General features: G+C 34.2%; 21 protein-coding genes, 1 long non-coding RNA gene and 1 other non-coding gene across 26 annotated transcripts; 11 read left to right on the top strand and 12 right to left on the bottom strand.

Moving 5' to 3' along the window:
• Positions 1-5,650: 5,650 nt before the first annotated feature.
• On the bottom strand, positions 5,651-6,653 carry LOC18042180 (thioredoxin M-type, chloroplastic). Its single transcript, XM_006434287.2, is given in 3 exon segments — positions 5,651-5,961; positions 5,964-6,100; positions 6,178-6,653. Coding segments are annotated over 3 exon segments (684 nt in total). The 5' UTR covers positions 6,545-6,653; the 3' UTR covers positions 5,651-5,781.
• Positions 6,654-6,857: 204 nt separating this feature from the next.
• On the bottom strand, positions 6,858-9,743 carry LOC18041723 (ribosome maturation protein SBDS). Its single transcript, XM_006434286.2, has 5 exons — positions 9,549-9,743; positions 9,259-9,388; positions 8,941-9,141; positions 8,343-8,510; positions 6,858-7,548 (listed from the first exon to the last, which is right to left on the bottom strand). The coding sequence occupies exons 1-5, from the start codon at positions 9,680-9,682 to the stop codon at positions 7,108-7,110; spliced, it is 1,074 nt and encodes a 357-aa protein (XP_006434349.1). The 5' UTR covers positions 9,683-9,743; the 3' UTR covers positions 6,858-7,107.
• A 220-nt stretch (positions 9,744-9,963) lies between these two features.
• Positions 9,964-15,637, top strand: LOC18041722 (small RNA degrading nuclease 5). Its single transcript, XM_024184899.1, has 14 exons — positions 9,964-10,121; positions 10,218-10,265; positions 10,380-10,445; positions 10,829-10,962; positions 11,037-11,146; positions 11,952-12,080; positions 12,190-12,260; positions 12,453-12,512; positions 12,670-12,725; positions 12,823-12,883; positions 13,040-13,308; positions 13,580-13,760; positions 13,850-14,145; positions 15,098-15,637. Exons 1-14 carry the CDS (start codon positions 10,017-10,019, stop codon positions 15,219-15,221), a joined length of 1,710 nt encoding a protein of 569 aa, XP_024040667.1. The 5' UTR covers positions 9,964-10,016; the 3' UTR covers positions 15,222-15,637.
• Positions 15,638-15,906: 269 nt separating this feature from the next.
• LOC18041721 (scarecrow-like protein 1) lies at positions 15,907-19,037 on the bottom strand. The gene is made up of 3 exons (XM_006434284.2): positions 18,921-19,037; positions 18,462-18,519; positions 15,907-17,959 (listed from the first exon to the last, which is right to left on the bottom strand). Exon 3 carries the CDS (start codon positions 17,897-17,899, stop codon positions 16,136-16,138), a length of 1,764 nt encoding a protein of 587 aa, XP_006434347.1. The 5' UTR covers positions 17,900-17,959; positions 18,462-18,519; positions 18,921-19,037; the 3' UTR covers positions 15,907-16,135.
• A 10,856-nt stretch (positions 19,038-29,893) lies between these two features.
• On the top strand, positions 29,894-31,416 carry LOC18041137 (transcription factor MYB115). Its single transcript, XM_006434283.2, has 2 exons — positions 29,894-30,193; positions 30,344-31,416. Exons 1-2 carry the CDS (start codon positions 30,025-30,027, stop codon positions 31,168-31,170), a joined length of 996 nt encoding a protein of 331 aa, XP_006434346.1. The 5' UTR covers positions 29,894-30,024; the 3' UTR covers positions 31,171-31,416.
• A 5,208-nt stretch (positions 31,417-36,624) lies between these two features.
• LOC18041136 (carboxyvinyl-carboxyphosphonate phosphorylmutase, chloroplastic) lies at positions 36,625-39,447 on the top strand. Its single transcript, XM_024183847.1, is given in 7 exon segments — positions 36,625-36,664; positions 36,902-36,984; positions 37,372-37,396; positions 37,530-37,549; positions 37,747-37,902; positions 39,083-39,197; positions 39,200-39,447. Coding segments are annotated over 7 exon segments (687 nt in total).
• A 779-nt stretch (positions 39,448-40,226) lies between these two features.
• On the top strand, positions 40,227-41,246 carry LOC18041135 (basic blue protein). Its single transcript, XM_006434281.2, has 2 exons — positions 40,227-40,738; positions 40,863-41,246. Exons 1-2 carry the CDS (start codon positions 40,555-40,557, stop codon positions 41,060-41,062), a joined length of 384 nt encoding a protein of 127 aa, XP_006434344.1. The 5' UTR covers positions 40,227-40,554; the 3' UTR covers positions 41,063-41,246.
• A 3,952-nt stretch (positions 41,247-45,198) lies between these two features.
• Positions 45,199-46,600, top strand: LOC18041150. Its single transcript, XM_006434279.2, has one exon. The coding sequence runs from the start codon at positions 45,290-45,292 to the stop codon at positions 46,304-46,306; it is 1,017 nt and encodes a 338-aa protein (XP_006434342.1). The 5' UTR covers positions 45,199-45,289; the 3' UTR covers positions 46,307-46,600.
• Positions 46,601-48,222: 1,622 nt separating this feature from the next.
• Positions 48,223-49,772, bottom strand: LOC18041149 (probable indole-3-pyruvate monooxygenase YUCCA11). The gene is made up of 4 exons (XM_006434278.1): positions 49,161-49,772; positions 48,738-48,971; positions 48,510-48,632; positions 48,223-48,402 (listed from the first exon to the last, which is right to left on the bottom strand). The coding sequence occupies exons 1-4, from the start codon at positions 49,770-49,772 to the stop codon at positions 48,223-48,225; spliced, it is 1,149 nt and encodes a 382-aa protein (XP_006434341.1).
• Positions 49,773-54,148: 4,376 nt separating this feature from the next.
• Positions 54,149-61,528, top strand: LOC18042691 (probable protein phosphatase 2C 11). Its single transcript, XM_006434276.2, has 15 exons — positions 54,149-54,480; positions 54,568-54,636; positions 55,409-55,474; positions 55,678-55,799; positions 56,000-56,128; positions 56,630-56,739; positions 56,815-56,821; positions 57,410-57,636; positions 58,170-58,312; positions 58,514-58,612; positions 58,731-58,889; positions 59,322-59,408; positions 59,717-59,808; positions 60,188-60,259; positions 61,194-61,528. Exons 1-15 carry the CDS (start codon positions 54,345-54,347, stop codon positions 61,320-61,322), a joined length of 1,647 nt encoding a protein of 548 aa, XP_006434339.2. The 5' UTR covers positions 54,149-54,344; the 3' UTR covers positions 61,323-61,528.
• A 566-nt stretch (positions 61,529-62,094) lies between these two features.
• LOC18042690 (putative DEAD-box ATP-dependent RNA helicase 29) lies at positions 62,095-68,891 on the top strand. Its single transcript, XM_006434274.2, has 11 exons — positions 62,095-62,595; positions 63,279-64,440; positions 64,555-64,612; positions 65,630-65,734; positions 66,143-66,188; positions 66,846-66,922; positions 67,085-67,137; positions 67,648-67,729; positions 67,818-67,874; positions 68,024-68,165; positions 68,384-68,891. The coding sequence occupies exons 1-11, from the start codon at positions 62,235-62,237 to the stop codon at positions 68,599-68,601; spliced, it is 2,361 nt and encodes a 786-aa protein (XP_006434337.1). The 5' UTR covers positions 62,095-62,234; the 3' UTR covers positions 68,602-68,891.
• Positions 68,892-69,081: 190 nt separating this feature from the next.
• TRNAQ-UUG lies at positions 69,082-69,153 on the top strand. The gene has a single exon. It is a non-coding gene; the product is annotated as a tRNA-Gln (tRNA).
• A 455-nt stretch (positions 69,154-69,608) lies between these two features.
• Positions 69,609-72,742, top strand: LOC18040144 (chaperone protein dnaJ 10). Its single transcript, XM_024184156.1, has 10 exons — positions 69,609-69,695; positions 69,990-70,049; positions 70,159-70,241; positions 70,512-70,665; positions 70,780-70,909; positions 71,166-71,324; positions 71,410-71,588; positions 71,661-71,741; positions 71,819-71,956; positions 72,066-72,742. Exons 1-10 carry the CDS (start codon positions 69,609-69,611, stop codon positions 72,144-72,146), a joined length of 1,152 nt encoding a protein of 383 aa, XP_024039924.1. The 3' UTR covers positions 72,147-72,742.
• Positions 72,599-75,716, bottom strand: LOC18042943 (F-box protein SKP2A). Of its 2 annotated transcripts, none has more exons than XM_006434270.2 (5): positions 75,610-75,716; positions 74,670-75,007; positions 73,930-74,278; positions 73,704-73,845; positions 72,599-73,227 (listed from the first exon to the last, which is right to left on the bottom strand). In XM_006434270.2, exons 2-5 carry the CDS (start codon positions 74,930-74,932, stop codon positions 72,857-72,859), a joined length of 1,125 nt encoding a protein of 374 aa, XP_006434333.1. In that variant the 5' UTR covers positions 74,933-75,007; positions 75,610-75,716; the 3' UTR covers positions 72,599-72,856. The 2 variants fall into 2 exon arrangements, with proteins under 2 accessions (XP_006434333.1, XP_006434334.1); XM_006434271.2 differs by having other exon boundaries at positions 74,670-75,004; positions 75,610-75,710.
• Positions 75,717-81,943: 6,227 nt separating this feature from the next.
• LOC18042942 (ACT domain-containing protein ACR3) lies at positions 81,944-87,594 on the bottom strand. The gene is made up of 9 exons (XM_006434269.2): positions 87,225-87,594; positions 86,898-86,960; positions 85,315-85,406; positions 85,110-85,155; positions 84,879-84,993; positions 84,674-84,741; positions 83,915-84,544; positions 83,735-83,839; positions 81,944-82,559 (listed from the first exon to the last, which is right to left on the bottom strand). Exons 3-9 carry the CDS (start codon positions 85,383-85,385, stop codon positions 82,224-82,226), a joined length of 1,371 nt encoding a protein of 456 aa, XP_006434332.1. The 5' UTR covers positions 85,386-85,406; positions 86,898-86,960; positions 87,225-87,594; the 3' UTR covers positions 81,944-82,223.
• Positions 87,595-95,428: 7,834 nt separating this feature from the next.
• LOC18041622 (probable serine/threonine-protein kinase PBL16) lies at positions 95,429-100,616 on the bottom strand. The gene is made up of 10 exons (XM_006434267.1): positions 100,445-100,616; positions 99,792-99,925; positions 99,022-99,119; positions 98,198-98,532; positions 97,267-97,719; positions 96,960-97,120; positions 96,445-96,518; positions 96,135-96,282; positions 95,846-95,995; positions 95,429-95,509 (listed from the first exon to the last, which is right to left on the bottom strand). The coding sequence occupies exons 1-10, from the start codon at positions 100,614-100,616 to the stop codon at positions 95,429-95,431; spliced, it is 1,806 nt and encodes a 601-aa protein (XP_006434330.1).
• A 688-nt stretch (positions 100,617-101,304) lies between these two features.
• LOC18041621 (2-oxoisovalerate dehydrogenase subunit alpha 1, mitochondrial) lies at positions 101,305-105,707 on the bottom strand. Its single transcript, XM_006434266.2, has 9 exons — positions 105,255-105,707; positions 103,207-103,344; positions 102,912-103,094; positions 102,649-102,806; positions 102,453-102,552; positions 102,250-102,361; positions 102,025-102,164; positions 101,752-101,937; positions 101,305-101,640 (listed from the first exon to the last, which is right to left on the bottom strand). The coding sequence occupies exons 1-9, from the start codon at positions 105,492-105,494 to the stop codon at positions 101,473-101,475; spliced, it is 1,425 nt and encodes a 474-aa protein (XP_006434329.1). The 5' UTR covers positions 105,495-105,707; the 3' UTR covers positions 101,305-101,472.
• Positions 105,708-108,550: 2,843 nt separating this feature from the next.
• Positions 108,551-111,001, bottom strand: LOC18041620 (pentatricopeptide repeat-containing protein At1g43980, mitochondrial). The gene has a single exon (XM_006434265.2). The coding sequence runs from the start codon at positions 110,863-110,865 to the stop codon at positions 108,943-108,945; it is 1,923 nt and encodes a 640-aa protein (XP_006434328.2). The 5' UTR covers positions 110,866-111,001; the 3' UTR covers positions 108,551-108,942.
• An 802-nt stretch (positions 111,002-111,803) lies between these two features.
• Positions 111,804-114,910, bottom strand: LOC18042985 (putative pentatricopeptide repeat-containing protein At1g77010, mitochondrial). Of its 2 annotated transcripts, XM_024184417.1 has the most exons (3): positions 112,660-114,910; positions 112,247-112,438; positions 111,804-112,085 (listed from the first exon to the last, which is right to left on the bottom strand). In XM_024184417.1, the coding sequence occupies exon 1, from the start codon at positions 114,823-114,825 to the stop codon at positions 112,780-112,782; it is 2,046 nt and encodes a 681-aa protein (XP_024040185.1). In that variant the 5' UTR covers positions 114,826-114,910; the 3' UTR covers positions 111,804-112,085; positions 112,247-112,438; positions 112,660-112,779. The 2 variants fall into 2 exon arrangements, with proteins under 2 accessions (XP_024040185.1, XP_006434327.1); XM_006434264.2 differs by lacking the exon at positions 111,804-112,085 and having other exon boundaries at positions 112,187-112,438.
• Positions 114,911-115,140: 230 nt separating this feature from the next.
• On the bottom strand, positions 115,141-117,677 carry LOC18042984 (pentatricopeptide repeat-containing protein At3g26540). The gene has a single exon (XM_006434263.2). The coding sequence runs from the start codon at positions 117,659-117,661 to the stop codon at positions 115,541-115,543; it is 2,121 nt and encodes a 706-aa protein (XP_006434326.1). The 5' UTR covers positions 117,662-117,677; the 3' UTR covers positions 115,141-115,540.
• Positions 117,678-123,104: 5,427 nt separating this feature from the next.
• On the top strand, positions 123,105-124,861 carry LOC112097717. Its single transcript, XM_024183093.1, has 2 exons — positions 123,105-124,173; positions 124,469-124,861. The coding sequence occupies exons 1-2, from the start codon at positions 123,242-123,244 to the stop codon at positions 124,533-124,535; spliced, it is 999 nt and encodes a 332-aa protein (XP_024038861.1). The 5' UTR covers positions 123,105-123,241; the 3' UTR covers positions 124,536-124,861.
• A 3,518-nt stretch (positions 124,862-128,379) lies between these two features.
• Positions 128,380-129,516, bottom strand: LOC112097716. Its single transcript, XR_002905205.1, has 3 exons — positions 129,437-129,516; positions 129,213-129,323; positions 128,380-129,011 (listed from the first exon to the last, which is right to left on the bottom strand). It is a non-coding gene; the product is annotated as an uncharacterized LOC112097716 (long non-coding RNA).
• A 2,260-nt stretch (positions 129,517-131,776) lies between these two features.
• Positions 131,777-137,054, top strand: LOC18042983 (TOM1-like protein 3). 2 transcript variants are annotated; one of them, XM_024183092.1, is made up of 10 exons: positions 131,777-131,971; positions 132,189-132,327; positions 133,546-133,624; positions 133,897-133,995; positions 134,093-134,206; positions 134,644-134,789; positions 135,312-135,393; positions 135,787-135,872; positions 135,954-136,139; positions 136,312-137,054. In XM_024183092.1, exons 2-10 carry the CDS (start codon positions 132,218-132,220, stop codon positions 136,958-136,960), a joined length of 1,551 nt encoding a protein of 516 aa, XP_024038860.1. In that variant the 5' UTR covers positions 131,777-131,971; positions 132,189-132,217; the 3' UTR covers positions 136,961-137,054. The 2 variants fall into 2 exon arrangements, with proteins under 2 accessions (XP_024038860.1, XP_006434325.1); XM_006434262.2 differs by having other exon boundaries at positions 132,182-132,327.
• Positions 137,055-140,150: the final 3,096 nt, after the last annotated feature.

Raw genomic sequence — 140,150 nt, 5'->3', positions numbered from 1 at the left:
CTTTTGAACATGCATGTTTCTCTTTTTAGTACAAAGGTCTTTAAGAAACTTGGCATAAGATGGAACTTGTTTAATAGCATCAAGCAAAGGGATGTTAACACTTACCTGTTTGAAGATTTCAAGAATCTCACCTGTGGATTTTCCCTTTTTTCCTTTCGCTAACCTCTGAGGAAATGGAGCTTTGGGAACATATTCTTGTGGGTTGGTTTCTTCTTTCTCCTCCGGTGATGAGTCATCAACATTCACAGGTACAATTTGATTTTCTTTTGTCACTGGCATCTCCACCTTGTTGTCGACTTCTTTTCCTTTTCGCAAGGTCATTACTGCTTTGACCTCTCCATGCTGTTGTGGTGAACTGGTACTTGCTTCATGTACTCCTTTAGGGTTAGGCACTGGTTGACTTGGAAACTTACCTTTCTCAACAGTCATTGCCAATGTCTGAACTGAAGAAGCAAGTTGTCCCACCATCTTTTCGAGGCTTGAAACTGATTGGGCTTGTGAATTGAAACCCGCTCTCAATTCATTTCGTAATCCATCAATGGTGCGGTTTTGTTGCTCAATCGTGGAGTGAGTAACATTCCTGAAATTCTGGAATGCATCCTCCCATGGTCTAGGTTGAGAGTGGTTCTGTTTCTGATTGTATGGTCTAAATGGTGGTTGAGAGGCTTGAGGAACTTGAGGAATTTGTTGCATTGGAGCTGCTGGTCCATTCTGTTGAAATCCTTGAGACCATGAAAAATTGGGGTGGTCTCTCCATCCAGGGTTATATGTGTTGGAGTATGGGTTGTAATTTGATGGCTTTCTCATTACACCTATGGCATTGGCTTGATCTGAGTATGAGTCATGGTCATGTGGTTCTGTTGATTTAGCAGTCGATAACGATGCTATTTGTCGAGCAAGACCTTCAACCATCTCCTTGACTTCTTTGATTCCCGAAGTTGACTCCCCAATTTGAACCTCATTTACTCCCTTAATTCGTCTAGTATTCCTGAGTGATCGACTCCGTTGTTGGGAATTATCCGCTTGTCGCTGGAAGAATTCCCAAATTTCTGATGCACTTTTTGACATTAGCTCTCCTCCACTTGTTGCCATTAGCCATTCTTGCACATTCGGTAGTAATCCCTCCAAAAAGTATTGGCATTGGTGTCATTTCTCATACCCATGATGTGGACACTTCAAAAGTAGCCCATTGAATCTCTCCCATGTTTCGAAAAATTGCTCGTCCTCTCTCTGGGTAAACTCCGAGATTTCCCTGCGAATAGCATTGGTTTTATGCACTGGGAAATATTTATTCAAAAATTTTGTTACCATTTGTTCCCATGATGAAATGCTATTAGCAGGTAAAGTATTTAACCATGAACGAGCTCTATCTTTTAAAGAAAATGGGAATAGTCTAAGTTTAACATCATCATCTGAAAAATTCTCATATTTGAATGTTTGACAAATGGCATGAAAATCATTCAAATGATTAGCACACTAGGTTTTAGTTCAAAGCTCCTAGCAGCTACATTTGGGTATCTTATGCATGATGTGCTCAAATTAGCTAAGGGACTAAAATAGTCCTTAAATGGCCTCTCCTGTGGTGCTTGTAAATCCATTCCAAATTTATTTTTAATGTGCTTTTGTGTGCGAATTGTTTTCTCAAGTTCAAGGTCTATAGGTTCAAGATTAGGTAATAATGACCTACGACCATGCATGCAAAACAAATAAAAATAAAGAAGAGGGAGAAATTACGATACTAACCTTATTGCGCTATTAAAACCTTTCTATAAAAATACACAAAAACAAATACATGAAATAAATTAACTAAAAATTAAATTAATAAAATAAACAAAAAAAAATTACAAAGAAAAATAAATTGAAAATTAAATTACAGAATTTTAAAGAAGAGAAAAATGAAAGAAATACTAACCTTTAAATGTAGATTCACTTTTTTTTTCTTTTTCTTTTTTTTTTAATAATTAAAAAAATACAAGAAAAAAAATAAAAGAAGTTATTCACAAAAATTAGTTCTATGAATTAAAATTACTTACCTCCCCGGCAACGGCGCCAAAAACTTGTTGTGCAAATTTTAATGTACTCGCAAGCGCACGAATCTATTGTAGTATAGACTAATGGTGACGAGTGTCGATCCCACGAGGAGGTGGATTTTAATTATATATAGAATTAATTTTGTAAATGGGTAGTTGGATTTATGGTGGAAATGATTTGGAATATGCTAATACTTAAATTAAAATGGCGAGAATAAATTCTAAAATTGGAATTGCAATGGAGAGAATAAATTGAAGAGAAAATCTATTAAATTGACGTACTTGGGTATCTGGATCCGTATCAACATGCATCATGGGCTAAATAATCCGTATTAATGCCAATTAAATCATGAGGGGGGAATCCACACCTCATGAACCACGCTCTGATCAATATGGTGCTAAGGGCTTACCGTGCCAAATAATAATAACCTTATACTAGAGAGCCGGTGTAACCAAGGCGGTATCTAGACAAGACTATTATTATTTGTCGACGAGAAGTCAAAACATCCACAAAAATTAGAGGGGAAGAGAAAATAAATTTACCAAATTAAGCCCATGACACATGTTGAGACTTCACCTTCAACCCAAGCTTGAAAGAAAATTAGCCACTCATAGTTGAACTAGGGGCAAAATGGGAATTTATTAAAATACGAAGAAAATACAAGATGGAGAAGGAATTACAGAAAATGGATCCCAAAAATGGATTCAGAGATATCAAATTAGGGGGGGAGGCCCCCTTTTTATAGATACATGGAGTAAATCATGGCCATCGGATTAAAAACAGTTTGGACGCTCATGATTGCGCCACGTCATCAGTCAACAGTCCACGGTTTGACCACGCGGATGAACAGTAACACGGTTTGGTTGAAACTAATCCTGTGTGATGCATGCACCGTACGCGAGATTTTTCGTCCACTGATATACTGCCACGTCACCATCAACAGTACATAAGAATTTTAGCCCAACAGGATCGTGACACCTCATCAGTCAATGCCACGTCATCAATCCGTCTATGTGAACAGTGCCGTGAACAGTAACGTATACAGTACTGTGTACGTGAATAGTACCGTACATGTGAATAGTGTCATTTTTCCTTTTATGGTCCTCCTAAGGTTTTCGACCGTCCTGAGTTCAAAAGTGATGTCCGTTTTGCCGTCTGATCTCTCCTTTATTGTGAAATGACTATAATGCCCCTAGAATACATAAATTACTTAATTAAAATAAAACACACGTAATTAAATCATAAGAATGTTAAATACATAAAAGTAAGGGTTGTTAGTAAGACTTGAAATGTAAAATGACGGTTTTCTCCTTTATAAATATGCATTTTTTAACACTCAACAGTCTATAGGTTCAAGATTGGGTAATAATGACCTACGACCATGCATGCAAAACAAATAAAAAAAATAAAGATGGGAAAAAAATAAAATAAAAATAAAGAAGAGGGAGAAATTACGATACTAACCTTATTGCGCTATTACAATCTTTCTATAAAAATACACAAAAACAAATACGTGAAATTAACTAAAAATCAAATTAAAACTTAATAAAGAAAATTAAATTAAGATAAACAAAAATTACAAAGAAAAATAACTTAAAAATTAAATTGCATAATTGTAAAGAATAGAGAAAGAAAATAAATACTAACCTCTAAATGCAGATTCATTTTTTTTTTCTTTTTCTTTTTTTAAAAAAAAATACAAGACAACAATTTAAAAGAAATTATTCACACAAATTAATTCTATGAATTAAAATTACTTACTTCCCCGGCAACGGCGCCAAAAACTTGTTGTGCAAATTTTAATGTACTCACAAGCGCACGAATCTATTGTAGTATAGACTAATGGTGACGAGTGTCGATCCCACGAGGAGGTGGGTTTTAATTATATATAAAATTAATTTTGTAAATGGGTAGTTGGATTTATGGTGGAAATGATTTGGAATATGCTAATACTTAAATTAAAATGGCGAGAATAAATTCTAAAATTGGAATTGCAATGGAGAGAATAAATTGAAGAGAAAATCTATTAAATTGACGTACTTGGGTATCTGGATCCGTATCAACATGCATCATGGGTTAAATATTCCTTATTAATACCAATTAAATCATGAGGGGGGAATCCACACCTCATGAACCACGCTCTAATCAATATGGTGCTAAGGGCTTATCGTGCCAAATAATAATAACCTTATACTAGAGAGCCGATGTAACCAAGGCGGTATCTAGACAAGATTATTATTATTTGTCGACGAGAAGTCAAAACATCCACAAAAACTAGAGGGGAAGAGAAAATAAATTTACCAAATTAAGCCCATGACACATGTTGAGACTTCACCTTCAACCCAAGCTTGAAAGAAAATTAGCCACTCATAATTGAACTAGGGGCAAAATGGAAATTTATTAAAATATGAAGAAAATACAAGATGGAGAGGGAATTACAGAAAACAAAGTCCAAAAATGAATTCAGAGATATCAAAGTAGAGGGGAGAGGCCCCATTTTTATAGATACATGGAGTAAATCATGGCCATCGGATTAAAAACAGTTTGGACGCTCAGGATTGCGCCACGTCATCAGTCAATAGTCCACGGTTTGACCACACGGATGAACAGTAACACGGCTTGACCCGACTTTGAACAGTAACGCAGTTTGACCCGGATGAACAGTAACGCGGTTTGGTTGAAAATAATCCTGTGTGATGCATGCACCGTACGCGAGATTTTTCGTCCACTGATATGCTGCCACGTCACCATCAACAGTACATAAGAATTTTAGTCCAACAGGATCGTGACACCTCATCAGTCAATGCCACATCATCGGTCAATGCCACGTCATCATCCGTCTATGTGAACAGTGTCGTGAACAGTAACGTATACAGTACCGTACACGTGAATAGTACCGTACATGTGAAAAGTGCCATTTTTCCTTTTATGCTCCTCCTAAGGTTTTTGACCGTCCTGAGTTCAAAAGTGATGTCTGTTTTGCCGTCTGATTTCTCCTTTATTGTGAAATGACTATAATGCCCCTAAAATACATAAAATACTTAATTAAAATAAAACACATGTAATTAAATCACAAGAAGGTTAAATACATAAAAGTAAGGGTTGTTAGTAAGACTTGAAATATAAAATGACGGTTTTCTCCTTTATAAATATGCATTTTCTAACACTCAACATCACTCTCTTGTGCATTTTCTTCCTCTCTGTTCTTTAATTAGGTGACATATTGTAAATTTGTAATAACTTAACTGATTCTTTATTGTAGCGGTGTATCTCTAACTCGATCCTAATATCTATTATGGATCTATTTAAGCTACTATTTGTTTAATGAAATGAATTACTTTTTGATTTTGTAAGTTATCTTAATTACCAACTTTCAACTACCTCTATCGGTCTATTGTATCTACTCTTCTTATTTTTGGAAAATTTGATGATAATAGACAAAGAAATTTCAGATTTTCACTAGTTGATTCTTTTGTTTGGTATTTTGTTTTCGTCTTCATGGGATGAATCTTGGTGGTGAAGCAAAATTGTATTTCTAATTTTTAGTTAATACAAAAACATCAGCAGCTTGGAAAAAGAAAAGCTGAAGCACTTCATTCAAATGACAAAGAGTGTCGTACATTTTCAAGAAAATTTCAACTTCATGACGATATTTACACATTGAAGGAAAGAGATTTCTACATTTGAAATGAAACATAAACTTGGATTAATATGTCATTCATACAACATGTAAATGTGATTTTTGGCCATTCATTCTACATATTTATCTAAAGTAGAGGACAAAGTAGATTTGGGAACAGCACCAATGATGCTCTCCTTCTTCTCTCCATTCTTGAAGAAGAGCACAGTTGGAATGCTTCTAATTCCATACTTAGTTGCAATGTTGGGGGAATCATCGGTGTTGAGCTTGAAACAGGCAACTTTTTCCGGCGTATTCTTTTGGCTATTTCTCCAATAGCTGGCGCTATCATCCGGCATGGTCCGCACCAAGGTGCCCAAAACTCCACAAGCACAGGGTTTTCACTTGATATCACAAGGTTTTCCCAACTTGAATCTGTCACCACTTGAACTGCATACAGCAAAAACATATGTTAAAAAACACTTTTACCTGGGAAAATGGTTGTCAGGATGGTGAGATGAGCAAACCTTCATTGACAGCTTCCCGAGCTTTGCAGAGAATCAAGGAGTTTCTGCTTCTGCTTCCGAGTGGAAGAGAAAGAGATGAGCATGATGAAGTGAATGAGAAATTGGATTTATTCAACCCGTTACTAATCGGCAAATGAATCTTCTTTACAGATGAAAATGGTTGGTAACATTGTACCACACCAGCTCTAGTGCTATACACTGAGCTAACTTGAAAACAATTCTTCATAGCCATTTTTCTCTGTCTTTCTTTTTTCTTTTGCTGGGTATGTGTCTGTTCACAGCAAGTTAAAAGAGTATTGATAGGAGTATAGAAGAAGATGTGGCCTTGGTCTTTTGGGCGATGACTGATATTCTTTTTCTCTCGCATCCCTTGTGTTTTGGATTTTGTAATTTTATCATGTGGATATGGCAACACATTTCTGAGGTGCTGAAAGTGTACAAATTATGTGGATTACATTGAACCAACCAGCTATTTAATCCAATGGACCAAATATTCGGAGTGGAGGCTAGATTTTTCATGGTATTGCGACTCCTCTTTGATTCACCATAAGCTTCTCATCCACTATGAAAGCAGCTTTGGGCCATTACTTGAACCCATTAAAGGCATGGCCTACACTGTTTTTGGTTTCATGTGATCCTAAAATTTTAAAACATTTGCATTTTCAATCCAACGCTTAAGATTTAACATGTAACATCAAAATTTAAATTCAACGTTAGACTAGTAATTCATTTTCCCCCCAAGGCAGGGATAGTAGGAGGTGATATCAGAGCTCAGCTATTTGTTCCTGATACACAAACAAATCCTCAAAATGTATAACGAAAACAAAAAAGAGTTAAAAAAGAAACTATATGCAGACATTGACAAATCACAAAACAGCTAGCTATATACAGACATTGACCAAACAGCTGGCTAAAACTCTCAATACCATTTCAAAATGAATATTCCTTCAGATCTGCTTTCGAGTCATCCAATTCCATGTCAGCCAAGCACTCTTCTACGGTTAGTGGAGGAAGTTGTCTGGTCTTGCGTTTTAGGTTGTGTTTGTGCCAGTCGCTCTTGAAGTGATCCCGGTATTGCTTGGCATCCCCCACATAAGCATTGCATGTACTACACTTGTTTTGCTTTACCTTCCCCTCAGTATTCCCATTTCCAGAAGAGAGAGACTGTTTCTCAATTTTCTCACTAAGTTTGAGAACATCATCAGCAGATTCCTTGGGTGGGAGTGATGGCACATCCTCGTGATCATCGTAGTGATCCACACTTGTATCCCCCTCTGCATGCACTGACACTGCAAGAATTTCCAACCTGCCCTGCAGATTCCTCAGTAGGGTATCACAATCCCGAAAAAGACCTGGCTCCATTTCACAAATCTGAACAGCAAAAATAAGAAAGATTAACACCTCCAAAAAGAAACTAAACTTCAACATTTAGATGTTGAGGAGACGTTAGCCATCATGGGGCATATGTCAAAGAAAATACAGGAGAGATGGGAATAATTATGCTAGTGTAAAACACAGAATGCTCTCAGTGTGTGAGTTCAATCAAATATCAACCTTTACAAGTAGATGAAGACTTACGAAATGAAAACCCACTTAGTGATTACAAAAGTCTTCCTTATGGTTCTAAAAGCACGAAAATTATGCCAGCAAGACAACCATAAAATGACCAAGCAAAGCCAATATGCCTTGCTCTGCCCGATTAAATCTGAGTGAAAGCAGCAAGCAAAGTCCTAGTACCGTGCGTCAATACAAGTCCCTACTCAGATGTGTTAACCGTATATATCCTTACTCTATTATATTAGCTGTCTGAAGAAAGTCGAGCAGGTGAAGAACAATAATGGCACAAGTAAACATGACATGTTACTTTCAGACATTATGACAAAGCTATAAACTTTGCGACAGTTGAAATTCACTGATAACAAAAATCGTATACATAGAAAGAATAGCAAACTAGCATAGAATATCCAGAAATTTGGTTTCTGACCACATCAGAAGTTCAATGTGTACGTATGATAAATCAAAACCACTGTGAATGAATTCAAACCAACACATTCTCATTTGATCCTTCACATATAGATAATTTATTTAAAAAAAAAAAAACACCACATTAGAGGAGACATAGTTAGTGGGAGAGGAATGTACTTCAGTAGTAGGAAAACACTTACGAGAGACAGCTGACTTCCAGAATTATCTTTGGAGACAATGCTAGCATCCCATGCATCTAGTTTCTCCATTAAAGAAGAAATATTTTGCTCTGGAACAGTAAGTCCCACCCTCATCGGAGACCTTTTTATTGGGAAATGCTTCTGAAGCTCACGAATGACTTCCAATGCCTGCATAAGAAGTACAATTGGCTTGAGAACTTAAACCCCAAAATACATCAGCCACATAAATTCTAGCAAACAGTAATACTACATAGTAATGACTTTGAATACGGATGCTCAAAAGTCAAAACATTTTTCAGCTATTATCCAGTGACATTTATTCATTATTATTATTTTTGTTTTTTTTTATTTTTTATGTTTAATTACAACGCCTCTAAACTTAATAAATTATAGCAAGTCTGATATCTCCACAAGTAGAAAATTACTCTAACAATAACAAGCAAAATCTCACCAAGTCTCGGAATATTACAACAACTAAATTTACTAAATTAAAACAAGTAAGTCCAATATCTCCACGAGTAGAAAACTGCTTTAACAATAGTAAAGCAAAAATTCACCAAGTTTCAGAAGATTACATCAACTCTTAGCACTCACTCACCTGCTTCTTCGAGCTGCTATTAGGGTCAACAGCAAAATGAATTTCGTGCATAAGTCGCTCAATCATACTAATAGTGTAAGGACGTTGAGTTTCAGAATTAACAGTCTTCTGCATAACAATGGTTGCAATATCCCGAAACTGATTAGAGAACTGTGTTTCCCTCTCCTTTCCAGCAACTTGAAGCTCCCCTTTCTCCAAAATCTACCAAACAAACAAACAAATCATTTCACTTGAAGCCAACCCAAAACATTAAAAAACAAACAACACTAACCAATACCAAACCATAACAGAAACGTTTACGAAGCAAATTTTACCGACCTCCAAACATATTTTTGTTTGATCATCAGTACCAAATGCTGCAATCAAATCCTTTGACTTCGCGAGAATTCCTTTTGACACATTCGAATAAACAGTGTGCGACTGCAATACTTCATCCAAATCTTTCTCTCTGTTCCAAAAATTTCATTATCTAGACCTCATAATGATTTCTTTCCTTTGTACCACAAAATAAATTAAATAATACCTAACTAAAATAGGTTAATTCGAATTAATATAATAATCAAATACACGACGCATAAATACAAGAATTGGCGATGGCGATGACTTACACTTGGGAGCGCCAAGAGAGAACCTTATTCTTGTAGCAAGCAATTTCGAAGCGCATGCCATGCTTTTTGAGACGAACGACGGCGACGTTCGTCAGCCGCTTTTGGCCTACTGGCTGAACCAGTGTCTTCGACATCTCTCTTTCTTTCTTCTCAAGCTTTCGCAATCAGTTTCCAGGTTTTATGCAAAACAAGCGAACAAACGCGTCGCTCTTCGAGTAATATATTTATGGCGATAAACTTAGGGACCTAAATGTTATTATAGCTTTCGTTAAATGGGCCTGAATTTCGAATCGGCCCGGCCCAAATGTTCAGTTTCACTTACAAGAAAATTAGAAGGGTTTTTCATTGCCGGTTATGTACTTTCATGTATATTACCTTTCCCTCTCAGTGGCCAAAGAGAAAAGAGAAGGGAGGAAAAAACATTACACAAGGCAAAAGCAGAGGAGAAGTAAGACGAGAATAATCAAAATGTCGTCTACAGAGCACGAGTCCTCTGATGAAGATATTTCCAGCAGCAACAACAACAATAACCGAAACAACGGCAACAATTTCTACGACATCTACGGACCTCAAGTACCAATGAGTTTAATTTCAAGCTAATTAAAAAAAAAATACTGGTGTTTAATCTGTTAGAGAATTGACACATATCAATACGATATGAATTTGCAGGGAAAAGCAGAAGTGATTTTCAAGAATGAGTCTACTTTGAACTTGACGGTATGTTACTGCAACACCCGTTCATATTATTCTATCAATCACTAATATAAAATTAACTTAATCTCTGTACATGCACTGAGATTGATTTTTTTTTTTCAATTAAAAATTTCTCAGGACGTTCAAGGGCTTGTTACATGGGTTCTTGCTGACGGAATAATGCCTTCTTGGGTTTTTATTAAGGTAACAACATTCTTTTTCCTTTTACTTTTCTTTTGAATTGTATATATGTTGTTTAAGTTGTTGATTTAATAATCATTGATAGAAAATGTTATTGACAAACTACTGTTCAACTCAAGAAGCCTTCTATGGACTCTTTATTTTATTTTATTTTATTTTCTGGGGGGTATTTTTGGAAAGGAAGATTGTTTTGGAAAACACACAAGACTCTAATGTTGCAAAATTGTTTTTGGAGTTCGGGACTAGAAGTATTGGTAGATTGTTGAAAATGCAAATCCAATTTTGCGTTCATTTTAGCAGAAGTTTACTAATTATCTTCCTTATTCTACCGTCATAGAAATGATGCATTGTTAGAAGTATTAAAAATGATAGTTCTATTTTTGCAGAACAAGCCTCTGATTCAAAAAGTGGTTATGCTTTATGTCCCTGGCCTGGATGCAGCTTTGTACTTATCACAATCCAAAACACTTGCTGGATTTAAAGAATGTTGTGACAAACCAAGGGCCCTTTTAGCTCTGAGGTTAGTAATGATTTTGGTTCATTATACAATCTATTGGGTGCAAATTCCTAATGCTTTTTGGTGTCTTTTTCTAGCTGTCTATCAGACACTATGCTGACGATAGATGGACTCCTAACATGCAAATTGAAAAGAAAGAGAAATGCAGTTGATTCAATGACGAAATCTACCCAGCCATCTCAAAAAGGTCCTGCAATATATATTAAAACCTTAATTCTTTCCTTCATGTTCCAATTGTTTGTTTGTAGAAATAAGTTTTCTTGAATGTTCCTCATAAAGTAGCCTGTGCACTCTTTTTGATGGAGGCGTAGAAGTTGTTGCAGGGGTTTAGCAATTCTTTGTGCTGATCGTGGCTTCAGTGACTACCATGTTTCTCCTTGAAATGAAATGCCAACTCATCAATTTACTGATTTACATTAACAGATATAGATATCCTGGAGCAAGAAGTAGTGATAATAGAAAATTGATGAACAGCTTAAAAGGAGAGATCGTACAGACCTGCTTAGAAAGATTAGTTCCTGTTAAAAACTATTTAGTTATTTGTGGCATACTAAGGTTTATGTTCAGAAATTTGATGTGCTTAATCCATCTTGGAGTTGATCAGATCTTCCATTTACTATTCTGGTTAGAATTCGTATGCTTTCGTCATCACTCCCAAATCATATATGGAACTTGTTATCAGTAATTTTTATTCTTATTGTTATCTACAATTCTACTATTTGCTTTAGATGTTCTTATAGCCTCCACTAGTCAACTGCATCTTGATAATCATAGGTTCTTGCTTAAAATATTTTTCTCAACCTACCTTTTTGCCAATGTTTGGTAAACTTACATTACAAGCTTGGATTGTTGTGTGGACTGTGGTATATGAACATCATCTGTAAGCTTTCGTGTATGTGCATTAAATCATTCAACAAAACATTAACATGGTTTCTGTACCTGACTTGAAAGCCTCTGTGTCACAGTATTCTGATATCTTCTTTGTTATGCAGAAAACTGTTCTACTGTTACAGAAAATTCTTCTTCTGCGGAACTCTTGAAAGATATTCCATTCCCTATTACATATTACACGCTTACAGAAAAACAATTGGAAGACAATAACTATTGTTACAATCAACCAGGTGAAAAGAATCTGCATTCATTTCCCCTTTATAATGTAGTACACTTTAGAATTTTTGTAAATTTCTACTTGAATTGGTAGTTTATTGACTCTTTGATCATTTTATCCAGGTTTTCTTTCAACTGTTCCTGCTCCTTCTGGATCTTCTCCCTATGAATTATTGGCACTTGATTGTGAGATGGTATATTGATTCATGTTATTTTTTGTGCATACATTATGTTTGGTCTTTGATAAGATATTTATAAGGCAAAAGAAAAAGAAAAAGAAAAATTGATTTCTTTGTATTATAGGACAATAATAGGTACTGTCATTTGTGTTCTAATGTCATCTTCACTGTTAAGTTTTATTAATAACTTATTTTTTGTATTTTTAGTGCTACACAAATGAGGGTTTAGAGCTCACAAGAGTGACCCTGGTGGATATTAAAGGCCAGGTTTGCTCTACCTTCTTTCTCCATACTCTGCAGAAAAATTTGAGCTCAGGCAGCACTGGGTGATTTATTGATGTTAATTTCTCAACCTATGATTGGTAAAATTAAGCTGAGAAAATATGTTGTGTCCCTTAAACTAACTTTGCATGACTTGTTACAGGTTCTGCTAGATAAATTGGTAAAACCATCTAACGCCATTGTTGATTACAACACAAGGTAGGGACTACCATTAGGCCTGTAGTTTTTATTGGCGGGAATTTTCCTCACTCCGATTCTTGAATCTGAATTTGCGAAATTGTTATGGATTGCACAGATACAGTGGAATCACGCATGAGATGTTGAGTGGGGTTACTACGAGTCTTAAAGATATTCAGGTTCATAGCTTAACTGTTGTTTTTCTTTTATTTTTATGCCGTTTTCTATTGTCCGTGGCTGAGGTTGTTGTTGCTTCAGTGCTTGAGGGGTCAATGGTGCAATGTCGTGTTGTAATATTGTTATGTAATCTATTTACAGTTGGTTCCTATCTTCAGGAAGAATTTTTAAAGCTGGTTTACAAAGAGACTATCTTAGTTGGGCACTCCTTGGAGAATGACTTGTTAGCTTTGAAGATCTCCCACGGTTTGGTGATTGATACTGCAGTATTGTACAAGCATCCGCAGGGTGGATCTCATAAAACTTCTCTCCGAGTTCTTGCCAAGAAATTTCTTTCCAGGGAGATACAACAGTCAGGGTTTGGACACGACAGTACTGAAGATGCTAGAGCCGCTATGGAACTGGCACTTTTAAAGATTAGAAATGGCAAGTTTTCTACATGTCAATTTCAAAACAAGTGATTTTCTTTCAACCCACTTTTGATGGCAAGCGTGGCATACTACTCTTAATTGGTTTTAAACAGGCAAATATGGAATGTTGACAATTTTATTTCAAGGATTATTTTCTTTTTCTAAAGTTTTCCGACATATACCTCTTTGGCTTTGATGCGTATTATTTGGTTATTTGTTTCTCAGTGAGGGCCATTGATGTAAAATTATTTACTAATTGTCGTGCATGCATTGGGCTCCACATGTAGGACCTGATTTTGGTTCTCCTCCATCAGTTATGCGGACAAAGCTCCTTAAAGTTTTGTTCGAGTATGGCAAAACATCCACTCTCATTGACAACGTCTCAATAATCAAACGATATGCTTCTGAGTCCTCGCACGCAATTCCTGTGTCTTCTGATGATGAAGTTCTTTCAAAGGCTAGAAAGGAGGTAAGTTACGTGGATAGATGTCTATTTTTGTCTTCTCTTGTGCAACTGCTGTATTCTTCTTAGCCTGTTTGTTTTTACGAATTGTTTAGGTGAAGAATGATCGGATACACTTTGTGTGGACCCAGTTCTCAGAATTGAATTTGCATTTCAAGAAACAAGCCAAGGATGAAGCAAAGCTGAATGAAAAACTTGCAGAGTTGATATCGTTGGCTACGTGTGATAAGAAGCTTTCTGACTCGAAACGCTTTAAAAGCTTTGTCACACCTGAAATTAAGGAAATTCTAGCACGAACAGATGCTAGGGTTAACAGTCTTTATACAGCATTACCCACGAACACCATGCTCATTATTTGCACTGGCCATGGAGATACAGCAATTGTTCATAGGTACATTTTTGTTATTACCTTTTTAGTCAGATATTATGCCATGATTTCTGTGTGCTTTTTCATATATCTCTGTCACTTCTTGCCAAGTAAAACTTTTAAAACTGAGCTGATAAATGTGCATCCTATTAAATTATGTATTCCTTATTTAATTGGCAAACTTTTCATTTTCCTGGCCATGGTGTATAAGTGCATTATTATCTACTAAATATGTGCAATCTAGTTGCTAGTTTGGTCAATTCTTCAAAAACATGCAAGATTTTTGTGTTTAAGCTCATATTAGATTTGTGTCGAATGGTATCTCTTCATTGTTGTATCTCTTTAGTTGTCCAAGATGAAGTTCAGAATTATTATATTGCTTCATAATCTGGGCAACTGTTCATTATGTTGGTTGATCTGACACCCCATTCAATCATCTTCAGCTATCTAACCATGAAAGCATAGATTTGAGAACTATTTCCTTATAGTATGTATGCATTACTGGAGGTACTAGAGTGGCTGTAGTATATCATTTATTGAACATCTCTTGAAGTCCAGGTTGAAAAAGGGTTCTGTTCCATCGCACTTATCATCATTATTTTAATGTGTCAAAATTGTTGAACTTGGCATGGCTGGTTGATCTGACACCCCATTCAATCATCTTCAGCTATCTAACCATGAAAGCATAGATTTGAGAACTATTTCCATATAGTATGTATGCATTACTGGAGGTACTAGAGTGGCTGTCGTATATCATTTATTGAACATCTCTTGAAGTCCAGGTTGAAAAAGGGTTCTGTTCCATCGCACTTATCATCATTATTTTAATGTGTCAAAATTGTTGAACTTGGCATGGCATCTCTAAGAATTGTGTTCATATGAATAGGCAGAAATCGAGATGCATACTCTTGTATATCGAGCCTTTTAATTTAATTGTACATTTGTTTAATTATTTAATATTTTTGCATGGATGAAGATTACGGGAAATGCTCAGAGAACAGAGCAAAAACTCAATGTCCCGGAAGATGATTGTGAAGGTCTTGGAAGAGCTTCAGGCTCAAGCTGAAGTGGCCTTGTGCTTTGTTGGTGTGAAGCATTGAAGTATCTATTTGGTATTTTTATTTTTTCACCAAAAGATTTGTAATATAGACGCAATTTGTGAAAAAATATCTGCTTCAGAAAAGAAAATTTTCTAATTAGAAAAAGGCGTACACCTATATTTTATCAAAAATTATAGTTAAAGAGGGTTGCTCAAACGGGAATTTGTAACTTTTATTCTCCCCAGTCTGGGACAGAAGGATTTGAACCTCCGGGACATAGCACTGATGCAAGTGTCAAGCTTTCACAATCTTAATACAACAGTCAAACTACCATGACAGGGAGATTTTGTTATTCAAGCTCACAAATTTTATGAAATGTTATTCAACAGTGAAAATTTTCGGCAATTTTGTTTGCTTTTGTTGTCTACTGACTATTCGTTTCTTCTTTGCTTTGGAGTGACATGGTCATAGTGAATGTTGAGGGATACACTGATAAAGCTGAATGTTGGGGGTGCCCTGCACTTAGTTCAGTTTGTGAAATGTATTGTGTGGAAATAAGAAGTGGAGTTTAAAATTCCATTCGCATGGCAGAGAAAGAATAAGTTATACTAAAAATAAAATAAAAATACAATAATAAAAGTAATAATAAAATACAGTTGGTCGTCTAATGCTTCTGTGAGACACCTGAGTGAGCAGATTTTTTTCTTTTTTTTAAAGAAATGAGTATCGTAAAAATCATGGAGAGAAAGAAGCACCAGAATAAATTATTCATAAACGTTAGATAATCAGCAAGCCCAATCATCAGCGAAATTTACATTAGCAAAACATTAACAAGCTTCTTCGTTCTTCAACCTCAATCTAAATGAAATATCAAGTGGACAACCACGAAAAATATTTTACAACTATCACTCGGTAAAAAAATGAAAAAAAAAAAAAAGGGGAAACGAAAACGAAAAAATCCAGAATTGTACTTGCTACTTCCATGCAGAAGCAACGATCAAGCTTTTGTCTTCCCACCCAAAATGCAGTAGACCCAATTCCTCCTTCAACTTGTACCTGTCACAGTATTGCTTTATAAGTTTCCGAATCATATCAGTCACATCAGCACTCATTGGGCATGAAGTGAACCCAGCCATGGTCATCCTTGCCCTCCATTTCCCTGCAAGCTCATACCGTTCTATCCGTTCCTCTCCCTCACATGCAATGATGTTAACAATGTCACGTGCCAGGCATTGCCGTTCGACGTTCATTCTATCCTGACTTTCTCTTGGGAGAGTTGCATCAAGAGACTCAAACACAACAGAATAGTAATTGTAGGCTTCAATAAACCTTGGGAAAAATGGGGAAGTGTTTGTGTTCATATCTTGTTCAACAACAGTTACAAGCTTTGGATTCAAGCTCTTAACCATCCTGAGTAGCTGGTCTCTCTGGTTTACTGTTGAAACACTCTCATCGGGCATGTGGTGAAGCTGGAAAGCAAAGTTCACTACAAGTGCTTCCCCAGGCCTGCACTCCAGCATTGATGGTGTAACAAGCGAAGTCTTTGAGGGCACTGCATGAAACTCAAATGGCACTCCAAGCGCTTCTGCTAGACTCTCAAGTCTTAGCCCAATAATTTGAAGGCCACCTACCAGACGTTGAACTGACTCTGGATCATCAACCCCAGTTAACCTCAAGTGAGGTCGATTACCAGGCAGAGAAGCAATTGTTTGTATCAGTGTTATATATTGACTACCTTGATTTATGTCAAAATCTATTATATGTACTCTCTTTTCACCTTTAAATGCCTCTATAATTGCACCATTTGCTGCCATAAATCCAAATTTAAAACAAGGACACACCTCAAAGAGGATCTGCATTGCTGCTAGTCTGTCAGAAGAAGGGGGCTCTTTGCATTTTAGAGCTTTATAGAGAAACTTGCCAGAGGCAGCCATGCGAGCTGCAAGACCTTCCACCATGTAAGCTGCAATCCTCTGAGGAGGATCTCCTTGAATTGAAACCATCTGCCGGAGTTCATTTATTATAGTTGTTGCTTCCTCAATGTTTCCATCAGAAAGTGTAGCAGCACAATCTATAAGCAACTGTTTAAGAGTCCGAGGAGATAATTGTGATACTTCTTTGTTGCTGCTGATGCTGCTGAGTATAGAATCTGAGGATGAAGACTCCTTGGGAGAGTCATGGAAGGGCACGTTCTGGACAGGTTCAGGCCATTCACCTTCAACTTCCATGTTTTGAATAGTGGTAAACATGTCATCATCTTCATCACCAACAGTATCATCAAGCAGTGCTCTCTCCAGTTCTTGAAGCTTTAATCTCATTGTATCTTCGTCATAATCAACAGGATCTGGGCATTGATTTTCCAAGTAACCTGATTCAAAACTGGGTTGATACCCATGACAACGTCTCATGGACATAAAAGAACTGTCCAGTGGGCTCTGAGCAGCCATGGGGAAGCTCGAACCAGCTCTTAGCTGGTGAGAAGGGGCACCTTGTCGCTGAAATGAATTTCCTGAGTCGGCAGAACTTGATGGATGTATTAGTTCTTCTGTTGGGGAGTCAAGGATATAATCCTCATAATTCTCACTGGAGTAAGAGTCAGTCTGACACATCATCTTATGCTTATCAGAGCCAAATGCTTGGGTAGACAAAGCAGAGCTATGACCGCTTCCCTTCAAAGTGTAGAGCTTCGTTTTTCTATATGAAGTAGCAGATGGCTCTGGAGAACTAACTAACGACATGCTTTTCTATCAAGTTGTTCCAGTTTCAAGGAAGGAAAGTTGTACCACAGAATTTGAACCCTGCCACACAAAAGGCCACACAGGTTTTACAGTAGATACACTGAAAGAGAATTATTTTATCGTTTATAACCACAAGTTATGAGATCAAAGAAATTTGTATCCATGTATTGCCAAACAACTGGCAATTGTATGAACTACAAAGCATCTACCCATAATGATGCAAGTGCAAGATTAACCTTTGAAGAATGATGAACTTTACAAACTTGCGAATTGTGTGAAAATTTTCAAAATCCATGATTAGTCAGGGATCAATCCGTGAAATAGGACATGTCAAAGCCTATGTTTGAGATGGACCAATAAAAAAAAAATTCTCCTTTCTGACATGAACAAACTTTTGCCAGAACCTGAGGAATTTCATCTTTGAATAGAAAAGATTATATGCAATATGGCAACCAATTTATGTCCAAAGAAGTGTTATTGCAGACAAACAATACAAACATAAACGTCAGAACAATAAAACCAATCATGGAAGAGCAAGAATTGAACAAATTCAGTCACATACCTAATGCAAGAAAATGGCCTCCAAAGGGAACAGCAAAAGATATCAAAATAGTCAAATCCTGCAATTCAGAAGAATCCCATATGAAGATAAAACCTCAGTAAGGAAGAGAAAAGCTATTAGCCTTTGACCTTGTATTAGAGTTATTTAAGACAATTTCAGTCTCCTTATATGGTATCCATGCGTTAATAAAAAAACCATTTAGATTGTGAAGTTAGGTGCAGTTGAAAACCAACAAACCACAACAAAGCAGCAGGAAAAAAACCAAACTTGAACAATAAAATAAATACAATCAATTAGGCCCAGATAAGGCAGAAGCATACATAGACACAAAAATAATATTAGTTAATTAATTGAAATCATATGAGCAACCGAATTTTCAAGAATCCGAAACATATCAATATTCCAATTCCTGACAGCAATAAATTAGAGAAAATAGAAGAAAAGTAGTGAGAAACTTACCAAATACTTTTTTTTTTTTTTCCTCTTTAGAGAAACTTCTTCTTAGATTCAACAAAAAGTGCAGTTTCTTTTTTCTTTTCGAGTTTCGTTAGTCATTGCATGTTTATACCAACTTGTCTGACTGAAAGTTTGTTTGACAGTAGACTTTCTTGATCCAATGGTGAGGTGCCAATATGCTATCATGGGTATCATCATTTAGAATTTTGATCAACCAATCATAGCCATTCATATGGCCTATCAACTAGCATCGAGACCGCACACTTTGACTTAGGTAGTAAAATGTGAAAAACCTTGGGCAAAATTAAAACAATGAAAAAATAAACGGCAATCTTACGAAAATTCCGGGCAAAAATATTGTATTAAATGAACATTTCATTCTCTTGACTTTCACATTTTTCAAATTATGACATATGTTTTTGTATTTGTATCAAATAGATCCCAGTTCCTACTTAAATGATCAAATCACCCTTTCGTAGTACTGAATTTTGACCATAGCAACGAGACGCTATGTAACTCAACACTAAATAATATTTCGGTTGTTTCAACAAGAGTAGAGACAAGTCCTGATACATTGAGTATTTTAATTATGGAAATCACTCTTTATTTTAGTGAATTTTCTTATTTTATTATTAAGGTCGAAAGATTAAGTATCTCAACTTATGTTGTAGGAAGGAATATAATTTTTCTTCTTTGAAAATTTCTCGAGTGGGACGGGACACTAGACATTAGTAAAGTAAGTTTAACAAAATTTTAATGCATCTTACATGAGTCTCGTAGACCATAATGTAATTTTCATAAAAGGTGAGGATCCAGTTGATATAAATAGATAAGCTATATCATTATTTGAAAAAATGTAAGAACTTGGGGATCCCTGTCATAACCCACTAATGAATTTTCTTTGTATTAGAATCAAAACAAAACAAAAAAAAAAACAATTGAAATGAAAATATTTCAATTAATCTTAGTAAACTAACTGTATCTGTGGAATTTAAGAATTGCACGCATGGTTGTGAATAAATCAACAAGAACCAAGAAAGGGCTAAAGGGGAAATATGCATGCGTCGGTGATAAATTAAACGATGAAGACAAATGTACGGTGATGGAGTAAAAGTTTTGATGGTGGTTAGTGACGTTAGATCAAACGTCATTGAACGAGTGGGAGCTGTTATCCACATTTTAATGTTAAAAAAAGTCAAAGGATTTTGCTTCGCATTCCCTCTTCTTTATAATATATTTTTTTTTCTCTTTTGCAAAAAAAAAAAAAAAATGCATTTTTGACGTGTAATCTAATTTTCAAACGCGTATGTACTCGAAAAGACATGTATGCCCTCGAAGAACATTCCCCTCTATGAAGTAAATCATTTTTGAAGTATTAAATATGCACGAAAATTGACACGGGTCTATTAAAAAATGAGATTATTTTTTCTTTGAAATGTATAATGGAGGAGTCAATTGAGTATGTCGGACTAAATCGTGCTTAAAAAAAGTTTTCACACAAAATCTTGAATAGTTCTTGTTGTATAAAAAAAGGAGAGAAAAAAAAAATACTCATCCATTTGACACTTGTGACAATCCATTTGTTTTTAAAATTTCCTATTGACATTGTATTTTACTTATAAAATTAAAATGAATTGTTGTAATAGAAAATATTTATAAAAACAAATAATAATACATTAAACTCATAATAAAAAAGTAAAGAAGGCACTAAAATGCAGAACAATCATGCGGTGGCAATTTGGCAAGTTCGGGGGGTACGGAATTGTAAAATAGACGGTCAAAAAGAAGATGTAAAATTAAGTGGGATTTTTCCAATCAAAATAGAAGAAAAAGTCTATTTAGCAAGAAATCTATAGTTGCTAGTGGGAAATGAATCAAAAGGTCATCAATCATGGGATTAAGAAATAGTTAAAATTAGGCATTGAAAAAAAAAAAAAAAGTTGTAAGATACAAGTAAGAATAATATCTTAATAATAAATCCTAATCATCCCATGCCTTATCTTATCCATTATTTGGATTGTAGTTTGGCAAGAGCATCATCAATTAGCTAGCAATGTTAAAAAAGTAATTTAATAACTAGCATTAAGCTATTATTAAATTGATTATGGTAATTAACAAAAGATCTTTGGTGGAGTATGTTGGCTTGCGACGATTTGACACAAGAATGAAAAGGCAAATGAATAAATACACTTCATCGTCGATAGGATCGTCCTGTGTTTTCTTTGTTTTTAAAAAAGCTTCAAATGTTTATAAAAATATTTTGATTAGACCCAAATGATGATTTAAAGTTAATTGGACAATTACCCATAAACAAAATAGGTGAACTAAATTCCTCGTAGGACCTCCATTTTTTTAAAATTACGTCTTCGTCTTCTCATTAGTGGTGCATTTGGTCAATAAAACAGCGCCAAATCCATCATTTTCTTCACAAACCGAGGCGACCACAGACTTCAATTAGAAGGCGTAGAATTGGACTTCACCTAACAAAAACGAGAAAATCGATTTTTATTTCTGAAAAAAAAATCACCATTGCAATTCTCTTTATCGTCAAATTAGTTATAGACACAGTGTCCTCTTCCAATGAACTCAATATGGCATTCACTACTAAACCTTAAAAGAGAACAATTTTGTTTTGGGTCTGTGTCTAAAAGACTTTGGTAAACCATCCTAGACATGTACTTTTTAAAGTAAATACAAATTATTAGGTTCATTAGTTTTTATTCTACAAACGGACAATTATATTAGAAATTATTTCTCTTGTAAACTCACTGGTCGTATGTGAATATGTAAAATACACAAGGATAAATGATCATCTAGTTTTTATAGTTAGACTTAAATATCTATTTAATCCTTATATTTAAAAAAAAAAATTCAAGACACCCTACTGTTAAATTTGTTACATTCCTATTCTTAATTTTTCTTTCTTTTTACAACAATACCCTTACAAAAATATCATGGGAGATATTAATGAAAATAAAAAATGATAATTTATCAAATCAACTTTAAAAGTAACATAAAAATTGTTATTATTATTATTATTATTATTATTATTATTATTATTATTATTATTATTATTATAAGGATGAATTTTTATAAATTAATTTCTTATAAAATAATTATTAATAAGATCATTGCAAGAATATAAAAATGCGTTAAGTTGGCTGATAGTAATTTATTTGAAAATAATTATTAGAAAGGTTGTTGCAATTACTATTTTTTTATTGATATTTATTGGTTAATTTACTAATAAATAATTATCAGTTAATTTCCTAAAATTAACATTTTAAAAGATAAATTAATTAATGTTAGGAATATTATTGTAAAAAAAAGGGGTAAGAATTTAAATCGTAAATCACAAGTCCCATTTGTTTATTTATTTATTTATTTTAATTGGACAATTAGCAATTTAGCAATTTAGCACCCCTTTAACGTCATGATAAAACCCAACTTCTATTAAAAAAATCCTAATAAGTATTTAAAAGAATTCATTGTTTGCAGAAGAACACCTAAATTCTTCCAAAACTATCCCTAATTCAATTCCTTTCTAGTAAAGTGCTACTTTCCTCCTTGTGAATGATGTTCTGAAAAATTAATACTCATTAATAATAATAATAACAAGAAAATGGTCATTTCTGGAGGCGTATCCTCTAGCCACTGAGTTGTACAGTGGTAGTCATGGAAAAGAGGTGGATTTTCATTGAAATACAGTTATGCCCTAGTGTTATTAATTTCAATGGGTTCCAATAAAATCGTGTTATTGCTTTACGAAGTTCCAATTTGCTTCCGCACATCAAATGGACCGACACGGCAGATATCTGGTGCATTCATTTTACCTAATTGTGAATTGACTGACCAGTTCATCCAAGCACCATTTCGAAGAACCCTAATCCTTTAAGAAAATGTTAATTGCAATCTTTGATCCCTCGATTGCTTTCAAAAGGGTAGGCGAAATCTCATCTCCCCTCTCAAATTCTTCGTCAATGAAACTTCTTATTTTCTTTCTACACGAAGCAGCATTGAGGGTCGTTAAGGGAGAACGCAGCTGTTGATGAAAATGACGAACTCTACTAATTAATTAATGGGTTTTTATCTTATTTAGAGGGGTTTATTAGGACTTTCGAGGGGTGTCAGTAGTCTGACTCTCCTTCCTAAAAGTCCCAGTTAAATTGGGTATCCAGACGCCCATTAGGCAAACTCTACATTCTACAATTGGGCTCCAAGCGAAGGACTAGGCCTATAATATTTTATACACGTTGCACTTTCTTTTAATTTAATCTGGCTTTCCAAAAAGAAAAAGGGCTATGGAATTTCATTTACTGAAACCATATATACAAATGCCGAGTAATAATAGATATCCAACATTTCTTATCTTAAATTTCATCTCATGTGATATGTCATTCATTAAGTAGTTGATAATTCTTTACAAAATTTAAGTGAATTAATTGTATTATCTCACTAACTAATTTATGAATATCATATCATTTGTGATTTTTTTTCCTTAAATAAAAATTTTGGGATATGTGTAGCACCACCTTTGAATGGAAGCTTTGTGTCTGCTGCTTTTCTATTTTCATATTACGAAAATCACTAAAGATAGTCTAACAAATTAAGCTCGCATTACAAATAAAGTTAGTAACTATATAACGAGATGCATCATTTTTTTTTTTTATCAACAAATCTTGAAAACTTAAAAAATTACCTCTCAATCCCTCAATTTTAACAATGATTTTAATTACAATAATGATAAACTTACAAATTTGAATACAAGTTCGTATCCGAATTTTTAACTAATATGATAGACGATGTGAAATTATCTTATTAGGTTATGCATAATTAATTAGTATTGAAGTCTTATTATTTCTTATCTAAATAATGAATGAGTTAGACTATTGACACCCCTTCATTAATCTCATATAAAACCCTTGTTATATTACAATTACACTTAAGGACAAATATAAATAGAATTAAGCTATTTATATCTTTTTTTTTCTCTCTTCAATTTTATTTTCCACTCATGATATAAATTTTATTATTATCATTAAAATAATCTGAATTTAAAAAGTAATCCTCTAAGCCAAAACAAAATTCTTGTGATTAAACATAACAACTTAATTAAGATACAACATAGTGAAAAAATAAATTAAATAAAAATTTATCCCAATGCAGATAATTTTTTAAGGATTCCCAAACTAATTGCTGAATCCAAAATTTATAGGGAGGATAGAATTGTATTTGACCCATAAAATATTCATTATTTTCTTAAGTATAATGTTCTTCTTGCTTTTTTCTTTTAGATCTTTTTCTTTAGAAATTAAATAATAAAGAAAGTCTGAAGAGAGAAATACAAATATTAAGAATGAAAGAGTGAAAAAATTATTAGAAATTGAAAAATTCATAAATGAAAAGAATATTCATTTAGAAAAAATGATATTTTTGGTATTAAATGATATATAATTGAAACAAGGATTTCAATAGGATCTTGGAGGGGTGCTAGTAGTCGTCCGACTCATAATAAATTTGTATTAGCATTACATTTAGTAAGACTTCAAACTTTGTAATATATCGATACCTCTTGATATCTTCTTATATATCTCACACCCGTGATTAAGGGGTATGATTGAATAATGGGATGGAAATCACCAATGTATTACTTTTTTTCATATGAACTCAATAGAATGGACTAGCATAATTAGCCAAGTTGAAGTTTTTTATGATGATTTAATCAAAATTAAATCATCGTTAATTTTGCTTATGAAGTGGCAGCTAGGTAGTGTGTCATACTAGCAGCAAAGTAAAGGTATAATATTAACCGACCAAACTGCCCTCCTCATCGAATTGAAAAATAGTTAAGCAATAACTAGATTAGGCTAGCAACTTGGGCGATTTCAGTTAAACAATTATTTTTATTTTATGTTTAACATACCATTTTGCTCAAAAGAAAATTTGGCTCACTATATATAGTTTCGATACTCACCTACTTTGATTTCGAATGCTAATTAAATGGTAAACAACTGGCCATGGGATGGTGTAAGGATAATAATTAATTAATGAATGGTTAGAAATACGTTTCATATTAATGAAAATTCCTTTTTACTTTCTCGACGAAAATGTATGTAATATTCTCTAAATTCTTCACTACATTACATGATAAGTGTAGATAAGGAAAAATCATAGCCAAAAACTCTAAGCAAGACTATTTAATAGGATTAATTGAGAGAGAACCATAAAGGTAGCTAAACTGTCATCATCACTCAGCATTATAATTGTTAGGCATCATAATGGAGAATCAAAACGTCGTTATTGTTTGACGAAATAATTAATGAATAGAATAATTAAATCAATCAATAAAAAAGGAGAAAAAAAAACCCCCAACTAACTGTACTTGAAAATAGTATTAAAAACACATTATATTATTCATGTTAAAATGAGGTTAGTTTTATTGAGCATGATCATTTGAGTAACTAGAAGAGACCAACTAATTCAACAAAATTAATCCTTATGGGTTACTTCACTTGAGTACCATTTTGTGTTGGATAACACGTCATGGTTTTTCAACAGAGCCTTGTAGATTGGTTGTCGTAGAATTGATTGCTATCTAAGACTTAGAAGAAAATGACCTAGGGCTAGAGATTAGAGAAGCCAGCGTCAAATTTCTGCCCGTAATTGAGATCAACGTTGACAAGTGTTCAAATTGAAAAGCTACACATACGCAAGAAGTAATGCCGATACGTCAAAAATATTTTTGAGGACTGCTATGTGATACGATCAACATTACAACGACGAACGCAACTTAAAAATTAATTATAAACAAGAAAAAAATATATACTATAATATGCAAAAGACGATTTTGAAATCTATATTGTTGACAACTGTGATATTTTATGTGATGAGATGATGATATATATAGTAACGTGATAGAATGGTAATACTTGAAAGTAAATTTTGGTCTATTTTTCCCATGATGATGAGATTAATTCAAGAAGTTGAATAAATGAAGCTAGCACCATCATCATCATCATCTACCATGTAACAAAGTGCATTTTTGGAAAATAACAAAAATGTCAATTTCAAGAACTAGAATTTTACACGACACACACACACACACACACACACAAATTAGGGTGATAAATTTATTTTTTTTTGTTGTTGGGGTAATTAGCCATCAATAGGGTTTGCTGAGAAGATAATTATAAGAGAGTAGTGGCCACGGATTTCTTGAAAATCTGGAAGGAAAGGTATGTTATAATTTTCACAAAATAAAGACATTTTAAGAAAATGAATTTGTGGGTGTGCAGGTAACTGAAATACTTTGATTTCACTGTTTGAAAGCAATCTTGAACCCTTCTGTCTATGCTTCATGCGCACACACACAAAATACTAGCTGATATTTCTTATTCTCTTAACGGTCAATTCCCTGTGAAAAAGAAATATTTCACACACAATAACAGCAAAGTTGGTAATATATGCACCTCGAAACAACAAAAAATTATAAGGGCTTATAATTATAAGGGCTTCCATTAAGAATATTGACTTGCATTTGTTGTTTGGTGGTGAAACAAAAAAATTACAGCAATTTGATTGGTTTGATAGGATTGTTAATATTGTTTCCGAAAAGTGGATGGAAAAAGTTATAAAACTTTTCCAAGTTTCTCTCGCAACTATTGAAATTCTTGATACGATTAATAATAACTTCTAACAAGATATTGGTAAGACTAATTGCAGGATAAGAATCAAAACAAAAATTGGCAATAATTAAGAAAAAGTTAAATAGGCCAGCTCAAGCAAATATTAGCCAAATCTTCTTCCGGCTAACTTAAAATTCGTTTTTGTGTATTTTTTTTAAGGCTTGAATAGTGAAGAAAATTTATTTTCTTGCATTGCACTTTCTTTGGACTGTAAAATTAACTAAACTGATCCTTTTTATCATTTACAATTCGATGAAATCATTACAATTCGACGAAATCATGGAAATAACTTTTAATTGTTAGTTCATAAGGCAAATGCTATAGCTATTTATCCTATCAGGAATGTTAAAATTAAAAATTCTAGTAGTTGTTCGAAATCATTCAAACTCACAACTCTTACCCGATCCTTTGTTTTCAAAGAGTAACAACTCCATCACTCTATATTTCTTCCATCAATGGAGCATTTTAATTTTTCCCTTAAAGGATGCAGCCATTAAGTTTTTGCTTGCACTATTCAACTACCAAAGACTATGAAATAGTTATTCATAATTCTGCTGAAGTCATTTTCAAATTTGAGGTACTATCACCTCAACTTGGCCACTTTCTCATCAAATGAATTTCTATATAAAGCTATCTTCTTCACATCCATTAATTTTGACAGTCCATCTTAATTTGTTGTTCGAAAATAATTTGATCGCTCGATAATTTTATTTTTCTATGTATTCAAATTAGTTGCATGAACTAAAAGTAAATACTTGATCGAAAACAACAACATCGATCAAATAAATTCAAAATTTAATAATTAATAAAGTTTTCTTTCCTCCTCTGAGGTTTACCTAAAAAAACAAAATTTAGAATTTTATAACGTATCATTCGATTTTTCTTGAATACTTATATATTTACGATCAGGATTATATTAATTTGTATAATAAAAGATCTACTGAGAAGGGTGGGTTACCACTAGATTATAGCCTAAGTGACTATAATGCATTATATTTAATTCAATTATTTAAATTTTAAATGTGTGGATCGGCATTTTATTTTCAATTTTTCGGACTAATGAAGCCAATGAGCAGATTCCAATCAAATAATTCAATAATCTTTTAAATTAAATGCATCTGTTAATTAACTAAATTAGAAAACGAGCAAATTTCAACTAATCACTGTACATATAAATGAATTCTTACATGTTATTCAACTAATCACTCTACATATAAATGAATTCTCACTTGTTAAAGTAACTATAAAATTTCCAAAAATATGTATAAATTCCACTTCATTGAGTTATTTATGGCCCAAAATCAATATACATCTGGTTATTGATAATTCCCTTTAAGCTCAGTTTGCAAATTAATTTTCAAATAAAAATAAATAAATTTAGTAAATATTGGCTCATTTGATACCAACTATTAATTAGCTGCTGATGTGTAGTTTACTTAAACTGATTTTATTTTGACGTTAATGGATAAGCTATTTTAAGCACATTTTGATGGGATTTTAAGTGTTTGATTTCGTGGGGTATAAAATCTCAATCAGTTAAGAAAAGTATAATTGTAATTAATATGGTTAGTTTAAAATTATTTCTAAAAATGTTTCAACATTTTGTATTTTGACTTGCCATCTGCATGGAAGTATCGAAAAAGGCAGACGGGTTATCTATGCTTTTCTTGATGCTGCCCTTACACGGCATATCAAATATTAACCCTTAAGCTTTTTGCATTCAAATAAAACAGCCAAAAAATAATTACAATAATAACATATATAGAATGATTATTATATCCACACTTAAAATTTGGGAAAAATTTACGGCGTCGTAAATTCCTCTTGAACTTTATCCCAGACATTAATTCTAATTGAAAAATTTCTCCTGTATATATAATTGTTTTGCAATTCTTGATGGAATTGAATATGCGGAATGCCTGGCATTACCAGATTAAGATATATATAAACTAATGAAGAGGCTTTTCATTTGGAAACGTTTTCTATTTATTTGGAAAAATTTTAGCCGAAAGCTAATTAATATTTTGGTCATCATAAAATCTTGAAATCAACACTTATTATATATGAAAGATAATTATAAAGTTAAAAGCGATTATGATCTAGGATTATTTTCTAGTTTTTTTTAAAGAGGATTATTTTCTAGTTTGAGTGTTAATCATATGGTTACAATGTAACCTTAGGTTTGACCTCAATGTTAGGTAATTCATTGATAAAAATAGTAAATATTTGATGTTATTTCGAGTATAACCCTTGACTTCTTACCTATTTAATCAGTTAATCATCTCAAACAAATTCCTCCAATTGCTAATTAATAATTACGTAGCTTTCTCTTCATTGCAAAGTGGATGATGTGCATGTGGGTGCTTTAAATTCTTACCGATCCAAACATTAATCTCTTACTAATTTAGAGAGTGACAACTTGGAATTTACCAACTTAATTTGGCACTACTTAATGCACAAGCTTATACTTAGTCCATCTGCCATGCAAGTCTTGATGCCATATGAAGCATTATGCTGTCAAAAATAGCTAAGTTTAAATGGCATATTAATTTTCGTTGATTTGGACCTTTTCCTCTTCTTCTCTCTCCCTCCTCCCCTCTCTCTTCAAAAAATAAAAAATAAAATTATTTATATTGAAGTCTCCTAAATATTTTATACTCCATCGAGTTAATTGTGGTTCAATGATGTGTTGTCAATTTTACAAAAAAAAATTAATTTTTTATTTTTATTTTTTAGGGTTCAACATTGTGCCCATTTATAACTTTTTGTAATTTTTTTTTCATTAATAGAATTCCTCATACGGTAGAAGTACACTAAAAAACTATATAATAATATAAATTTTAATTTTATGGTTTCTCAAATGCATTAAAGCATGCGCAGTTACACCAACCTTTGTATAGACATTGATCCTTTTTTATGAAGATGACTCCAATTAATAAATGGGGTACCTTCTTAATGAAAGGAATTAGGAAGATAGTAAGCTTTTGCACTAGGAGAGCTGTCCCTTTAATAGAAACTATAAGGTACCCAAATAATATCAAGGTTCGAATTAACGTAATACCATGGCGCAAAATTAATGGTAACGAGATAGAAAGAAAGACTAATTAATTAAGAAACATTTGGGAATTTGATAGAGAAGTTCATGGGCCAATAGCATAACAAGAAAGGTTAGTAGTTTCATTCTGTACAAATAATATTATTACATTAGGGTAAAAATGTGTCGTGTAAAATCAATAAAAGTGACTTGCCATCCATACCCTAAACCAAACCCCACTTTCTTATTCTGTTGGTGCTCATTTTTCTTCTTCTGCTTATGTTCTCTATATATCTTCTCTTCATCTTTTGCGCTGCTTATTGAATTGATGAACAAGAAAATTTCAGCTGCTCTACGGCGCCAATAATAATATTATTGAGCGCGATCCATGGAGGATTCAGGAGCTGGTTCTAGTGATGATGCTACCAAAAGCAGTACAAGTACTTGTCCTCGAGGTCACTGGAGACCTGCTGAGGATGAAAAACTCCGGCAACTTGTTGAACAATATGGTGCTCAAAATTGGAATTCTATTGCTGAAAAGCTCCAAGGAAGATCAGGTAATTAAATAATAATCTATGAATAATATAATTAACCCTGATCATTAGGGTTCATAACTCTTGATTCGTATTTTATAAGCATGAACATGTATCAAGAATTATGATTTTTATTTTAATAAAATAATCGGCTTTTGTTTTCTTGGGGGAAAGGGAAAAGTTGCAGATTGAGATGGTTTAATCAACTTGACCCTAGAATCAACAGAAGGCCATTTACAGAAGATGAAGAAGAGAGGCTACTTGCAGCTCATCGGATTCATGGAAACAAGTGGGCACTAATTGCAAGACTATTTCCTGGAAGAACTGATAATGCTGTGAAGAATCATTGGCATGTTATAATGGCAAGAAAGCAGAGAGAGCAATCCAAGCTATGTGGAAAGAGAAGTCATCAAGACACAGGAAATATCATTTCTGATCAAAATTTTATTCATGCAAGAAGATCAAGATCCCAAGATGCTATGCTTAGCTCAAAATTTGGCTTTGATCAAAATAGTAGAATCTTTGAATTTCGAAACCCCAACCATGATAGGACTTTTGCAGTGTCACCACCTCCTAGTTCTTCCCTTACATGGGCTTTTGGCGCGGCCCCAATCGTGACAAGTTCAAATAATTCTTCAGTGGATTTGTCAAGAAGAGAAGCAGGAGATTTCTTTAATACTAGCACAAAAGTTTCAGACCAACATCCTTATAGATCATGTTATCCGAATTCTTCAGCATATGGCAGCTATCGCGGTTCTAGTTCATTTGGGGTTACAAATTATAGAAGGTTTGTTCCAAGTCCATTTGGGTATGTTAAAGTTGGTGATGATTATGAAAGCCATGGAGTGATCAAGAAGGAGGTGATTAAATTTTCCGATAACTCGCCATCACACTTAAACTTAAGATTGAGTACACAACAAGCTCAAGCAGATGATCAATCTATCAAACATCATGAAGAAGTTCCTTTCATAGATTTCCTCGGTGTCGGTATCACTTCTTGATTACCAAAAGAGCTGTTTATTTAACTGATTTTGCTCTTATAAGTGTTAGCTTTAGCTTTAGCTTCACTTTTTGGTCATATATAATATATTGATAGAAAACCAAAGATTTTAGCTTTTAATTAATAATAATTATTTGCTGTTATATAAGTTTGTCTTCTGATTGATTATGCCTAATTAATAGGCAAAATAGATTTTAGATAATCATGTAGTGCCACATAAATATGAGTTCTTTCCTATGTGAAATGCTCTTGATCTATATATGAACTGAAACACTGGTTGAGTCTGAATAATAGTTTAAGCTTAAATTCTTCTTCTTCTTCTTCTTCTTTTATATTAGTGAGACAGGGTTAAAACAATATGTGCTCAGGCCATTAATATTTTTGTAGTGTAATTACTAACAATCGTGACATTATGACAGCTGTATGTATGTAGCAAATCAATGATGATTTATGCGTATATTATGTCCATGAAAAGAAGCCCTGTCCTAAGTTATCGTGTTATATCCATCTCTAAATTTTCAGATTAGCTAAGTAGTAAAAACAGGCATAATAACTCACTGGAATGTCATATTCGTTTTCCCACATTTATTGTAAATTGATGATTTCATATCAGAACTACATGAATGACACATCAACTCGATCACTAGAGACAAAAACTGATTGTTAACCTATGTAGTCTTAATGGTAATTGATATGTAAGCAAGCACTTAGTTAGAATTATTGTGTCATTATCAGCAAAATCTTTCGTTTAAGAATATATATGATTGATGATAATCATAATCAATCATATATATAATACAATCCAATGGCAATAATTCTACCTTGTTTTTGGGTTTAGAATTGTATGGAAAAAGGCTTATAAATGCCAACAACATGGTAGCAAGCAAAGTATCGATCAAGCAGTGAAATTAAAATTGTTGAACGTACTTTAATTTATTTTCGTCCGATGGGTTATGCCGTTAAACTTTGTATTAGTTAGATCTATACGTGACAATATATGTATCAATGAATAATTGCATGTCTTTGGGTGTACAGCTGCTTTGAACGAGTCTCTGGGTCTGGGATTCCAATTCACACGTCATGCCTTCCAAAAAAAATCCTCATGTCAATATTCATGCATATTTAAATTAAAATCCCGAAATGAAAAAAATAATAATAATAATCATAACAATAATAAAAGAAGCAGAAAGAAAGAAATACAATTAACTAATTATTATGATTATAAAATCTAGGTTGGTGAATGAGATGCAACGGCATTAATTAACTTGTCATCCAAGCTCTTAAAAACCTTATTAGATATTTACGTATGATAATCAATATTTAAATCTGATCATTTTTCCCATTGTTGATGCCGTCTTCATTTCTTTAACAAATCGTCTGCGAAGTGCATAATGCTTGCACAAGAATTGTCTTGTTAATTTCTGCACGTAACCCTGGTTTTCTTGCAGAATTTTTCTTCCAAGGTGACATTCATTGCATCTCATGGTTAATAAACTAGATAGCCACAATATTTTAATATATTTTAGTTTGAGTAAGAGTTCGTAAATGATTAACTTGTATGACTAATTAACGGATATGGGTAATTGGTTAAAAGTTTTCAATTTAAAGAACCAAGAAGGATCCAGCAATGATATTTATATTGTTTTCTTCTATTAATTAAACTGTAATTGACGAATAGCATGCTAAATTGCTTTCACTATAAATCCCATGATCCTGCATTTCACAGGGTGTTTTGGGATTGAAGTTGGGTAATTATAGCACTAAAAGGTACAGTACTAAAATATTTGGTAAACACTAATTGTTGTAGCTTATAAGCTATGTTGATATTATTTTTCACTTGTATAATGAAAAAATTTATTATATCTTTAATAATTTTGTCAAAATTATTATTTAAAATTTATGTTTACTACATATTATTAATTTATATTTGATAGTTACAATTTTTTTTCCACAACAGCTGTAACTTAAAAGCTACAACACATCAATTCAAATGGGACAACAATCAAACATATCAAATGAAAGAGAGAAAATGGGTTACCTTGATTTGCCATTAATGAGTTGTTGTCATTGAGCTCTTCGACACCCGCCGCCCTGTTCCAAAACTAGCTTCAGTTACAGCTTCAACTCACTGCATATGGACAAGCAAAGCAAACGAGAGCCAGAGAGAGACGAGGGCTATACACACTCTCGCCCAAGTGTAGACAGTGACAAAAGTGATCTTCAATGAGCTAAAACCACTTATACATATATGTTTATATTAGTGTGGGAACCCCTAATAATGTGTTAGTTACACAATTGTTGGTCTCGAGCCACGATAACACAATTTAAGGTTATATATATTTGTTCGTAATATATTATTAAATAAGGAGATCAAAATTAGATTCATTAATATAATATTTAATTACATAATAAATGAGTATGTCAAAAATTTTCTTTAATATTTAAAATTAATCATGTATTAATCTGGTAAATTATAAAATAATTATAATAATTTATGGTAATCCATAATATATATAAGATCAAATCAAATAATTACAACATAACATCTATTCCTTCCAAAAAAATTGTGACCATACTTTTATGAATCTAAGGGTGGAAATTAACCCTAGGAAATAAAATCATGTATAACATTGCATCTCTGTTATAAATATGCCATAAGTAACTAGCATTATCACTGAAGAAGTAAATAGACTCATCTTTATGTTGATGCAAGAAAAATTAATTGACGTTTGAAATACTATTACTCTTTGGAGAAAAACTATGTACAATGAGCAATAACAACTGTATTAATATATGTTTTAGATTAATAGATAATCAAATACAATGGAGTAAGCAATGATTATTAGGCTCATTTTTTTGTTATGGGTAAATGCTCGCTTAACTCTTATATTTTGAGTTAAATACCCATTTATTCATTATATTTAAAAAAAGTACCTCAAGATACCCATGCGGTTAAATATGTTAACTCCTACCCTTATTTTTTTCTTTATTTTTACAACAATACCCTTTAATAATATTCAAAAGGATATCAATGAAAAGAAAAAATTGACAATTTATCAAATTAACCTTTAAAAGTAACAATTTGCACACACTTTTATATTATAATTTTACTTTTAGGAATAATTTGGTAAACTAATTTTTTATAGAATAATTATTAGTAAGATTATTGTACATGCACAAAAAATATTAGTTTTTTCACATTGATATTTATTGGTTAATTTGTTAATTAACTTATTTTAAATAAATTAATTAATGTCAGCAATATTGTTCATGGGTGTAGTTGTAAAATAGAAGTAAAAAATAAGAGTAAAGATGTAATATTTTATCATAATGGTGTTTTGATATATTTTTTAAAATATAGAAACTAAATAAATATTTAAGTCAAATATGAAGACTAATCGAGTATTCACCCCCCTTGCTTACTCAGATGACATCTTTTTTTCAAATGAAAGGCTTAGGTAGCCCGACGTTTTCCTCGCCAAAAGGCCCAAAACTCAGAGACCGGATCCGAGTGTGTTTGGTGGTTATTGCCTTTTGGTTATCTCCGGTTTTACTATTGTTCTTTTCTTTTATCTTGTATGTTTTGTCAATAAATTTAACAATTAAAAAAGAATAGGGTGTGGCTTAAGACGCCTTAAGTTATAAATCACATAACACCTTCAAGTGCTTAACAACCAGCCTTATTTTTAAATTTTTTTCCTTTTTTTTTTTTTTTAACAATCTGCATTCTGTATATTACCATATGAAGCCTAATGGGAATTTAACTACTCACATTTATAATATAATTCATACGTTTAGTCGAAAATAATTCAGAAAAATATACTCCCACTAATATTTGTGGAAATATATACACTTATCTAATTTTGTAACAAAAGCTACCACTAAAACAAGCCTGATGGCATGGAGGTTTACGATAAAATGCGAGTAATCTTTTAATAACAATATAGTTATTGGGTTTTAAATTTTAAGATTTAAATATTAGTTTAAATATGAAAGGGATAGATTATTAAATTAAAAAAAATGAAATGTGGGAAACTAACGCCCTGTTCAGTACTGTTTTCTAAATGATGTTTTCATGAAATAAAAATGAGAATGAAAATGTTATATTCAAATTTATTTTTAAAATTTAAAAATGTGTTCGGTATCATTTTAAAAAATAATCTTCAAAATGGAAAAAAGTAAAATACGTTCGGTAGGAATATTTTAAAGGATTATTATTGGAATAATTTCGGAAAAATTAAACTTAAGTAATGAATAATTATTTTTATTATTTAATTAGTTTGATTATTTTAATTTTAAGAATAAATTAGATGTTCTTGTTAATTTTTTTGTTTAAAGAAAAATGATAAACTCTACATATTTAATTTAATTAATATATAAAAACATAAATATTCTAATGTATATAAAAAAAGATTATTGTGAGGAAAATTGATTTTTTGGGAATAATAATAATAATAATAATAATAATAATAATAATAATAATAATAATAATAATAATAATAATAATAATAATAATAATAATAATAATAATAATAATAATAATAATGTTGTTGTTGTTGATATCATTATTATTTTGCAAGATAGTGGAAGAAAATTGTTCATTTTAAAACTTAATACTATATTTAAAAATAAGTAAAAATTATTTTCTTATTTCCTTTGTTAAAAGTGTGGAATGAATTTCACATTTTCAAAAACGATCTACTGAACATGTATTTAGTGTTTTATGAATTCAAAAAACAGAAAACGTGATTTGAAAACAATACCTAATATACCCTAATTTTTTTTTTTTCAAAATTTGGCTGGCTATAACTTTCGAAAAGAATTGTCACTTCTGAACTTAAATAACCAACCCTAAATAAAAATTTTTAAAAACTACCTGACTACAAAGCAAGTTTTACTTTTAAATTGAGTAACTAATTTTAGGTTGAATAACTGTGTATCTATAAATTTGTCTACATTGTTCAAATTTTATATTAAGCTTAAAAATTTTGTTTTAATACGTCTACTGAAAAGGTAAAAAAAAAGAAGAGAAAAGGAAAAAAATTAATAATTGAATTTAGAATTTTTAAAATTTACGGATTATCGTGAATGTGAATCAAAAACACGTTGGTTCAACCAACAAAAGCCTTAACGTGGTCAGCTCCGCACGCGATTAAACCTGTACTGCTCCAAAACCTCTTACACGTGCTGTTATGGCGCGTAACTCCACTCACTTTTCCAATTTAAAGTTACAAATTTACAATAAAAAACCTTCCCAAAACCTCCCTCCACCTCCGGTCGTCCTCCTCGAAAGTGCCGACGATGATGATGGCAGCAAAAGCTACTCCTCCACTTAACTGCAACACTAATATTGCGCATATTTAAAATGATAGTCATATATATTGCGCATACCTTAATCTCAAATACTTACCGTGTAAAATCTTGGAGTTCAGTTTAGAGCCACTGTGTTTTATGGATGAAGAGGAAAATTGAGGCTTCAATCTGGCTAAATAAGAGTATGTTTGGGATTGACATACTGCGATTTTTAATCCGTTGCTTTTGTGTTTGTGGAGTTGAATCCGTGGTAAAAAGTGGGTGTTTACCAGACATGCTTTTAGCTGCTCTGCTTTCAAAGTTGAGCTGATGCACAATGGTTACAAGACATTCCCTGAGTCTATAGCTATTGTATAGTTGAAAAGCACTTAATTGGAGATTTAATATTTAATCCCAGTTATGTTATTTCCATGCTTCAGATACTGATGGCGGGAATGCTCTTAATGTTCAGAGGACTGTCAAAGACTTGATTGCAGCGGGTGCTGCTGGTTGCTTTCTTGAGGTACTACTTCTTCACTATTTCGCATCAACTTAGGTGTTCAGACAAACCCTGATAATTGAAAAATGCTTTGTTTGTTTTGATCTTCTTACTAGTTTTATGTGAAATTCCTCAATTTGAGTGCGTTTCTCTGGTACTTGAGAATATGTTGTTCAAACTTCTAAAATTTCTACTTACAAAATCTCATCTCATTTAGAATGTCTAGTTGCAAACCGGGGATATACAAAGCTTTTGTAGCATTACAGACCAGGCACATTTGCTCCATTCATGATCATTCAGTCATTGCCATGTTCAGAATTAAATGTTGTTTCTCCCTCATCATGAATATTATTAACTCAGATATCCTGAGAAGGATATGTATCAAATGATGGTGGGATATTTTCCTTTCAGGATCAAGCTTGGCCAAAGAAGTGTGGTAAGAGTACACAGCTTTTGCTTTATCCTAGATTCGAATGAGCAGGGAATAGATAATGATCCCTTTTTCAGATTTTTGTTTGGTATATCACTAACATTGCTTATTATTTCTCTTCTTGTGCTTTCACAACTAGGACATATGCACGGCAAACAGGTACTCACTGGAATCCTTGATTGGTTTTATAGGATCAACTCAACCGATTTTCCTGAGAGTAGCCAGTTTCTTAGTTGAAACCCCAAGCAGGTGGTGTTGATTTTGCAAGATCTCTTAAATTGTTATATATAATCATTTACTGTCAACTAATTTTTCAAAGAATCTATGAAACCTTTCCACCCTATACAATGCTTCAGATTATACCTGCTGAGGAGCATGCTGCCAAAATAGCATCTGCGAGGGATGCAATAGGGGATTCAGACTTTGTTCTCGTGGCCCGGACTGATGCACGAGCCACATCAGCAAAAACAGGTTTATCTGATGCCATTGCTAGGGCTAATCTATACATGGAGGTATCCATTTTGCATTCTCATTCTTTGTCGTAAGGTTCTTGAATCTTGATGTTACCGACTTATTGTAGTCAGCCTGTTGTAACCAATTCCAATTGAGTTTATATGTGTTCATTCTTACTAATACTTTTGACACCTAGATTCAAGTTTCTTGTCTTCCATTTTCATTTTGGAGCAACAGATTCAACTTTGGAGTTTGTGCTTATGTATGATTTTAGCTTGCAGATGCTTGATTTTCGTTATCTCTCATTTTCCCTTCTGCCTACAAACTCATAAAGTTTGCCCACTTGGATAGATTTCGTCTGTCGTGTTATTGCAGTAGCAGTAGAACTTTTTGTATCTAAGCTTCCTGTGCTTATTCAAAGAGCTGTGTCTTCCTACATCTCCTTGACTATGTACTTACAGGAACTAGGGTTGCTAAAAACCATTTAACTTGGGGCCTGCTAAGTAGACAATTATTAGCTTGAATTTTGATCTTTTCAATAGTTTTGACTAAGAAATTTTGTTTTTCAGGCACTTGATCTTGCAGTCATATAATTGTGTTTTGACTGTTGTTTTTGAACATCATAGAATTGCATGTATCTAACTAGTATACTCCATGGAATACCATTTTTTCAATCCGGGAACTACTCATTTCATTCTAACATAAATGTAGTTCAGCATGTGAAAGCTGTGAAATACAAAGGATTCTGACATCAAAACTCTTAAGCTAAAGATTGGTTTATTCAAATGAAATGCGTCCCGATCTTTCCTCTTCCATGGTCCTGAAATAATAAACTACTTGTGAGCATGCTTATCTTCAGATGACCTGGCACGGTTCTATAACTTAAAGAAATTGTACATAATTCAGCCAAGGTTAATTATTATTTTTTTTTCAAGATTTTAAATATACACTGATCAATAAACTATAAACTAGCTTGCCGCTATGTCATTGAGGGGAAAAATGGAGAAAGCGTTTCATGCTAATAACACGTTGAAGAAGGTCTCCTTAAGAACCCTGCAAATTTGCCTGTGATACCCTGCTTCAACATTTTCCTGTACATATGCAGTGTTTAAATTTTTTGTTGCTCTGATGTGTGGTTACATGTTTGGAGTAATTAGGAAATAAATGTTTGAGCCAGACTGTTTGACAATGGTAAGGTTACAAGCTCTTTTATAATTTGGATGGGGATGGGTTGTGCAGGCCAGAGCTGATGCTAGCTTTGTGGAAGCACCAAGGAATGACAATGAGCTTAAGCAAATTGGGTGTCAGACAAAGGGGTACAGAGTTTGTAATATGCTTGAAGGTGGGGTCACACCTTGCACACCCCTGAGGAGCTGAAAGCTATGGGCTTTCATCTGACTGTGCACCCACTGACAGCACTGTATGCATCAGCTCGTGCTTTAGTTGATGTTCTTAAGACACTGAAGGAGAGTGGAACTACTAGAGACCATCTTGAAAAGATGGGCACCTTTGAGGAATTCAATCAGTTGGTTAACTTGGAGTCTTGGTTTGAGATTGAAGGAAGATATTCAAATTTTAAGAAGGCCGTCGAGAAAAAATATTGATAGAGAAGAGGAAGGTAACCTAACATTCACTTCTTTAATGAAGCAGCATGCAAGGTCAAACAAAAAAAGATATGGATCATTTTGCACAAATAAATTTCCTGTCTTTGGGTTGGAAGCTTAGAATTCCTGGCCAGCCTTTGATTTTTATTGACTGATGATCACGTCTTGTCTCTATGATTGTGCTGACTACTGCTTGTTCAACCGTAATGTATGGCTGCCCTTTTCCTCTGCAAACAAGTCAAATTGAAATGTAAATTCATTGCCGCTCATAATTTTCTCTTGTGTAACTACTCTTAATCATTCACAAAAGAATAAGATAAACCCTGGGTGTTTCTATACTACCTCTGTCTCAAATAGAACCTTTATATTATCTAAATTATAGTATTTTTATACTTGAGACAAATATAGCCTCTTTAATTTACGTCTCACGTATCACTTCTGTCAGCAAATCATCTGTTCGGTTAACTTCTCTCCGTTTTCATGCTTACGAGGGGGTATGGTATGGAGATTTATGCCCCCTTTGGCTCAGACATTGGAACCCCTAACTAATGCAGGACCACAAAGTTCACGGATCATCAGGTTTCTACATCTATAATTTGCCTAAAACGTAAGCAAAACCAATATAGTCCAAATAAAGAGTTCACGGGCGAACTGACTATGGCACTTGTGAGCCATACCGCGCAGGTGGCGGGCACACTTTACGTAGCACTAGCTCAACTTTCCCTTTCAAAACACTCGATAAAAATTTTGGCAGTCACTCCACTTGTGGTAGCCCCAAACTTACTCTTCAAACACCACTCAGCAAAGTTATCCTGTTTTTGCCCATTTCTCATCTCATCAACAGCATAAAGTTCTAGGTAGTGATTATTGTGGGGTTGTTGGCTTCAACTTTAATAAAATAAAATACCCTTTAGAGATCAAAATCAGCATTATTTTCTTTAGACTGATCACATTTTGTCGAACAATAGGAATTACTCTCTGCTTTTCCACGTTATAAAATCATTCATAGACCCCCTTAGTTTTGCACATAACACTCTTGAGTCTAGAACATTTAAGTTCTCTCACTCTCAGCTAGCTAGGTAATTTAGTTAACTTTCTGCTTAGAGAATGTCCCAGGGAAGAGGCAGTGCTAGATGTGCCACTATCATGGCTGCACTTCTAATTTGCCTGCTGCTGGTTTACATCGAAATTGTTGATGCAACAACCTACACTGTTGGAGACTCTGGTGGTTGGAGTTTCAATATGGCTAGTTGGGCGAAAGGGAAGCGCTTCAAAGCTGGAGACACTCTCGGTAAGTTTAGTTTGTCACCGCATTCGGATTTGTCCTGCAAGTTAAATTTTCAAGATTTGAAGCACGTTTGATAGCATATTATGGATGTACACTATATTAAATGTATATTGAATGCATGTTCCAGTCTTCAATTACGATCCAACGCTCCACAATGTGGTAGCCGTGAACAGAGCAGGTTACCGCAGCTGCACAGCTCCGGGAGGGGCAAAAGTGTACAGCTCAGGGAAGGATCGCATAAAGTTGGTGAGGGGGCAGAACTTCTTCATTTGCAACTCTGCTGGGCACTGTGGATCTGGCATGAAGATTGCTATTAATGCCATGTAATAAATTGTGAGATGAGTTAATTAGCACGGCCTAAGGAAAAACTCTCTCTAGCTAATAACTATTAATTAGCTTTTACGTATTCCTTGCTCAATTATAAGATTTTTCTTGTCTTGTCAAACCTATTGTATGCTGCTACTGCTTGTTTATGTTCCTTTGTAGCTCCTGATAAGATTTTTCTTATGAATGATTTTTAATTTGTATTAAATATTTGAGAATTTGTTTTCTCTTAGATGTGGCTACTATTACAAGTGGGTTGATCAGAGCCTACAATGAAGTAATGAATCGAAATTGGACCAAAGCGATACTTGATAATAAGTGAAATTGGACCAGGTGGGTTTGATGGTAGGTGAAGCATGGAAGAGAACAATGATTTCGAATTAGGATTTTTTTTTTTGGAATTTTGAATTTTTTTTCTTAATTCTTACAGAAATTTTTACAGTGTAAATAGTCTTATCCTTTAATTATTATTTTTTTAGAATTTACCTTTTAACTAAGGCTAAACCTAACGATTTATAATAATAAAAATAAACAATATAATTTCATTATTAATTTTTTTTATATATATGCCAAAATTTAGGATATTTTCCTTTAAATAGTATCTTTAATTTTTTTAAGAGATATTTTAGGAAATAAAAAAACTATTTTTTTTTTAATTTTTAAATGCTAAATGAGGGGAACAGAGGAGAGTAGTGCAAGTGCTCAGTACTTGTACGCCTGTGACCATTCGGCGAGGACTCGATATCGACTCATAATCAAAAAGTTCTCCTAAAATTAATAAAAATAAAGTGAAACATAAATACTATATTCATAAAATTCAAATAAATAAACCCTATTAATAATTTTACATCTACATAAAAGAATTTAATCAAAATATTTAGTCAGTATTATCTACTTGAAATTTAAATGTTAAAAAGGGCTTAACTGGAAATTTCTGCGTGAGACCCAAGTTTAAGAAAACTCTTATTCCTTCCGCTGCCAGGTTTCCTTTTTCAGTAAGCACAATCCATATATATATATATATATATATTTGCAATGAATATATTACAAAATAAAGGATTTTGCCAAAAGCTCTCTCGTTTTGTCATGGATGCTGCTCAATGGTATAATGCCCACCTGAAAGTTGTGCATTTGTCCAATGATTACATACCCGATCAGGACCGAAATTTGTCTCCAGGTTTTTACTTCATAATCCAAATCTTCAACACGGATGAGCTCATACATCCACAGCTCCGAGTCAGGATTCCCTTGAATGCTCAAGAACACATGTTTCATTTGAAGCTTCATGAAATATTCTTCGAAGATAGTGATCAAGATTCATTTCTTGAGGACTTGCGTGCCAACTTGTTAAGTACTCAAGGGCTAGGGGAATGCGCTCAAGAAATTTTGATGAAAACGATTCTTGATGAAGCAAAAGCGGCGGCTCACGCCACTCCCTACGACCCGGAGTGTAGCTTGGTCGCAGTCGGAGTGCAACTTGAAGTTGTGCGAGTGATTGAAACATGGGAGATAGCGATTCTTGAAGAAGGTTCGGGTTTGGTTTTTGGACAAGAACGGTGTGTTATTTGTTTAGAAGAGTTCTCGGAAGGAGATGAAGTTATTAGCTTGCAATGCTCGCATGTTCATCACCGGCATTGCATCCTCAAGTGGCTTGTGACAGGCAACAACTGCCCAACGTGCCGGTTCACGCTGCCTTGCACGACCACCGGATCAGATTGATCACAGCACCTCAATCACGAACCAACCCTAAGTCATATGATAACGACCATATTGTTAATTAATTTTTGCTAGGGATTTGTTTTGTAAGATTAATTCTTTCTGTAGGCTTTGTAATTGAGATTCATCACTTGATGTGTAGTTTCGTTCTAATAATTCAGTTTGAGAATCATCGATGCAACAAAAATATATACAATTAACTAATCTAATGTTTCTTTTGGATGATAACTAGTTTAATTCGTTAGTGTGGAATCAAAAGGTTTGAAATTCAAACCTTGCTCATATGAATGAGGAGAAAATTGAGTTAGCATTAAGTTATAATTAAAAAATTTTATCCAATGCTTCTAAAAAATATAGTAATTTTGTTGTAATAAATTTTTAGGATAGTAAATATGTATTAGAACATAGAGTAAAATTTCTTATACGATTCTCCATCAATATTTGCAGTAACAAAAGAACTGCCGTGAACAATTTTCCTCTTCGCTCTGCCATGGCAAGAGATCTATAGATATCTGGAGATTGTCTTCTTTTTTTTTTTTGGTAGTCTAGTAAGTAGTAACTGAGATTGACATTAATTGATTTAGAAGAAGAAAGTCATAAAATTTCTCTTGCACTCTTGTTGTTTAGCAATGATTAGGATTCTCTCCTATTCTTTAGGAGGGATTAGAAGGGGGAAAAAAATATTAGAAAATAATCCTTGTCTGTCTAGTAAACTTGTTATTCATTAAATTTAGAACTTCATCAACTTCTGTTTAGTACTTGGGGAGACATAGCGTACCATTTAATTTAACCCACGCATCTGGCATCACCATTTTCAAATGGGTAATTTGCCCAATCCCCGTTTTAATAGGAATATTTTAACTTCAACCCAGTAGTATTTTGATTTTAAATACTACTGCAGCAAGAGGGTCTTTGTGTCAGACTTTTCTCAGGCTTGATACGGGTAGGGATGATAAATTTCCTCACTGGTTGGAGCTCGTAAGTTGTTCGTAATACTTTTATGGTGCGTTCATAATTAGTATATTATATATTATCATAATTAATTAATATAACTATTCTAATTAATTTATATATTTTCAATTATTATTATTATTAATGATAAAAATAATAATAAGTAGTGATTAATGTTTTTATTTATTATTATTATTATTGATGATAAAAATTATTATAATTAATTAATAAAGTGATGTTTGTTATTATTATTATTGATAAAGATTTCTACAATTAATTAATATATTATTAACAACAATTATTACTAATCTTAACAAATTTTGAATAAATAATCACCATAATTAAAATACAAAATAATAATTTCAACAACCATTCATTAAGTATTTTTTGGTAATTTGTTATAATCTAACTCATTCCAACTCCAATTTTAAGATAAAATGACTTTTTCCAATTTGGATTCCTATAGTTTAAGTAAACAACTTATTCTTATTTTCATTCTCCATTCACATTCCAGCCTAAACACATCATTAGTGAATTCTAAAATTTCTCTGAGTGATGATATGGACTGCCCTTAATAGACATATGAGATTATAATTATATATCTGAAGTTGGTATGATTAATATTTAATATAATTACAATGATTTATGATGTTAATCTAAAAAAATGGCTAGTGGATACTAGAGACTATAGTTAATTTTATTTTTTTTTTATTTTTTCACAAGGTTTAATCTGATTGTGCAGCACGAAGAATGTATTTTCAAGTATTTTCCGAAATCTTGTGGCCGTGTTAATCTTTAACTAGAAAATATATATGCAAATCAAGGATCTAATCAAAATTCAAATATATCTCGCAAGAGCTGCAACTTTAGTGAATAATTTTTTTTACACAATTATATTACGATAGTAGAATTTTTTGTGAGACGAAACGTAAGCTTTGTTTAGTACGTCATTTAAATGAGACGAAAATTTTTGTCATTTTATTAATGCTATCTGTACTATTAATTGTAGTAGGTATAGAAATTTTCATACTAATTAAATAGGACATATAATTCTTATAAGAGTTCTAGGAAGAGGAAAGGGGGGAAAAAAAAAAAATTAGCCTTTCAAAGAATTTAGTGCATAGATGACTTTTCGGAGCAGCATCCAATGGTCAAGTTTTCCATTGATCAACGTAAAGGAAACTTCGAGGATAGAGAAATAGGAGCGTGTTGACTCCACTCGATTCAAACAAAGACTTTGAGAAAGCGAATATTTGCCTCGGCGTGCACGACCCGATTAGCAACGCGAAGCAATGACCTAGTCTTTGCCGTCCGTCTAAAAGATCAAACAAAAAAAAAAAATTGAACTTCCGAAAATAGCCCTCACTTTTTCTCCACGTCCTTCCCTTGGAAAAAAGTAATTGCGTTGACTTGGCTGGTTTATTTGGATATCCGTGTTTCTATTGATATCATCAACGTCCAAATTAATATCCTATATCCATCCATCTCCTCCTCCATTCTTATTCGCTTCTATTTTCGTGCAACAAAATACCCATTGATCACGAAAAAAAATTCAGAAACACTATGGATAGAGAACAAGAAGAGATGCAATTTTTAGGCATCTTTGGGATATACAGAGAAGCCTGCAAGGTCATCATCACATGGAGACGAATCTTCAGCAAAATCACGCTAGCCTTAATCCTGCCTCTATCATTCATCTTCCTTGCCCACGTTGAACTGACGGATCTCCTTCACAGGAAAGTCGTCCACGACAAGATGGAACGGCACTTTACTCCAGCCGGCTCCGCTAGATTCAACAAACTCACCGACGTCATCTCCGAAGACCGAACCTTGTATTGGTTCTTTAAAGTCGCTTACTTAACCTTCTACCTAGTCTTATCTCTATTATCAACCTCGGCTGTTGTTTACACCGTTGCGTGTGTTTACACCGGCAAAGATGTTTCTTTCAAGAAGGTCATGAGCGTGGTGCCAAAAGTTTGGAAGAGGCTAATGGTCACATTTTTGTGTACCTTTCTCGCATACTTCCTGTACAACTTCGCTGCAATCGTGGTAGTCAGCTTGTGGGTCGTCTTATGGGGGATTTTAACAGCTGGCGGGGATATAAAATTCATGCTCTCAATTCTTTATGTCATATTAGTTTTCTACGTAGCGGGGCATTTTTATCTGTCCGTAATATGGCATTTGGCTAGCGTTGTGTCCGTGTTGGAAGAATCTTGCGGATTCGCAGCCATGATCAAGAGTCAAGCGTTGATTAAAGGGAAGATGTTGGTCACCGCGGTGATCCTTTTCATAATGAATATTTCACTTTTCGCCGTTCAACTGATCTTTTGGAGGCTGGTGGTTCATGGGTGGTCGCTTGGGACGGGGACTAGGGTTTTGTTCGGAGTTATTTGCTTGTTGCTGCTGTTCAAGTTGATGTTGTTTGCACTTGTGATTCAGACTGTGATCTACTTCGTCTGCAAATCATATCACCATGAAAATATCGACAAATCGGCGCTATCGGATCATCTTGAAGTTTATTTAGGGGAATATGTTCCGTTGAAGTCCAAGGATATTCAGCTAGAGCACTATGAGGTTTGATTGACTTGCGTAAATTCATTTGATATGCACGACACAATACAAATAATAATCGCGGTAACATTAGTTTTTGTGTAAGCAGAAAGTTATGCCATGAATATCAACTACCATATACAAATAATGCTGAGATACTACTATTAATCGATTTCTATGTGCAAGTGGAATTTTTCTCTTAGCAAAATCAATTACTGTCATGGTAATTGGTAACAATGTATCAACAATTAAGTGGCTGAAATGTGCTTTGGCAAAATTTAAGCCCACGCACCACTGTGACCCAATGGGTTGATTCATGATTGGACTTGAGTTTTATAGGAACTTAATTTCGAAAAATAGAATAGAATAATTCTATTCGAAATGTTCCGATAAAAACGTTTGAATATAGAAAGTTCTTAAAGGTTGAGCCTTTTATTTAATAGTCTTTGCACTTTCTAAAATTACTTACTTTAATTTTTCATTTTTCACGTTTTGGGAATCTAAACACAAATAATTTTAAAAAACGGTTAAAAATCACTTGATCAATTTATTGGGACATCTTCTCTTCCTCCTAGAAGATTACTTGAATTTCTATTGTAATTATCAACAGATTCCAGTGTAATTAGGAAAAAAAAACTCAATATTTATCTTTTCTCCCTATATTATTACTATTCTATATTACACAATATTTATTTCAGTAGTGTAGGGCAGATATTAATGCTAACACGTAGTTTTTGTCATTTCCATTAGTTTATGTGGCAACACTCGTGCGAGCATACGAGAGGAAACGTATATAAGCTGATCGGATTGCTCGAGAATTGAAAACGATAAGAACAATGACCCATAAATTTTAAAAGACAAAGCATATACCTATCAGTTATATCTTACGTACGATTCCAACATCTAATTTTCGTGGTTTTTTAATTATTAATTTCTTTTTTAATCTTAAAGCAAAGCATAATTAAGTAAATCCTTTCTATAACTTTTCACAATAGCATGCCTTCTAAATGAAATAACAAACATTTATAAATAAAAAAATAAATTCCTTTGTTAAACTGTATATTGCCAAGGTCCTGTTTGTAATTGAGATGCTATAATTTTTAAGTTACAGTTGTTATGAAAAAAACTGTAACTATGAAATAAAATTAATAATATATAGTAAATATAAATTGTAAATAATAATTTTGACAACATTATTAAATATATAATAGATTTTCCATCATACAAGTAAAAAATCATATTAATATAACTTTCAAACTACAACAACTAATATTTACCAAACACTTTAGTACTATAAAAATTTCAGCTGTCAACTTCAATCCCAAACGGATCCTAAATAGCAATTATTATCTCGCAAAATAAAATCATTACTAAGCCATGGGTAACATTAAAAAGCCTATGAAAATTGAAAACAACATTACGTAAGCAAGATTTACTTGAATGGTTTCGATCTCTCGATGACTCAATCAATCCACCCCAAATAAACTGGAAAAAAAAATGTATTTTAATAAATAGATATTGATGATACGCGTGTTGCTGTCAATTATTTCCCAAAGAGGGAGAGATATAAATGAAAACATCAATAATTTGATTTATCGGTCAAAATTTGGCCAAAGAGGACCTAATTGAAAAAAAAAATTATCATGGGATTTGGGGAGGACTTAAGAGATTTATGTGAAACTTCTGTTACGTTTCGAATCAAAATTATAGACAACTATGAAAGAGAAAAATTCAATAATAAAGAGGCTTCCATAAAGTAAAGTCTATTATTTTTATTATGATATGATGAACCATACAGGAACATTGAGAAAGCAAAAGGAATCAGCAAAGCCGGATTGTTGGTTTCTAGTTACATGATTGTTGCATTAACACATAGCATGTGACCATGATTTAGCACAGAGACTATCTAGAACACACAAGATCGTTTACAATCTTATTGATAAACCTTAAACTTGGTGATCAGTCAAAGCCAAATTGATGTCATTTGCTATATTCTTTGCATCAATTGAAATCCCATGCAATCCTGTTCTTGAGAATCCAGCACAATAAAGGCCATTCTCCCCTTTCCAATGATTTGGGCAATTTCTTTTTGGCATACCATATTCATCGAAAAAATCTTTGTCATCCTGCTTGATTTAGAAGATAATCAAGATGCATTAGACATAGTTGAAATATTTTCAATCAATTTATGAAACTTAGGTATATTGTAATTGACAAGAAAAAATTATTGTACCTTAAGCCAGTTGCGCACAGTACTTTTATAGCCAGTAGCAAAGATAATAGCCTCAAATTCTTCGATCTTGCCATTTTCGAACTCCACTTTGTTTCTATTTATACTCGTTATAGAAGGAAAAACCTGCCATATTTTTTGCAATAACCATCACAATTATTGCATGAAAGAATTAGCCATCATGTAAATGTGAAGAAACATTAATTTGTAAGGGAAAAAATAAATAAATACTTGGATTTCTCCTTTTCGAATCTTGTCCATGGCACCAACGTCCATAGTTGGGGTTTGACCAGTAATTGCTTTGAAATGAAACGGTCCCTTTTTTGGTCTTTCTAACCCGTACTTGAAGAGATTCCCAAACTTCATTTTGCTAAGCATCACAACGATAAAGTCCACCAATTTGCATGGGAGGAATTTCAGCAGGAGCATTCCAGCAAATACAATTTCCCTAGTGAGAACATGTACCTGAACAAGATAAACGAAAGAGCGGGTTATACGAATTTAACATTTCAGGTTTTAAGTCTAACATACGCAAATTACATCCATATCCTCGTTTTATCATAGCCATATCCTCGAGTAACATTTAGTATGAATGTACATATTTTTTACTAAAACCCTAGTTATAGATAGAGAGAGAGAGAGAGAGAGAGTTACCGGGCCACGAACAACAATTGACGTGCATGCACCGCAGCTTGAGAGATCATAAGCAATCTCCATGCCTGAATTGCCACAGCCGACAACCAAAACATTTTTGCTAATGAATTTGCCACCGTTCTCATATTTGCTTGAGTGCATGTATTCCCCTTCAAAGCTACCCAGCCCTGGCACCTCCGGAATCAACCCTTGACCGTTTTCACCAGTTGCTACCACAAGATATCGCGCAACATACTCTTCATATGCGTCCAAGGCTGTATTCTTGGCCACAATGATCCATGCTTTCGCATTTTCATCGTAGCTCGCAGATTCTACAGACCTGTGGTACCTGGGGTTTATTCCCATTTGGGACACATAGTTATCTACATAATTGATAAAGGATATTCTAGGGACAAAAGTTGGTGTGCGAGAAGGAAATGGCATATGAGGAAGCTCGCAAAACTGCTTGGCAAGGTGCAGCTTCATGCGATCATATGCTCTCTTCTTCCACAAAGAGGCGCTGCAATCCTCTCTTTCTAAGATTATGTTGGGGACTGAGAGGTTGTTTAGACAAGCAGAGGTTGCTAGACCAGCAGGGCCTGCACCTACAATGACTACAGGTACTTCTTCCATTAGCTTCGTAGGAGAAACTATATTGCTAATGAGTGAACGGTGGTGATGATAACACCATTTTATAGCGTGTAAGGTGAATTTTGTAATGCATTATGATGCCAAATGTCAGCACATACGCATTACTTTTATATGTATATAGTCAAAATTAACTTCTTTTGAGTTACATTCTCTTTCAGATCATCAGTAGAGAATCCCGATTCATTTGTAAGTAGATTATGCGTATTGAGTCAATTCTTTTCTAAGTTGATGGTGTATTGAATGGTATAAACAATTGTAGATCTCATTATAATGACAAAATCCGTGTATAGTGTACTTATGAATACTGACTGTCCAAATGTTCGAATGATACAGGCCACTTGTGTTTTGACTTTTGATGATATTAACAAACAAACTTCATATTTCATTCTAGCATGTATGGATAGGCAATGACTAACAAATTGATGAGAAGGATTTTTATGGATATTGGGATAACGATATATCAGAGGAAGAATTATCTCAGTATTCTTTAATCACATATTCCTTAACGATTGTATAAGATATCTCAATATAGTCCATATGTCACATAATTAGAGACATAATAAAAATGCTACATCCTCTTCAGACCGATCTACATGTTAATTTGTTGGTGGCCGTGGGTCACGCTAAACAAATAAGGAAGAATTTGGACTTCAAAACTACCAAGGTCAAACATGAAATAATTTAGCGGAATAAAAAATTATAAATAGATAGAAATTAAACCTAATATCTTTTCTCTTTTTATAGTAAAACCTGTCCATAATGATATTTTATAAAGGAATAACCTCCATATAGTCGTAAAAATTTTTTGTCCCAATTTGAAACAATTATAATAAGAATAAATTTCACATTATAATAAGTTATAAATATTCTAAATCCCGTCTTTAGGAATTTGCCTCCACATAGTAACAATTAATACTCATATATTGTAAAAAATATATGCTAGTTTTTTAAAATTATATCTATCTCTTTAACAATATCTGTAAATTAGATTTGACATTATCCACTAATTAATTATTAATTTAGTGATTACTTCACATCTATATTACCTACACTAAGAATAATTAAGTCAAATCAATATTCTTTGTAACTACACCTCCATTGAGTTATAATCTCCACATAATAATAAAATTAATATGGTCTCAATATTATGATTATAGAGAAACTTTATTGTATTTGAGTGGAGCTATTGGCAACCCCTTATTGAACTTATAAAACCCCTATTTTCTACAATTACATTTAAGGACAAATGTATCAACTATATTTTTCTCTCTAAAATTCAAATGGTGCCACACTCCGCATAAGTACAATTTTCAATTGGTTACGATTTCTTGGCATCATCAATCCCATTCCAAATAGTAATGAATTGTTTTGAGTTTTACACATCTAGAAAGCCAAAATAAAGTGTTATACAAGCAACAATCTTTTGTTGAAAACCCTTAGGACTGTCCAATGGCTTAACATAATTCAAGGAGTGGGACTAAAATAGTTTATCAAGTAGCAAAATTGCAAATGAAGAAGAAGTCAAGAGATGGACAGGAAATTGCATGAGTGAGGGACCAAAAGCATGAAATGAGATAGGGACCAAAAGCATGAAATGAGATAGGCAGCAGAAATATTGCTGATGTTTATTGTTGGGTGTTGGAGAGAAAATCAAATTTAGAAGAAGAGCAGTTTTTGAATTAAAGTGGGTGTTAATAATAAATATAAAATTTCTAACATTGTTTAATGGTGTGTACTTATAATAGGGGTTTTTAAAGGATATTTGAGGGTGCCAATAGCTTTACTCATTGTATTTTGACAAAATTAATCAATGAGACTTTGCTTAAAGATAAACTTATTTTTTGGGTTTATAATTAAATTGGAGAGAAGATATAGGAAACTTATTTTGATATTTTAGCTGCAAATGTAACCTACATAATAGGGGAAAATTCTATAATGTTGTAGTTCAAAATTACGACATCAATGCCATGATAAACATAAATTTTTTGTAAATTACATTAGTGAAAGTTAAAACAAGTAAATTAATATAAGACTATTAATTATTAAAACAACTAAAATTGTTTCTACAAAAATTTAGTGAAAAAACAGTTTATTCATTTACTTTAATTAAACAAACAAAAAACTCATTAATTGAAAACAAAACAAATTGTACTAAAAGCAAGTGGATTAAATTTTATTGAATTGGTTTAACTACAAATGTAAATCAAGCTAAAACAAAATAAACATGGTATCCTTATATTAATTAATTACTTTGCTCCTTACTTATACTTGAAAATCATTTGGGGGTTGCTGTGAGGAAGTTTAGATGGATGTAAAATCGCCTCATCTTACAATAGATTTGAAAAACATTAAAAGGATTTTTTTTTCACAATTAATTTTTAAGAATAAGCTTTACCTTTAATAACACATCATATGTGTTATATAAACCTAAAACTATCATTATTTAGTTTAAGTACAAAATCATTAAATATATAAGGTAATCAATATTATAATGAGTTTTCATTCTATATTTATAAGTTTTTTATATTTATTTTCAACAACACCTATATTAATTCACTTCTTTTACCTTTTATTAATAAGTTTTAAATGTAATCTATAAAATTTATGTTTTATTTTACACTTAATGTTATTTATTAGTTTAATGTTATATTTACCATTTTATTAGTTTTATATTAATTTACTTATTTTATCTTCTATTTATAAGTTTTTCATTTCATTTATATTTTATTTTGCACTAAATGTAGATTTATTAATTTTATGTTATATTTATAAGGAAAAAAGTCACGCGCACCTCAAGATTTAGTTAAATGGTCATATAGACCCCAATGGTTTCACAAATGATCACAAAATTCTTTTTTTTTTTTTTCTGGAATTATACCTTAGATTATAGCAAAACAAAAATAATTTCAAATATCAACACCTCAAGGTTTAGTTAAATACAATCTCTACTGATTGTATTGACTAGATGATAGCTCAAATTTCGGGGCGGTGGAAAACAAAAATACGTTTGTTTTAACTGGTAGGATTCTCCTCTACGGCAATTAGCCTATTACTAAATCGCCAGCTGCACTGGGGTTGGTGGGGCTTCCTTTTTACGGGTTCAGCCTCTAATTTTTGTTTCATTTACAGAGTTTCTGCTCTTCACTTTTTGTCTCTTTTTTCTTCCTTCAATAAAACTTTTGCATTTATACAGAAAAAAAAAATAAAAAAAGAAAAGAAAATTGATATATTGTTTAAAAAATGGGCGGTTAATAAGTTGGCTTATTTGTTCAAAATAACTAATGATGAGTTTATAAAATTGGGATACAAAGATTGCAAGGTAATAGTTAATTTTTTATATTTTCATTAATTAGACATAGTACTAATGAATGAATAACACGTCAAAGTCACCTCATTTACGATATAAACTTTATACCCTAACTTTATAATTATATAAATTATTCATTGTAAATAATTTTCTTAACATTAGTTGTTAGCACTCATTAAGGGAGGCTTGGGGGGGGGGGAGGGGGAAGACATTGTAATTGAAAAATAGGAGGTAAATATCTTTTTTGTCTTTATAATTTGAACTAATTCCTCAATTATTAGAATTTACTTAAAAGATTTGTTGTGTATATATATTTTCCGTTAAAAGTTACATAAGTATTGTATATTTTTTATTTGTTACATGATAAATTTGTTTGAATTTTAAATTATATTGAACAAAAATATTATATCTATCGTTGAAAAATTATGTGAACATCTATAAAAGTAATGAGAATAATATTTTTGATAATTTTTTAAAAATACACGGACAGGATTAAAGAAGCAGTTACCCACAAACAAATCATTATTTCTGCCACACAGTTGGTGACTAACTCACATCATGCTTAACTAATCCTCGTTTTAATAATGAATCATTGTCTGAAAATACGTTCCGGAAACCGGAAGCAACCAAAGATCAGATTGTAATCAACGGCTGCTAAACGTCGGTTATAACTTGCCTCGGAAAGAACTACATACCGAGGTGAATACAGGAAAGAAAAAATAATAACGCATAGATCCCTATTCTTATTGAATATATCGTTTAAGGATATACGTTTCTCCCCTTACATCAATTAGGTCTCTAATCCAAATTGAAATAAAATAACCTATTTAGTCGTAATAGTAAATTCAGCACCAGATTACCACCCAAAAATTCTGATTTGACATAAAAATTTTAACAAACAGTAGCACAGACACACTAGAGGATATTTCAGTCTGTGCGAAAGAGATTAGGACGTGTTTGATACAAATGTAAAATATTCCCTTAATCAACAAAGTGTAAAAACATTGAGAACCCGAACGTTATTTGCAATAAGAAGAAAGGCGGTGGACAGAGACAGGCGCAGATGCATTGGAGAGAGAAAGAAAGAAGAAGACTTTAGAGTTTTCTTTGCATCTCTGCAAAGCCCAAAGCTATTTGCTTTTCCTGTTTTTCGCCTCCACATTGCTGAACATTTTATGAAAACATCACCTTCAGATCCAAACCCATCAGCTTGAACCCAAAAGTCTTCATTTTTATTTGTTTGTTTGATGGCTTCTTCAACGAGTCAGCAGGAGTTCGATTACTTGTTTAAGTTGCTGTTAATTGGAGATTCTGGGGTTGGCAAGAGTACTTTGCTATTGAGTTTCACTTCTGATACCTTTGAGGATCTCTCTCCTACCATTGGTAATCTTATAGTGTCATGTTTTAGATTTTTTTTTTAATATCAAAATTTGGAACTGGGATCGGTAAAAAATTTGATCATTTTGGCAGGTGTGGATTTTAAGATAAAGCATGTTACTCTTGGTGGTAAAAAATTGAAGCTTGCCATTTGGGACACGGGTGAGTATCTTTTTTATTTTCCTTCCATTTTGTGACTGCTACATTCACTTGCACTACTAATGTGCTGTGTAACTTATATATCAAGAGGAAATATGCTGTTGAATGTATTTGTTCTTTTTGCAGTTTTTTGTTGAGAAGGCATTGAAGGTTTATTGTTTATATCTAGAGGTTTATAATACATCCCAATTTATCGCCAAAGGCTGTTGGCTTTCTTAAGCTAGTGACCTGTTTTACCGAGAAGTTATGGTATTTTATCCTGTTTGAATCTGTTGTCAAAAAATTAAGAATGCATGTGATTAGAAGAAGGTTATAGACCATTATGATTGAAACTAGATTGATTGATAAACAATTCAAAGGTAAACATTGAACATGGGAGATTCAGTTGAGAGGGTAAGAATTGGGAATTTTAGCCGGCAAGGTCACATCTCATTATACAAAAAAATTGGGAACAAATTGCTCACACCGAAGGAGGAGTTAGAGAGACTTCCTGTTTGGGCCATAGGATGAAATGGTCTCCAATGAGAGTGCCTCTCCCATTTTCCTGTAGGGTATCTCTAATTCTGTTGCAGGGTACTTATTTTTATCTCCTCTTATGATGATTCATGAGGAAAGCTATTCTCGCCTGTTTTGCTATGGTTTTTGCTTATATACACGACCTCAATTAAAGAGTTATAATTGACAATTTTAATAGCCTTTTCATTCCTGCTAAAATGATACTTTCTTTTATATATGTAACTTGACGAATGTACTAATCTATTCTGCCTTAATGCAGCTGGGCAGGAAAGATTTAGAACACTAACTAGTTCCTATTACAGGGGAGCCCAAGGGATAATCATGGGTATGTAGTTTTGTCTTGTTCATATGGTATAAGATGTCCTTCATCTTTATAATTTGCTATAGCTGTAGAAATATTTAATTGATTTCCGGAAGCGTCCGATGTTCTTTTTAGATCCATTTTAGTGGCAGTGTTTTCCTTGTGTTTATTTCTTTACTTTGAGTATGTTCTGTTATGTAACTGACTGCATTTTGAAATTATAACAGTTTATGATGTGACACGACGGGATACATTTACCAACCTAGCCGATATTTGGGCTAAAGAAATTGATCTGTACTCAACAAATCAAGACTGCATCAAGTTGCTTGTTGGAAACAAAGTTGATAAGGTATGTCCTTGGAGATTATTTTGGTCAGGCTTCTGGCATTTTCTTCTTAGTAAGTTCTATTGCTCTAGTTAGTTCTCTATTCTATAACTATATTGGTTCTGTGTTGTCTCATGGGCACGTTAGATGTTATGTTCATGAATTTATCTCGAATTGTAGTCCATTTAATGCTATCCTGTGCATGTAAAATGATACTTATGCAGGAAAGTGAAAGGGTTGTCAGCAAAAAAGAGGGTATCGACTTCGCTAGGGAATACGGCTGCCTTTTTCTGGAGTGTAGTGCTAAAACTCGAGTCAATGTAGAGCAGTGCTTTGAGGAGCTTGTTTTAAAGGTACATATTGTGGAAGCCTTATTTGTTTTTTTCAAAACTTTCCTCCACCTGCACTTATTTTGCAAAAAGTTATTCTGTTGGCTGCTAAAATGTGCCCTTCTTCTTACTCCTTTTGTAAGGAGGTACCTCAGAGACAGAAAGCTAGATTAGAGTTATTTAAAGCTTAATAGAAGTGAAGAGTGAATTTGGATGAAACCAAACATGGTTTCATGCATAGCATGTACACATGCATTAAGAAGACATGATCATTCCCCTGCTAAAACTTACTTAAGTGTGGTCCTGATGCTTGTTTGGTACTTTGATGATAACTGTTTGGTTGCCCATTATAAGTTTAATTTATTATGCTTGCCAGTGCATTGCAAACATAGTTCATGCTTTGATGAAGCTTCTCTCCCTCTCCCTCTCTCTCTCTACCCCCTTGTGCGCATTCATTTAGGCAGTGACCATAATTGTGATTCATGACAATTAAGCATGATTGGTGATTTTGAATGTTGATGGCAGATTTTGGACACCCCAAGTCTGTTGAGCGAGGGCTCAAGTGGTGTGAAAAAGAACATCTTCAAAGAAAGTCCTCCGCAAAATGATGCTTCAACTACTGGGTGTTGCTCATCGTGATGGACTAGTTATTATTCTTACGACTTTCTTTGTTCAACTAGTCCGTTCGTTTTGTTTGTACACCTTTTCAGGTCCTCTGTGCGCATGTATGACTGTTGGTTTCTCAAGTTTTTCTTTCTCAAAACAGCTGAATGTTTCTTTCATTCTTTGCCACATGCATTTTCTTTTTTATTAAGAACAAAATGAAGCTCCTGTAACAAATAATAGTCACGAATGTCACTCCTTGACTTTCCTCAAGCCAATTGCCATCCTGTATTTTTCAACGTGCAATTACCGGGCACGTTGAATTGAGTTCGTTGGATTATTTGCACCAATCAGAAAATGAACTCTTTTTTTTTTTTTTTTATAACAAAATTGCAGTAACAAAAGATTGAATTATTTTTTTAATATGAATTTTTGTTTGAATCATTATAAATATGAATTAAATTAATTAAATGTAAAAACAATAAAATAATAAGGTCAAACGCTTATCTTACACAATAATATAACACAACACATTTTATTGGCATATCAAAAAAAAAAGTATCAAATAAAAATAAAAATAAAATCGATCATTAACACGGTGGAATGGAAGAACTGGCTCGCTCCTGATTCGACTGGTACTACGTACGCTGGATTGAAAAAAAAAAAAAAGAATTGGAAGCCATTTTAAATTAATATAAAGAGCAAATCCCCTTGAAACAAAAAAATGCGGCGGCATCAACATCAACATTAATATTGAATATGAATGACTCAAAACTTACAAAAATAACAATTACACCAACAGCGGCAGCACTTGCAGATTCGAAAGCGGAGCCGTCTGCATCTTCTTCCCGGGATGCTGATGCCAAGCCTTTAGATGTTATGATAGCGGCTCGGGATCCGGATGCCCTCTTCAGCGGCGGAGGCATGAGGTTTCCCATTTCCTTCAATAGCTTTAATTAATCCAATTGGGTACTTCCTTCACTGAATGAGTGATGGGATTCTATGTTTAAAATTCTTAGTTGATGAAATTTATGTGCTAACGATATTTTATTTTCTTTTACATAATTTAGATATGTTCTGTTAAGGGTACGTTTGTTTGTATTGATGTGATTGATTCTGCTTTGCATTTTGAAAGCACATCAACTAAACCGTCCTGTGAAAATATTAAGTTTTCGTATATGGTTATGCATATCTTGCGCGGAATTTCATATCTTTTTGAAATGGACCATGCCTGTTCTTCTATTAATATTATAGTTACTCTGGTATTTAACATGGATCGGCTGAAGTTTTATTATATATTTGCATTTACTAAAAATGGCCATGAAATTTTGGCCAGATGCCAGGTTATGTCTGCTTTTGTCCTGCAATTTTTTTTTTTTTAAGAAACTCTTTTAAACTTTAATCTCACAACAGAACCGGCGGTATACATATGTGCCTGAATAAATGTTATCTGTTTTTTTAGCTTTCTGACTGGAAGCCGAACTGCAAAGTTTAGCTATGGATATTCCACTTTTAAAGGTAAAAGGTCTTCAATGGAAGATTTTTATGAGACAAGTTTATCTGAGGTTGATGGTCAGATGGTTGCTTTTTTCGGTGTTTATGACGGTATGTTGCTGCTGCCCTTTTTTTAATTTTTTTGTTTTTTAATAGCACTAGCAAATTTTATTGATGTGGCTTTCATTTGTTGTTATGCCTTCTGCCTACTTGTTATATTTTTAAACATTTCTGTATAACTGTGGGGGAGGATTTGTATCTTTCTTACTTTTTGTTTTGTGGGTTCATAAAGGACTCTTTTTCCCTGTTTAGGTCATGGAGGCTCCAGAACTGCAGAGTATCTTAAAAACCATCTATTCAAAAATTTAAGTAGCCATCCAGATTTTATAAAGGACACAAAGACAGCTATTGGTATGAAGTTGTTCGAAATGTTTATTATGTTTTGTGGGCATGAATATTTATGAGTTTTTTTGGAATTTGGAATATTGTCTTTGTGGATCACTGAATAGGCACAACTTTTGTATTGCAGTTGAAGTTTTTAAAAAAACTGATGAGAATTACCTTAGTGAAGAAAAAGGCCAGCACAAAGATGCTGGGTCAACTGCTTCAACTGCTGTGCTGTTAGGGGATCGGCTGCTTGTTGCAAATGTTGGTGATTCCAGAGTGGTGGCCTCCAGAGCTGGCTCAGGTTGATGTCTTCTTTACTATATAGGTTGGGCGTAATAGGGTTACCATATGCTGAAAGCAGATACATGCTTGAGTGGAATTAGATATTAGGAACTGGAATTAGAGATATCAATTTGTAATTCTTCAAAGAAGGAAACCTCCAATTCCACCTAGTTCCAGTTGTATGGCCTAATTCACTGTTCCTGAATACAGCTTAACAGGGTCGAAAATTCCGTATAAAAAGAAAGTGGAGTTCAATCAAAGAAGTTGCTCTTCTCCTTCTTCTGTGTACTTCTATAAATACTATGTCAAGTTAGAGTTGTCAGATGAGGACATTTCTGTGGATATAGATTTGAGTTCATATTTACTGATGAAATACCTATATATGACTAACAATTGAAATTGTTTTCATAGTTCTTGGTTATTGGATGAAAATTTATGTGATTTATTGCAGCTATTCCACTGTCTATTGATCATAAACCTGATCGATCTGATGAACGACAAAGAATTGAAGAGGCTGGAGGTTTTGTTATTTGGGCAGGTGAATATGTAATATTGGGTTGTTATTTATATGCTTTATTATATGCCAGCAAGGGTGACATTTGCTTTACGTTTCCTATTTGAATTGAGATTGTTATTATGTAATTTTGAGTTTTCTAAGTTTTGGCTTACATTTATGATATTTAAGTTAGCAATTAAGTTACTTAACAGAGAGATAAAAAAATAATTAAGTTACAGGGAGAGAAAATGAAAATATGTTACTTAAATCGTACATATCACTTTAATCAAGTGTTTGAAGTTTGATTCTATTGCTTGAATGAAATATAAAGAAAGTTACTAACTTTCCAGGAACATGGCGGGTTGGTGGTGTTCTTGCTGTTTCTCGTGCATTTGGGGACAGATTACTTAAGCAATATGTCGTTGCCGAGCCAGAAATTCAGGTAGCAAAAGGTTTTCTATAATTGGCCTGCCTGCATTTAATCATGAGATATTTCAATTCAAAACCATCTTAGTTTCAAGAATGTTAAAGCTGCATAAAAGATGCAGAATAAGCTATCATGTTAACTATTGTCCAACTCCAATTTTTATTGCCAAAATTTCCCATGGATGTGAATTGAACAATTTTTTCTCCTTTTCTTTTTCTTGACATCTTGCAGGGAATTGCATATTCTGAGACATTGTGCACATCTAGTGTCTGTAGAATTTTTATTGTTTATCTTGCACAACAACTTCCTATTCCAATAGCTACCTCTCGTAGTACCCTTTTCTTTTTCTTATTTAGTTCCTTGTTACTGATGCTGTGCCCCTTTCAATGCGTAGGAAGAAGAAATTGATGGTGTCGACTTTATAATCATTGCTAGTGATGGACTTTGGAATGTCATATCAAATAGGGTAAGTGTTTATTGATGTATTTAACTTCTCTTCTGTGAGACAATAAATTTGTTAAAAATGTCCCTATGTGCAAACACTTCTGATACTGCTGTCCAAGAGATGCTTTATGTGATGTTTAAATTTACAATTATAATTATGATTACTTGAAAGCTATTTTGAGTACATAATTCATCTTAAATGGAGGTTAGAGTGTAGAAGTGGGGATTTTGTAAGGCTACCATTTTTTTTTTTAATTTTTTGGATAAGCCGTAAAGTGTATTATTCAGGAAATGAAAGCAAGAGTTGGAGCATGAAATATGAATTGGGTGCATTGGTAAATGCTTGTCTTATGGTATTTAGTAACAAAAAGATCTCCGAGCCAAGTTCTTGGCGTGTTTCAATTATGGTACCCACTCATTGTGAGAACTATGCCTTTTGAATATAAGATTGTTTTTGTGTGAGTTTCTGGAAGGAGCACTGCTGTAGCTAAAGATGCCCCATTTGCAGACCTTTGTAGCTCTTTTTTCAATTTTTTGAGATTTATCTGCCCTTCATCGAGGGTATAAGTCTGCCGGGAAGGCCTATTATAGTTAATCTAATGAATGTAAATCAGCTCTGAAAGCTTACCCAATCCAGTTGAGTAATGACTCTGTGTTAGTACCTTTAAATGTTATGGGTTTAGGGCATGGTTTAAGTTTGGGGAGTGCTTGCTGTTAGATAAAGGTTTTTTTTGTTTGAACTAGTCTAAATTCTGGTAGAAGTATTTAGACGTGTTCTCCTACGGACTCGGTTTGCATTTTTTTTTTAACTCACGAATGAAGGGTTTAAAGCTTGGATTCTATAGTTATAAATGTCTCTTCTATCCCGGTGATTGGAATTTGGAAAGCATTTGCTGCAAGAATCATTTATAATGATATATCTAAGCATCAAAATCTGCTCTCTCTTCTGCTTTCAGGATGCTGTTGCAATGGTGGAACACATAACCGATGCAGAAGCAGCATCAAGGAAGCTCATCAAAGAAGCTTATGCACGTGGGAGCTCTGACAACATTACTTGTGTCGTTGTTCGGTTTGAGAACTCATGACCAGACCCCTTGACTTTTTCTTGCGGTTTTTATATAGGCTTTGAACGGCGGCCAAGCCAGAGAGAGAAGAAATATTCATTGATGTATTTTCCCATTACACTTTTCGAAAAACTGTTATTAGTTGATTATTGTGCCGGGCTACAGCTCAGTTTTCAAGAAGTTAGTCCTGGTTGCTCTGTTCATGTATGATTAGCCCTTAGTTGTTATTTGCCTCAATGTTCTTTAAGATCTAATTATTCTGCAAATTATTAACATTTAAGATGATGATTATTATTATTATTTTGGGTATGGTCTATAAATCTCATGCAATTTAGTAGTAAATATTTAAAATCAAAAATAATATTTAATGATGATTACTAGTCAATTTTAGTTGTATCTTTTTAAACAAATTTAATTGTATGTTTTTTTTTTCAATTGTTATAGTTTATAGATCTATTACGGTAGTTTGGAAATCTACAACGATTAATGATGAGACTTACTTCCATTAATATGAAACAAATTTATTCTTATTTCACAATTTGCAAAACAACGATTATAAAGAGATTGGGAGCCCCATCGGGTGCTCTCAATGGCTAACTAAAAAATGTTTTAATTTCCCTTTCTTCTTTGTCGTTCTCAATGGCGGAAAAGTTTGATTAAGTTTAGTAACAGGTACAGAAGGGACCAGTGTGAAAAAAATAATATAATGTATTTTATATTTATGATTTTATTAAAAATCAGGGAAAAGCATGTAATTATGGCAAAAAAATTATTGAAAAAAAAAACAAAAAAACCGTTTCAAGTCGAGGGTTTAAGGGGGAGAGAAAGGAGAGGCGGACACCGATTCGCAGAAAGTCCGTCTTCGTTATTCTCCACTTTATTTTCTCCGGCCTCCGTTTGTTACCTGGGAAAATACCGAAGCGATTCGTTTCGATGTCGCTTGTCAGCTCGAAAGCGGAGCTGAAACGCAGAGAGAAGCAGAAAAAGAAGTCGAAATCCGGCGGCTTCGAGTCCTTAAACTTAAGCCCCAATGTGTTCAGAGCAATCAAACGGAAGGGCTACAAAGTGCCCACTCCCATTCAGCGCAAGACCATGCCGTTAATTCTCTCCGGCGCGGACGTCGTAGCCATGGCCCGCACTGGCTCTGGTAAAACGGCTGCGTTTTTAGTCCCCATGCTTCAGAGATTGAACCAGCACGTGCCTCAGGGCGGCGTCAGGGCTCTCATTTTGTCCCCCACACGTGATTTGGCTCTCCAGACCTTGAAGTTTACTAAAGAGCTGGGAAGATATACTGGTAAAGTTTTGTGCTTTACTGGAAAGTATTTTTCTAAATGTTAAAAGTTTGAAGCTTTAGGTCCATTTGTGTTGTTTCTAGTTGCTATTAGAAGTTAATAAAGTCTTGATTATAGAAAATGAAATCAGTAAAGGGCCATTTTTTGTTTTTCAGTATTGAGATTGTTGTGGTGTGTTTGTAAGCACTTCAATAGAAAGTGCCTTTGGGTGGCACTGCTTTCTGAAATAGCATTTAATAGTTTTTTCTAAAATTAAAAATATTTGAAGTGCATTTAGAGCTAAAAGAACTTCTTAGAAAATCAGCATCAAGTGCTTGTCCAAAAAATAACCCAACTACCTTTTATCCTTAACATTTTTTTTTGTACTTTTATTTTGTGCAATTGCTGCAAAGCGGATCTGTAAAAGCACATCCTCATAAATAGTTTTATTCGATATTCTAATTTCAGTCTTTCAGTAGTTAAACACTATTTCAGTATTCAACCTATCCCCTACGTTCTGGAGTTAAGGACTTCTTTTCTAGAGTCTCTTTAAGCTATTTGAAAGCTATATTAGTGGTATGACTGCTAACTGAATAGTACATGTTAACTAATGGTTACTATTGCACTAGTTTTTTGTTAAATTAACTTGAATGGTGTTTCTTCCGGCCTGGATTGATGAAGTGTTATAATCTTTTCTCTGCTGTAGATCTTCGTATTAGTTTACTGGTTGGTGGGGACAGCATGGAAAGTCAGTTTGAGGAATTAGCACAGAACCCAGATATTATAATTGCAACTCCTGGTAGGCTCATGCACCATTTGTCCGAGGTTGAGGACATGTCCTTAAAATCAGTGGAGTATGTTGTTTTTGATGAAGCAGATTGTCTTTTTGGCATGGGTTTTGCTGAGCAGTTACATAAAATCCTTGGCCAGCTCAGTGAGAACCGTCAGACCTTGCTTTTTAGTGCCACATTACCAAGTGCACTTGCTGAGTTTGCCAAGGCTGGACTCCGTGACCCTCATCTTGTGCGACTTGATGTGGACACTAAGATTAGCCCTGACTTGAAACTTGCCTTTTTCACTCTACGGCAGGAGGAAAAACATGCAGCATTACTGTATATGATAAGGGAGCATATTAGTTCTGATCAGCAGACATTGATCTTTGTTTCAACGAAACATCATGTGGAGTTCCTTAATGTATTGTTCAGAGAAGAGGGTTTAGAGCCTTCTGTATGTTATGGTGATATGGATCAAGATGCTCGAAAGATTCATGTATCTAGGTTTAGGGCTAGAAAGACTATGTTCTTAATTGTGACGGATGTTGCTGCCAGGGGCATTGACATCCCCCTACTTGATAACGTTATAAACTGGGACTTTCCCCCAAAGCCTAAAATTTTTGTCCATCGAGTAGGGCGAGCTGCAAGGGCTGGGCGAACAGGTACTGCATTTTCTTTTGTGACATCTGAGGATATGGCATACCTTTTAGATCTTCATCTGTTTCTTTCAAAACCAATAAGAGCTACACCCTCTGAGGAGGAGGTTTTGCTGGATATGGATGGAGTTATGTCCAAGATTGATCAAGCCATTGCAAATGGAGAAACTATCTATGGGCGATTTCCTCAGACAGTCATTGATCTTGTTTCAGACCGAGTTCGAGAAATCATTGATTCGTCTGCGGATCTGAATTCTTTGCAGAGAACTTGTACAAATGCTTTCCGCTTGTATTCAAAGACAAAACCATTACCTTCAAAGGAGTCTATTAGAAGAGGGAAAGATTTACCACGCGAAGGATTGCATCCTATGTTCAAAAATGTTCTGGAAGGTGGTGAATTGATGGCACTGGCCTTTTCTGAACGTTTGAAGGCTTTCAGGTCTGTGCTATGCTTATGCTAAAACATTATACATGGATTGGTTTTCTTTGTCTTCTCTCTGAATCTGATGTTGCAAAAAATTTTAACGCAACACTGACTGATATATGCTATTAGGCCAAAGCAGACAATTCTGGAAGCTGAAGGTGAAGCAGCCAGATCAAAGCATCTGCAGGTAACATCTCGTATTTTATGACTTAAGATGTAGATACTTAGAAAGTCACTATCTCTATTGCATTTACTATAGTAATGGTTCCTCGTTCATATTCTATCTTAGCTTCTAATTATTCTTTACTTGTCATTGACGATCAGCATTTGGATTCTATGTCTTTTTATGTTTTATTTATGCCGATGACTGGCTTTCATGATAAAATTTGGAGCTTGAAGCCTTTAAAAAGCTTCTTAACTCTGTTACTTTTACTGCTACTTTCTTGTTAACTTGAAGTTTGTCAAATTCATAAAGTCTCACATCTCAAACTTTATGAATTCAAACCAACTCTCGGATTCTTCTTCCTTTAATTTACTTAGCAGATTCACTATACTTGATGTGCTCGCCACTCCTTTATGAAACATTCTCACTCCCATACTGCCAACCAACCTTGGGTCTTGAAGAAACAGTACCATAAGATGATAGTGATTGTTATCTCACAATTTTATTTATTTATTTATTTATTTGTTATTGAACAGACAAAATTGAAGAGTATATATGTTTGAGAAAATAGTATGAATTGAGAAGTTGTGACCTAGTTATTCCGGTGGAAGTGAATATTATCAAATTGTGATTTGTCAAGGTTTCAAGCTTGTGCAGCTCAGAGTTATGTTTGTGTTTAGAGACAATGTTTTATTAGAATATTCGTGGCCCAAACCTTGAGGCCTATCTCTTTCGACCAATCTACTTACACCCAAAGAGATCTGCTACCTTGCAAAATACTACTTTTGATTCCTATGTCCTTCTATCTCTCCATCCATATGTTGTTATACACTAAGATCTCTCATTTTATTCTTGTAATGCAACATAGGAGAATAATGCTTTGCATTTATTGAAAATTTACTCATAGCAATGCTGTTTGCCTGTAAATGTGGGTATTTTCTTGTGCTCGTTTGTATATTTTGTATATTCCCTATTTTATATGTACAATTGTTTTCTCCACCAGCTGATATGTTGTGTCTACCTTACCCAACTGAATTGCAGGGTCCATCTAGTCAATGGGTTGATGTGATGAAGAAGAAGAGAGCAGTTCATGAGAAGATCATTAATTTGGTGCATCAGCAGCGTTCTAGCAAAAGTATGGAAAAGGTAAACCTTTCTTGTGCATCTTGAAATTTATGTCAATACTGGATACATATCACTGGAAACTGCTTTATCCTATATCATCACAAGATTTTTGCATGGCACATATATTAATACTTTTAAGTTTATTGCCACCTGTCCAGTCAAATCTGTAATTTACCCATATCTCAAAAGGTAGGCATGCTAAAAGTTTGCTCCTATGGCCCTAAGGACCTTTACCTTGGGTCCAAAACTTATTAGTTATAAGGGTTGGACAATAAACACTGCTGGCTGTGGCTTGGATCTTGTTGGTTTTCTTCATATTGATTGACGATTATTCCTAAATAATATTATTTCATGATTTTTGTCAATGGTAATTTAGTGTCCTTTATGATTTCTTGTGTTTAGCTAAATGAAATCTTTGGTATTTTTCAGGAAGTTGAACTTGAAGCAGATTCTTCGATGGCTAAGGAGATAAAAGGTGTTTTTTTCTTGTCCAATTTTCTACCATATGAGAGTTTTTACAAAATGCATTTTGTTTCATATTTAAGTCAATTTGAAAAAAAAAAAAATCTTTCAGGAAATTGAACTCAATATGAGAAGCTTTATTGTCCTCCTAATTGTCAATGTTTGCTTAGATATTGAGCATTGCTGTTTCCTTATATCAAAAAATGAACTCACTACGATTACTAAATGCCCTTAGACAAAGCCGCGCTATGCGCTCTTGGTCTTCCTGAATTAGGAAGACCTGCGCTCACTGGCCTAACTTAAAATGCATTTTGTTCCATAGTTTAGTAAAAAAAAAACTGTCAGGAAATTGAACTCAATATGAGAAGCTTTTATTGTCCTCCTAATTGTCAATGCTTGCTTAGATGTTGAGCATTGCCATTTCCTTATATCAATAAATGAAACTAATTACTTAAAGAAGGAAGATTATAAAGAAAGACATGAGTAAACATCAATTTCAAGTACAAGCAAAACAATACAGAGAAGCAAACCATTTTGAACAAGTAAATGATTGTACTGAATTAGATTTTTCTCTAAACTAGTTATACTTCATAAAGTAAACATATTATTGCAAACATAAAATTATTTTCTGTCTGACACTTTATGTTTTGATTCTTTTGGTGAATGTTAGAAACTCATGGTTCTAAAAGAAAGGCAAAGACATTCAAAGATGAGGAGTACTTTATAAGTTCAGTGCCAACAAATCATGTAAGTATCTTCTCATATCCTTTGATGTCCGTTTTGCCAAAGAGTTCTTTTATCTTATATTTCAGATTATGATCACAAGGTTTCAGTTATAGAGTATGTTCTAACGCATATCTTGAACTTAATAACTCGACTAACTATTTTGCATATGCACTTTGTTTTCAGCATATGGAAGCTGGCCTCTCAGTGAGATCTGACCAAGGGTTTGGATTAAATAGGTAAGAGTTAATCTGAAATACTGTGATGCGCTCATCTCCTTGTGGATTTTAATATATTCATGCAAAATGGACATTCAGCATGAGATGAAATTCAAAAGTGTGAGTGCCTGACTTTAAAAACTATTGCTTTCTTCTTGTGAGCTTAAAATTCCACCTGTTGTTGTCTAATGGGTCATGGGGTTGGGGCGCCCAACTGAAACCCCAGTTTAGGGCCTGGCTGGGGCGGTCCCATGGTCCAGGTCAGTGCGGGAGTCTTGGTGATCAGCAATCTATTGCTTCTATGTTATGGATGTTTTGGTAGTTCATTTGCTTCAATATGCATATCATGTGCATGTAGATGCTTGTTTGAGTGTTGCAGTGTGACTGCATTTAGCTTTTAACTCCCCTACCCAGAACTGAAAAGCACTGAAAATTTCCTGTTCAGTTTTGATCTTAAATTGCATCAAGATGTGAAGTGCTATTTTTGAACTATTGAGCATTGTCATTGATTGATGCTAATTATATTTTTAGGTTGGAAGCTGCTGTTTTAGATCTAGTTGCAGATGATAGTGGGGGATTGCAGAAACAGAAACAAGTGTATCATTGGGATAAGGTGATTCAATGTTGATTGTTGGCTTTTTATTTTTATTTTTTAATTTTTGTTATTTTCCTTACGAATATACTTGCATACTTGGTGGCAGAGGGGTAAAAAGTACATCAAGTTGAACAATGGTGAACGTGTTTCTGCTAGTGGAAAGGTACCTTTTTGAACTCTCTTCCTTTAACTGCATCTTTGGGTATTTTTCCTACATATAACTTGATCATTTGCAATTATCCACTGTAAAAGGATTCGAGATGCTCAGGAGTTTTCACCCTTTTTGATCATTCTTTCTTTCTTTTTGTGCAGGTGGTAAAGACAGAGAGTGGTGCGCAAGTAAAAGCTACTAAAACTGGGATATACAAGAAATGGAAAGAACGGTCTCACAAGAAAGTATATCTTAAAGGAGCAAGCAATGAAGGGAATGCTGAGGAAACCACGAGCGTGCCAGGTAATGATCTGAAACTGAAATTGGAAGCTCCTTTGTTCTTTGCATTAACTTGCTGTTGGAGGGGCAATACTGGTTCGCTGTTATAATCTTTTTTCGCCTTTATTTGCCTTGAAATAATTTTTATAATGGATCTTGACTGCCTGCTTGTGCGACTTAAAAACTAATTAGACGTTGTGAGGATGGAATATCTAATTTATGGAAAAAATTTCTATCTGCAGGAGGCCGTCATCTAGGTGGGAATAATAGAAAGTTCAGAGGGGGCAAGAATCAGCAGCGTTCAGTACCTAATGCTCACGTGCGTTCAGAAATTAAAGATCTTGATCAAGTTCGAAAGGAGAGGCAGAAAAAGGCAGATAGAATAGCTTTTATGAAGGGCAAAACCCAGAAGGGTAAAAAATTTAGTAAAAATGGAAAACGAGGGAAGCCTAGAAAATAAAAGGCTAGGCAGATTGTGATTGTTCGGCATCCAATTTCCTTTTACAAATTCTCAAGGAATTATAAGAAAGGGACTCCCAGAAGTGTTTTGATCTCAACAATACATTTGTCAGCATATTTTGTTTTACTTTTGTCTAATGCTAAATCGCTAATGGCCAGACCACACAAGATCTTCCTAGTTTGAGGGGGTGTTTGTTAACCTTCTGTTGTTAGGCACTTGAATTTTGTCGTCAACAATTTGAACCATGCTTATTACATTATGTTGTATTAAAGGGGTAATTAATTTTTGTATTCAATTGATTTCATTGTATTTCATGATTGATTGGGGCGAGTGGTGGCAGCAGCTCCAAGGATTGTTTGTAGGATGCAAAGGAATGCAACTGTTAGAAGACCCTATGAGAGCTGGAGGAGGAGGAGGAGGAAGTAGAATCAACAAAAAGTACAGAGATTGAGATTATTTTGGGAAAGATTTAGTGCAAATGGTTCTATGGTGTAGTGGTTAGCACTCTGGACTTTGAATCCAGCGACCTGGGTTCGACTCCCGGTAGGACCTTTTTTTGGAATTTTTTTATATAAGCCCACAATGAAGCAAATTAAGCCCATCACATAGTTGGATCCAGAAGGAACTGATTCTCACAATAAGAAGGTCCACAGGCGGCCTAGAGACAGGTCTGATGACTTGAAAAGCAATTTGAACAAAAACTAGAATCATAAGCGCCACCCAGTGACAGTTAAAAAACTGTTTTGCTCCCGCGAAAAAGCATTTCCGGGCATTAGTTTATTGGTGTGGAGAACTGGAAAGGCAAGAGAAGCTCGTGGGGCTCAAACATGTCCATTCTCTCTTTCTCTCTCTCTATCTCTCTCTTTTACAAACACACTCACTTTTATCATCATAATATTCTCTTTCTTTTGATCTTTTCACATTCAAAAGATTTTTTCTGAATATACTCCTTAGAAAAGCCCGGGCTTGCCACAAGACAAGATCAAGATCAAGATAATTCATCAAGAATGGTGAAGGAAACTGAGTACTATGACATTCTTGGTGTCAATCCTTCAGCTTCTGAGGAAGAAATTCGCAAGGCTTATTATCTTAAGGTGTTTTGCTATTTATTGTTACAATTTTTCTTATTGATTTCCAACGGTTTTGGAGTCTTTATGGTGATCAAGTTGACGAATGAACTAATTGTTAAATTGAACTTTAAAAAGGATATCAAACACTTGATTGTTTAAGATCACAGGACCTACGGAGTCACAGGGTTTCTGCAATCTTGTGTTCTAATCTTTTTGGTGCCCTTTTTATTAGTCATGCCTTTTCTTTTGAAATTTAGTTCACTATACATTTTACTTTCCAAGAATATAATCGGGATGTGATTACAATCATTGTTGCAGGCAAGGCAAGTCCATCCAGATAAAAATCCAAATGACCCTCAGGCTGCTGAAAGATTCCAGGCAAGTTCTAAGCTCATATTGCTGTCTTAAGTGAAATGAGATCGATGGTGACAGTTCCTTCTATGTTCTTCCCCAGAATTATTGTAGTATTACTCCCTTATTCGTTCAGGTACTTGGTGAAGCTTATCAAGTTCTAAGTGATCCATTTCAACGAGAGGCATATGACAAAAATGGAAAGTACAGCATATCTAGGTATATCTTTTACACATCTGTTTACACCTTGTATTATTGGGTGTATCATTTGGTGTTTCCTGTTTAAGACTTTAATAGGCCATGTTCTATCAAGAACATTAAAGAATAATGTACATTGGCACAAGGGTACCAGCTTTTTCCCTTAGAATATGATATTGAAAATCAGCGAACAAATTTTTTGTTTATTCGCTGAAGGCACGGCATAAATTCTTCTTTTTACTTCCTATAGTGATTCTGCTCTTCTAATAATTGATGCCTTCTGTATCTCAGGGAAACAATGCTTGACCCAACAGCAGTCTTTGCTCTTCTATTTGGAAGTGAATTATTTGAGGATTACATTGGACATTTAGCAGTGGCATCCATGGCTTCTACTGAATTAGCTCGGGAAAGTGACAACCCTGAAAAACTAAATGATAAATTGAAGGCAAGTGTGTTTAAATGTCGTTTTATATTCCTATGCCTTTTAACTTTCAGGTATATCTTCAAACATTTTAGCAAGATATAAGTAGCACTTACAGACAGTGACTATATGTTGTAGGTTGTCCAGAGGGAAAGGGAAGAAAGGCTAGCAAGATTGCTGAAAGATTTTCTTAACCAATATGTTCGAGGTGACAAAGATGGATTCTTACAGCGTGCAGAATCAGAAGGCAAACGGATGTCTGCTGTCGGTAAATCAAGATAGCCATAGCTGATTATACTCAGTTTTCCATTACCATGCATTTGTGTTCTCATCTTCCAACTTCAAATCACAAAGCTATTCATTATAACAGATTAACAGTAGACGTATTTAATCATTCATTAGTGCTAATAGTGCGCTTCAATTTTGTATGTGAACACCAAAGACATACTGAAGGCAATCACCATCTTTACTCGGTGAATGATGATTCTAAATTTCTAACTAATTTCACCTGCCTTGAGAAACAGCCTTTGGAGTGGATATTCTGCACACAATTGGTTACATCTACTCTAGACAGGCAGCGCAGGAGCTTGGGAAAAAAGCCCTTTATCTTGGTGTGCCATTTGTGGCTGAGTGGGTTCGCAATAAGGGTCACTTTTGGAAGTCACAGATCACTGCAGCTAAAGGTATCACACTACACGCCTCCATCTGAGTATCAAGAGTTTTGCTTAGGAAATTCACTTTTCACTAAATTATGTTACAAATTTCCAGGAGCTTTTCAATTGCTGCAACTTCAGGAAGACATTCGCCGGCAATTTAAAGTGGATGGTAGTGGACCTGAAAATGATGTTGAAACACATATCCGGTTAAACAAAGAAACATTGATGAACTCATTGTGGAAATTGAATGTTGTTGATATTGAAGTTACTCTTTTACATGTCTGCCAAATGGTAAGTTCCTGATTCTTTTGCTGAGTGATGGTAAAGGGTCTCTATTACTTACGGTTTTAAATTTGTTTGCAGGTGCTGAAGGAAAACAATGTTAGGAAGGAAGAACTTAAAGCTCGCGCTGTGGCTCTGAAAACTCTGGGGAAGATATTCCAGGTACAGTTCTACTTGTAATACTAATTTCAGTGCAACTGTGCCGTGTATAAAATGCATTTCTGAACTTCTTTCGGTAGGACAAGCAAACAGAGAATGCTGGAACATCAAGGAAGAAGAACGCCGCTGACACAGACGACGATGGGAATAGTTCTGACAGCAGTAGCGAAGACGATTCACCAAGGGCACTTTCCTATCGAACTCCTCTACTCACTCAGGCATGTTTCAGTACTCATTAAGATCATCGACAATGCTCTATTAAAGCGTACAAACATTCTGTGAAGCTGAGTAAATTATTTCATTGGCTTTTACTTTCTCATTTTTCAGGGTATTGGAAGACTCTTCAGATGCCTCTGCAATCCGGCATTTGATGTTGATGATGATGAAATCATATATAAAAGCAAATGATGCATGGAGTGGTGGTAGCAACATACAGACAAATTGAATTGTGTTGCTCCCAAACTGATCTGCTCGCAATAATTTGCATTCCTCCTGTGAGATGATGAGTTTTTTTGGGTAAAAATATCAAATTGAGCTGAAGATTTGTTTACAGCAGAAATTGGCACAAACCAGGAATTCTCTTGTATCACACTTTACGAATATAAGAATGCACCATTTAAACTCTCTGTGTGCATATAAAACTCTTTACAGAAAAGGTCAATATATCAATAGTGAAGACTGATCATTCATCAGTCTCCAATCTCCATTACTACTGAATTCTCTTTTCGACTCCAATGGTTTTCAATTGATATTACTGAAATTTTTATTCATATGCAGAGATCTACCTTAGAGGAAACTATAATTCGTAATTCAGCTCCTTTAAGATGAAGTGAGCCTGGACATTCCTGGGCGGAAACAAGTTCACAGTAAACACTTCCAGCATATGATTCGTTTTTGGTTATTTATATGGCCTGTCTGAACAAAGGCCTATATTTCTCTAATGTTGTCCATAACCATCCAAAACATAGCCCTGACATTACAAAAAAAAATAAAATGAAATAAACAAGACCGCTAGAAGCAGCCTAACAGTCTCTTTAACTTTTAACACAACCATATGTACAGTCAAGAACGCTCATATCTCTGGGCTCTCAAACAAACCAGCTTGAAGTCTGCACTGTTCAATGAGCTGGGTGAGGAATAGAGCTAGCTGTGCGGTGTGATTGGCCGGCGCAAACGCAATGCACGGACGTCAAATTCAAGCATCCACTCATGACGAGGGAATGCCTACCAGAGCAGGTGTGAAGCGCAGGAAATGTATCACAAAGTGCCTGGACAGCTGGAGGGGTGAGAGCTGTACACTGGCTGATATTAAGACTCTGAAGCCCTTCCTCATCATACCTACCTTTCATAGATTCCCAAATTCCAGGTTTGTTCTTCACTCCGCTTTGGGCAAGTGAATATATTGCTCGGTCTGTGATGTTGCGACAATAGTACAGACCAAGGGATCTCAAATGGGGACACCCATTTGCCAAAGCAATCACACTATCATCTGCAATAAAATCGTATAGAGGTAAGCATTTCCCGCCAAAACATGCTGAATGAACTTCAACTCAACAACTATTTTCATTCATTAGCTACCACTGAAAAGCTATAAACTTTTTGCATTAAAACCAGGGTCAATGGATCATCTTTCTCATGTACAATACCTCCAAATGGATGCCGAGTATTATCCTAAAAATGTTAAATATTAAACTGAAAAAGAAGGGGGGAGGGGGGAACCTTAATGTTTTCCCAGCTTTTCTACAAGCTACATCAAGACTTAAGACTGCAAAACCTTAATGTTTTCCAGAGAAAATGGTGCATATATCCCCAAGAATTAGGAATCTATTGTTGAATAGAACCGCCATTCCCTTGGAAAAGAAAGGAATCATATATACAATTAAATAAAGCAACCAATTGAACACTCGCGTTTAACTACACAACAGTTTCTAGAAGGCCTTATAATCACATCAGCAGATGAAATACCTGTTATACATACACAGCCACACAAGTCCAGGGATCTGAGATCAGGGCATCCATATGCTAAATTCATGACTCCTACATCACCAACATCCTCACACCATCCCAGATTTAAAGACTGCAACTGATTACAGTTACGCCCAATAGCCTGCACATAACCTTGTAGCTTAACAGAACTGTTTCACTTCTTAAAAGGCAAACAGAACAACATAGGTAAACGTTTTGTTTATACCTGCAATGCATAATCAGTTGCAGCTTTTACACATCCACAAAGATTTAAAATTTTCAATTTCCGGCAAAAACCACAGAGGTATGCAAGGGCATGATCGCTAAACGATGTACAACCACTGATGTTGAGTCTAGTGAGATTGGGACAACCATGAGCCAGGGCATACAAGGACCGGTCACTAAGCTTGAAGCTTTTGCTAAGGTCCAGGTCCTGCAAATCATGACAAGAATTTGCTATAGCCTCAACTGCGTTATCCTCAAGTTGTGGCTTGTCTTGACGCAGCACCAAAGTTTGCAATTTCGTGAGCTTAGGAGCAAGAGACAGAACCAAGTTGTTCATGTTGTTCTTGCACCTGAGGACAAAGATAGTGGCAGCTGATGATTAGCAAGTAGAATAATCTATCAGGAAACTTCTCATCAGAAGAAACTAAAACACAATGATATCATTCAGTCTGTTGTTATCAACTTCACAAGATGCCTTACACAAGCTAGGCTCTGCCTAAACAGAAAATCCGAACGCATGAATTAATCAAAAACCAGGAAAAGCCATCTTGCATAGTTTCACAAAACATATGTATCAGTAAAATTTCTTTTCCTGAGAGCTAAAATAGTTTCATAAAACAAATGTATCAGTAAAATTTCCTTTCCTGAGAGCTAAAACCCTAACATACATAAAAGATGCAAACATACAAACAAACAGCGTCACAAACAAAAACTTTTTGTGAAATAAAAAATTAAACACACCAAGAGAGGGACAGATGGGTGAGACCCAAGCAAATGGCATCCCTCCATCCACTACAAACCCCAGAAGCCACAATCACCGTTGGTTCATCAACAAGCGAAAGAATCCTCAACAGTAGCTCCATGGGAATATCTTTCCACTCAGTGATCACCACGCCATCCATTTTCACACCGCCAGCTCTATCAGCACCAGCACCAGCCATCATCATCTTCTCAAAGCACAAGTTCAAGTCCTCACTACTCAAATTTGTTGCTTCTCCCACCATTCTTGACACAGCACCGCCTTAACTGAAGTATACAATTTGTTTGCCTTCTTACGATTGCCGATTCCTTTATATCTGCTGTAGAGAGAGAGAGAGAGAGAGAGAGAGAGAGAGAGAGAAACAAAGGGATAAGGTTATTGCAAGTACCACGAACCCAATAAAACGACAACGAATTCATTTGACGAGACCAAACACTACCATGTGTCAAGAAACTAAAGGACTCCACAGCATCTAACACATAGATCATCAAAACAATAACAAATAACCATAATTGAATTTGAAATTTAAAAAATTCAAGGAATTAACAACAAAACCTTTATTTAGAATCAACAGAGATACCCTTTTGAACAAAATATGATAAATTACAATTTGCTTGAATTAGGCTCAATTCCAAAGAGAAACTGCAAAAGTTTTTTTTCCTTCTTTTTTGGGCTCAATTTAATAGAAATTATCAATGAAACGTTAATTAAACCAGGAAAAAAACAGTTAAATTCTCATTTGGTATTAGAAAATATCAACCGACTCTGACTGGAAAACAAAGAATGTTTTTTATTTGATGAGACTCATTATTATTTTACAGAAAATGGGAAATTAAAAGAAAATTCATTCACGAATATGTGATCATATATAGGCACAAAAATGAATTAATGACGGTACTAAAACTAAAATTTTGAACATACCTCTTTCTAAAAATAGTTTGTGCGTTCTCGAGAAGATTGATGAAGCTAATAGAGATTGGACAGGGGGTAATGACAGAGTATTAATAACAAGACACATGAAGGAGGGAAAAAAAAAAAGAAAAAAAAAAGGAGGGAGAAACGGGGCAGAGGATTATCGACGCGTATTCCGCCACGTGTCGATGATCTGCGAGGTTGATGCGATGTTAAAAGAGGTAGGTCCCACGTAAAAGTGGGGCCATGTTGCGTTTTCGTGCATTTGATCGTGATCCGAATTCGTGGTGAGGTGCAGTCGGTCAACACAAGCAAGAAGAGAATCAGACGCTAATCACTAGCACAAAGTGAGAACAATTTATAATAATAGATTCCTTAATTGGTATAATAGTTAAATTGTAACATAATATTCACATTTACATCAAATAGGTCCCATCGCATAATGACCATATTACACTTGCCATGTTTGGAGATCATCCAAAGCAACAATTAAGAGTATTTTGGTCGTTTAACAAGGAGCTTACTAGGGTTGGTAATGGGACGGGATGTGATGAGATTTACCAATCCCAGTCCCGTCCCATATATGTAAGTGGGATGAAAAAATGTCAAAATCTTCTTCTTATAATTTTTTTTGGATAAAAATATGTCATAATCTCATTCCAAAAGAGATGGGATCCTGCAGGATCCCATCCCAATTGGAAAAATTTATATTCTTAATCGGCAATGAGATGGGATGGGATTGGCAGATGGGATGAAATTTGTCAATCTCACTCCCGTCCCGTATATGTATTTGGGATAAAAAAATGTCTCACTCCCGTCTCTAAATTTTTTTATGGGATAAAAATATGTCTCAATTCCATTTCATCAGGAAAAATTGTCATCCTTAGAGCTTAGGGACGAACTTGATACAAATGAAAAATTCACGCTATTCTTTGAAAAAATGTAAAAGTTTAAGGATTCGTAAGTTATTGGCCCTCAAATGAATACTGCAAGGAATAATTAAAAAAATGAAAAAGGTCAGAAATTAGAGAATAATAGTTAGTGGAGGAGAGTTCCTCCTATTTGTGTGTAGAAGGTTCTTTTGTTTAAAACCGAAGCCGCACCTTAAAGCAATTCCAAAGGCTCTCTTCCGGTTTTTGCATCTTTAACATGACTTGCAATAATGAGTATAAAGGTTCGAATCTTCATAAAAATATTTATGGGATTTATTTATAATTCTTTCTCAATTATTAAATAATTGACTGGAGTCAGTCTATTCTTTAAGAAATGTGAGTAGAGTGGACAACCCTCGAATATTTGAGAGGGTTTGAAGAATTTGGGCAGCGCTTCAGAGAAGTACATGCCACGAAGAATATCCCAAATGTAGAATCTGTTTGTAAATATTAATTATAATACTTACAGTCCTGTATAACAGTATTCAAAAAAAAAAAACCATGACTTGCAATAGCATTTAGTTCAATAAAGAGAATTCTTACACTTATAATAGTGAAAGTAAAAGTTTGAATCCCTATAAGAGTTTTATAGAGATTAATTTTTTATTATTCCTTAATTATCAGAAAATTAAATGAAAATATTCTCTCGTTTATGAAATGTGAGTGGAGTATGTACTCTCGAGTATTAGAGAGGATTTAAAGAATTTGATGAATCTGATGTATATATCAATTGTAATTCCTGATGTAATATTAATAACAATAAAATTTTAAAAAAAGCGTATGTAGAGAAATTATAAATCTGAAAATAGATTGAAAATTGGAAAAAAAATTGTTATTCACTTTCGTTTTCACAATTGGTTCATGTGGTGTGTTAGGGTCAGTTTAGTATTCTTCTAGAATTTAAAAATAATTAATATTAGTTGTACGGTAGAAATAATTAGTTTTGAACAAAAATCAATTAAATGTTTAGCAAAATTTATTTTTAAATGTGCTGTAAATTTTAAAAATAATTATAAAATCTTACTATTAAAATTAGACATAATGTTAAATTAAATTTATTTAAACATTTATAAAATATTTTTTATTGTGTACATATGATAATTTGTAACTAAAATAAATATTTATATTTTTTTATTTTTTATTTTGTTATCTCAATATAATTGGTAATAATAATAATTTATTTAAAGTTAATAATTTTATTTCATAATTAATAAGGATAAATTTATATTTTTATAATATATATATGAAGATATATATATAATTATATTAAGTATAAAAATAATTCTCAAAATCAAATTTTAAAAAGTTACTCCCTCCTCTCAAAATGTGTTGTAGGATGAGGTGATTTTAAAAAAAGAATTTATAAAAAAAAAACAATTTCAAAGAGACCCTTATTTATGAACACACATGTGCTCATGGGTGGACACGCTAAAGCCTCTCCTGGGCCATTATTTTTTTTTCTTTTAAATGCGCCTTAAACCCCTTTTGAAAAAGATAAATATAAAGATTAAACTCCTTCTGAAAAAGATAAATATGAAGATTTTAAGCACTTTATATATATATATATATATATATAACAAAATACTCATGATTTAGCGATAAGAATGTTATTTACTAATTTAGAGACTTGATTCAAATCTCAGTAACTATATAATTTCATAAAAAATATGTTTTCAAAAATGCGGTCACAATGAACTCTGGTATTTAAAATAAATAATTTATTACTATCATTTTTAAATTTTAAAAACAATATCATTTAAATTTTTAAGATTGTAAATGTGTTTAAGTAAACAATAAAAAAACCTCAAATTAAATTAAAATTTTTTAATTTAAATATCCCCTAATTTAAGTGTCTAGGTCCGCCGATAATGTGTTCAATTTCGTTTAAAGGTAACGGATGAAAAATAATTTAACAAAAAATGGTGTAAATAGTGAGCAATCGATTTTTCTCTTTGTTTTCAACGACATGGTCCGTCAACTCATTCAACCACCTTCTCCAGTTCTACAATATAATACAAAATGCAACTTGAAACATATTGAGGCATTCATAATTGAAAAAAGATTAAACAACCTTTTTAATCCTATAAAAAATTTCCCATCAACGTAACCGGTTGAAGTTGATGTCCCCTTCACCCTGTTTATAATTCCATCTTTGGCCAGTCTTATCATCTAACAACCAATCAAAACATTTATTATAACCCACTAACATCTGTGGATTGAAGAAATATTAAATGATAAATTAATCAGCTTTGGAGACTGACCCTGAATTCAAACTGCCAATATAATTGATCAGCCGCAAGTTAATTTGCACCACGAGCACCGCACGATAAAAACCAAAAAGGGGAAAATAGAACCAAGCCCCTTGAACACACGTGGCTAGAATTTAATAGAAATGATACAACAGACTAACACTATCAGGTGTTATCATCTATGTGTTATATCTAACGTGTAAATAAGAAAATTTAAGCTTTATCATATTAAAGACTAATGATTGAATCATTGAGTGAGTTAACTTGTTCTTGTGATATTATCATATTTATTCGCAGCTTCAACATGAAGACGTGAGGTGGTGGACACGTTTGAGAACGCAAGGGGCATTGATCGAATGAACTAAAACTTTACCGATTTATGTGATCATGTTCATGGTAACAAAAAATGTAATTTGTCAATAAAGCAAATTCATGAGTCATCTTTGCTGGCCAAAAACGAAAATGCATGAGTGGTAGGTCCGAAAAAAGGAAGAAACTCATGCAATCTTAATTATTAGTGTTCATCGATCGATCAGAATTTTAATGGTTTCTCTTCTTTGCGTGTGTATCCTCCACTTCTTTTGCTTTATCTATCTTCCACAAAGGGAACAAACAAACAAACACAGACAAAACCTATATAATTTTACCTATCAAACAGTGCTTCTAGTGAATGAACTAGTCACTGTTATTCGTCCAAATACATTTTCTTCTAATCAATGGAGGGTAACATGATTGATATTCGATGGGATGTCGATTCGATATGACATTAAAAATATTCTTTTTGATGAAAGAAGATAATATAAAATTCTTCTGAATTTGTTTGGCCGCGCACCAACTTGGTGCTTTTGGGATATGGCGACTACTTTTTTTACGCCCGTAATTAGCTAATTAGGATAGCTTGTTTGTATGCATAATTGTCGTTTTTGTAGGTCTGTCATGCTTAGAATTGTTGTTCTGTTCAGGTGACGATGAAATTGGAGCGGGATTTTCGTATATTCAATCAATTAATTAATCATTGCCTTTAGGACTCTATTATCGGTACAATTTAGTAAATATACCCAAATTTGAGCTATGTTTATTGATTGTCCTCTTTTGTTTGTTTTGCTAATCAATATGAGCTTTTCCATATCAAATTTGAGCTATACAAATTACTTTTGAATATTATATTTTAATAAAATTTTATATTATTAAAATATCCACAATGTGATTTACTATTAAGTGCAACCAAGCAAAATACACTATCTCGACACTTATTTACTAAACCCACATCATAGACCCAGATTTTGTTTTTCTCAATTTCATCAAATTGGGCATCGAATTCTAATATCATAATAATTATTTTATTTTACAATTAATTTCTTTAATAGAAATCAAACTTCTGGCATTCTTTCATTTTGAGTAAGAGGCAAGAAGGAAAATTTTATTCTTCTTGTTTTGCAAAATCAATGGATTGCTTAGTAAAATCAATTGATGCTTTTAAAGTTACAAACATTTTAAATTGAAATAAGTTCCAATATTCATATGTGATAAGATGAAAAGGGATGATCATCTTTTTGCAATTGATATGAAACAAGCTTATCCAGCAATCAGCAGTAAATAGTTATTTTTTGGGTGTTGAGTGAAAATAACATATATACAAAAATGACTGGTTTGGTATTTTAAGAGTGTACTCAGTAAAAATTAAAATTTTAGAATTCATCAAATGAGCACACTAAGTGAAAGGGTGCTTAGAGTATCTCCTAGAATGCAAATAGCGCCACCTTTATTTAAAATACAAATTTTCAAGTATTTTAATTAAGCCTATTAATTTGACTTTTTAGTTGCTTTAAATCCTAAATAATAATAATAATAATAATAATAATAATAATAATAATAATAATAATAACCCAAAAAAAAAAAGACTCAATAGATAGTATGCTGATGTAGTTGCAAGCTACATTCGGTATATCGATTTGAAATTTTATTCAATCACCTCTTAGATCGTTATTCTTTTAAACAAACTTTAATTTGCTTTTGTTAAATTTCGTTAGAGTCAGCGTGTGTAGTGCAACCATTGAAATATATGCATACACAATTATTATTTCTTAGACATGAATGAGTCAAATTTAATTCCGATTTAATTCCGAGAGATAAATGTATCAAGACTTATTAAGCTTTAAATAATCACCTGGATTAACGCCCATTCTTTTGCAATTTTTGCTTTACACAACATAACATTGGGCATATAATAATCATCATGCCAGTTGTACAATTCACATGTTTTTATTTTAACCAATACAAGAAACCAAAAGGATTAATTAATGTTCAAGCAAAATCCTTTCATTTCTTTATTTTATAAATAACGTCATACCTTGTAAGTAAGTCAATCATATTCTTGTCCAACTCATAAGTCCATGGGGCTAAGCAAGTTGATTAGTTAAAACTCCATCATAGTTAGTTCATATATATATATATATATATATATATACATACATACATACAGACACACACACGATATTATTAATTTATTATGATGATCTTGTTCGTTTTAAGAAACATATTTATTAACATCAAGTGAATCCGAACGTTTTTGACGGTACAAACATTGATTGATAAGCATGATTAATTTATAAAACGATCGAGAGGTTCGGATACTACACAAAATAATACAAGATTAATTTCAAGATTTTTTTTTTTGAAATTGATTAAGCATCAGTTGGTTACTGTATTACACAGAGATATATACAACTGCTATGACAGCAGGTCATTACACTGATATTTACAATCAGATATATATACATAGGACTTATATTATTACATTTTTATTCTATGAAGTACATGCCCATCCAAATACCCATCACAGAGGAGGGATGTCTCTACTCCACTCGCATTTCGCAAAGGAGAAAGACGTTATAAGAAATCTCTACATAATTATATTTAATTGAGAGAGTTTGAGTTCGTGAGGACTCAAATCATTGTCCTCATAGTCATATTTAACTTTGAGGATAATGATTTACCACTGGGCTACCAGCCCAAGTGGCAAGATTAATTTCAAGATTGATGTTTGAAAATATGGAGTTTAACCGTTCAAAGTTAATACTCTAGAATATATATGGATATAAAAATATGATCAGATATGACGTTCGAAGCTACAAGCCTAGCTAATGTGTCAGGTATCGTAGGTAATACCAAATTTTTGTGAATAAGAAAACAAAAATAGTCCAACATTTCAAAATTCATGCATAGTCAGCTCAGCTGGCATCAATACATGTCTTTTGGGTCTTTGACACGCAGTTACATAAAACCCCTACTCCACGGGCCCATGCCCACTCCTGTAGCACTGAGCAGCAGCTTTATTACTATACATATTGACGATTTCATTGTATCTCCGCGACCATGTTACAGTTGTATATATAAAAATATCAACAGAACATAGGGTATATATACGTATCTATAAATATATTCAAGCCAAGAACCTTTCAAACAAGTTTCCGAAAAAGAAGCTTGTTTTGGGCCATCCAGCGATGCTAGCCTCAGGTTCTTTGTAGGCACTCCTGGAAGCTGGGACTTTCTTCACATTAAACAACATTGTGTGCCCGATTTCTTTACGCAGTGCTTCGATTGTCTTCATGTCTACTGGATTCCCAGAAGCATCTCTCACGTAGAACACATTCACTGCCTGCTCTCCAACTGTTGAGACGCCGGCTCTTGTGACTGATAATCCGTTTTCTCGCAGGATTCTTGTTACTTCTGACAGCAAACCGACTCTATCTTTTGCGCACAGCTCCAGGCTAAGACCCTGACCACGCATGCGAGCACTTAATTACTGAATAAATATTACGAATTAGGATTGATATCATTGGTTAATTTTTCCATTTTCACCCTCAATTCCTTTGAAGCATTGTACATGACCTAATCTTTTGACGACTAGTATGAATCTATATTCACCTAAACGCACTTAATTATGTCAAAAAGCATACATAAGGATTACTCAGGTCTATACCCGATACATAACAAATAGAAATTTTTAGTTCTTTTTTTTTTTTCCTAGAAAAGTTCAAGCTGCCTTCTACAAATTAGGGTTGAGCTTTTAATTAACAATTAACACCCCTTTAAATATCTTATAAAACCCAAAAATTTTATTTTTACAATTTTAACCTTTAAAATCATCTTAAAAAATAAAAAGTTATGTTTCCAAACCCCCTCTTCATTCTTCATTGCCAATTTGCAATTAAATAGAGAGATTTCGTTTATAATTTCATTAATTGTAGAAAAAGTATTGGAACTTGCATGCAAAGTGCTTAAATGATTTTAGATTATAAGAAATCATCCAAACTGAAATAGAAATGAATTTTAATAGTTCACACAAAAAATTTACTTAAAGGGTACACAAAAAAATTTACTTAAAGGGTGAATGTTAAATTCTTTTTAGAGAGAGAAAGTAAAGATCATATGGAATTTTTTGAGAAATAGAATTGAAGGAAAATGATCCGAAAAAGCATCCCATATGGTCTTGACTTTATATTATGAGAGAAAATCCAAACCGAATTCAAAATTTATAGAGAAGAAAATTATTTAAGTGAAGAAAGTTGTAGAGAGAGATAAAACGAAAAGATGACCGGGTGGGGATTTTTCAGGAAAAATTGTGTTGGGATAACTCTAAAACTAAACTGAAAGAGGGTTTAAAAAGAGTTTTTGGGCGGTGTCACAAGTATGGCTGTACAAATTTACATCCTTTATGGAAAGCCCACATACTTAATCTAGGCCCAAGCCTGCCTTTTCGTGTAGGTCAATCAATCCATTTATCGGGTGACAAGCCGAGCACAACTCCATTCTTAAAGCAAACAATAATATATAATACCCAAAAAGTTATTTTGAGCATTACTGATATGATATATTATTATAGTGTGGGAGTGGGCTGTCGCATGCAAATTAAGAATTGTCGCCCATGGAATAGAATGAAAATTTACTCACCTCGCTTACTCTTCTCCGAATTGCAGCTTCAAGGCATTTGATGACTCTTTCCTTCTCTCCTTCGGTATCAAGTATGCATCCGTCCATGTGGCGAATGTAATACTCCTAAACAAGCTTACGAATCATGACATATGTTACATACACAAGTTCTAAATGAAAACACTATTCAAGCACACGTACCTGGGAAGCATGAGGCCCATCAGATGAAATGGCGGCATGAAAAACAACATATTGCATGTCAGTGAGTGTGCAGACAATATCAAACATCAGCTTGGCCCGGTCTCTGCACTTGACATTCACAACTGAATACCCCTTATCTTCTAGACGCTCAACTGTGATCTCAGGCTTGAACGACGGCGTATGGTCAACCTGATCGGCGGTGGTCACCCCGCCGCCTTCGTAGTCCCTGTCAGCAAAGAACATTTGGTGCAGCCTTCGATCAACGTGGGTGAACCCCATGGAGAAACTCGTGCGAGCCACCTTCTCACTGTCCTCGTCATCGCAGCCACGTAAGATGTTCTTGAGCTGCTCTTCCATGAGTGATAATCTTGTTTGGTCGCCCACGGCGCGGCACGTGGTGTCGTCGTTGACGTAGAGCACGCATGCTATTCGCCGGTTGTGAGTCCAGACTTCGGCGGCGGCTACGTTGAACCGGAGGTTGGCGAGGACTGCGGAGATTTCGGACAGGAGACCCGGACGGTCTCGGCCTATTAGTTCGATGGCCGTGTGGTCACCAACCGAGTGCACACCCACTTGTTTGCTCGGCCAAGTCTTCGCTCCAGCTGTGATGTGGCCTTTGGGCCCCAGAGCCTATTAGTTATTGGTAATGATGTTGCAATTGTGTGTCATTATATATGTTGTGCACACTTTTATGATCATTAATTAAATTCAAAATTTAAAGAGAGAGCATGTGCATGTGCCATGTACGTATATATGTACCTTCTCTATGTAGTCAATGGTTTTGCCATCAGTAATCTTCTTCCCTTGCTGATCGATCACATGAAATACTGTTAATTCGTCCAAAGACAGTTTGAAATTAATAAATGCATAGGGAAGAAGTTAATTAGTTATGGACTATTTAGCTCGAAATTGATCTATAAAATGGGTAATTAGTGATGGATAAAACAGAAGTACAAAATATCACCGTCCATGAACCATCCGCCATCAGAGGAGATGTAAGCCTTGGTGATAATGAGGTCAAGGTCTGATAAAACTTGCACTACTTCCAGCAGTATTCCTGGTTTGTTCACACTGTCTACCTATAAACAAGCATGCATTAATTCATTTTAATTGTTACATACACATTCATTTTTTTTTTTTAAATTAACTAATAATCGTGCGCCCAATAGAGAATACGTTAGAAAATAAATCATACCTTGACCACCGTACACTCAGGACAGCTAGAATTGTCAACGGACGCCCTGCAAATTGCATAATTCCAGTGATTTACAAGAACAACAAGATGACTTATCTAAGCCCAAGAATCTGATCAATTCATTGAGTCCCCAAACCCATTGGGGTAAATTAAAGCACAAACAATTCGGTAGTTGGAGGGGTGAAAGTATGAAGTGAAATATAACCTTGGAGGATTAATTCTGAGGCTCAAGCTTTCATACTCCGGATCGAAGTATGGCCAATAAGCATTAGCCATTTAGGATGCCTCTCTCTGATCCTGTATTCACAAAACAATGGCGTCAATGCTTCAAACTTAGGGATCGATTGGCTATATATCAATGCAACGTTACGAGGTCAACACAATTTGAGAACTTCAAACACATTATATTAAAATTTGAAAAATGATTGGGGAATCATAGCATGACAAAATACTAATAAAATCAGATTAAAAAACGACGTCACTAATAACTTAAAAATTCAAAAATTTTCAACATAATTCGGATTCTCGATTTTATGTAATTAATAGGATCAATCCCTCGAATTGTGTTGCTTAACTCCTGTTAGTTGTTAAAAGCTCACATTGTTAACTTATAAAGATCACAAGACACAGCTTAGGCTAGCCCCATTTGAAATTATGGTGCAGGAAGTTTGAAGTCATAGTGGCTGCAAAATAAAAGCATTACTAAAATTAAAGAATATCCGGGATTGTTTTCGAGAGATTCAAAAGTGATTGAAATTAAAAAAAAAAAAAATCACTTTTGATAAAATTATAAAATCATCTTAAAGTAAAGTTTAAAAAGAAAAGAAAGAGTAATTTTTTAAAATATAATTTTAAGAATTAATTTTATACTTAATATAATTTTATTTATGAAATTATGAATTCTAATTGCTCGGGAAACTGTTTGAATCAAACAATAAATGGTCTGCTGGTAGAAGCAAAGTTGAATTGGTAATGGTGATATTAATGGTCTAATGGGGCACGAAATACCATTTCTGTCCACACCAACACTGCACATGCCCCAAACTTTGATTTGTGAAAAGATAAATGAACTAAAAATAAAAAGAAGTGGGACCTGCGAATGTGAGCCGGCATATAAATAAGAATGTGTCGGTAAGCAGAACAAAGATCATTTGGCAGCACTAGAAAGTGAGCTGAGACCCAAAAAAATTGGGCTTTATATTTTGTACCTTTTTTTTCCCCATCCTAAATGATATTCGCCGTATCCATACAGAGTATTCCACGACCAGCACAAAAGCTCGATCGATCACAATATTTATATTTGGACTATGTAACTGGATCACCCACCAAGTTCTAAAATACATGCAAACTGATTGCCCGAACTGACTGACCTTGATATTGATAGAGACGGGCCTTCAAATAAGTTGCCAACTCGTCACTAACTGTACAGTTTTAACAGCTTTTGGTCTTGATAGAATTTCACCATGAATCGACTTTGTTTAAATGGCAAATACTTTCTGGGTTTTGTTAACTAATTAGCTGTCACGATAACATAAAAATTATATCTCCTTTTTGTTGTTTAGTGATTTAGTTAGTGAATTTGTCTACGCATGAAAATCAAAAATTAATTAATTGCAAAATGTAAAACGACATCTCTTGTGCATGGTAAGTAATTAAGCGAAAACTTTACTGCTCTAATAAATTAACAGAGTGGCAGACAACTTGCTAATTATTCATCTAATGCAAACAAAAAAGAGAACCACAGCATCATCATGAATTAGAGAAGCGTTCAATTATTAGAAAACTTACCAAAGAAGATTTGCTAATTAGTGAAGCGAAAGCTGTGGCCGGCCAAGAAATCTCCAAGGAAACCTTTAAATGCCACGAAAAAGGAAAAAAAAAATTACTTTTTCTCCTTTGGAGAAGAAACAGAGAGAGCACGTGAAATTATATAACCGATGATATTGGCCAGAAGATTATTGAAAAACACATTTATACATCTGAAATCAAGAATTAATTTGTCAGAATAAGTTGAACAAGTGGGGCGTTGCAGTTGATGCTCTGAAAAATCTCAAGAACGAAATGTTTTAGAAGAGAAATAAGACAACTGCGGGAAACCTGTCATATAATAATTACCTGGAAAGCTCCTCCGAAACTCCAATAGAAAGCGAAAAAGCTTCTTCACATCCTCCTGAACTCAAATACAGCAAAATAACTACAGGCAGAGACAGTACGGAGAGGATATAATTAATAAAGAAACTGAAGCTGAAGCAGAGGGTGCCTTCTTAACTTTAACTTCTGCTTTCTACGTTGGAAAAGCACTTTCATATATCATGGCTTATGGGTAACTGGTTTATGCTCTCTCTCTCTCTCTCTCTCTCTCTCTAAAGTCTTAAACCGAAAAATGCTATCTCTCTCTAGTCTCTTCCAATGAAAGGCTTAAATATATAAACTAAACAAGACGAACTCTTTGGTGGTCGATGTGATGATGGCGTGGAGTGATTCGTGAATGGACAAAGCCCTTTAAATATGATTTTCTTTTTAAGTGTAATGGCATCTGGGTCCCTAGAAAAACTACGAACAGAATTTTATTTTATGATTTGTATAGGCCTCTTATGTGATATTGTCAGATTCCATTAAGAGTGTCTTTTTTTTTCTTTTTTTTTTTTTCTCTTCAAGTTCCATTAAGAGTTAATGCGTTAATATCATACATAATTGAACTGTGACATCATTCAAAAATTAGAAGAGAATACTTTTTAAAATATACATATAATAATAATAATAATGTGTATGCATAACAAGGAGGTGTATTGGAGTCTAGTTTAGAAATTTTAAAATCTACTTCTTAAATATGGATTCCAAATATAAGGAGAAAATTTAATTTTAAATGCATATTCAAAATCTCAAACTCTTGACCTTAAGAATAAAGAAAAAAAAAAGTGTGCACTACTTAACCAAAAAGTGGCTTGTAATAATTGAATAATTCATCCTTAAAAAAACTAGAAAAAGAAATATTTTTAAATAAGTTAAGTTCAGGGATATAACAGTCAAATTATGTAATTCATCATGGACACTGCAGGGATTTTTAAAATATTTTGTGAATTGTATCCTTGATAGTTATTTTACTAAAATTAAGGGAGCCCAACGTTATTGCGCCATATATTTTAATTGAAATAGAAAAATGATTACTTAGAAATGACGCGGCACGCGAACATCTGCCTCTTGCAATCCGTGTAATAACAACAGTTTGTCTCATTAATCGATTGTGCGCGTGAAACCACGGCCTTATCTACGAGTGCTTGTGTTGTCGTGCAGTGGTAGTATTGCGGTCTAGCAAGTGGAGATCCTGTCGCAACTCGCAAAATGACAGGAATTTAGGAACACGATCGTATTAACGCGCGTGACACTTGTGTCCGATCGTTTTTAATTGCTGGCACAGACACACAAAGCACAGTTGTTCTTCGTTGCATTATTTTGTGTCCAATTTACAAAAAAGTACAAGTGAATCAACAGAATGACGAAGATACCCTTATTTGGCTTTTGAGTATCGGTACCATGGATAATGTCTCCCTGCTGGGCCAACCTCCACCGTTGATACATTATCATGATAAAATTAAAATATGGTATTTGATGGGATGGTCTATGATCAGTTGTTTGTCCTTAATTAGCAGGCAAATGTGGCTTCAAATTTTTGGGTATTTTATCGTTAAGGAATTGTTTACAAAAATGGTACGTAGGGTCTGAAAAAAAAAATCTATAGATATATTTATATAAAGAAACAAAAACAAAACAAACGAATCTCTACTTTCTTTCTTTTTTTTCACTTGACGTCCTTTCTATGATAACTTATATTAATATAACATAAACTTTTAAATATTGATATACAATCAACCGCCCATTTCTCAAATATCATAATCCACAACAATAAGATAATTATTCTCTATCTTTTATGTGAATCCGTTGTTGTTAATGAATCAAAATTTTGCATGTTAATTGTAACCAAGAGAAATGGAATCAAATTCTAATATAGTGATTCAATAAAAAGTTGAGAGTCAAAAGGGATTTTCAAAATTTCATATGTTTCTAAAGTTTGCTTTTGTCTTTTCAAAGAATCGGGATCACATGCTCGAATTTTTCTAAGTTGTGTTTAATTATGTAGCAACGGTTGATGCTTTTTTCTATTTAGTTTATGAAAATTTCAATCTCGGTTGAGTTCCGTTTGCAGTTAGCTTTAGATTGATTGCTGCAATGCTATCTTAATGATTTGTGAGCCAATATCGATTATTGAATGATGCTTGCCTACTATAAATTTCATAACAAATTAAAGGGAAAAAAATTGATAATGTGCTCATTACTCAGCTGCAACAAAGAAAGGTCCGTTGGAATATCATCTATGTACGTAGAAACTAACAGCTTGATACTCTCTTTCCTTCCCTTTTTGTTTTTAATATATATAAAAAAAAGTTCATGTTAACGAGTGGGCTTGGTAGTAGATTCTTCTTAGGTAGGAATCAATTAAAGTTAATTATTAATCATTAATAAACAAATAAAAGTTCAAAATACTGTTTTCAAAGCTTAAGCTTGTTCATGATCACAAATTTGCCCATTTCTTCATAGAAGGCCAACAGGATAGCTGCTTCACGTGGCTTGAACTTTGATGGTACCGAGTAAGAACCGTTTCTGTGCAGCGTAATCGAACTTTTCACAATTTCCGTGATTCGTCACAAACAATATTATGTCAAATACGTAAAGGAACCATGCATGTTCTTACAAACTTGCATTAATAGATGTGACTAATACTTGTTGCATCGTGTGACTACTAACTAATCAACAAAGCCAATTAAAAAAGAGAGCCAAATCTGCCAAAGTGAGACAGAGACAGATAACAAGTGGAAGTGGGTTAACTAGAGAATATGCAAATTGTACATGAGCAGGGGGTATTCCAAGATCATTGATCAGACCAGTTAAATTATAAATTTATTATATGCGTTTCTCTGAATGCATATATAAAACTAATGCAATATCAAGAATGTCGCTCTAAACAAAATACATGTGTTTGAGGGATGAAAGAGGGAGCATTATTGGACACGATTCCGGGCAAATCATGCTCTCCTCGACATTAGAAACGGCCGAGAGCCTCCTCAGGGTGTGGATGCAAACAATTTGCTTGGGGTATCAAGAAGTGGGCAGCTTGGTTGGTAAATGTGATTGCGTAAGAATCATGTAGGAAGAGACTTAAACCAAGTCAATTCAGAGAGTCGGTCAAGAGTCAACTCGTGGATTTACTTGGAAAAATCAGGGCACGATCCCAAACCATTAACGGCTATTTCCTTAGTCCAAAGTCGTGGGTTTTCAAGTTCTATAAAAACCCTTACAAAATTCAAACCAGGTAAGTTTTTTTTTTCCTCTCTCTCTACCACTAATTTCCCTTTTCTCTCTAAAATTTTCTCAGTTTTCTCTAGTTTCCACCTAAAAGCTTTGTTGTTTAAAGAAGAAACAATTATTATAATTAAGCCACATGAATTGTGGGCACAATTTTTTTTCAAAAAATGCTCGATTATTGACTTAAGCGTCAAAGAGTTCCTGTCCAAAAAACATTTGGCATCCCCCTAAATGTTCTTTGTGGGTGCAGGTGAGTTTTGTAGGAGGTGCTCGTGGTTGCAAGTATCATCTCGTGCAAAGGAAGTGCAAGTTGATGTCATTCCCATTAATACAAATTTAGTGTTGGCGTGAATACCTGATTGCAACACTATCGACCAGATTTATGCGTCAACAACATGTATTTAATAAAATAAATTTCTTAAAATGATAAATTACTCTTTTTATGCAATTTTAAAGGTGCGTCAATGCAAGAGTAACTTAAATTTAAAATAGTACATTTCAGTTATTTATGTAGAGATTGATTTTGAGACATATCTAAGAGAAAAGTAAAAACTCTATATTTATATAAAAATTAAGGGTTTTAATGAAATTTGTTGGACCAAGTAAGTCTGCCACCGCACACAAGCCAAGTTGCAATGTAGCTAAAGATTCCGTATCACAGATTAATTTGAAAATGAATCTTAGCCGTCCACTACACCTTTCTGGGGGCCCCATGATCTGAAACCATTGGATCCCGAGTGCGACATAATCTTCAATTGGATTCCCCCACTTTCTTGTCTTGTCAGTCTCCAATCTGCCCCCCCGCCTAACGCAAACAAACACGTATTGATTACTAATCAATTAATTATCAGAAATTACGAAAATCGAAATTAAACACGTGATCAAAAGAACTTCACGTGGGACATTTCGCATATTCTTGATTATTGACGACTTTGGTATAAGTTAATCCTACAGAAAAATGTAAAAATGTTTTTGTGAGAACTTGTATAAAAAATGACCACCCTCAAAATAAACCGAAAGTCCTCATAAAATTGAAATTTAAAATATTTAGATTCACAGTTCCTATTAGTTGACATGATTCGTGTTTAATCAATTTTCGTATTAAATTATACGTGCTCAAATCCACCTATTAATTTATTAGATAAAAAAATGAGAACTCAAACCTATTCTTTGTTATTATTGTGTTATCCAAATCAACTCATTTAACCCATTATTTTTAATATTGTATTTTTAAATTTAAAGCAAACAAAGCTCTTTAAGAATATTATACTAAACAAAAGAAAAAATTAATATTATTTATATTTAACATCATCAAATAATGTACAAAAAAATAAACTCTTTAGTTATAGGCACCAATATTGATTAAATTTTTAAGACAAAAAAAAATTATAGAAATAGAACTACATTACAAGAGAAAATGCAAATGTACAATAGTGGCTACAAATTTTATAATAAATACTTAAGAATTTTAGCATTTGTCATAACTTTATATAAGCAGTCAATTTATCAAATATTTAAAATTTAAGTTATAAAATTTATTAAATTATTAATATTTAATGTTAACGGGTGAAATGGGTTTTTGATCTTAAAATTGAACCCGACTAGTTTTAGTAGGTCAATGCATTAACAATCCGACTTGATAAGGTTGACCCAACAATTGTTTTTATAATGTGGGGTTCATGTCTGTCGTGTTGATGAGTATGAAGGTGCTAATTAAAACCCTTCAATAACTAGAATTAAATTAATTTCTAGAGTTTGAACAAAGCGTTATAGCTCAACGCTTCAAACTACCAAGCGAGGTCCAACCGTACCTAAAATGGGCTTTTCAAAGCTCAAGTTAGATAGTTTGAAGTAGAACTTGGAATAATGCTTTTGATTTCTTTTAGATCTAGAAAGAAACTAGCCAAAAGTCTTTTTTTCTCTATCCTTTTAGCTACTATTTATAAACAGAAGAGTGCCGTGCTAGTGGAAGATATTGTTTTAGACCTAAATCCTCACCGTCCTTTTTTTTTTTCCTTTAATTTTGAATCATTAGGTGTGCAATTGTTTTGTCATTTTTATCCTTATGGCACGTGATTTTGTTAGTAATCAAGTATTATTTATTTGTTTAATTTTGTTGTCATAACTGTTAAATTTATCTTGAGTTACATAAGTAATCATCTATCTTCTGTATAGCACGACAATACTATTCTTATTTTTATGTCTCAATTTAAGTCCAAATCTTTTTTAGTTTATACTTAATAACTTAAACTAATTTCAAATATTTTTTGAGACGCGATGTAAGTGATTGTACTTTTTAACACTCTCAAAGTCGTATGAACTTTTGTCAGCTCTAGACATGATGCATGCATATGGTTGCCTTAGCAACTGTGGGGATCAATTATACACCTTTTTTCATTTTTTATGTGTAATGCTGCAATTATGTGACGCGTTGATCGTTGTTTGTTCCCCAATGGTTGGGGTTCTTTTTGATCCACTTAACTCTCTCCCTCAGTGCTGCTTTGCTAGTTTCAAAGTAAGCATAATGCAAGCAAGCAACCAAAAAGATGTTAGTACGTAACGCCTAAAGAGGTAAAATTATAAGCTTAACAAAAGAAAAGACACACTGAGTGAAGTGAACAAAAGAAGTTGCGAAGTGATCAAGAATGGGACAAGGTGATATTAATGTTGGTCAACTTTTGCTTAAGCAGCAATGCTATAATTAAGAACCTTGGCTTAAGTAATTACTAATTAAAATTAAAGTTGTTGCCTTGCTTTCCTAGAGGTTTTAATCATCAATTGTGCTAGTATCGATTTAACAATTAAGTAGATGTTGTCTCTTTTATACTTTATTTACTCCTTATTCTCTATCATAGTTCACATCGTTGGCAAAAATGAGCTTGAGATAGTTTATTAACTTCTTTCAACTAAACAATGGACATACGTTAAGTATATAAGAGTAGCAGAAGAATCTCCCCCTTTTACGACTTATTTTCAACATTGTATTACGAGGTTTAAGCCCCTCAAAGGAGGGGTTAGATTTCTCCCCAATTTGTTTGAAGAAAATTTCTCCAATTTTGAAGCTACTCAAATTTTTAAACTCGTCATCAATAGTCTCGAGTGATTTATAATTGTAATATCACTGGATATGTATTATGTAATGCAATATTAAAAGAAGGAAAAAAAAAGGATTTTCTGAACTGCTCCATTTAATGTTTACGAAGGTGCTTTAACTGTGGGTATAATTAACATTTATCGTCAAAATGATTGTTGATTATCATTATCAATATCCTCTAAAACAAGCCTAATGAATATCTTGAAATAACTTACGCTGGCCTTTGTTAGTGATGAGTAATAATGGCACTCTTGGTGATTATTGCAATTTGCAAGTGAGACTCACCATGGCCAATCTACGTGTGACAGATATGAAGACGGAGACAAATAAAAAAAAATGCTACAAGGACACTTTAACTAGCTGTAGAGATGGATTTATATTATATCCTTCCCAAATTGAAGTCCATTTCAATCTAGAATAATATGCTTTATTCTTCTCCCAAAAAAAAAAAAAAAAAAAAAAAGAATAACATGCTTTATTTTGATATGTGGAGCAAGCCAAAACCCTAATGATTCCCTCTAGACTCAAACTTGTGTGGTGTGTACTGTTGTTCAGTCCAATTCAATATGTCTTTATATCCTCCTCACACAGGCTGGTGTCTGGTGCCATGAATAGACCTTTAGTGCCTCAATTTTTGATGGGTTAGTTAAAATGACTTTGAATGGAATCTGAGGCAAAACTATAATATAGTGGCTTTATTGTCAGGGACATTTCACTTTCTCAAGTTTCATGTTGAAATTCTAGAAGTATCACCCAAAGGTCATGGAATATAATTTGAAAAAAAAAATCAAAAAAGTTCAACGACTGTAATACCGTATTGTAGACCGACTCGGAAAAGAAAATCGTCTGCAAAGTAATCAAAGCTTAACACGTCGCGTTTGCAGTCACCTCAACTTTTTGTTGAGTGCCTTCGTGGAACCAAGAATTCGTGTTGCTGTTGATGGCACAATGGTTGTTTGAACCTTATCCCTATGAAGTTGGATGCGAATATCTTCCAATATCCCATGTTCTGAAGTTATATCTTTCTCTTACAACAGTCTCCCAGTCATCATCAAACTTGTTTTTAATTTGTCAACTCTCGCGTCGTATTACAAATCACAATGATCACTCATGCCCCAGTTCATCAAGTTGCATGAGTTTTGTCAACTTTAACAGAGGCTCCTTCATTTCCTTAGTACCTTTGTTCATCATATTGTTGTAGGATGTAGTGTGCTAGGGGTACGCAACTTCATGGTACCGTTCATTACTTGCACTGCCGGTGTCGAATTGAGTCGTGTGATACACCATTTCGAAGTTGTTGGTGAAACAATCAAGTTGCATAGTCTTTAAGAGGTCCATGTTATTTTCACCAAATTCCTAGCTCTATTAAGAAACTTGTATTATTCTTATCTTTTTTTTTCTAGGAAACTCAGATTTAGCTTATATTTTTTGCGTTCTGTTTCTTTTGATTTCTAGTATTTTATTAGGGAAAATATCCAGATCCTCATATGTGAAATTTTCATCAATATACATATCATTATTCAGAATTGTGTTAATTTTTATTGCTTTGCGCTTCAACATATATCTAAAACGCGTGTGAGTTTGCCTATGCAGTTAATTGCGGAACAAGTAGGGGAAAATTATTCCCAGGCGATAGATGAGAAATTAGATTGAATGAGTGAGTGCATACCTTTACTATACGAAAGTGGAGAAAGCAAGACTCTTACTTTATCCCTTGTATTTTTTATAAAGCAACAATTGAACCAAGAAGCAAAGTTACCTGTGACTAACAATTGAACCAGGAGAAATGTCCGAAAAATCGGGAAAAGATGGTATGCAGAAACTTCTAACACCGATGAGAGGATAAAGTGTATCATTTTCTTCATCATTTTGTATGATGACGCTGTACAAATTTCTCCCCTAAGTGGTGAAAACGATCATTTTCCCCCTCAAGTAGACGCACAACCTGTGGTGTTAACCGAGTAGTTGGAATTTATTATGTCTGAGAAAGAAGTGGCAGCAGAGTGATGCATGTATATTAAAATTAATTAGAAGACACTTGATTATTGTGAATCAGTCATCAACAATTTTTTTGATTATCATGAAATTATCTATATATAATTGATACTAGTACTGATATGCGCATACATTTTCATGCTTGCAAATGGGTTCATTCATTGACATTAAATATTTTTTTAGTAAATTATTTCACTACCTTGAGCATGAAAGAATCCATTCGCCAATTTTAAATTGTTGTCAAACCATGAAAGAAGCTAAAGCATCAAATTCTGAGTCCAATTACCTCTCCCATTGATGGCCGCCCTTCAGGATTCCTTTGCACGCACAAGTATGCTGTTTTAGCCATCAGGTATAATTCGTATGTGTCATATGAATTTTCGATACGAGGATCAATGAGCTCATGTAATGCAAGCTTCTCAATCAGCGGTTCTGCCTAAAACAGCAAATGAACATAACAATAAATAGAAGCCTCTCTTGTTTAGCCAAAAAAGGACACATAAGGCCTTATTTCATCCTCAGAAATATTTTCAGTTATTGACGCAGAGATCAGAGATACCCAGAAACCGACATACCCATTGTCTCAGAGATTGTTGAGGTTCTTCTCCATTCATATCAACCACCTTGCGTCCTGACATAAGTTGTAACAGAATAATGCCAAATGCATAGACATCTGTTCTTATGGAGACTATACCATTCTCTGCGTATTCTGGAGCAAGGTAACTAATTGAACAAAAAAGCCTACTTTAGTCCTCAATTCGATGGATTAGGTGTATACCATGCACACAAAGGAATTTTCGTATTCAATCCTATTTACTAAAATGCATAGAGATCCTATTTTAGTATGCCAAAACCTGAGAAGTAGAAATCTGATAGAGGTTATACCCGAGTGTGCCTAGTATTTTAGTCTGCACAGGATCATCAGTTGTCTTCCATCTGGCGAGGCCAAAGTCACCTAGCTGTGTATAGAATACATTATACTATCAACTATAATGCCCCCGGCACTGGTCTTGTTTGCAGACGAAAAACCACAAACATATTGTAGTACAAATAAGTGACAAAATAATGAAAGAAAATATAGTTTCGTAGATCCTCTGTTGATTTTCAACCATCATTCACGTATTTTAGCAATCACAATTGTCACATCAAAATAACATAGATTATAAGCACTATATCACACTTTCTGCAGTATCAAAAGACTCTCGTCATTGTCAAATATAAACCCTTGTTGTCAAATAATGTTGATGATATGAACTCTATCAATAACAAGAGATTACATGTGAGCTCATAGAACTACATAAAAAACATTTGCATTCACTATATGTGAAACAGTATAGATTGACCCAAAATCATCACAAGGGAAAACAAGAGTATCAAAGATTATATGCACATTAATTTACCATTGGAACAAAGTCATGTGTGAGAAGTATATTGCTTGGTCGCATGTCTCTATGAATTATAGGACCTCCACGGCATTCTTCATGCAGAAAACGCAAACCTTTCGCGGTTCCAATGGCAGCAGCATATCTTTGGTGCCACTCAAGAACATATTCTGTATTCTCTGTGAAATTACAGTGCACCGCCACACGCGCGCGCAAAGGAAGAATAAGAGGAAATTATTTTTATAGTTGGAACAAAGAGCTAGAAATGCAGCTAAAGAACCAGCAACAAATGTGATGGTTTTTATTTAGACCAAAAATTGCTCACCAAATAAATGCCAATGAAGAGACTTGTTGCAGATATACTCGTAGACCAAAATGTTAAGGTTCTCCTTGCAACAAAAACCCAAAAGCATCACAATGTTCTTGTGGCGTGCAAAATTTAGGACATATACCTCGGACTGAAACTCTGCAAATCCTTGTGTACTTGCTTCTTTCCTTACCTTTGCCGCAATCATCTGTCCATCTTTAAGCTCACCTTTATAAACATGACCAAATCCACCCTCTCCCAGCAAATTCTCCTTTGAGAAATCACCTGTTGCTTGTTGAATTTCAGAAAAACTGAATTTCATAGGGTCCTTCATATATAATTCAGTCTTCATCCCACATGCAACACAAAGAATAGGCGCTACTGAGGATTTCTGCCGGAAGACATTTTTTCGTTGCTTTTGGACAAGCTGAGGAGAAGCAAAATGTTTATTTTCTCCTCGAGCGTACAGACCTGGAATACGAAAATCTGCCTTCAATGATAATGAGATAAAGGTTTTTATTTTCTTATCTAATATTAACTTTAGAATTCCTTTGATTAGAGATTACTACGTGATTTTATTTCAACTGGGTATTTTCGTTTCTTAAGACTGTCTCTACTCTCTAGGTAGTTCATTTTTTCCCCCTCTTGTGCCTTACGCAGAAATAATTGACTTACAGAAATATATATTTTAATAATAATTCAGATTTCAGAATCAATAATTTGTTTTTGTCTCTTAGTTCTTTTCTGGGTTCTAGAGTTGCCTTTCTTGTTTCCTCAAAAGTTGTATTAAGTTATAATGATAAAACCCTGTTCACTTTTGTTCTTTGTCATAACAACATGTCATTCGCCTTGGATTCAATTGTAAGGATTTAGTAGAAAACAAATGGAGACAGTATTTTATCATGTCATATAAGATATCTATGTGGCTAACTAGGGAAGGCTTGCTGACCTGACTTTTCATTCTTAGAAGAAGACCCAAAATCCCATGAAAAACTATGCTCCCCTGATCTGTAAGCAGATGAAGTCCTAGAGGTATCAGTGATTTCCTGGGAACTGATAAGAGAGTAGCTTCTGCAAGTGATAACAGACTGTTCATTGTGTTCACTATCTTCAGAAGTCGATTGGGAAACTGGCTTGGCCGGGGAGTAAAACAACTTATTCTCTGTAATAACCGTTTCACTTATTGCGTGAGTTCTCAAAACTTGCACAGCAAGGCTATCTTGAATAAATGCAACCTTTGAAGGTATTCGTGTCAGATAAAACTGAAGATCCCGTCTGAGGTGCCTGTTAGGAGTTGCCAGTTACTAATGAAGCAAATACAACGACAAAAGGGAAACAAAGATTGCACAAAGGAATCATAAACATTTGTCTGTAGACACTACCACACAGCATTTAGTGACTAACAAGGATATCTAGGAAGAAAATATAAAAATAAAAGTGGCAAGCAGATTGTTCAGGCTTCATTCGCATGCTAGAATGATCCTGTGATAATTCATGAAATTAATTTAGCTGCTACATATTAGCCCAAAAAAGAAAGCAAAATCACAAATCTTCCAATATTCTACACTAGCTGGCGGTAGGCAGTTATAGCATGTTGTATGAGTAAAACAACCAACCGCCCTCACAAATCATCAATAGAGTGGAAAAATATTGGGATATGAAAGAATGATGTCAGTCAGAGTCATGGTGATCCTGAGTCAGAACACGGAAATTCCACTGTCCAGAATAATTAGAGCTGGAGACTAGTCCATGTTTGTAAAACAGAAAGATTACCTATCAAGTATAATCCAAGTTGCTTTACAGGCAACAGCCTCCTGCAAAATGACCTTCCTAATAGGAGTTCCAGCAGTAACCTTGACTTCGAGGCTGACCTAAACATAAAAGTCAATTAGAATTACGAGCAAAATTGCTAGTGGTAAGAGATAAAAACTCTCTGTTTCCCTAGTATGAATTCAGTCAAATAACAAAGTTGCATGTGATTACTTACATGAAAATCTCATTGCATCATGGTGAATATTTGCTGAAATCATAGAGCAGGAAAGGAATAATTTTGTTTTATGTTGTTTAATCTTGAGTTGTATTATATGTTTCTGATCTTTGCATTTTTAGCAGATCATTTATTAGGCCATCAAACGCTGTTATGGAAACATACAGTGTTGTTGGAGAAGCAGACAAGAAGCAAGAAATATTTTCCCCTATATTTCCTGAAAATGGCGGCCCCTTTATAGTATAGAACCCCTTCAGTACCCCTGTGACTTAATAGATTAGTACATTTCGAAGAAGGTAAGTAAATGGTCATGATGCTAGTGCAACATATCGCTAATAAATTTGATGCATCACTGATGATGATATGTCATATTTCGATGTTTTCTTGGTATTATCCTGACAGAAATTAGTGTGTTCCCAACCTGAGAGTTTTTGGGTGTAATTGTCCATTAATTTTTAGTAATATTTTTTCTAGCAGTGGAAAATGTGTGGTATGTCCTCTTAAATCGGCATCCCATTGAATACTATACGATGCTGTTTAGTAGTTAATGTTGTACCCCTTCATCTTCGCACTCCTCAGCAGTTTGTAGGAGCATACTTGAAAATGAATCGACTTTCTTCAAAACCTCTTCCTCCATGGCACGAATGCTTGCCCCAAAAGCATCAGGACATGCTTTTGCTTGGTAACCCACTACACCAATCCAAAACAACACAATAATTAATAAATAAGAAAATACTTAGCTTGTTCTACCATTCTATAGACATCTTAGCCATAGCTCCACAGAATTTTAATTGATTTTCTGATTTTATCTTATGTTTGTTTATTTTCTGCTTAATGTCATGCATGAATAAATATCAATATATACACACAGATATCCATTCAATTTGGTAATCAACAGTAGCATTCTGCTCTAGATATTTTGATCCCAGCACCATGACCAATAAATGCTTGCCAGTATACAACATTCAATTGCATAAAAATGTATATCAGCAACTACATAACAGAACAGATCCAATCGCTAGGCACACATCAAAGGAATAATGTGATAAATCTCAACAAAAGAAGATAATTGAAAAATCTATCTTTAATAAAAAAAACCCAGTAGTCAGTAAAGATATTGAATCATAAAGGCCCGGATAAGCACACAACCGTTACAAACATAAACAGTTTGCATACACGGGGCAAAGCAATCCATAAAAAAACACTCACTGGGGTGAGTCACTCTATGCAAAACGCCAAACACAACAAGCGTATCACCGGTACGAAGAATGTCACCCCGCAGTCTCACCCTATTAATGGTGAGATTAAGTTCATGTTCAGTACGTTCCTTAGTTGCATCATAGGCAATCACAACATGAGACGGCGAAGGAGGAGTCTCCATTAATAATTAAAATAGCAGCCAAGTAGCTAGTTTATGATTAGTTCAAGAAACTGCTCTAAGGTCTTTTTTCTTTGAAGATTTTAGTAATGGATACGGGTTTTAAATAGTGCAAATATAAACGGGGTATTCATTACCCCATCGTCTTTTCATTTGACAGAGTAATGGATGCCTTTTATTTGTTTGTTTGTTAACATTTTCTTTTCTTTACAAGAATTGGTTTCTGTTTGTACGTAGGGAGCAAAGAAGATTCGAGCATATGAAGAAACATATACTTTTGGATATTCCAACATCGTGTGAATTTATGCCTGAAAATGGCGCCGTCCAAACCAAATGCAGACAATTAGTAGATTACGAGGCTCTTGCATGACAGAGACTACCTTCTTCTCTTTGTTTTATACCTCTGCTTGGGCAGCTCCTAACTTTACTTTCTTTTACATGATATTGGAGACCACGTCTCAGTGTATCATTAATTTGAGTTATATAAACCTTGTTGATGCTTGAATCCCGCGAAAATTTGCGGTCCAAGTTAACTGGTCTATAGGGACGGCCAATCCAGGACCTTAGACCAGCTCGACCAGTTCACATGTGATTAATGTGAATTTTATGAATTGTTAAAATTGTTTACCACATTTCAATGTGCTTAATTGAACTTAAGCAAGGCCAGCATATAAATATAAGACGATAGTGATACTATAATTACGTATAGATTGCTTTATTACTATCAAAATGTACATGGCATGTAGAAACTTATTGACGCTACATTTTTCATTTATATGGAGTTTTCAGGAGTTTTATTTTTTATCTTTCCTTTTCCCCCCTTTATTCTACACATTTTATTGAAGTAGCCACGTGAAATCTATACAGGAACATCAGTGGGATAGTCTTGTGGATATTTTTGGATAATTTCTTTCAGCTGTTTCTCTTGCTCAGCAAGGTTTGATGGGGGAACATCATATACATCGGAGAACAGTTCTGTAATCGCCGGCTTTTCTGTTTTCTCTGCAACTTGAATTGCTTGCAACAACTGCAAGAAATTAAATTACTTTAGTCTGAATACGCAAGTACTGTGAAAATGATTGGCAATGTCAAGGGGACTGCTAGCAAGTATACAGATATCTGCACTAGTTTAGATCACCTGTTTCTTGATGCTACTTCGAAGCTCGGTTTCTTCTTGCTCACTCCACCAGCCTTGCCTTTCCACCCAATTCCTAAATCTATTGACAGGACTTCGTTCTGTTTTCCAGTACTCGATTTCATCAAGTGTTCGGTATTTGGTGGAATCATCCGAGGTTGAGTGATGTCCTACTCGATATGTAAGGGCCTGAAAATTGGAACAAAGTTCCAAATTTTCAGAAAAGTTATGGCTAAATTGCCTACAAACTTTTCACCAGAGGAAATTCAATCTTACCTCTACTAACACAGGTCTCTTTTCACTGATAGCCATTTCACGAGCTGCCTGAACTGCGGTATAAACAGCAAGTGCATCATTTCCATCTACTCGTATGCTTCGGATACCATATGCACGACCCTTAACAACAATACCATCGCCTGCAAAAAGTATGTAGTGTGATCCCAAAATTTTTATTAATGAGAATTTTTTTTTTTTTTTAAAAAAAAGAAGTGATAGCAGTACTTCGAAATTGTTCTGATATATTGGTACTAATGGCCCAGCCATTGTTGCGACAGATGAAGACGACAGGGGCTTCCATAACTGCTGCAAAGTTCAATGCGGCATGAAAATCTCCCTGAATCAACACAACTAGAAAAATGAGCAAAAAGACAATTTAAATCCCAAGGAAAGGATATAGGAAGAGGAATTATGCTGCTAGTAATCACCTCACTGGTGCCGCCATCTCCAGTATAAGCAACTGCACAGGCATCCTTTTTCTCCATTTTAAGAGAATAAGCCACACCAACAGCTTGAGGAAGTTGTGTACTGAATTACAATCATAGATTGCAATGAAAATAATCAGAGATGACAGTGTACGTGATAATTTGAAGAAATGTTCTAGACATGATCAAGATAGCTTACGCGATAGGTGACGATATGGTGATGTAGTTAAGCTTTTTAGACCCATAATGAATTGGCATCTGTCTGCCTTTCCCATCATCAGCCTTGTTTGCAAACACCTGGTTTGCAAATTGTTGCAATGTGTAGCCACGCCATAAGAGTACTCCAGGCTCTCGGTACTGGCATGAGCACATTGGCATTGGATACATGAAGTTGCGTTAGCTTCAAATGCAAGAAATTATTGAGCTGATCTATGTATATATATGTATACAGCCTATGGTTACCTGAGGCAAGATAAAATCATCGGCGCTGAGTGCAGCTGCTGATCCTATGTTGATTGCTTCTTCACCAATTGTTGTAAGGTAGAAAGAAAATCTCCCTTGCCTTTGTGCTTCGTACAATACAGAGTCCATTACCTGCAGTGTGACCATATGGCTATACATCTTTACAGCAACTTCCTTGCTCACCTAATGAAACCACCAAGCCAAAATCGCAAGCTCTTGAACTTTGATGAATCTTGAGAATCGGGTATTGAAAAATATGATCATTAATAAAGGAAGTTATATTATATATGTGTACCTGTTGAAAATCACTGCCCTTGATTAGCTCTCCATTGTCATCAAGAACTCGAAAACAAGGCACTCTTTTCTCTGAAGACTCAGGAATGAACCTCATTTCAGAAGTATATCCAACTTTGCCTCCGGGAAAATCCAAGACCTGCCACAACGAGAGAATCGAAATGTTAAAAATTGCAATGCCCCTTTTCGGCTCAATATTCAAAATCCAAATTAATATACTTTAAGTGTTATTTACGCAATAGAAATACATGACAATTGAAACGTGGTGCTTTTTTTTTTCTTTTTAAATAATAAAAATATTATAATTTTTGTTAATGTTTTTAAAGTTTGACTATGGGCACGTTTTTAAAAAATATTTATTAAATATCAGCTTTTTTTTTGGGGGGAAAAAAAGGAGAAAAATGAAGTTAAATCCCAACGACGTTGGGCCTACGCATATGAAAGTAAAAGGAAGCGGCCGCCTACATTATTAGTTGGTTGCGCTAGATACCCCGTACCGTCTTCTTTTGATCAGCCCCGTCCCTACCAATTTTGTATGATTTTAAATTAAAATTTTGTTTTCATTTAAAACAATGCGTTGCGTGGGAGCAGAGCAATTTGGCCAGCAGGTGGGGGAATTTTGTACCAATAATTAAGCTCTATAGTAATCTCAAATCCCATTTTAGCGTACATATTTGCATCCCAAGGTTTAGATAACCATATCTTGCACACTAATGTAATATACTAATTTTAACATAGCCCAATTTGTTAGAGGCCACGTACACGAAATTTGGGGTCAATAATGAAAATTTTGATCCAAGAAATTAAAACTCAAGAGTAAGAACATAACATTGATTATAACTACATCAGACAGGAACTAAACAAGTTCTAAATTCCTTTCACGATGGGGCAAGCACAACAAGATAAAATTGAAGTGATCACATTGGTCAAAATCAGTCTGCCCGACGGGCAATCCAAGGCAAACAATATGTGGTTTAAAATTTATCCGTTGGCCTTCAAGCGAGATAATAATTATAATTATTGATTTTTGTTTTCATGTGTTTCCTTTATGTTACCAAAACGCTTATAATTATTGGCACCGGCAGGATCCAAGCCGACGGAGGATAAGGATGTGAGGAGGAGGCCGAATCCCATCAGTGCTGGAAGATTTATCATCTTTGGAGTTTTATTTTAGAAAATTCACGTACACACATGGCAGATTCTATTTATTTGTATCTTTATAGAGGAACCGTCAATGCACGAATCAAACACTAAAGATTATGAGAGAGAAAGTGGACTTAATTAAAGATTATCATCGAATCGATCTCATCCTGCTTCAAGTCTAACATACGGTACGGATATGATAAAAAAAAATATAAAGTTGGCAACGGTTCTTTATATTTATAAGATTTCAAATTCATGATCTCATAACATGTGATAACGAAGCGAGTTCTACGGATGGAGCACATGAGAGTTCTACGGTGGTTTTGATTAGTTGATTAAAAGTATATTTAGAATTGAAATACTCTTCTTTTAGTCCATGATTGACAATAGTTAAAAAAAAAAAAATTACTACAAATAAGGCTACGTATACCAAAACATTTTCTGAGTGGAAGACATAAAAAAAAAAAAAAAGAATCATTAACTTTAGTGCATTGGTATACATCTGCGGTTCCATCAACCCACTTAAAAAGTAGCTTTTATCACTCCTTAATTTTTTCAATAGCAACAAAGAATCATTAAAAAAAAAATAAGGAAAAAAAAAAACCTGATTTCTGAGTTCACACAAGATTTATAAAAAGAGTTGGAAGTCGTGTTTTCTGGTGCATACTTATTTTTTCAGAATCAAATAGGAAAGAAGCTAAAGAAAAGGAGAGAGAAAAGAAATGCAACCGTTAGAACTTAAAGACATATATATAGGCTGCTACCAGCCTTGTTATCACTAATTGCAGTTTAACAGATTTGCACAAAGCAATCTTTCGGTAATCAGAGAATCAGAAAATAACAACTAACAAGCGTGTATAGAGATGTGGTAATGACACAGAGCTAAATTAAATATAACTATGTTACCTGATGATCATCATCGCTGTCACTGGAAGACAAAGAATCCAGCTGATTGGCAGCAACGGTGGACTCGGAACGCCCCGGCGAGAAAAGGGTTTTGCTTGGAAGTGATGGTGAATTATATTGCTGAAGTGGGAATATGGTTGATGGGGATGAACAACTCTGGCCACTTAATATCCTCAGCAAACCAACTCTTTGCCGTAAGCATTGGGCCATGGCTCTTGATTTTGTTAACCAAATCGCCATTTAATTTTTTCGATATTGAACAACGGCAAAGATACGAAGGTAAGAAAGAAGGAAGAAAATGATGGTGGGATTTGAAGCCAGCGAGGCTTTTGATGGAATCAGTACCTTGCACGGCTTTGTCTATATAAGCTTGGGAATTTGAAGAGATATTGAAATAATGCACTAAAAGCTTCGCTGGATGTGACTCGGCACTAAAACTAATCTCATGTCGCACACAGGGCTTAGAAAAAAAATTTAAAATATAATGGAGGTATTATATCAGTAATATAAAAAATAAATAATATTATTATGATATGTATATATATTTATTTTTAAAAATTATATATATATATATATATATATATTTATTTATATAGATAGCTATATTATTCTAGAATTTCCTCAATCCATAGGGTCACTCACAATTACAGTTTTGAGATGTTGATTTTAAACAACAGCCCCCGATGAATTTATGGAAACTGTGTTTTTTATGATTCTGTCTCGGAAAACATGATGTGTCGCCCAGTTGCTCAGTTGGGTCAATGTGGAGTTAATAATGCGTCGCAGGGTCCAGATGGAAACATTTATTTTGTAATTTGTAGGGGAACTGGATGGGATGGGATCAGCTAATCCAGCCAAAAATGACAATTTCTTAATATTTATTGATACGAATATATCAAGGCTGATGGTCAGCATCCTCGGCCACGTGGCTCATCACTGTTAAGGAAAAATCTGTGGTATAACTGTAGTACCGTGCTACAGTTGCATCCAGTCGTTGAATGTCAATAAACCCCACCAATTTAAGTATTTTCAACGACTGGATGCAACTGTAGTGCGATACCACAATTATACCGTAGCCTGATCCACTGTTAATTGTTAATTACAAGGTCAAGCAAACAATTTTCTATGGTTACAAGTAATAAAACTAACCGTTAGAATCAAAGATGGGAATTCGGGCTTCTCCATTTTTTCTTTTTTCTTTTTTCTTTTTCTTTTAAAGAATGCAATTTGAAAGGGCTCTTTCTCGTTGGTAAAATTAAAAATATTTTAAAAAATTCCTTCACTTGTTGTTAGTCAGGCCTAAGCCTTGCTTTTCTTTTTTTTCCTTCCTTTGGTTGGTGGGGCTGGCTGGTGGAAACAAAAGGCATAGATTGAAATAAAATCGTTAAGAATTATCTAATATGTACATCACAAGGAAAAATAAATAAATAAATAAACACGTTCTTCGTACCGAGTGATAACTAATAAGTTAAAAAAAATCATGCAAAAAAAAAGGAGATTTTTTTCCCCTTTTTCGACAACATTGCTACGTGGACCAAAATTTTTTTTTTTGAGTTGTGAAATTTTGATGAAGGCATTAAAAAATTAAACTATCAGAATAGTTATTAATCAACTTACCTTTTGTCGAGATATTTTTGTTTTTTTCTACTTTTTGTCAAAATAACATTTCCTTTTTCAATATATTATTATTTAGTAAAAAAATTAACAGTTAATATCGAGATCTTGAATTATTAAGATATAAACATATGTACTAATTATTGAATATGTGCATGCATATGGCAAACAATTGCATGTGGCTAGCATACAACTTTTGACTCTTGACGTAAATTTGTTAAGTAAATAAGAAACATGAATAAGTGGAAAGCACGCAACTTTTAACTTTGACACTAAAGTAGAAAGTTGAGTGAAATTTTATGTTATTTTAGTGCCCGCCTTTATTGATTTTTTGGGCATTCCTGGGCCGATAAATAAAGGCTTCATTTGCCCTCTTCAATCATCTCATTTTCTCCAATTCAAGTGAGAGTGTCAAGATGTATAAGTTGAGAGTGTTGAGAGTTTTGAACTCTAATTTTAGTATTTTTGAGAGTTTGGGTGTACTTGGAGTTTTGGGTTGTGAGATAAAACACTACAATACTTGTAACTCGTTTTCACTAGTAAAATATTTTTTTCTGTCTTTGTCAATGGACATAGGTTAAAAATCAAATCACGTAAATTTTAATGTCTTTGTGTGATCATTATATTCCAATTTCACTTTAACCGTATTTGCTTCACCCACCAAATTTCCTAACACCAATAATTCATGCAATGTTGTTGAGAAAATAACTATAAAAATATTGGACTATCATGATAGAGAGCCAACCCTAACATCATCTCAACTCCACATCAAAGAGTAAGCAAAATCTGAAATGTTTTAACAAATACCCTTAAAGCTGAAATATTTCAATAACTGATTTTTTTCTTTTTCTTAATAAAAATAAGGAATAAATTGAAATTTAAAAAAAATATATATTTAAAGATAGTCAATTAACGACGACTATTTTCAAATTAACCCTTTAATTAATAAACGTTTTTAGCATGATACCACATGTTTGAGTTTTGAAGCTCGCTATACACAAAAATAACTTTTTTTTTTCTCCATTGAGTTTTTCTTTGAATGGCAAACACTAACTATGTTATTATATCTACAGATAATACAAAAATGGTTTATAATTTATGACACCATATTCATTTCACCATCCTCAGACCGTCAGATAATTGCATTCTCAACTATTCATACCATTCTGCTCTTGAGATGAGAGTTAGTAATATAGGTGAATTGAATTCATAATAAATGCCTCTGGTTTCCAGTTTCATGCCGTTAGGTCATAAATCAATATCGCTCTTAAATATTGAACTTGGGTAGGTAAGATATCGCTCCTTTAATTTTTCAATTTTATAAATTATAAAAAAAATGACAAAAAGAGAGAAAGATGAGAGAAAAATGAGAGAAAATCTGTTGAAAAGAAAAAGAGCAAGCGGATTGGGTAGGAAGAGAGTAAAATTCTCTTATCTTTCTCTCTCTTTAGCATTATTCATTCACTATTTAGCATTTGTTTTTTTTTTTTATGTTTCGATGTGTGGGATGAAATAGGAGGGTATTGAAAATTTATATAAGATTTTAGTAGAAAAAGAAAAAAAAAACAAATTAATTATATGAAAGAATATATCCTGGAAACTCAAATGTTCTTATTTGACAACATGCACGTCTACATTTTATGCGAAGCAGACATTCACAATAGAGACTAACCATATAGGTATACCGAAGAATATTGGTCTTTACAACATCCCAGACAACATCAAAATCCTAATTGATCTTTCACAATTTCTTTATAATTACAGGCTAATCGCATAGAATAAACAACATATGTTGTTAGAATCGTTTTATATCAGATAAGATGAGCACAATTAATTTAAGAATTATGCCCTCTTGTATGTCTAACACAATGAATCCAGCTCTATGACAGAATGGAATGGAATGAACTTGGCATTGCTTCTGAAAATCAACTGCCAAACTTCAGTATCAATGAACTACTCAGTACACACTGCTATATTTTCACATACCAATCTGTTAGAATTGATCTATGGCATCAAACTGCAAGTACTTGATCAAGACCGGAAGAATCTCTTATATTGCAGTTGAACTGTGTTCTTACCTCCCCTCGACATCCAATTTATCACACTCTAAATATACACAACCCTCATCCTCCATTTCCCAAGTCAGTAATCTCAATACCAAATAAATTTTTTGGCCTCGATGATGCTGTAATTCGCCTGCATTAAAAGTATATATACGGTTCTTTATCCCAATCCAACTGCATCCAGTCACCTTACTTATTCCATTCTTTCGCATGACCTTCTTCACTCTCACTATGGCCTCCCATCTCCCCCTCATTGCATATGCCTGAGTCAACAGTGAATATGGTAGAGGCGATGGCAATTGTAAATCCATCATCCTCTCTGCTACGTTTTCAGTGAGCTTCACATCTCCATAAATTGCAGAAGCACGGAGTATTGATTCCCAAATTGAACAACCGGGTTGAAAGGGCATTGTGCTTGTAATATCTATTGCTTTTCCGAGCTGACCAGCCTGACACAACAAATCAATAATGCAAGCATAATGCTCTTCACCGGGCATAACTCCATATTCCTCTTTCATTGCTGAAAAAACGAGCATTCCCTTATCAACAAAACCGCCATAGTTACAAGCTAATAAAACCGCAGCTAGTGTTATTCGATCAGGAGGCAGACCTTCCTCAAGTAGTTCTTCGAAAACATCCAGCGTCTCAGCTGCTCTACCATTCTGGGTTAAACCCATCATTATGGTGTTCCAAGATACTAAATCTCTTTTATCCAATTTAACAAATATTTCCGTAGAAGAATCAATTGAACCAGTTTTAGCATACATTTCCATGAGTGAGCTGGCAACAACTGCATTGGAATCAAAACCAGATTTGATTGCCATGGAATGGAATTGACTTCCATGCTCCACCGGAGGAATTGGAATAGAGCTTAGAACACAGCTAAGTGTGAACTCAGTAGGCCTTATATCCTCCCTCAACATAAGCTGAAACAATTCTAAAGCAACCTCTCCAAAGCCATACCTTCCATAGGTTGAAATCACAACATTGATAACAGCAGAATCCCATCGATCTAGTTGTTCAAATAGACGGACAGAATCCTCCAATCTGTTGCATTTGGAAAACAGGTCAATAGTGGCACTCAAAACAATGGAATTAGAAAGAAATCCCACTTTGACAGAGAGAGCGAAAACTTGCTTACCCTTATCCAAATTTCGCAACTTAGTACAGGCATTTATTACTATTGAAATTGTATACTCATCAGGTGAATACCCTGAGTACCTCATTGAATAAAACTGATCCAATGCCAACTCTCCATAGCCCGAATTAAAACACCCTGAAATTAATGAATTCCAAGAGATAATATCCAGCTCCTCCATATTCAAAAACACACCAAAAGCATAGTAAAGAACACCGAGCTTCCCATACATGTCAATTAAGGAATTCCCAAGCACCACATTTGACAAACTCAAGCCACTCCGAATCATGCTACCGTGTATTTGCTTACCATGACAAGAACTAGACACAGTCGATAACAAAATTGTAAAAGTGAACCCACTTGGCCTTACACCCTGAAGTTGCATTTTAGAAAACATCTCCAAAGCATAATCAGAATACCCACAAGAAGCGTATCCCGAAATCATTGAATTCCAACTGACGACATCTGGCTCGGGAACTTCATCAAACACCTTACGTGCGGTATCGAGGTTGTCGGATTTGAGCAACCCCCTCAGGCAAATATTCCATGATATGCAATTCTTTTGAGGAATTTCATCAAACAATTGCAAAACATCATCCGAAGTCCCAAACCGAGAGTATAAGTCAAGACAACGATTACCCAGATAAGTATGGGCATTGAAACCGAGTTTAAACAAGTGGCCATGGATGGTTTTGGCAAAATCAAAGGATTTAAAGGACAAACAACGGTCTATTAGTTGTGAGCAATAAGACAGAGAGGCCTTGTTAACATGAGCTTTCTTCAGATACGAGGACATAAAAGTGAAGTGCCACTAATAAGCATTGTGCTCTCAGAATTACGAATCAAGGCTTTACAACTGATTCTTCTACTTGTTCTTCTTGCCTGAGCTCTGCAAGCGCCTAACATTCGATTTGGAGCAGTCGTAAAGTGATTTTATGCCGCGGCATTTTGAATGGTCCCTGCAAGAAACTGATGGTTTTTGTTTTATGGGAGCGATGTGTGATTGGGCCAAGCCCAAATGGTCCCACAAATTCAGTCTAAAAGTGCAAGAAATTAAAGCAAGAGTAATACTAGTTGAAATTATATAAAAGAACAAATTGAATTTAATTAAATTAAAATACTTTTACATCCAAATATGAAGCTTATTATCTTTAAATTTTAATATATAATATAATTAATTTTTTATAAACTCGAAATTAATTTTTTTACATCCAAATATGAAGCTTATTATCTTTAAATTTTAATATATAATATAATTAATTTTTTATAAACTCGAAATTAATTTTTTTACATCCAAATATGAAGCCTATTATCTTCAAATTGTTTTGTCGAATGATTGATTCTTATTATGAAAAAGCATATTTAAAATTTAATTAATTTACTCTAGATGGTATTTGAATTTAATCAAAACTCCATGGTATCTTTTATCGTTTTCTATAATTTTAATGAAAGGAAGAGCTGTAAATGTAACAAATAGGATTTCATAAGTTTTCACTTTTCATAGAGCGTTCGGAGCTCCACTCTTAGGCTAAAGCAATGGATTTGGATTCGGAAACCAAATTTCTGATTCTTCAATCTTCGTAAAGTACACCAAACAAACCAAATCACTTCTATTCTTCTTCAATCTTCATTCAAAAGTTACAGCATATTCCCTTTAAAAAAAAATAGTTTGATCCAACCTATGTTTTTATTCTAAAAAAATAGTTCTTTAAAAACACTTTAAAACGACAACTCAACAAATAATTAAACCTAAGACGGGAGGGAAATGTACCCTTATGATTCCAAATTACAACTCCAACACCATTATCTATGGCAAGTTATAAATATTGCTATTTTAATACGTCCTGATTGAATCATAGACACAGTGGTCGTCTCATCACTCATCAGACACGCTCCCATCCTAAGCCATTGCATATCTTCAGTTAAATGTATGCGAAAGGCTATAAACAAGATCACAGACCTCCATTATTTGCAAGCAATAGAAGCGCGATGGTCAATATGTTCCCATAAACCATCCTGATCAACAAATAAGCAAGCTTCAGAAACAACATCAAAATAATAATAATAATAAGCACAAACATAGAATGAGGTTACAATCACATATAAGAAAAGGGCATATCAGTTTGTCCACCAGGCTGCAGGGAATGCAAAGCAGAGGAAAATGGCTAAATGGATACCTCATTGCGTGTGGGAACTACAAGTGATGAGCACAAGTTGGAATACACAACCTTCAAACTCAGGGTACTCAAGAGGTAACCAAGAACGAAAGATCTCTTTGAACTAAGAGGCAATCGAGCTTGGTCAAAACCATGAATGTAATCACAAAAGTCTGCTGACTGATGCTGTTTTATTTCATCAAAATTAGCCAGCTGCAAAAACATAGTATCAAGAAACCAACAGTTAAAAGCAATACTGCAGAAAGAAGTTAAATATAAGACAATGAAGCCACTATTCTCAGATAAAATAGTATTTAAAAGATGCTGGATCACAAGAGTGACTTTCTTCATTGCCCAGACAAAGATCTTATGCAACAAAGTAGAAAGAATTAGAATTTAAATATTCTAGAACAAAACACTCTCTTTGAACTTACTGGCAAATTAGCTTTGGTCAAACCAACAAAAATATAGGCAAGACCCTCCAGGCATAACAGGTTTCTCCTCAGGAAGATGAAAGTCTCTTAATATCAATTTCCACCAAAAAGTTTTGTTGTTCACCCATCCGCCCAGCTGCAACCTGGCAGCTTCCCAACATGTTTCTCTCTCATTATGTCTCTAATTAAAGATGACTTTTCCCATTCTCCGGAGGTGGCAAATATGCTTGATAGTTGTATATAAGCACATGCGTTCTCAGGATCAAGCTCAATCATCCTCTCTGCTACCTTCCTCCCTAGACCCTTATCTCCATGAGCCACACAACCCCTTAAGATTGACGACCACATGCCTACATCTGCCTCAAAAGGCATCTGCTCTATTAGATTGACTGCCTCATTAAGGCAACCAGCCCGGGCAAAAAGATCGACCATGCAAGAATAGTGCTCAATCTCAGGATCAATATGATATTGCCATTTCATGGCATCAAACCATTTCTGTCCCTCCTTGACTAGTCCACAATGATCACAGGCAGACAAAATTGCTGTAAATGTAATAATAGTGGGTTTCACACCAGTGTTCCTCATTTCATTGAACAAGGCCAGCGCATCATATCCTTGACCATTTGTAGCATAACCCATCAACATTGAATTCCACGATATTTCGTCAGATTTAATCATTGCATCAAATAATATTCGTCCACTTTTAATGAAACCACACTTGCAATAGAAATCAACAAGGGAGGTGGAAATTATCTGATCAGAATCAAGACCAATGATGGTAACTCTAGCAAAAACCTGTTCACCAAGTTCAAGTGAAGAAATATTAGCACATGCACTAATCACGCTGGCTAGGCTAAATTTGTCCATCCTCAGGTCCAGTTTATTCATATTGCAGAAAAGATCTAATGCTTCAATTGGACTGCCATTTTGGCTAAGACCCACAATCATCGAATTCCATGATATCAAGCTTTTATTTGGCATGGTCCTAAAGATATGTTTTGCATCTTCAATCCTGCCGCAGCTTGAATATACAGTGATCATGGTGTTAAGCAAGATTGTATCATAGACTTTGAGCTCGCTAAATAATTTGCAAGCATCACTTGGCATTCCACATTTGGAATATGTGTCAAGCAGAGCACTTGCAACAATGACATCATCAATTACTCCAACTTTACAAGCATGGCCATGCACTTGTTTACCATATTCAAGGAAACCAAGAGAACTACAGGCACTCAAAACACTGGCTAATGTTGAAGCATCTTCAAGAACTCCATTTCTCCGCATCTTATGGAAGAGAAGTAAGGCTTCCGTATCCTCATTATTTGAAATATAACCAGAAATCATTGAATTCCACATCACAGAACTTGTGTCAGTTGTCCTATCAAAAACCCTTCTGGCATCATTCATTTTACCACAATTAGCATAACCCGAAATCAATGCTGACAAACAGAAATCATCTGGTTCCTTCATCATATTTAAAACCTGATTTGCACTATTGAAATCACCACACTTTCCATACAAGTTAACAAGCGAACTACCCAACACTGAGTCAAAGTCTAGTCCATTAACCAGAATGTGTGAATGGATTTGCTTTCCATACTCCAGAGCTGCCAAATCTGCACAAGCTCCAATAACCGTGGCCAAAACAAAAGCATCACATTGCAGTCTTTCAACCAGGTCCGAATTTAATTCCTTAAACAACCTGACAGCCTCTCTAGCAAACCCATTACGCACATAACAATGAATCATTGAATTCCAAGCAATCGCATTTCTCCTAGGCATATCATTAAATAAAGTCCGTGTAGTCTTCAACTCACCCGCTTTTGCAAATCCTGAAATAAGCATGTTCCAAGAAAAATCATTCTTTTGCGGCATCACATTAAACAACTGTAGAGACTTTTCTTTGTGCCCAAGCTTCATGAAGCCCTCAATCATTGCGTTCCAAGAGAAACAATTTCTAAGGGGCATTTCGTCGAACAGAAGGAGTGCATCGGTGGGGTTACCGCATCTCATGTACATTAGCAGAAGGCGGTTTGCTATTGGTAGGGTGGAATTAAGGATACCCTTTTTGAGGAAGTGGAGGTGGAGCTGTTTTCCTACGTGAATCGAGTGGTGGGTGTTGCATGATTGGAGTAGACGGGCTAAATAGTCTATTCTAGTATCCATGGTCAAGGGAAAAAGTATTCATTCATTTGTATTGTACCAAGAGTCCTTTTGTAATTGTAACAGCCACTTGAGCTTTTAATGAACACCTACCTTGTTAGGGCATAAGAATAAAGTAAGAGGCACAGATATGCCCTAATATTGTAACTGAAGAAACTAAAGCTTTTGTAATTTATTGGCTGCAAGTATGAGGCTAATCTAAAAGAAACACAAAATCATTTATTACGAAACAAAAACAGTTTCCTTTGGATGAAATGAAGTATTTATTATTCAGCTTCACTTTGTACGTAAGTTCATAGACAATTAACATTATGGCGCGGCGTGATTCTCACATGAAGGTCACCTATACGTTAAAATTACTGTAGCCTGCTCGGGAAATTTCACAAGCTTATTTGCCAGCCAGTTAAAAAATAATAATTAATTTCCTACAAAAAGTCCCCAAGTATAAACCAACTTATCCCATTTGATGAGCTCACTTCACAGCTGTGTATGCCGTAGCTCCCTTTATGCAGTGAATCCTGCGATTATGGATTGAGAAAAGACCCTTTTGCGGCCATGGATTCTCGCCATGCATAATTGTCAGTTACGTGCCCCTGGAACCATGGATTCTTGCATTCTGTAGGCAGCTACTCAGGGGCTGAAGAAATCAATTGCAGCTGCTAGCCTCACAGCATAGGTATGTGCAGAAGATAGATTCTCCTATGTGCAATCCTGATTATCAGTACCTGTCAATTCTGTTTGTTGTTATCTTAAACTGGAATGGAGCCCAAGGGTTCAATTCATTAAGTCGTCTAGCAGCCCATTCTCCTAACATCGCATACCCATTTTTTCTACATTTGTCAAATATTTTTCTTAACATTGGAACAGTGGGATTGAATGGCATCCTGTTCACAAAATCTTCAAGCTCCTTCATGTATCCATAACGGCAGTAGAGCTTGATCATGCATTCATAGTGTTCCAACTGAGGTATGATACCGTATTTACACCTCATTGAATCAAAAAACTGTAGAGCCAACTTAACATTACCTTCATGTACACAAGCAAGCAGAATTCCATGAAAGGTGATATGGTCTGGCTTAATTCCTTCCTTCTTCATTAAACCAAACACTTCAAGTGCTTCTCTGCCCCTTTCATTATGACAAAATCCCAAAATCATAGAGTTGCAAATAATCACATCCAATGAAGATGACTCCTTGAAAACCCGTATTGCATACTCAAGACAACAGCATTTAGTGTACACCTCAACTAAAGCTCCTCTGCATACAACATTTATCTCGTAACAATTTCTAATCACGAAACAATGAATTTGTTTGCCTTGCTCAAGAGAAGAAATGTTTGCACATGCTGCCAAAAGAGTTTCAAATGTAAATTTACTAGGTCTTGTCTCCCATTGCATCTCTGAGAAAGATGTCATAGCTTCTTCACTCTGACCACGACGAGCATAGCCAGTCAACACAGCATTCCAAGAAACCTTGTCCCGCCGTTGACTCATTTGGTAAAACCAAATTCTGGCACTTCTCAGGTTACCACATTTGCGGTACATGTCAAGGAGAGCATTGCTGACAAAGATATTGGACGAATAATCATTTCGATGGATAAAACCATGAACTTCTTTCCCCATTTTAATCTCTGAAAGACCAGCACAAACATTTAGAATCAACCCAAGAGTGACCTGATCAATGTCTTTAGTTGTCTTTCGCATAAGAAAAACAAAATCCAAAGCCTCTTTCCACAGAAGAGAACGAGTATACCCAGCTAACATTGCATTCCATGATATCACATTGCGTTCAGGCATCTCATTGAAGAGTTCTCTTGCCTCTCTAATTCTCCCACTAATGGCATATCCCGACACGATAGAAGTCCAAGAAATTATATTCCTCTCATCAGGTTGGTCCAAAAGGCCCCGAGCATCCTCTAGTCTTCCACATTTAACATACATCTCAGTGAGGGACCCCAAAACCACATCATCCCCTTCAAAATCAATCTTAATAATAACTCCATGAATCTGCATCCCCTCATATGGTGAAGATAAAAATGAACAAGCAAATAGCGCGTTGGCAAAAGTAAAATTCAGCGGCCTAATATCTTCTCTCAACATCTTAAAAAACATAACTACAGCCTCCTTTCCATTCCCCGCCACAAGATACCTTCTCACAATAACATTCCAAGAAACTGCATTCTTATTCTGAATGTCATCAAACATTCTCCTCGAATCAGTCATAACCATACACTTCCCATACGCATCCACAAGGGAACTCTCCAAAATCACATTCCCGCAAAACCCACGTTTCACAATCAATCCATGAAGCTGCTTTGAAACACCAAGCTCCAATTCCTCGGCAGACGACCGCAAAACATTAGCATAGGTAATCTGATTTGCAGAAACCCCTGAATGATTCATATCCAAAAACAACTCCAACGTCCTCCCCGGAAACCCATTTTGCGTGTAGGCGCCAAGCATCGCATTCCAAGACCCACCATCTCTCTCAGGCATTTCATCAAACAGCCCCCTCGCATCATCCAAGTTCCCGCATTTGCCGTAACACTCAATGGCACGATTCAAGAGGAATACCGGCGGTGTGGGGTAGAAAGTAACTAAGTTGGATTCGAGTTTTCGAGCCTCAACGATGGCTTTACTTGAAGCGCAAAGCTGAAAGAGATGGGCATAAAGCGAGTAAGAGACGGGCTCTCCGGAAGCAAAGAGAACGGATATGGCTTTTCGGAGACCGTTCGATTTGAGGTGACCTGAGATAGTTTTGGTTAGGGTTTTGCTAGGAGTGGGTTTTGGTGACGAATTGCTCAGAATGTTTTTCAGTATTGTGGCTGCATTTCCCGCCATGCAAATTAAATAAACACCTGCGAGTTTCAAGTATTTTTCATTTTTTTTTATATATATTTTCCTCAATAAAGTTCCGGGCTTATGGATTATTGGATTATGTTTTTCCCGCAATTTTTTTGACTGACCTACCCTAAATATTCGACATACATCAACTTCGATAATAATTAGAAAGAACATGAACTGGTTTTCGTCATAATTCCTAAATCTTAATGATTACAAAATCTAACCCATAGGATTTGATACTCTATTGTAATAATTCTACATTTAAAAAAAATATATATTTAATTATATGTTCATGTCTTAGCGCTCGGGGCGGACTTTGGTGTAACAAATCAACAGATATAAAAATAAATTGCCAAGTTCAACGAACAGAACTATTATTATAATGAAACAACATTTACGTCGAGATGATGTCATCAATGAGGTGAACAACAATTTCCATCACCATCATTCATTTTCTTCTTCTTCTTCTTTTTTTAATCCTTCGTTTAATTAAAAAAAAAAAAAAGAGGAGAATTTATATTTGGATGTTTGTTTTAGCGTATGATATTTTCATATAATTTAATTTCCGTTATTCATATTTTTTTAAATGCGTTTACTATTTAATTTAACACTACAAATATAATATTTGTATTCTAAAAAAAAAAAATAAACGACTTTTTTTTACTTTTGAGTTAACGCTACATATTCTAATTTATAAAAATATTTATTTTGGCAAGAAATTATATTTGTTTACCTACAATAGTCATATTCGAGTTGCTAGTTGGTATTATAAAAGTGATTGTATATGGCAAAATTGAAAACGAACATCTTATTTATATTTAAATGTTAACTAAAACTTATTAAGATATGCCAAGCAACAAAGAAGAAGATGATGAACCAGGACAAATTACCATCTAGATTGGGCCTTTAAAAAAAATAAAATTTAATTTTGACATTTAATTACTCTAAATTTCACATAAATAAATGCATAGACACGAGTGCTCGCCATGTTATGAACACGTAGCTATAAATTGCTTCCTCTTCATTCCCACGACTCAAGTTTCTTGTGGCTTGATAAGAGCATTGTCATGTGACATTTCTAGAAACATATAAAAAAAAGGAGAAAATTTTAGTTTGGTTCTGTTTGACTTATAACTATTATAATGTAGTTGCGAGGCACAGTCGCAATTAGGTTTTTTTTTTTTTATTTTTTTAATTTTCCTTCTTCTTTCTGTTCTTTTAGTTGTGCAGCTGCGCTACTAAAACTTTTTCTTCAATCTGGGGTGTTCAAAAGGGTCGCAGACCAATTAGAGAATGGCAGGTGATGCAATTCAAAATCCACGATTGATTTTTGTGGACAAATTTGAGTCATTTAGTATTAAAATTTTGTCGTACGTACAAACAAACGGATGATGATCAAGTTGATCATAACATAAGTTTTGACTACCGCGTACTACGGAGATGGATACAATCAGAATCAGGGGAGAATTAGAAACCAGCAGTGGGTCAAAACGACAAGTAATTGTAAAGTTTTAGGGATTAGAGTTGAAAAGAAAAATAGGGGTAGAACATCACACTCTCAAAGTTGTAGGGGCTCAAGTGTAAATAAGATTTAATTTTCATATGCTTCATGCCACAAATTTTAAGTTCCTTGATAGACCCGTAGCATGCCTATCCCTTAAATTTTTGGGTCCTATGTAAGATATAATACATTCAGGACACGTAAGGGACAATGAGATTCTAGCCAAGGTTCCGAATATTCGAGTAATCGACACATACTGATATGATAATTCGGTTCTTAAACTAAGTAGGTCAAAAAAAGGGAAGATTATTTTTCAAGTATTGCCTTCCTTTTTAGTCTCTTTTGGGTAAAGTGAAAGGAAAAGATTTTAATTCAATTTTTTTTTGGACTTTGCATAAAAAGTGACGATTTCACGGGGCTAAAGATCAATAATTGAATGGGCAACCAACAGTGAAAAGTTTTTTTTTTTTAAAAAAAAAAACAATGAATTAATTGCTAAGAATGAGATTTAATATCTTTTTTTTTCTTTCTTTTTTCTACTTTACTGGTGTCTCTTCATAGACAAAGATATGCCCATATATTTATTCAATAACTCATTTCTTTAATAAGCAGACCCCGTTCTCCACTCTCAAATAACTTTTATGAAAAGTTTTACGGGGGCTTTTGGTCGGCTAATTGTAATGCTCCATCTGTTTTGTTCTTAAAAAATAAAAATTAAAAAAGAACGTTTTGAATGGATAGAATTAATTAAATTCTGCCATGCAAATTCAATAGCCGGCAAGAAATTATATTTCTTTTTTTTTTTAAAGTCAATTTTGGAGGGTTGAGATTTCCTTTTATCAGTTTTCTCGAGGATAATGCAATATTTGAAAATCCAAGTATACGTTTTTGTTCAATTTTCTAACTTGTTTAGGTACTCGTTGGAACCAATAGATTATTATTAAATTCCAATTACATCTAGTTTCAGTCATTTTAAGAAATTTTAGTCCGATCTAGTATCATGTGAATTGCATAGTCTGAAGATTCGGTTTACCATTGAAACAAAAAAAAAAAAAAAAAAACGTTTTCATTAGTCAATCAAAGCTATTGGTCCCTTTTTTTGTTAATAGAATATTATAATTTAAAATTTTGGTTTAAAATGAAACATAATTTAAATTATCCTCTTACTTAACATTAGCTAATTAATTCTCTATATTAAAATGCTACTCAATAATAGATGGTAAAATAACTAAAAATTTTTGGGTGCAGGTATTTTCGCTTTATATATAAGGCAAGGTTTGGAGCAATTACACATGGCTTTTTTTTTTTTAAATAAAAAAAAAACCTTACAATTAATTATATCACAGTTGGTGGGAGTGAAAATAATAACCAATCCTTCCTCATTATATAAATGATAACACGTGGATCTTGCCCCGGCATGAACGGCAATATTTAGTAATTCTATTATAATCAACGTTTTGTCAAGCCGTGTTCATAACTCTATGAAGTTTTAATGGTCAATTAAATAAAAATTATGAAATTTGTATTTTAAAGATTTGATGTTCGATATCAAATATTTTCAGAAAAATGGATAAAACTTTGACCACGGTTCCCCTTTCAAAAGTGTAAATTTGTTACGGATTTTCAATATTAAAAAAAAACTTTTTTTAAATACTGTTTATTATGCCTCTACTTCACGAGTTCAGTTTTCTAAGTGAAAGCCACCAGATCCATAACGAGAAATTGTCTAATGAACGTCAAATCTCAATTTATATATATATATACATATATCATTTTTTAAGTACTATATAAGAGTGCTCAACTTCTAGATTAATTGTAACCATATCAACGTCTAAATTTTTCATCAAAACCAAATACTTGTAGCCACTAGCCACAAAGAGTTGGAACCATAAAAAAGATGTTAAATATATATCATGTTTTAAATACAAACTACTACTCAACTTATAGTTAAGTTCAAGTATATTACGACTCAAATAGCTGTCGATATTCAATGCTAGCGAAAACTATCAAACCAACAGATGGTTCTTTAATAAATATTAAATCTTAATTTATATATCATTTTTTTCTTAAACATCATCAATTAGGACTCAAATTCTAAATTAAATTTAGATGTACAAATTAAATTTCTCTATCCATATCTAATGCACTTAATTAGGCGCAGCCGTAGAGAGCGAAAGCCGTCAAACCAATGAGTGGTTCTCTAATACATATTAAAATTTAATTTTATAGGTCATTTTCGTTAACTTATAGATTAACAAAAAGTGAAAAAGAAACTTCTACTAGGACTCAACTTATAGATTAAGTTCGGTAAAATAATTGTTATCAAAACATCCAAGTCGACATCAAATTCTTGCAACCACATAGAGAATGAAAACAAGCAAACCAGGAGATGAATGTTTTTAATAGATATTAAATCTTAATTTATTAGTCATTTTAATACCATGAATGAACTCATCATCTTCTAGATTGCAACTATTTTATAGCCGAAAATTTTATGTAGATGGTAAGAACCATCAAACCACTAGTGATTTTATATTAAATGTCAAATGTTAACTTTACAAATACAACCAAAAAAAAAAAAAAAAAAAACTAAAAGCCTATAATTGAAAAAAAAAAAAAAAAGTTCGTGCAAAGTCTGAGAAAAAATATCACCAATTCCTAAAAAGCCGCAAAATGGTCGAGGCTTATTCGGACAAAATCACTGCTCAACGGCTCACGCACAATTCACGATTTTTGTTATCTTTTTTGCCTTCTCCATTAAGATAACATTTTCTATTAAATTAAAAAAAAATGTCGGACTGTAATTTACTTAACCACTAGCCAATTTCACATAGTATCCGTTATAGGATTCGATTAAAAAAAGTCAAGGCACACGAATGGGGGACTGTTTGGCACTTTAGCTTAGCTTAATAGCTGGCCAATCCTCTGCCACAGAAAAAAGACAAATTAACAACTAAAGCTACAATCTAAAAGCAAAAGCCAAAGCTCCCCCTCAAAAAGACAAAATCGAGGACACAAAAAAGAAAAAAAGAAAAAGAAAAAATGGGTGAGAAATGGGGCCCAGGGTATATTTTCAAATTTCAAGATGATCATCGTCATCAACCTGGCTCTCCATCTAGAACCCCTTGACTTTTTATGACATTAACCTCCCCACCACGCACTATCACATCCCCCCATGTATGTGTATGCGTATCGTTATTGGAAATCATTTCTTTCACACTCTTAATAACATCTGAGTCCCTATGTTGAGATTAAATCGCGATTTAAGTATACAATATTACAGTTATATCTTTTTTACATTTTTAATAAGGCAGACAAACTTTTCTTTATATGTACCAAATAAATATTTTCTTATTTAAAAAAAAAAAGTTTCAATGAATTCATATAATATTGTAATATAAAATCAAATATTTAGAAAAATACAAAACAAATGATGTTTTGAATGAAATCCTTTATAGCAAGTGTAATATTTGACTTTTAGTTATTTTATTTTTTTCGAGGTTGTCATGCCTTGATTCTATTCTTCAACTATAATTATCTATTGACCTTTTTCTCTCATTTATATGTTAGTCGAAAAACACCAATTGTTAGAATTTAAGACTGTCTTTTGACATTATTTATATTTATCTTGGATTAAAATTAATAATGATAGTCTTTCTAGAAGAAACCCTAGACTATTGGCTTGTAGAGCAGTTTCTTAAGATTTAATGGAGCCTTTTGGGATGTTTTACAATGCCTAAAACGCAGCAGCAAAATAGTCCTCGTACATAGTCAACTCAGAAAGGACGCTCTAATCTACGGACCCAATTGAGAAATAATATAAATTATGTGATTACTTTTAATTTTACTAAAACGCAGGAATCCACAAGTTAATTTGCTACCCCAGTTTTTGAATAAATACGAAAAAATAAATAACAGATTCCTCATGAGTAAGAGCGGTGGGGGATAACATTAGCATCCGTGCACCAAACTCCAAGCAAACCACAATCACAATTCACGATCCCCACAACCTGAAACGACAACAACTCCCTCTTTGTCTTAAAACCCAAAAGGAAAAGAAGGGGAAAAAAAAAATCATGTTTGATTCGGAAAGAACGACAGCATCAGCAGCCCACAATTACAAGCAGCGGCACCTAATGAATTTCCAGTCGTCAGAGGATCAAATTCAAATCTACCAACCAGGCCGTATGAGCTGCGACAGTCATGTCAGTTACGATGACATCAGGGATTACGGTAACCGCGTCAGAAAGTCAGCTGAGAATTATGCTAGATTCAGACAAAGCTGGAGCGGCCCGCTTATTGACATAGATCATCAGCCGCGCGATGATGATGATGGTGGTGGTGGTGATGAGGGTGATGAAGAGCCAGCTGAGTTTGGGTTCAGCACTCCCCCGCCCCCTGTGTGGGGCCCTAGTGCAAGTCTCCCGCCGTCCCACCATCGGAAGAATTATCGGAACATGTCCCCGGCGTCTAAAGCTCAGGCCATTGCTAGAGGGCAGAGGGAGCTCATGGAAATGGTTAGTAAAATGCCCGAGTCCTGTTACGAGCTTTCTTTGAAAGATCTTGTTGAGCGGCAGCCGGTTGTTGAAGTTAAACAAGAACAACAGCAGGTAGAAGAACACGAAGAAGTGAATTCGAAGAAGAAAAAGAAAAATGATAAGATCAAGAAGATGGAGATTGTGAAGAAGAGGAATGGGAGTGTGAGTGACAATAAGAATAAAGAAGGGTTTTTGCTGAAGATGGTGTTTCCTTTGGCTTTTGGAACCAAGAGTAATAAGAAGAACAAGAAGAAGAGTGAAATGGGGGCTTATAGCTTTAAGGTAGCTCCAAGGCCTCCAGTGGTTGAGGGATCTGATCATAGAGCTGCGGTAGATGATAAAGAGTGGTGGAAGAAGAGATTTGAGCAAAGTGAGAGTGATCGAAGCAGCGGATCTAGTAGCAATCATGGAAGTGGCAAGAGCAGCCTTAGCAGCAATAGTAGCAGCAGCCTTAGCAGAAACAGCAGCAGGTACAGACATATCCATGTTTATAACTTTTTTCTTGATTTTGCTCACCAGTTACCAATTATATCCGATATATTTAGATTTGGAGTATTGAATAACAACTTACCAGTTAATTGTTAATTAATTAATTTGTTCTCATATGAAACAGGGGAGTCTTGTTTAACATCGTTAACAAATTCCTCCAATATGCTTCTAAATTTGCACATATTTTTGGAAAATTTCATATGTAAAAATTGCAATTTCTTTTTTTTTTTTTTTTTGCAAGTAATGATATGTTAATTTTTTTTTTTATTATTGCAGGCAGGAGAGTGGTGGCTGCTTGTCCTTCTCTTTCATGCGCAAAAAGAAACGCAAAAATGTGAAATAAAACTTGCTGCCGAGGGCTGAGGCCTTGTTCTGAGCTTGGTAAAATCGTTTTGTAATTACTTTTGCAATAAAAAAGAAAAAAAAAATCTTTATAAATATAATAGAATATACTAGAGATATCATAGAGATATTCCTGCTTAGCATTTGTATCCGTAAATCGGTGTTCTGGAGAGTCCTTAATTTTGGTTTTAATTTTTATGGAGAGGTTTTAATTATGTACTTTTTTAACCATTTATGTAGCCAGACATGAGTATTGTTTTTTCAGTGCTGAAGATGGATCAACTGAAGAATTGTTTTAGTGAAAGAGAAGCAATGTTAATTGTCAGCCTAGCGAAACTCATGATTAAAATAAGAATAAATTGTTAATTATTTGATGATTAAATTTGAGTTCTGAACTTTTTTTTTTTTTAATGAGTGGTTTTTTTTTTGTACATAAAATAAAAGCCAGAGGGTAGAAAAAGAAATTTCATTTTATTCTCAATTCAGGTTCAGTAAACACGAACAGGGTTGTTGTCTTCTCAATTTTCACACTTTGTTGGGATTACAATTTGAAAAGAAAATAAATACCGTCTTAATAGTTGATTACGTGTGAAATAAGATAAAGCCGAAAATATAAACTCGGAGAGGAATATGACCGAAATTATGATTGCGACTCCGTAGATATCATATGGACTTATTGGCTGATTTCATGGTTTGATATTTCCACCAAACTTAACTAATTTTCATTTTTTTTGAAGGTTTAATTATACTGAATTTTATATGAGTTATATATAACGGGTTTGGTAAACAACAGATTATATATCACAATCGTTTAAGATGGAACATCTAGAGTAAATTTGAGACTACGTAAGTTGATGTATATGGGGGATCCAACTGACCATTAAATTGGAATAAAATTTACCAATGAACCTTTGGTCTAATGAGAGAACTCTTGCACTTACAATGTTGAGTGTAAGGGTTCGAGCCTCCATAAAAGTATTTATAGGGGTTATTTACAATTCTCCCTCAATTATTAAATAATTGAGTGGAGTCAGTCTATCCCTTATGAAATATGAGTAGAGTAGATAACTCTCGAATATTTGAGAGGGTTTAAAGAATTTGGGCAGCACTTCAGAGGAGTACATACCACGAAGAAGGTGCCAATTGTAAAATTTGTTTGTAAATATTAATTGTAATATTTGATGTAATATCAGTAAGTCTTATATAATAATATTAAAAAAATTAGAATAAAATTTTAAGCAGTAGTTTTGTGACCTACATCTACATACATGACCATGAAATTAGATCCACCTTTTTCATAAGAGAAATTTCTTAATGATGTACGGACGTTGATGAATATAAGTAACATCACATCTTTAGTCATCCACTCGTGATTTACAGTTTGGGATAAAACTTTAGACACGTTTAGCATAATTGACTGTGACATGCCAGCCTTCTAAGCCAAGTGACAAATACAATAATGCAATTTTTAGCAGCGTGAATTAAATGAAAAGATTGATATTTTTTTTTTTGTTTAAAAAAAAATAAATAAATAAATAAATGGTAGATGTGTTCAGCAATTACGACAGCATTTGAATGATGACCTTCGAGAAGTCGTCCATCAGAAAAAATATATGTATAAGCATGTCGGCTGTCACGCATTTGGAGGAGAATTATTGTTCTATAATTTTAAGTTATTAACGAATGCACCTGGTATAAATATAATCACAATTAATAATTAATTACAGTTTGTTAGAGCCGGGAAACGATTGTTATTGCTGTTGTTGTTATTATGGAGCAAACCTTCGTATTTAGAATTAAAATTTGGGAAAGAATTACGGTATGATAAATTAATAATTTATAACTATAAATATTTATTTAAAACATCGTAAATCTGTCCTAAACCTTTAATTTTAAATTGAAAATTTTGTCTTTTCCAAAATTGTTATATATCTCATCATCTCATTTTTATTATATAGCTGGAGGTCAACCACTTTATAAAGGTTCATTATCTTTTTTTTTTTCAAAAAGTTTCATGTGAAGATTAAGGGATTGCTTTTTCTTTTTTCTAAAGTATAATTTTAACTACTTTCACAGAATTAGAGTTTTAAATTTGTTTGTTTTCTATGACTTATGTTAATGTCTTAATGAAAAAAAGTTAAATATTCTGACTTTATCTAAATAGCCAAACATGTGAATGAAAATTTAATATTCTCTCTCATTAATACCCTATTAAATATATTTATTTCTTACTAAAAAATTATCCTCTTATTATTTTTTATTTATTCATTTTTTTTCTTTACATATTCAACTATCTTTTTTATTTATTTATTGTTAATGAGAATTTTAAACTTAATAAAACTTTAGGTGAGTATGTTTTATAATTGGTCAACTTATTTGTGTTTATAGTTACAAGTTTTCCAATATATTTTAAATATTATTTTATATATATTAATTTTAATTCAAATGATTAAACAATTCTTGGTTGGCTTGCGTAATTAACTAGAAAATATATCATATAATATACTAAAAAATATATTATAAGTATCATATATTAATGTCAAAAAATACATGTGTTAAATATTTTTTTTATTTTTCATGCTTTGTTAAGGTACACATTATCAAAAATTTTAACTAATCATATAATTTATTTATAACTTGTAATGTGTTTAACAAATAAATATAAATATTTTTAATATTTATGAGGTTAAATAGTCGAAATATCATAATTTCATATGTTTTCTTTTTAAAAAACAAGCAACTTAACATTTATATTTAGATATTAAAAAAATGTCATTCAGATAGATGCATTCTAGCTTATTTTATTATATCCAAATTCAGACTATCAAAATTCAAAAAAAAAAAAAAAAAAAAAGCTACCAGAGCGATTCTAGATAGCCACATAAGATTAATCTACTTTTTTTTTTTTTTTTTTTTTTTTGTTTATCAAATTTTCCTGGAGCGGTTTCAGTTTTGGTTTTCCTTGTGGGCCGACTACCAAATTTTCTTTATCTTCTAGTATTTAAGCCTATTATTGGTCTCTTAATTTAAAAAAAAAAGAAGAAACTATTATTGGAAAAATAAATTTAGTACTTACAACAATGGGAGATTTGGTTTTGATTGCTTTCCAATTTGTATGTCCAATCATGTGAACTTACCTAGCTAATCTTATGAAGAATCTCTAATTCACACTTGCATATTTTGATTGTTTAATCTTTGAGCACCCCCAGCACTTGCAACGATACCCCAGAATTATCTAAGGGCATGGACTGAACGGTAATACCTCACCCGAGACGTGGTAATGGTAAGCAAAGAAAAGTCGTCCACCGTAGCTACTTTGATTTTCTTTTCACGCTAAGTCAAGTTTTTTGGTTAGTTGGAGGTCTCTCAGCACCCACCCAAAACCTAGCAACATTTCTTCCAGAATTGATGGGAAAATGGCTTTCCGGTTCATTGTATGGCTGTATTATGTGTACTTCTTAATTCCTTTGGACTACGAAAGTCGGATACAGAGTCAAGTCAATGCCCTGTCACCACCAACAAGGTGATTTAATTCCAGGCAACCACATTGCTCAACTGTGCTCTCGTCAACCAATCAAGTTAAAACCATATGATTTTATAGTTGTTTTATCACCATCGGGTTTGATTTTTCAAATATCAGTGCTCTACAATATTTGCTTCGTGCCTCAAATCTCACACAGATTAGCTTCTAGTCATTTTGTTATAATAGCGCACTGGAGTAGTTTTACGGGACTCGTGTTATCGACTAAGATAAGTAAACTAAATAAATCATATGGAGAGAAAAATATGAAGAAAAGAATCGCAGGGATTGTGAATGATAGGAACCATAATCTTTTCGGCTCGGGTGATCGATGAATTGACGATTTGATATACACTACCACAATACATCAGAACAGATGTATAAAGGGCAGCTACCCAGATATTAATGAAATGGGGAAAAAAAAAAAATTAAAGAGCAGTAAGGAGCCAAAAAAGTGGAAAGGGAACTAAAAAGAGAGCAAAATATGGTTTAGGCTTGGCTTGTGAACGACTCATTGGCAGAAACCGTGTTAACGTTTGGCCCTCCCCTCGCTGTCTCGGTTGCTAAGGCCACCAGTTCCAATATTCGTAATGGAGTCAACACCCGTGGTAAACTCCAGGATCGAGCTGCCAACTGAATCAGATCCGTAACTGCGATCTCCATTCGTGTCCAAGCCATTCGGTAGATAAGCTGGCCTCATTGCTCTCGGGATCATAAACACGCAGGTGGCAACCTCTCTAAGCCATATCCTTACCGGTGCATTTAAATAATGCCATACGGGATCCTAATCGGATTCCATGCCAGCTCGAATATCAGCCTCAGAGTATTCTCAAGCTGTACGAAGCATAGCCCAGGCTGATTCTCAACAAACATGAGTCACCTCCAAGTGATAAAGAGATAAATTCAATAATTAACTTTAAAAGACGCTTGCTTGCTTACTCCTCGCGCATCACCTCACTGAGACAACACATCCGTCAGTCACCAGTGTAGTGGGTTCTAGAAGTACAAATTTCACCAGTGAAATAAAGATATATATATATATATTACAACAACTGCCCGGCTGTACAAATATAAGCCTTGTTCTCATAGCCCAACGATGGCAAGATGAACACAAAAAGAAATCAACAATTAGAAATCTCCAGACTGGTAAAAAATTACCCCAAGGTAGAGACCTCCATCGCTCCACTCATCAATTTTGAAGCGACCACCTTGGCCAGAGGAAATTAAAGCTTCGAGGCCTGCATTTCACACCTCCACCTCTACCTTGTCCTTGCCATTATAAAAGCAAACATCTCGTTATTAGATTAGGTAATAGAAAGAAGAAGAAGAAGAAGAAGAAGAAGAAGAAGGAAGAACAAAGATAATAGAATTTCATCACCAACCAGATCAAGTGGCCGCTTTCGTTGTCGTATATAAAGAGAGAGAGAGAGAGACAGGTAATCATTTTTGGGACGAAGGTGCCATTCAAAAACAGCCTGATATTTAGCATATTAAGAATGGATGGCCTCGAAATTTAAGGCCTAAAGCCATTAATTAGTCAATGTCCGTCAGATATTGTAAATGACAGAAGTCTCACAGCTCTTTGTTCAGGAATTATAATTTTACAAACAGAGGCTAATTTCATCACGATGACTTTCATTATTAACACTGTCATCTTATTTGTCATCTATAAAATGCGCATAATTATTCAACATACATGGCACATTCAATTCTTATACGTCAATAATCTACAAAATCATGCAGAGTTTTTAATCTTAACTTAAATGTATGTATGCCGCATGCTTGTGTAAATATGAAATTGGAATTTCAACATCGTGGCCCATCCATCTACTTCCTTTATCTCCAGAAAGAGTGGTCCATGTACTTGACAAACATCCATCCCCTAGGACAATTGTCACCCCTACAAATTCCTCTTTAACCCCCCGCCAACAGTCCATCCCACTTCAAAACTTTTCCTTGAAAATGGGCCAGATAAGAATATGTTTTTTTTTAAAATAATTCAAATTAAATACAAACTTTCATTTTTTAAATAAAATAATACGATACAAATTTATAAATTAGCCGCATAAGAAGTCTGCTGTAAAAATCTGCCATGATTCAGGTTCAGGTCATTTAAACTATCAATTTTAATCATAAAGACAATAATAAAGGTAAACAAATGGTTATCAGTGAATTGTAAAAATTTATATTTAGGCCAATGCTAAGTTACATGCATGTACCTTACACCCCTCTCACATGAATAGTGAATGATGTGGGTCCACTCACTATTCATGTGAGAGGGTTGTAAGGTACATGCATGTAATTTAGAGGGATCTTTATATTTATTATTCTATCGATGACATCTCTTTGCAGGCATTAATTCTTTTTCAAATTTTTAAAGTAAGCTTCGGCTTATTCTCAGTGCTGACACCCAAAGTACATCATATATATAATTAAACTGGGGTTTCTCGAACATTTTTATAACTTTAAGGTATCCCAAGGCCAAAAACATTCTTGTATTAACAATACACCCAAAAAAAAAGAAAAGAAAAGCCCAAGAACGTTCTTGACCCCTGGGATCAGCTATGGAAAAAAGAAAATGCTTCTGGATGATGGGCTACGGCGTGATGCAAAGCATTTTGACCAAACCGGCTACTTGGACCTTGACCCCTCGGGCCGCTGTTGTTTTACCAGTTCGGACCCGGTCAATCATGCGGGTCCCACATTGGCGCATTGACTTTTATCATGAGGTTCGGATGCCCAGCTCTGCCCGTTCAGACACCCTAACGTGGGCCCGGTCGGCTCTAAAGAAACGCGTCTACGGCTGAGATCAAATTCTCCGTTCATCTACAGAAAATTCAAAATTAGCAACAGCCAAAATAATATTATTTAATGACGACATCAAAATTAATAGAAAAAATAAACTAATACGGAAAATTTGTTTAAGCCCAAGAAAGGGAGCCCTGTTTGTTATTTGCTTTTGGTCACAGACAGATGAAAATGAAGCCGAGCAAGACTTCATTTGTTTTGTCAGTTTTGATTTAATTTACGAAAAAATAACTATTGTTAAATATTTGATTTGTAATTACTTATTTAAAGATACATATTCTTTTACTGGATTTGAACATCAATACTTTAAATATATAACTAAACTTTGGTCTTTTTTTTTTATAGAGTTATTTAGCTTGAATGCTATAATTTATTGAGCAACTTCACACATTATTTTTTATTAATAGTGTAAAATTTTTGAGCTAATCAGACAATATTACGCGACAATATTATTTATTGTTGCATAAATAATGTCAACATAATCTTATTAATATTAATAATTTATTTATATAAAATAATCATGAATTTCCAGGCTCACATAAATATACATTATATAAAATTATTGATTAATTCTTAAAAAGACCTCCATAAGATCTTAAATCTTTAACTTTTTGTGCTAAAAAAAAATTAATTAACAAATTGAACCAGTTAATGCTAGCAAGTTAAACATATGAATCGTGTACAAACTATTTTAAATTAAAAAAAAATTAATTTCATTCATTTGATTTTTTTTTTTCCTTTATACGACCCTTGTATTATATATGTAAACTTCAGAAGAGAAAAATCATTAAAACAAAAAAATTTGCCTGTCACCCAATAGTAGCATCAGTGCATCACAGGCTGTGACGTTTAACATTAGACCAAACAAAAACGGGATTAATTAATTGAATAATAATTCTCTTAATCTTAATCAAGCCTCTGAGAATAGAACAGAAACTTTAAGTTCTGACTCTGAAACAGCAACGGCTGACGCAAAGCAAAATAACACCAAACAAAAAAGCACAATTCAATCAATCCCTAAATTCTCTCTCTTATAATCCCCTTTTTCTGCATATACCCATTACGTGATTTTATCTTTTTCTGATTCTCCTTCTGGGTGTTCTTCACTGGTAAGCTTCTCTCTAGATCCCAACCCATTTAGTCTTTTTGTATACGAAGCTCTGTTTGATTGGAAGCTTCGATTTTTAGTTTCTTTTTGATGATTTATTGATCTGATTTCGTGTTTGCATGATAACAAGTTATAATCTTTTACTTTTAATTTGATGTCAAGGATTGAAATTTATGATTGATTGTTTTTTGTGTATCGGTTTTGCTATTAGGACACAGTGATCAGGGACTTAAGGTTCAGTACAATTATGGCTAATAATGCGGCAGCGTGTGCTGAGAGGGCGACTAATGACATGCTGATTGGTCCAGACTGGGCAATAAACATTGAGTTATGCGATGTCATCAACATGGATCCTGGGTATCAATCTTTTGACTTTTGCCATTTCTGTGTTTCTGTTTGACCGTCTTCACTAAGTTTTTAGTGGGTGTTGGTGATTTGATTTTCTAATTTGAGAATTTAATGAATTGAATTTACTAGGTATATCTTTTTGAAATGATTTTGCATTTAGCACTAGTAGTAATTTTCTACTTGGATGGATAATATTGATGTGTGACGTTCGCATTTAACTTACGCTTATTCATTTCATGCATATTTTTATGCTAGGGAGAACAAAGAATCATCTGAGATGCTTGTGCATCAGTGTATGCTTCTAAGTTTAATGGAACCTCATCTAAGCTTGGTGAGATGAGTTGTCTTGTCCTATAGTGAGTTTTGGGTTAAAAGGCGTGTTCACTTCAGAAAATTCCCATGCATGGCCCTTGCTGCGTAAACCTCTCAAATGAAGCTAACTGTGGGTTGCAGTTGGTTAAGAAAAGTGTTGTTTTATGGTACATTTACTCATATCTAGAGGCTATTTGAGATCATCTGGTACTATTTTTCTTTGATGTTGCCAATTATGGCTGGTAGAGCAGTCAATGAAAATTAGATCTTGGTTGTCAAAGAAGAGCTCTGATGTATGGTTTTCATAATGTAAACCACTCAAATGAAGCTTCTATAGGCCATTGCTGAGCAAGAACTCTTATGTTTGGCGGTGCATTTACTGATTATTCAGTTTAGTTGAAGTCCCCTGTTTTGTTATTCTTTGCCATTCTGTTAAGACATGGCTGGTTGAGCAGTTAATAAAATGCTGGGCTTGGTCCTTATAGAGGAACTTTTATGCTTGTTAGGATTGTTGTTGTTTGATTTTTATTTGTTTATCTTGTAGGGTAAACCAGAATTTGTAAGTTCCTTGCATTTACTGATGTTTGCGTGCAATAATCTTCCATATGCCAAGGGTTGTGAAACGACGGTCGGTATACCTAGTGTCTTTATTTGAATTATAGCTGATTGGTGCAGTCATAATTTGAACTTGTTCATGACTTCCCCACTTTGAGGAGTTGTAATTGCATTGTCAAGTATTCACTGGTCTGTTCGCCAGATACTTTCACCACCACTCCATTGCGCATTTTGGCCTTTTCATAGCTTAAAACAGCCAGTTATTTTGCATTCTTTGATGCAAGGTGGATTTACAAATTGTCGAATTTTAGTTGCATAAATACACATTGAATTCCTTTTCCTTTCGGGATGGTGATGTAGGCAAGCCAAAGATGCATTGAAGATACTGAAGAAGCGCCTGGGCAGTAAAAATCCTAAAGTGCAACTGCTGGCTTTATTTGTGAGTAACTTCCTCTGGATTACTTCTTTGTTTGTTTAGTTTAATAATTATTTATTCAATGTATAACCATTACAACTTAGTTGTTTTCGTATTTTACAACATATACCTCTCAATTTATTAAAACACAGTTTCTAACAGTGCCAGAATTATTGGTGTTGAAAAGTGTTTGTCATGTCTGCACAATGATGTAATTGTTTCATTGCTATGTGCACAATTGCATAGAAGCGACTTCTGATTAATGTGAATTTGTTTGTACGGGTTTTTCAATATAGGCATTGGAGACCATCAGCAAAAATTGTGGTGACAGTGTATTTCAGCAGATCATTGAGCGTGATATCTTACATGAAATGGTTAAAATAGTAAAGAAGAAGGTGATTAATTTCTTAGCTATCCTGTTGGACTTCTCATCTTCTGTTACATCCCACACTAACTTGGTCTATACCATATTTTCTTGATTCAATTTTGCAGCCAGACTTGAATGTGAGGGAAAAGATTCTTATTTTAATTGATACGTGGCAAGAAGCTTTTGGGGGGCCGAGGGGAAAGTATCCCCAATATTATGCTGCATATAATGAACTGAGGGTAATTGTTATATTTTGTCTTTATTTGTCATGTTGCAGCTGATATATATCTATGCTTTTCCCACCGGTGCTATAAGGGCTTATATGGATTTGAGTTCACAACAGATATCTGCTAGTTTCTTAATTGTGGCACTACATTCTTCCTGCTTCGACCTATGATGTAGGGACATGGTCTGATAATGGATATAATGAGTAATAGTATTGTCTGTACAAAAACCCTGTCGGTCTAGTTGATTTCAGACAATTGGGTAGTTCTATCTTGGGGATAGGGATTGGCATTTTGCCTCTTGCTTTCTGTCATAAGAAAAGTGTTTTTTTAATTCCTTTCGATCCCAATGTTATTGTTGTTTCTCTGAATTTTGCTTGCTATTTTCTGGTAACATACGAATCTTTGAACATCTTTTTTGTTAAACTAAATCTTTATTCGATAATTGACAGTCTGCTGGAGTTGAATTCCCACCTCGGGCTGAGAATAGTGTACCATTCTTCACCCCACCACAAACCCAGCCAATAGTAGAACCTACTTCTGCATTTGATGATGCTGCTATACAGGCCTCCCTGCAGTCAGATGCTTCTGGCCTCAGGTATCATCTGAAATATGATCTATTCTATTTCTTCATATGTATGTTGTGCTCTGACTTGTTTCAAAATTGTATTCAAAGGTTTAGATGCCTGTATTTGCTGTGACATTTTACTTTCCATTTTCCCTTGTCATATGGATGCGTTGGACACACTCAACCCTTGGGAAATTAACCACTAAGTATCTCTTTTTTTGAATAAGGATGTAGGAAGAGCCAGTAATATGCCCAATAGATCTCGCACCTATACCTTGTTATCTTATGCCTGTCTTGCAGCCTCCTGTGTTTCCAATTTGTTTGAAAAGGCACATTTACACACATATGCCTACAGATTAGATGGTGTGTAACTGTGCCATTACAATGGGAATGAGTCTATGTCAGTTTCCCTCATGTATGAAAAATTTGTTATTTTCCTTAATGCACATTTGCACACATACTTCTACAGATTTAATGGTGTGTAACTTGATATTACAATGGGAATGTGTCCATGCTAGTTTCCTTAATATTTGAAAATTTTGTTATTTTCAGCCTGGCAGAGATTCAAAGGGCTAAGGGACTAGCTGATGTGTTAATGGAAATGCTTGGTGCCTTGGATTCCAAGAATCCTGAGGTATAATTTTCTTTCTGTCTCAGTGCATTTTTTGTCCTTATCTTTATTTAACGGACCCATTGTTTTTCGTGGAAAAGATAAGGATCGGAGTCCTAAGGATCAATCTGATCATCATAAATGGTGACATGCATAGAATATGTATTATTTACTCTTGACTGTATCGGTTTTGTTCCTTTTAAGTCTTAATACAGTTTTGCTTGATAGTAGTAGGTAATAAAGCTTCTTTCAGCAGAACCCAATTAGTAATGGTGTCACTGACGTTCCCAGTTTTTTATGCTAATTAGTGGTGAAATAAGGCTTCTTAGTTGATTCTCTTGGCTAGAAGGAAAAACGGGCATGCTGATTGATCAATTATCCTGAAGTTCTTATAAATCTTGGTTTTTCTTTTGGCAGGCTGTGAAGCAAGAAATAATTGTTGACCTTGTTGATCAATGCCGTTCGTACCAAAAACGTGTCATGCTTCTTGTGAATAATACTGCGTAAGAGTTTGATCCACATGAGTTTTTGTTTTATCTTCTTTTATTATCGATAGTGCTGACAAGCAGTTGCCTTGCTTTCAGAGATGAGGAACTTCTATGCCAGGGATTGGCATTGAATGATAACTTGCAGCGTGTACTTCGTCAGCACGATGACATTGCGAAAGGAACTCCTACAGCACAATCAACAGAGACTCCTGTTGTGCCATTTGTTAATGTTGACCATGAGGAAGATGAATCGGAAGATGATTTTGCCCAGTTGGCCCACAGGTAACTTTCCTGATTATGTTTGTTTCTTTGTTTTTTGTTTTTGTGCCTTTTTTTTTTTTCTTGTTTCTGTAAATAAACACTTTCTGTTTCACCATTGCTATTATCTGCTTTCATTAAGCTCATGTAGTTTCAGAAACACATCTGACTAGTTTGTAAATTCAAATTACTACAGATCATCAAGAGATAATTCACAAGGGCTGGGCAGGAAGCCCATCAGCGCTAGGACCAATCTAGTACCAGTCAACCCCCTTCTTCCTCCACCACCCTCATCGAAAAAGCCAGTTCTTACCAGTTCTGGCCCAATTGATTATCTCAGTGGCGACACTTACAAATCTGACGCATATCCTGAAACATCTGAACCCACACCTTTTGTTGCTCCAACTCATTCTTATAAAACTTCCTCCCCACCATTGACCCCAACAAGAACTTCCTCAATTCCAGTTGGTAACTCTGCTTCACCACCTCCGTTCTCTTCAGGGCCTTTATATGATGAACCACCTCCCTTGAGCAAATCTGCAGAGCAGCTGCCTCCTGCTCCTTGGGATGCTCAGCCTGCTGGAAGCCTTCCACCTCCTCCTTCTAGGTACAATCAACGGCAGCAATTCTTTGAGCAAAATCATGCTTTTCCAGGCAGCTCTGCCAGAGGAAGTGCCGCCTCTTATGACAGCTTAGTGGGACAGACTCAGAATCTTGCTCTTAATTCGCCGAACCCTAAGAAAGAAGAAAAGCCTGAAGATGTTCTCTTCAAGGATCTTGTTGATTTTGCAAGAGCCAAAACATCATCCTCGTCGACATCTAAATCCAACAATAGGTCATTTTGAGTGACTTGAGCAGCATACTTATTGTGGTACAGCTTTTGTGAATTGTTTGTTCAGGTTTCTTGCATCAGATTATGTTCATGAGGTTACAAATAGATATGGGTTTTGGACTTATTCTGGGTTGCTTATGCCTAAGCTAGTAAAATCTTTAAAATGTACTTTCGTATATATCTTTCATTAAATTTCTGTACAATACTGTTCTACTTGTTTGTCAGTGGTTTTTGTCCCGGAAAAAGAAAATAAAGATTGATTTTTTTTTTTTTCCCCTATGATCAGACTTCAAGCGTTTCATCACATAACGGGTTCGAATTAAATTTCGAGCCAGATAGTATGGGAAGGTAATAATATCGTTATAATGCTCAAGCATTTGGTTGGTTATTAACAAAAGTAAAATGAGCAAATGAACAATCTGCAAGGAATTCTATTCATATGTTTTATGCACACACACATTGAAAATTGAAAATTGATTTTTTTTTAAAAAAAAACTGGCATACTCATTTTTGTGAAATCAAAAGGAAATAGATAATTAGCATTGTATAAAATCAAAACAGTATGATTATATATATATATAACGTTTACCATTACTTGTGTTGGATTCATGACGTTAACAGTAAAAAGGTAAATTCTGAATTATTTTTCGCGTGAATTGATTATTTTAAAATTATTTCTCTTACTTTTAAAAACTTTAAATTATCCTTATATTTAATCAAAAGATAAAAGGAGAGATGAGGTGTGTTGATGATTTTTTTTATTCAAAATAGAGAAAAATTAAGATTTTCTAAAGTAGAAAGGCCGATTTAAAAATACTCAATTAACGAGGAGTAGTCTGAAATTAACCATAATAATATTAATAATAATTATTATTATATGTGTGTGTATAAACTTTCCTACTAATAATTAGTACAGAAGCATGATATAGTAAAGGATCAGGCTACGGTGCAACAGTGGCACCGTGCCACAGTTGCACCTAGCGGAATCCTATAGTAAATATATTTTGATAAAAGTTTTATGAAATGTCACTTCTTCTCCGGGATTTATTTGTGGCTTTGTGCATATTTGTGAAGTGATTTTAAAAGAAAGTTATTAAATACAAATTGAACGGGATTATTTCTATTAATTCTTTTTTCCCTAGCCTGATCACCTGACGTCCAGTGATCGATACACGTTACTAGATCAGTAAAATATCCCCCAACCCCCCCCCCCCCCCCCCCCAAAACAAAAAAAAAAAAGAGAAAAAGAAAACGAAAATTATAAAATTAAGAAAACAAATGCATATATGAACGAACACGCATATGAATTTTTAGATTATAATACATAAATTAATTTATTAACTAATTAGTGAGGATCAGACATTTGCTCTCGTCATAGATGGATCTAATGACTGAAAGTAACTATAGTATGGTAGCACAATTGCACCATAACTGGACCTAATTAGTCTCGAAAAATAAGTAATTTAAGAAAATAATTGCGTTTATCGGATAGAAAGAGGAGTTACATACACATATTCTCTTTAATTTTCTGTGCTTAGCAACAATTAATGCTGTGTAGTACGCTTACTTTGCTGCTTTGCACCAACAGGAGAAGAGCGTGTCAATAATAATAATAATGAGAACCTTCATTCAGGAAATGGTGAACCCATTCGAGCATTAGAGAATTTAGAATCCCCCGTATATAAGACCAGAAAAACATCTACGCGCTGACGATTGATTATATCAAAAGAAAATGGATCAAAAATTAAAAGTATCAGGAGTAAACCCTAAAACCAGGTGAAGTTGATGTCATTGATCAACTTTCATACGTGTAGTATTTATGCTTTTATTATATCAAACAAGTAATCATTAAATGAATTTATTAGTCAGTAAGGTGGGTGAATGGTTTCGAAAAGCTTACAACATCTGAAACAAAACTCACTCATCACTTGTGCGATGCATGCACACACTATCCAAGTTACAATAATTTAATCAGATGAGTGAAATGGCATTAATTATTTTGAGCATTTTACAACACATAAAGAAAAAAAAAAAGGAAGAAGAAGAAGAAGAAGAGAGAAAGATTAATGTAGATATAACATCAGCAGCAGCAGCAGCAGCCGGTGGTGAGAAGAAAACGATCAACGAAGGAAGAGATGGAGGGCAGCTAGCTTCAGTTGTTTATAAAACAGAGTGAAAATCCTGCGTTTGATGCCTCCTCTAGCAGGAGGAAATAGCAGCAGACTCCCCTTATGCTCTCGCATGCTTGCATTAATCATCCCTCCCTTGCGCATCATCAAATCTTGATCGTCATCATGAGATTCCGCCTTCTTAGTATCAGCGACAGCCATTAGCCACATATCTTCTAATAATTATATATCCAAATGATATTAGATTGAGCGAGAGAGAATTTAATTTGTTTGCATGAATTCTAATTGAATTAAGCAGGAAGGGGTATTTGTTTAATTAATTTGTAGCTGGGATGATGAGAATTTATAAGAGAGCCGAGTGAGGGCGCCCCTGCAAATGTGCAATGCAATGCATTGAAAATAAATTAGGAACCTTCGTGCCACTTTCATGCACTTTACTACCAACTTCAATTACGGCATATAATTCCAACAATTCTACTCTTTCTCTTCGTCAGCTAAAATTTGCTAAAACAAATATTATTTTTCTTATTTGCCATTGTTTTCTGTCGGCTTTTAGACCAAACATCAAAGCTCACTCGTCGGTTTCGTTTGTAAGAATACTAGTTTATTAGCTTAACTCAACCTATGGTTGGTTCAAAGTACATTAACCTATGGTTGGTTGTACGTTTTCCCACCAAACTTAAATGTAAGAATACTTGCAAACAACGGTATCTAAAAATAAAAAAATAAAATAAAAGAAAGAGGAGAGACAGTTAACTTCCGTTAATTTTAAAAATATTTAACAAGCAAACAAAACACTGTGTCATTGTATCTAATAAAGAAAGCCAAAACACATATTAATATTGTATTTAATAAGGAAAGTTAAAACATATATTAGTATATGACACGTGTCTAAATCTCTTACCAACCTTATAAAAGAATAGGTTAAGAGACATAATGTCAAAATATCTATGACGCTAACATTAATGTTATAATATTGAGTATACATCTTAGTGATTAATTAAGTGTTTGTGTGTTCACTTTGAGTAAAGCCAATGGCGTAACGTCCGCCTCAGAACCGCAAATAGCCAAGAA

This window comes from Citrus clementina, unplaced genomic scaffold (genome assembly GCF_000493195.1).
Source record: "Citrus clementina cultivar Clemenules unplaced genomic scaffold, Citrus_clementina_v1.0 scaffold_5, whole genome shotgun sequence".
In the NCBI taxonomy this organism is placed as follows: Eukaryota; Viridiplantae; Streptophyta; class Magnoliopsida; order Sapindales; family Rutaceae; genus Citrus; species Citrus x clementina.
The sequence above is the reverse complement of the archived record's forward strand: the minus strand, read 5'-3'. Positions and strand labels throughout refer to the sequence as shown.

Coding starts and splice junctions, on each gene's coding strand:
- LOC18042984 (XM_006434263.2), bottom strand. CDS start 117,661: ATGGCGGGAAATGCAGCCACAATACTGAAAAACATTCTGAGCAATTCG.
- LOC18041137 (XM_006434283.2), top strand. CDS start 30,025: ATGGAGGATTCAGGAGCTGGTTCTAGTGATGATGCTACCAAAAGCAGT. Junction 30,194..30,343: donor AAAGCTCCAAGGAAGATCAG/GTAATTAAATAA, acceptor CTTGGGGGAAAG/GGAAAAGTTGCAGATTGAGA.
- LOC18041622 (XM_006434267.1), bottom strand. CDS start 100,616: ATGGAGACTCCTCCTTCGCCGTCTCATGTTGTGATTGCCTATGATGCA. Junction 99,926..100,444: donor GCATAGAGTGACTCACCCCA/GTGAGTGTTTTT, acceptor GGATTGGTGTAG/TGGGTTACCAAGCAAAAGCA. Junction 98,533..99,021: donor ACTTGGATTATACTTGATAG/GTAATCTTTCTG, acceptor AACTCCTAACAG/GCACCTCAGACGGGATCTTC.
- LOC18042983 (XM_024183092.1), top strand. CDS start 132,218: ATGGCTAATAATGCGGCAGCGTGTGCTGAGAGGGCGACTAATGACATG. Junction 134,207..134,643: donor CTGCATATAATGAACTGAGG/GTAATTGTTATA, acceptor GATAATTGACAG/TCTGCTGGAGTTGAATTCCC. Junction 136,140..136,311: donor TTTGCCCAGTTGGCCCACAG/GTAACTTTCCTG, acceptor AAATTACTACAG/ATCATCAAGAGATAATTCAC.
- LOC18042985 (XM_024184417.1), bottom strand. CDS start 114,825: ATGGATACTAGAATAGACTATTTAGCCCGTCTACTCCAATCATGCAAC.
- LOC18042943 (XM_006434270.2), bottom strand. CDS start 74,932: ATGGTGGGAGAAGCAACAAATTTGAGTAGTGAGGACTTGAACTTGTGC. Junction 73,846..73,929: donor CAACTGATTATGCATTGCAG/GTATAAACAAAA, acceptor GGTTATGTGCAG/GCTATTGGGCGTAACTGTAA. Junction 73,228..73,703: donor TGGCTGTGTATGTATAACAG/GTATTTCATCTG, acceptor ATTTTATTGCAG/ATGATAGTGTGATTGCTTTG.
- LOC112097717 (XM_024183093.1), top strand. CDS start 123,242: ATGTTTGATTCGGAAAGAACGACAGCATCAGCAGCCCACAATTACAAG. Junction 124,174..124,468: donor CTTAGCAGAAACAGCAGCAG/GTACAGACATAT, acceptor TTATTATTGCAG/GCAGGAGAGTGGTGGCTGCT.
- LOC18041620 (XM_006434265.2), bottom strand. CDS start 110,865: ATGTCCTCGTATCTGAAGAAAGCTCATGTTAACAAGGCCTCTCTGTCT.
- LOC18041721 (XM_006434284.2), bottom strand. CDS start 17,899: ATGTCGTTAGTTAGTTCTCCAGAGCCATCTGCTACTTCATATAGAAAA.
- LOC18041150 (XM_006434279.2), top strand. CDS start 45,290: ATGGATAGAGAACAAGAAGAGATGCAATTTTTAGGCATCTTTGGGATA.
- LOC18042942 (XM_006434269.2), bottom strand. CDS start 85,385: ATGGCTAATGCTTATTGGCCATACTTCGATCCGGAGTATGAAAGCTTG. Junction 84,545..84,673: donor CCATTGACTACATAGAGAAG/GTACATATATAC, acceptor AATAACTAATAG/GCTCTGGGGCCCAAAGGCCA. Junction 82,560..83,734: donor TTCGGAGAAGAGTAAGCGAG/GTGAGTAAATTT, acceptor ATGCGTGGTCAG/GGTCTTAGCCTGGAGCTGTG.
- LOC18041723 (XM_006434286.2), bottom strand. CDS start 9,682: ATGTCGAAGACACTGGTTCAGCCAGTAGGCCAAAAGCGGCTGACGAAC. Junction 9,142..9,258: donor AAACAAAAATATGTTTGGAG/GTCGGTAAAATT, acceptor TTTGTTTGGTAG/ATTTTGGAGAAAGGGGAGCT. Junction 7,549..8,342: donor CTGGAAGTCAGCTGTCTCTC/GTAAGTGTTTTC, acceptor TTTGCTGTTCAG/ATTTGTGAAATGGAGCCAGG.
- LOC18041722 (XM_024184899.1), top strand. CDS start 10,017: ATGTCGTCTACAGAGCACGAGTCCTCTGATGAAGATATTTCCAGCAGC. Junction 12,261..12,452: donor TGGCACTTGATTGTGAGATG/GTATATTGATTC, acceptor TTGTATTTTTAG/TGCTACACAAATGAGGGTTT. Junction 13,761..13,849: donor TTTCAAAGGCTAGAAAGGAG/GTAAGTTACGTG, acceptor CGAATTGTTTAG/GTGAAGAATGATCGGATACA.
- LOC18041135 (XM_006434281.2), top strand. CDS start 40,555: ATGTCCCAGGGAAGAGGCAGTGCTAGATGTGCCACTATCATGGCTGCA. Junction 40,739..40,862: donor CAAAGCTGGAGACACTCTCG/GTAAGTTTAGTT, acceptor TGCATGTTCCAG/TCTTCAATTACGATCCAACG.
- LOC18040144 (XM_024184156.1), top strand. CDS start 69,609: ATGGTGAAGGAAACTGAGTACTATGACATTCTTGGTGTCAATCCTTCA. Junction 70,242..70,511: donor GGAAAGTACAGCATATCTAG/GTATATCTTTTA, acceptor TCTGTATCTCAG/GGAAACAATGCTTGACCCAA. Junction 71,742..71,818: donor CTCTGGGGAAGATATTCCAG/GTACAGTTCTAC, acceptor TTCTTTCGGTAG/GACAAGCAAACAGAGAATGC.
- LOC18041149 (XM_006434278.1), bottom strand. CDS start 49,772: ATGGAAGAAGTACCTGTAGTCATTGTAGGTGCAGGCCCTGCTGGTCTA. Junction 48,972..49,160: donor CAATTGTTGTTCGTGGCCCG/GTAACTCTCTCT, acceptor TATCTTGTTCAG/GTACATGTTCTCACTAGGGA. Junction 48,403..48,509: donor CTGTGCGCAACTGGCTTAAG/GTACAATAATTT, acceptor TAAATCAAGCAG/GATGACAAAGATTTTTTCGA.
- LOC18041621 (XM_006434266.2), bottom strand. CDS start 105,494: ATGGCGATTTGGTTAACAAAATCAAGAGCCATGGCCCAATGCTTACGG. Junction 102,362..102,452: donor GAGATGGCGGCACCAGTGAG/GTGATTACTAGC, acceptor GTGTTGATTCAG/GGAGATTTTCATGCCGCATT. Junction 101,641..101,751: donor GAAGTAGCATCAAGAAACAG/GTGATCTAAACT, acceptor AATTTCTTGCAG/TTGTTGCAAGCAATTCAAGT.
- LOC18042691 (XM_006434276.2), top strand. CDS start 54,345: ATGGCTTCTTCAACGAGTCAGCAGGAGTTCGATTACTTGTTTAAGTTG. Junction 57,637..58,169: donor TTCAGCGGCGGAGGCATGAG/GTTTCCCATTTC, acceptor CTGTTTTTTTAG/CTTTCTGACTGGAAGCCGAA. Junction 60,260..61,193: donor GGAATGTCATATCAAATAGG/GTAAGTGTTTAT, acceptor TTCTGCTTTCAG/GATGCTGTTGCAATGGTGGA.
- LOC18042690 (XM_006434274.2), top strand. CDS start 62,235: ATGTCGCTTGTCAGCTCGAAAGCGGAGCTGAAACGCAGAGAGAAGCAG. Junction 65,735..66,142: donor CTAGCAAAAGTATGGAAAAG/GTAAACCTTTCT, acceptor GGTATTTTTCAG/GAAGTTGAACTTGAAGCAGA. Junction 67,730..67,817: donor AAGTGTATCATTGGGATAAG/GTGATTCAATGT, acceptor ACTTGGTGGCAG/AGGGGTAAAAAGTACATCAA.